This window comes from Camarhynchus parvulus, chromosome 4, assembly GCF_901933205.1.
Source record: "Camarhynchus parvulus chromosome 4, STF_HiC, whole genome shotgun sequence".
In the NCBI taxonomy this organism is placed as follows: domain Eukaryota; kingdom Metazoa; phylum Chordata; class Aves; order Passeriformes; family Thraupidae; genus Camarhynchus; species Camarhynchus parvulus.
This window is the reverse complement of record NC_044574.1, coordinates 2,740,025-2,883,895: the sequence shown is the minus strand read 5'-3', so window position 1 is coordinate 2,883,895 and position 143,871 is coordinate 2,740,025. Positions and strand designations below refer to the sequence as shown.

The 143,871-nt window shown below is 46.5% G+C and overlaps 2 protein-coding genes across 2 annotated transcripts; both read right to left on the bottom strand.

Moving 5' to 3' along the window:
- Window positions 1–7,888: 7,888 nt before the first annotated feature.
- Window positions 7,889–17,750, bottom strand: LOC115903456 (5-hydroxytryptamine receptor 7-like). Its single transcript, XM_030947953.1, has 3 exons — window positions 17,709–17,750; window positions 16,282–16,832; window positions 7,889–8,692 (listed from the first exon to the last, which is right to left on the bottom strand). The coding sequence occupies exons 2-3, from the start codon at window positions 16,791–16,793 to the stop codon at window positions 7,921–7,923; spliced, it is 1,284 nt and encodes a 427-aa protein (XP_030803813.1). The 5' UTR covers window positions 16,794–16,832; window positions 17,709–17,750; the 3' UTR covers window positions 7,889–7,920.
- Window positions 17,751–32,517: 14,767 nt separating this feature from the next.
- Window positions 32,518–123,193, bottom strand: SLC4A11 (solute carrier family 4 member 11). The gene is made up of 21 exons (XM_030947689.1): window positions 122,968–123,193; window positions 110,021–110,071; window positions 98,993–99,136; window positions 90,098–90,144; window positions 84,325–84,556; window positions 83,607–83,669; window positions 82,981–83,062; window positions 73,125–73,248; window positions 69,650–69,856; window positions 64,596–64,680; window positions 57,395–57,520; window positions 56,549–56,662; window positions 55,403–55,535; window positions 55,033–55,106; window positions 50,160–50,385; window positions 48,813–48,919; window positions 47,550–47,718; window positions 44,349–44,522; window positions 39,721–39,916; window positions 37,280–37,449; window positions 32,518–33,648 (listed from the first exon to the last, which is right to left on the bottom strand). Exons 1-21 carry the CDS (start codon window positions 123,191–123,193, stop codon window positions 33,585–33,587), a joined length of 2,814 nt encoding a protein of 937 aa, XP_030803549.1. The 3' UTR covers window positions 32,518–33,584.
- Between the last annotated feature and the right edge of the window lie 20,678 nt (window positions 123,194–143,871).

Here is a 143,871-nt window from a genome sequence, read left to right as displayed (position 1 = left end):
GCAGGATCTGTTCTTGCTCGGGGCTGTTGGCATTTTGATGTCTCTTGAAGATGCAGCAGAGAAGTGGCTCTTGAGGAGTGACAGCACCAAACTCTGATTAATGTCTCCAAGGAGAGTCAACCAGAATGATTTCCTCTGAGCTGCCTCCATTTCCATATGTAGCCCAGACTTTGCTTGACAATGCTGTAGAAATGTGATGCTTGGAAAAAAAGCACGGCTTGTTATCAGGAATATTTCCCCTTCAGCCTTTAAGGAGAGATGAAAAAAACTCTCCCAAAGCTCTCCATAAAAGATCCTGGAATGTTAATTCTTAAATTAACAGGTTGAACACTCTCCCACGCCACCCCTACCTGAGGGTTTCAATTCTCATTTAGGAGACCTGCACACGGCCTGGGGATGGGAAGGAGCATGGAAATGTGAAGTTAAAAGACTGGTGGAAACCACAGCTTTCACACTCGTGGCCTCTTATTGCTTCTAATTTACCACAGAACCACAGAATGTCCTGAGCTGGAAGGAACCCACCAGGATCATTGATCCAGCCCCTGGCCCTGCACAGACACCCCAAAAATCCCACCCTGTGCATCCCTGGGAGTGGTGTCCAAACTCTCCTGGAGCTCTGGCAGCCTCAGGGCTGTGCCCATTCCCTGGGGAGCCTGGGCAGTGCCAGCACCCTCTGGGGGAAGAACCTTTCCCTGATATCCAACCTAAACCTCTCCTGGGACAGCTCCAGATGTTTCCTGGGGTTCTGTCACTGTCACAGAGAGCAGAGATCAGAGCTGTCCCTGCTCAGGAGGAGCTCCAGACCCCTCAGTCTCCTCTTCTCCAGGCTAAACCAACCAAGGGGCCTCAACCACTCCTGGTATGGCTTCCCCTTTAAACCACGCACCATTTTCACCTTTGGACACTCTCTGACAGCTTTGTATCCTCCTTTTTTGTGGCACTGTCCTGGATTTGCCAAGCAAATTGTATTCTGTTTGCCATCTGGATGGCAGTTGTCTTCTGTTCATTGGGCAGTTTTCCTTATCTCTTCCACAATCACTCCTCCCTCCAGGGGGACATCTGCTGATAACAGCTATTGAATGTCATTGCATGGCTGATAAGAACTACAGCATCCCATGGGGAGATGTGAGCCCAGGGGGAGGAGCCAAGCATTGCTACCTGGATATAATCTGGAGATTCTGGAACACCAGCACAGCTTCTCCACTGGATTTCCCAGAGGAACAGCAGCTCCTTCTTCCACTGGATCTTCAGAGGAAGACTCCACCCTTCTACAGGATCCCTGCTCCAGCAGAACCACACCTGACACTGCAGGAGGGCTGCAGACACAATTCCGATCGGACTGCTACCAACACCCTGACCCACAGGATGTCAGGTTGTGCTCTGACTCTGTCAGTGTTGGTTTAGTTTACTGCATTGTTTATTTTATATTTTTATTTTCTTCCCTAGTAAAGAACTGTTATTTCCTACTCCCATATTTTTGCCTGAGAGCCCCTTAATTTAAAATTCATAGCAATTTAGAGGGAGGGGGTTTACATTTTCCATTTCAGGGGAGGCTCCTGCCTTCCTTAGCACACACCTGGCTTTCCAAACCAAAACAGGCACCAATTCCCGAGAGGTGGCTGCAGCTCATCTGGACACCCCAGCACACAGAAGCAGCTGCTGCCCAAAGCTTTGTCCTGGGAGTGGAATGACCGAGGCATTCACAGTCTGGAAGTGCACAGAGACATTGAGATTGTCTGCACTGAGCAGAAAAATCCCAGCTCTGAGCAGAGCCCTCCCGAGCCGCGCTCACGATTTACGAGCTCACGGCTGCGTTGTCACACACTGTCACCAAGTGTCTGGCACTTGGCCACTCTCTGCCTCCCTCTTCTCCTAATTGCTGACTTAACAGACCACTGATCATGCTCAAAGGGTCAGAAATGTGAGGCTGAGAGTGGGAAAGAAGCTGGAGAAGTGGCTCCCAATGAGGCAGCTTTTCTCATCACACAGAAGGAGTTAATTTTCATTGTCTTGAGCAAGTGCTGGGAGTTTCCAGCCACCCCCAAGCACAGCACACGCTGCAGCCTGTAAAGATTTTGCTTTTTTTAATTGCCAGAGCAGCTCTTTGCCAAGTAGTGCAGCAGCAGAGTCCTGCTGCTGCTGTCCAAGGTCCGTGTGCTTGGTGGGAGGAGCAGGAAAACACCCAGCGTGTGTTGGCTGCCCCGATCCAAGCCTGGAGATAGTCTGGGATTAGTGGTGAAAAACTGCTGGGAGAAGGGTGAAAAGACCCTTTAAGACTTCAAGACCTTGTCAGTGTAAAGCCAGAATCTGCATAGTGGCAATAGAAATAAAATATGTAATTTGAATTAAGAGCAAATCGCATGAAGCTTGGGAAACAACAAAAAAGTATAAAAATAATAAATAAATAAACTGCCCCCCCTTGGAGGGGTGGATTCAGCACTGGGATGCTGGAACACAGCAGAATTAGCACAGAAATCCTAAGAAGCTTCTAGAGAACATCTAGGTGAGAACATCTCCTGCCTCTGACAGGGACCATCTCCAGGATGGGTTTTTCGTACCCACGCTGGTGATCTTTTTGTCCAGCATCCACAGGATGTGGTGCTCACCTGTATTTGTGTCATCCTCCCTCAGGCTGGCCCTGGTGGGAGTTTAGGCTACAGACAGAGCTCCTGTCCCACCTCCTGGGACACCAAGCCATGATGCAGCTCCACCTTGGAGAATCCCAGAATGGTTTGGGTGGGAAAGGACCTTAAGGCTCACCCAGTTCCACGCTTGTTTGCCAGGGAGGTCCAGCTCTTCACACATTAAAGCATTTGTATAATATCATCTTTTAACTCCTGCTATCTTCTGAAATTGTGTGTTCTACATGGAAGATTTTGTCATTAAAGAAAAGAAGTGGAATTGCCAAAGCAGAGCTGTCTGCTTCCTTCCCTGGGTGCCAGTGCTGAGAAGGGCTGGAAAAATTTCTTGGAAGTGCTCAAGGCCAGGTTGGATGAGGCTTGGAACAACTTGCTGTAATGGAAGCTGTCCCTGCCTGTGGCAGGGGGTGATCTTTAGGGTCTTTCCAACCTTAATAATTCTGTGATTCTATGAAATACCCACTTTTTGCCTTAATATGATGATTTTAAAGCACTGATCTGCCCATTCATGTGGTGGTGCTGGGGTTTTGCTTAAGCTCCATCTCAGACTAATGCACAAGATAGAGAAAAGGAATAGACAGGCTACTAAAGATCTTGTATAGTGAATATGAAAAATTTCCAGATTAAAATGGCAATAAAGTAGAGAATAAAGCCCATTTCTTACCTAAGGACACAGGTGGAAAGTGGCTGCCTTTCAGTTTTATTGACATGAGATTCAAAACAGCAGGAGCTTTTTCACATGGCAGGTCAGAGATCTGTAAATCATCTTGCCAAAAAATTCTGGATGATAGATGGAGTGGGAAATTAGACAGATCATCCAAATCCTGAAATACTGAAGTTGGAAGGGCAGCCTGGAGGCTTCTGAATCTGTGCCATGCTCAAAGCGAAGTCAGGTTCAGAAGCAGGTCAGGTTCCTGAAGCTCAGGTTTGAATTTGGCCAAAATCCCCCTCAGTTGCCACCATCAGCCTTCTGCTTGCCAAGCTCAGCAGTGCTCTGATGTGGGGTTTTCCAATCCCAGATGAAAGTCTGGGCATTCCCTGTGGAAAAACACTGAGCCTTGCACAGAAATCATGGATGAACAGGCAATTTCCTGAACTAAATATGGTTTGACGCCTTGAACATAGCAAAGGGTGGGAAGGCACACCATCCAGGCTGTCCTTGTCCCAGTATTTTTCCTAAAGTGTCTCCTATTGTTGGAAGAGAGCTATGGGCTGAACAGATTTTTATTTCAACAGGAAGAATGTGGCAAAGGGCTGCAAGATCATAACTGGGCTGGAGAGGGTGAACAGGGCTGATCTCTCCTTCTCCTTCTTGAGACAGGGACCAGCCAGAGCCTAAAGAGCTCAGCTGGTGGTGTGAAGGAGGGAATGGAGACACTTCTTCACCTAAAAAGTAATTAAATTGTGGAACTTGTTACCTCGGGATAACAGAGTGGGGAAAAATTAAATAAACGGAAAGGAGAGCAGGTGTTGGAGGTTATTAAACATTGCAAGAGTCCTGCTGGGTCAGCTGAGCATTTAATTGGTGGGACAGGGAAGGATTTCACAATGTTTTTGTTGATTTGGCTCTGTAAGGATCCAGGTCTGTGCTCCAGGTTGGATCAGCTTCCAGTGTGATGTGGTTGAGGTTCCTTCGTCCCCAGGAGATGGAGGAGGTGGCAGCACTGCTGAGAAGATGAGGAACAGGGTGGGCTTGCTGAGCTGTCCCTGCACATCTCCAGCTCTGCCTGTTAATCCATGAGGTGCTGGGCTCAGAGTGGAGAGATTCAGGGTTTTTTGGGGAGAAACACAGTATTTTACTACTTGGGCTTTACCTCTCCTGCCTGGCTTTCCTCAGTCATTATCAAAACCCTACAAACCCCCACAGAGGGTTTCTCAAAACTGCCTTTTCTCCCCAGATCTCCCTGCCTGCATTCCTGCATTTCCCCTGCACAGGGAGTGGAATAAAAAGCTGACTTGAGACCTCATTTAATGCCTGGATTAGTTCAATTTTCTCTGCCCGAGGCTCCCCATTTTTTCCCACTGTTTTGCTGTTGGCCTGCTGGGAATCTCTCATTGTCCACAAAAGTTTCTCTCATCCTCCTAAACTGATGATTTTTTTCCCTGAGCTCAAATTTTTGCCTAAATATGGACTCTTTCAGGGCTAATTTCTCTTCATAGTTTGCTTAGGCACACGTGTGTGTGTGCTAAAATCAGTTTCAAAATGGCTCAGATTTATTTTTAAGCCAGGGTGGGTTTTTTTTTGCAGATGCCAAAAGCATTGATTCCTGTCTGATTAAAAAAAAAAATAAAACCCACGGAGTATTTTCAGCATGATTTAGTGGCTCATCTACAAGGATCTTGACTGGCTTAACTAAATTGTTGGTGCTCACTCGTGTGTGGAAAAGGCCCTGGTGTCTTTGGATGCACATTATTTTATTTAACCCAAACACAATTTAATCTTGGGCAGTTAAAAAAGCCAGAGTTGAGGCTGATGTCTCAAAGCTTGAGTCAATCACTAGTGGGAAAAGCAACCTATCTCATTATTTTTTGGAGCAAAATGTTTTAGTGGAGCTGTCGTCTTTGAATATTTTTTGGATGCAAACTTCTGACATTGTTTGTGGGAAGAAAGCTTTCCTTTTAAATTTTTTCCTTCATATTTTTCATTTTAAGCTGTAGAAGCATTTATCAGGTAAGCCTTGAGTGCAACAAAACATTCAATTCCAAGTCAAGGAAAACACTGATTTTTTTTTTTTTTAAACAAATAAATAATTTTGCTCGATTCTTTGCTTAGAAGAAGTTTGGGGTTTGGACCATACAGAATCCTATTCTTTGTCTTACTTTTTTTAATTCCGGAAGAACCCTCAAACCAGATAAACAGCTATTTGTATTATTTCATTTAAAAAGTGAAACACTGTTTCGTAGCTCTGTTGCAGAATAGGAGTGATAAAAATGCCATCAGAATGATTAGAGGAATTAAACAACATTATGATTTTTTAAGGCAGTTTAAAAACTCCCAACACAGAAAACGAGTGAAACAATGACCTTAGGCGCAGCAATAAATACACCGCAGCAGCACAACCAGATCCTGTTGTGTGCTGGATGTGAAATGAGCTGTCTTGGGGCTCTCCACCCTGCCAAGACAGCCTGAATTAGCAGCTGGTCACTTTTCATGCAGACAGCTCTGTCAGAAGGGCAGGGAAGGAGCTGAGGGAGGAAAGTGGAGCCTGCAGGAGCTTCATGTCCCTCTGGCAGGACAGAAGTTGTGACAGCTGCTGCTGAGATGTTGTGGCAGAGGAGATGCTGGCCTGGAGTGTTTTCTGGGAGGAAAAGGGGTTGGTTTTGTGAAGCAGGTCCTGAGATGGGCAGTCAGAGTGTGCCCTACGGACGTGGTGTGTGGGACTCCAGTTCAGTCCTTTAGGATCATTCCTGATTAGGTTCTCCTTCAAATCTCTGCTCTGTCTTCAAACATCTCCCTCTGGAGACAGCAGACAGCCTCCCCTGCTCCTCTGCGCAATTCTGAGCCCATCTGTGAGGACAGGGGCTGGGGGAACATCTGGGCACATTGCAGTGTCCGACCTCATGGTCACTCAGGACATTCCCAGTGGGCTCGAGCCACTTTCCCTGCTGTCACCCACCAGTCCAAACTGGAAATCTCATTGGGCATCCCGAGAAAAAGCAGGTCTAAAATGAGACAGGGGAGAAATGGCTGCTGAGAAGAGGCCAGATGAGAGCACAAAACTCATCACAGGAGAAATACTGACTGCTAAGCCAAGCCCTGCCAGCAGTCAGCCAGGACATCCAACACCCAGCTCGGATATGGAGGAAGGCCTCAGAGTTCCTGGTGGTGCCAGAGGTGGGACTGCACCACTCAGGCCAGATAAAGCAAATCTGGAGTAAAAAGAGGACTACGAACAACTTTCCCTGAGCCTCTGAGCAGTCTGGCTTTGACAAAAAAACCCAGAGATGTTCAACAAGAACTGGAGCACACATCAGCTACCCTGGAATTGTTCAAGGCCTGGTTGGATGGGGCTTGGAGCAACTTGGGATAGTGAAAGGTGTCCCTGCCCATGGTTTTTAAGATTATTTTTTAAGGTTCTTTCCAACACAAACCATGCTGGGATTTTATGATATTATGATCAAACGGGCAAAGGTCTGTGCGGCTGCAAGTTTGACACTGCAATGCTGATAATGAGGAAAGACGACTGCAGGAAAGCAAGTCCCACCACCACAAAAAAAAATTAGTGAAGAGACATTTTGAAGTCAGAGACACCAAAGATTCTACACCAAAATAAGGAAACCAAACCTTTTTATCTTGGTTTTTTTTGTTTGTTTTTTTTTTTTTTTAAGAAAAAGATAACATCATTCAGTGTATTTTTTCAAGCTTGCTGGACATCATATCGAAATACCGTAAAGCTGTCAGGGAAATTATATGGTTTTTTTTCTGTTGTCAACCAAAGCGTGCTTTTATGGAGTCAATTAGCCACAAATGATGAACACACGTCACTTGTCTGGGAATGAATTACAGTACAACCCAATAAACACATCTGGCTTTGCTCTCTGATCATTGCCCTGATGAGCAGGAGGCGTCAAACTTCCCTATCCAACCATGAAGGAAACTCCGTGTTCGTTTGTGTTTCACCCTCCAAATTCATCTCCTCCAAGTGCTGCAGTGCTACAGTGTGGGGGGAACGGGGGCATTGGTATTTCTGCTCTGACGTGCAAACCTGGACGTGAGCTCAGGGTGTGAAATGCAATTACCTCAGGGAAAAGGGCTCGGATAAGCTGGGATGGCACGGGGGCTTGGGTGTACAACGGAGCTGCTGTCAGATTCCACAGAGAAGTGCAGCCAATGTTGTCTTTACACAGGGTTTTGTGTGCCCTCCACAGACCTTAGAGCCCTTTTTGAAGGTGGAGAGCCACAGTCTTATCAAGTTTTTAGAGGTTTTTTTTTCCATTTGGTTGGTTGGCTGGGAGGGTTTATTTTCTTTTCTTTTTTTTTTTTTTTAACTTTAATAACAGACGGGTAAACTGAGGCACAGAAAGGTGGTGTGACTGGCCCACAGTCCTTGGTAGACCTTGAACCCCCCCAGATCTTGCTTCCACCTGGGACAGAGTGAGAAGGAAAGGTTGTTCCCAAAGTTCCCTCCACTTGTTCCCAGGGTGAGGAACACCGCAGCTCCTCACGGTGTGAGGGAAAGGACGATCACACTCAGTGGCAATGTCTGGTGGGGCTGGACAGTTCCTGCCAGCCCCTGGGAGGCCAGGGGAGCGAGGGCATGGAGAGGCAGGAGGTCAGGCACTACAGGATGCACTCGTGCCTCTCCGTGGCTTTCAGGGCCTCGTGCATGCTGGCGGCCGAGAGCCTCCTGTTGATGTTCCTGTACCTGCAGCGCAGCAGGTTCCAGAAAGTAGTCCTCAAATCCCTGTTGAAGAAGGCGTAGATGAGGGGGTTGATGAGGGAGTTGGTGTAACCCAGCCAGAGCAGAGTCCTCTCCAGCCTCAGGGGCATGCAGCTGCAGCGGATGCCGCAGATGAACGGCCGCGCCGTGGACATCAGGAAGAAGGGCAGCCAGCAGAACGTGAAGGCCCCCACGATGATGCCGAGGGTCCTGGCGGCTTTCTGCTCCCGCTTGAAGATGGAAATGTTCTTGCGGTCCTGGCGGAGCAGCTTGGAGAGCGTGGCGCACTCCTCGGCGGCCTTGGTGCGGCGGGAGCTGTGGTGGGCGCGGGCGGAGGCCTCGAGGCAGTAGACGCCCTCGTCCTCGTAATGCTTGGGGAAGTTCATGAAGCGGTGCTTCTCGGCACTGACCTTGGCTGCCTGGTAGATGCGGCTGTACATCACCAGCATGACGGCCATGGGGATGTAGAAGGCCACCCCCGTGGAGTAGACGGTGTAGCCAAAGTCCTGGCTGATGAGGCACACCCGCTCCACCGTCACGTTCTGGGCCCAGCCGAAGAGAGGAGGGAGGGTGATGGAGGCCGACAGGAGCCACACAATGAAGACCATCTTGGCCATCAGCTTCCCGTTCTGCCTCACGGGGTAGGTCAGAGGCCGCGTGATGCCCAGGTACCTGCGGGGAGGAGGAGGAGTTGTCAGGGGTTAGGGGTGGGTGCTCTGAGGTGGTTTTCACTCCCTCTGGGGTGGTTTTCACTCCTGATCAGCTGTGAGGGAATTTTGGCCCTCAGAAGGGGCAAGAAATTAATTCACCAAATGAAAATCTCCACAGACATGGAGATCTCTTGACTAAACACCACAGTTTATTCCTTACTTTTTTTGCAATCACCCCCTGTGTGGAATCACAGAATGGTTTGGGTTGGAAAGACCTTAAAGGCCATCCCATTCCAGCTTGACTAAACGCCACAATTTATTCCTCACTTTTTTGCAATCACCCCTTGCGTGGAATTACAGAATGGTTTGGGTTGAAAAGACCTAAAAGATCATCCCATTCCAACCCCCTGCCATGAGCAGAGACACCTTCCACTATCCCAGGTTGCTCCAAGCCCTGTCTAACCTGGTCTTGGATACTTCCAGGGATGGGATATCCATAACATGAGGTGTCATTGAACTGCTGAGTGCAGTCTGAACTCTGCATGATCTCCTGGGGAATAAAAATACTTTTAAAAGCTTCGTTTTCAGGAATAAAAAATGCCTTAAGAATTTTATTTTTCCACCAGAACTATTCTGCACAGAGAACATGCAACAGCTTCCAGCCATGGCATGTCACACTCCAGAGTGCTGGAGGCACCCAGGAGTGGGGTGGGTGATGCTCAGAGTGATGTGCCACAGGACTGATTCCAGATGAAAGGAATAACTCCTAGCAGTGTTTAATGGGAATTGGGAGGCACTGCAGCCTTTTCTTATTTGTTGGTGAAGAAATATAACCTGCAGCTAAGATGGCCCTGGGAGACCAAGAAATAATCCTGCCTTTGGGAAGATTTAAAGATGTGTCTGGGTGAGTCCTGCAAGTAAAGCTGGAGAGTGGACGATGCTGTTTGGGGACAGGTTTTGGGCTCCTCATGACAAGAAAGCGATTGAGGGGATGAGGAGTGTCCAGGGAAGGGAATGGAGCTGGGGAAGGGTCTGGGGCAGCAGGAATGGCTGAGGGAGCTGGGAAAGGGCCTCAGCCTGGAGCAAAGGAGGCTCGGGGGGACCTTGTGGCTCTGCACAACTCCCTGAAAGTTGTTGACCTCTGGAAACTCCAATAGGAATGACCCAAGCAGCTGGAGCCATCTGCTCACTTGCACAGCAGGTGGCTGCCAAAGTGATGGAGTCCAGCTCTCCCTCAAGAGGAAAATGAGTGGAGTTTGGAGTAAGAGATCCCAAAAACACCTGGTGACCCGCAGATTCCCCAGTCCTGTCTCCTAGGGTTAGGAGTTACCTTGTGATTTTGCCTGAAAGGAGCTGGAGGCTGCACCCACCATCAACTCCTGGTGGTGCCACAGGGTGTAAACATGAACTATCCTGACTTTTACTGGAGAGGTTTGTGTGATAAAGAAATTGTGTCAGCTGTGGGTAAATTAGAATTGTAAATCAATAAATCAAGGGGGCAGTTGGCTGCTGTCAGACAACATTCCCCCTGGAAAACATCTGCCTGCTACTCAGCTCCAATCAATCCAGCAAAAACCTCAAGCCACTCATATGGATTTCTGTTCTGTTACAGCCTTTTTGATTCCAATCTCCTGCTGCCAGGAATTTTTAGGCAGGAACACATCACCTCTTAACTTGTTCTTGGATGAAAGGTGTCGCTACAGAGGGGCAGTGAGAGCAGCAGCTCTATGAGTACTTTCTGCTAAAAGCTGAGCAAAAAAAATGGAAAATATCTGTGGAGAATTTTACCTCTGCTGTATAATTTTTTCTCTGACAGTCAGTCTTAGTGTGTTAGGAGATTTTCTCTTCCCTTATTATTTCGCTTTTCCAGATCATCCCCCAAGATTAGAAGATGGAAATAAAATATAAAAAAATCTAATTTCTCCTCCCCTCCTGACTGCTAAATCAATTGAGAGACTAAAGTCTTCTCCCCTGCCTCCCTGATAAAATTATTTTGAATTCATTCACTGAGTTGTTCTTTCCTTATTTTCATCTGAATTATTTTTTTTTCTTAGTTACAAGAACCAACCAAAACTCTCTATGTTCAGAGAATTCCAGGATGGTTTGGCTTGGATGGAATCTTCAAGATTATCCATTTCCAACCCCCTGCCACGTGCAGAGACACCTTCCACTATCCCAGGTGGCTCCATGCCCATCCCACCTGGCCTTGGACACTTCCAGGGATGGAGCATCCACAGCTTCTCGGGCACCCCATTCCCTCCTGATGGCCAAACCGGGAGAAAACCTCGCTCTGCTCCTGCAATTCCCAAATTAACACCCCAAAAATCACCCCTCTGGATATCCAAGCTACAAGCTTCACCAAAAAATCCATGCTGAGTTGTGTGCCACCCTCTCTTATGCTATTCCCATGTTTCTTTGGAAGCTGATCCGCCTGGGATTTGCTGAAACTTCAAGGAATTTACGAGGGAAACGTTCGGTGACTGTGGTTTAACGAGCAGGCAAAGCTGACACATTTCAGCCGCTGCTGCTGGGGGAAACGGGGCCGTTTTCAGGTCTTTGTAATAATTCTGAAACGAGCAGGGAGCCCTCAAAATAGGGCAGCGTTTACAGGAGGCACAGTGGCGCTGGCAGGCAGTGGAATTTGAGTGGAATTCTCTCCCTTTGAATTTTTTTTTAGTTTTTCTCTGTGTGTGTGTCGTGCTGTTAATCAAGTTTAGGGTAACCAGGTAGCAAAAGGCAATTCCCAGGATTTGCAGGCACTCGGTGTTGTTGAAGATTGCATGCAAGATGTTTTCCATTACCATCTGTATGGCTGATTACCTTGTCAAGTGAGCAGTTTGCCTTATCTCTCTCTTTGAATGACCACATTCACACCTTCCTCGGGAGGGGATCTCCGCTGATAACAGACTATTGAATATCGGTGCATGACTGATAAGAACTATAACATCCCATTGTGAGATGCTCCGCCCAGAGGGAGGAGCCAAGCACTGCTACCCCATATACTCCAAGATTCTGAAATTGCAGTTTCAGTTTATTTCTCCACGAGATTCCCCAGAGGAACAGCAGCTACCTTTTCCTCCTGGATCTTCAGAGGAAGACTACATCCTTCTCTACAGAACCCCCTTGCTCCAACAGAACCACACCTGATACTTCAGAGGACTGCAGCCACATTTTCAATCGGACTGCCACCAGCACCCTGACCAACAGGGTGTCAGGTTGGGTTCTGACTCTGTCAGTGTTGTTCCAGTGGACTGTATTGTATATTTTATTCTTTTTATTTTTTCCCTATTAAAGAACTGTTATTGCCTGCTCCCATATCTTTGCCTGAGAGCCCCTTAATTTAAAATTGTAGCAATTCGGAGGGGTGGGGAGGGTTTACATTCTCAATTTCAGGGGAGGCTCCTGCCTTCCTTAGCAGACTCCTGTCTTTCCAAACCAAGACAGGTGTGGATTTGCAGGGCTGGTGGTGCAGCCACTCATGCCAGGTGCAATAAATTCCTGCCACATCCCTGATCCTGCAGATCCCAGCCCCTCTGGCTGTGGGGTGGGAGATCTGCCCCAGGCTGAGCTGCACCAGCAAACCCCATGGGTGAGCCAACCCAGAGGGTTTGTTCTGCACTCAGTGGGAGTAATGGAGTGGGTTGGGTTGGGTTGGGTTGGGTTGGGAGGGACCTTAAATCCCATCCAGTTCCACCCCAGGGCCAGGGACACCTTCCACTATCCCAGGTTGCTCCAAGCTCTGTCCAACCTGGCCTTGGACACTTCCAGGAATTCAGGGGCAGCCACAGCTTCTCTGGGCACCCTGTGCCAGGGCCTCACCACCCTCACAGGGAAGAATTCCTTCCCAATCTCCCATCCATCCCTGCCCTTGTCCTGTATTTATATTTCCTGATGCAAAGTCCCTCTGTGGCTTCCCTGAAAGCCCCCCTCAATTTTTGGATCATTATGCCAGGGATTAAATAATCAAAACACCCCAAACCTCCCCGAGGTTCCCCCTTTCTCCATCCTGCAGCTGGTGAACTGGGAAAAGATGAATCTGCACTCACCCAGGGGGACAAATGAGCCCAGAATTAGGGCTCAGAATTAGGGTTTCCTCAACCCCACTGTTTTACCACAATTCCATGCCTCCTCTGCAGCCAAAATAAGCTCCTTCCCTGATTTCCAAGTTGATGCCATTCCTGCCCCATCCTGCTGAAGGAAAGGAGGAAACAAAAGGCAGCTGGAGGCTGCTGAAGTGCCCTAAGTAAGAGCTGGTGGAGCCTCCCACATACAGAGCAGGGATCTACCCAGCCTGGGCAACCTTTGGATGAATGACATGGGAAAGGCAATCCAGAAAAATGCTGTGCAGTTTTCATCCTGCTGACTTTGAGGAGGCATCCTTTTACTGAGGGTGACCCCAATTTGGAGCATATAATCTGATTTTGGGTGGAAAATACTTGCCAGGGAAAGGGGAGAGCCCCAGCAGAGCTGCCTGGGGAATGGATGGGGAGTTTTTTCCCCACCAGGGATGCCAGAAGTGATGTGTGGGCTTTGGGGAGCTCCTTTTGTCAGCTTCTTGGCATTTTTATGGAGAGTTTCATCAAAGCTGAGCAGCCAAAAGAGGGGATTTTTTTTTTTGTTGGTGGTTTGTTTTTGGTTTGTGACATTAAAAAATCTGCAACATTGGCAGGCTTTTACATAAGGAAAATATAAGAGCAAGATGGATGTTTCCAGCATTTTTCTTTTCTGATTTCAAAGGAAATCAATCAAATCTCGCTTCAGACAAGATTAGTTCTACCAGCTTCAATCGAGAGGCTTTTAGGAAGCCCTCAGCATTAATAATCAATAACAGCAGCCTACATTTTAATAGTCCTCATCATCCTGGGCAAACCAAGTAGCTTTTCCATCTAAGCTAAGCAAAATATTGAGGACACTTCAGCCATCAATAAAAGCAGGGTCTCCTCCTTGGCAGCGACAGGCCTGACAGTGCTGACCAAGTTGGATTCAGGACAGAACAGAGGAAATATTTCTATTTCTGAGAAATACCAGGGCTTTTCATCTTCTTCCTCACAGGGCAGGAGGAAGAGCTGGTCCCCATCACTGGGGGAGGTTTGGGTTGTGCCTCGCTGAGATAACAATTTAATCTCTTTTGGAGCAGGTTTTTCAGGCATTCTGCAAGCTCAACTCTCCTTGTGCTTTTGTTTTTGGTTGTATCAGCATAGAAATTGAGAACTGTGCTTTTAGAGATGTTTCCATCAAGAGTCAGATGAAAAATCCTGCCTGTCCCAGGCTCAGAGGGGAAGTGGAGATCCAGGCATGATCCTGGATCCTCAGTCCACCTCCAAGCACTGCCTGAGGATGCTGGGTGGATGTGGAGCAGTGATGCTGCACAGGATGCTTGAGACACTGCCCTGGGATGGTTCACACAACTCCCAGCCCATTCCAGGACATCCTTGAGTCCCTTCCTCCTCTGATATGCACCAGAGGACATCCCAATAATTCCCATTCTCTCCTCAAGCCCCAGCACAGACTGACCCTACAAGCCCCCTCCACTTGCACTTGTCCTTCCTCCCACTCAGATCTGGGTGGGCACAGCTGGGGGGATGGTCCAGTCCCTTCCCTCTGCTCAATCCTCACTGGTTTTCTCCTTTCCCAGCTGGAAATATCCCAGGCAGCTGCCCTGCAACCATTCAATTTCCCCACCAGGCCTGTGGCGTGGTAAGGATGAAATTCTGGGAGCAAACTGATCACGGTGCAGTTCCTGTGCCAACGCATGAGGGCCAGAAAATTCAGGCTCTTTGACAACCTCTTGGGACACAGCTTTTCCCTCCCTCCTTCCCAGGAAAGGCAAAGTGACATCAAACTCAGGATGGTGTCCTTGGGTATGGATCTGCTCCCTGGAGATGTGGTGGAGGAGTGGAATCCATGGCAAGGATTTTTTGGGGAAAGATCTCTCCTATTTGTGTGTGTGTTTGGAAAAGTCTTGTTCCAAGGGATGGGATTGGTTGGTTGGGAAAGGAGGGGAAGGAAATGGGAAGAGAAGGGGAAAAGGAAAAATAGGGAAGGGAAGAAGGAGGAAAGGAAAAGGAAAGGAGAAAGGATTGCGTGTAATGGGTTTTTGGGGAATTGGGATGGGGTGGGGAGAGTTGTTGACATGCTTGGCCAAGGAGAAATGGAAGGGGAAAGGGAAAAAGAGAAAAAGGAAAAAGGGTAAAGGGAAAAGTAGGAAAGGGGAAAGGGGAAAGGGGAAAGGAGAAAGGGGAGGCAAGGCAAAAGGAAAAGAAAGAAAAGGAGAAGGAGAAGGAGAAGGAGAAGGAGAAGGAAAAGGAAAAGGAAAAGGAAAAGGAAAAGGAAAAGGAAAAGGAAAAGGAAAAGGAAAAGGAAAAGGAAAAGGAAAAGGAAAAGGAAAAGGAACATTTCAAGCAAAGCCAGTCTGGTTAGTGTGTAGCCACTTCCCTGTTCCTCACCCACCGGGAGGAAGCACTGACACACTTCATTCCTATTTAATTCCTGCATTCCATCCCTTCCCTCTCACAGAGTCAGGCTCCTGCCAGCTCTGAGCACACCTGCTTTTTTTTTTCCCCAACAGGAAAATTATTAAAATAAAGCAAATTCAGCAGAAGAGCTGAACCCTGCCCGTGGCCTGGCAGGGCTTTTCTGTCTGCCAGCAGCTCTGAGCTGCCCAGGGCTGTGGATCTGCAGCTCCCAGGGGAGCAGTGCCTGGTGGGGATGAAGGCTTTGGAGCAGGACTCACTGCTGGCTTGCCTGGGGGGGATGTCAAGCAGCAGCAGGATCCTCTCTGTCCTTTCTGCTTTGTCACCCACTGTCACACCTGCAGAGGTGACCGGGGAGGTGGCACAGCTGAGAGAGCACATCTCAGCTGTGGGATGTGTCCCTTCCCTGAGCTGCTGCACCCTGAGCAGCCCATCCCAGCCCAGCAGAGCCAGCTCAGCCCAGAGCGACCCCCGAGCAGGCAGCGCACGTCAGCCCCGGCCCCCGGCTCGGCAGCGCCATGGCCCCGCTGACGCAGCTGCTAAAATTAGAGCCACCAAGGTGCTGACTTGGCCAAGCCCGGCCACTCTGCCAGGCAGGCTCAGCCTTTCCCTCCCAGCTCCAGGTGTGGGAGGTGAAGCTGAAAAATCCTCACAAATGCGCTCACTGAGCTAAACCGGGGGGTTTGGGATCTTGGGATGGGGTGTGGGGAGATGCTGACAGTCTTAGCCAAGGCATGAGTCCAGGGAGCAGCACAAAATCCCACAGGATTGGCTGCAGAAGCCCTGGAGCCTGGATTTCCAAAGTGCATCTGGGTTTGTTTTTTTTTTTAATTTCTTGAATGGTTTCATGGCCCAGGCACCTTCCATGAAGGAGGTCAGGTGCTGTTCCTCAGGAACAATGAGAAGCAGCTGCCAAAAGGGGGAAGACTAAGGAAGTAACTTAGGGAAGCAACTTGAGAAAACACCCTGAGCCCAGCTCTTCCAAAGGGAGCACTGAACTCCCACAGAAAACCCTCATCACCTGCAAAAAACACCTCCAGGAGCACTGATCCAAGCAGGAACACCATCCTAGCAGCTCCCAACACCCCAGATACCAGATCCCACCTGAGCACAGGGCACCAACCCACCCCTGCCTCACCTGTCCACGCTGATGATGCACAAGGTCATGATGGAGGCGGTGCAGCACATCACGTCCATGGCGATGAAGACATTGCAGAACACCTTCCCAAAGAGCCACTCTCCCCCCACCAGGTCCGTGATGGTGACAAAGGGCATGACAGCAAAGGCCACCGACAGGTCGGCGGCGGCCAGGGACACCACCAGGTAGTTGGAGGGCTGCCGGAGCTTCTTGACGATGCACACGGAGATGATGACCAGCCCGTTGCCGGCGATGGTGGTGAGGATGATGATGGAGAGCACGGCCCCGATGACGACCTTCTCGGTGTCCCCATAGAGCAGGATCTCCTCGCCGCAGTCGGTGCCGTTGTTGGTGAGGTTGGAGGGCGGCAGCTCGGGCTCGGCTGGGGCGGGAGGTTCCTCAGTCATGAATGGATTCGGGAGCGCTTCCCGAGCCGGCCGCTGCTGCTCTGCGCTCTCCACCAGCAGAAGGTGCTGCTCCAGAAACCTCCTGGGGCTGGCCCTCAGCAGCATGCTCCGAGCTCGCCACCAGCGCTACCCCAGCAGTGACACCTCCCGTGACAAACCAGAACATCTCGTCACAAACAGGGCGAAGAGAATCCAATATCCCCTCATCCTCTCGCCCACCGTCACCACCCCCCTCCACCCCTCTCAGCTCTTGCTGCGGCTGCATCTCACGTGCCCGGCAGGAAGCCGCTTCCCAAGTCTCCTTAAGGACACGCATTTTCCGGGGGATGCTTGGAGGAAGCCGCTCTCCACTTGGGAAGGAGCACGGGCTCCCTGCAACATCTCCCCGCTCATCAATGTGCTTTTCCAGGAGAGAGAACGGCTCGTGGATGGTGTTCCCCTGCCGAGCTGTGCCGGCTGCTGTTGCACTTCTCCTCTGCATCCATACATTTAATCCCTTGCAGAGCCTCCTCTGTGCATGCGACAACACGAGCCACAGCACCAGCGTGGGCACAGCCCCCGCCCGCTGCATCCCCTGCCCGTGGCACACGCAAACTTCAAAGCCGGGACCGCAAATCCCCGCTCCTGGCACGCAGTGGCCACACTCGGGCTGTCGGTAGCCACGGGAGTGGATCCACGGCATGCACATCCCGGGTACCACGCACAGCCCAGGCATCCCAGCTCGCTCCCGGAGCCTGAGCATCAGCACCACGCTCGGCTCCGAGAGCCGCGGCCGCGCTCCCACCCCCGGCATCCCACCCCTGCCATCCACAAGGAAACTTCAAGGCAAGGGTCACCCCTGGATGCTCCGAGCATCGTGCATAAACCTGCATCCTCTTTTTTTTTATTGTTGTTGTTGTTTTGTTTCAAACCCCATTTTCCCCCTGGAAGTTTTGTTTCAATCCCAGCCGGATTGCGGCCCCTTCCTCCCCTTTTGCAGCATCCCCCGGCTGCGGCCATGGGGGGGGATCCCGGAGTTACCTGTGCCGAGGGGGTGAGACATCCTCCAGGCGAGCCCCTGCGAGCTCCGGGCGGGCGAGGAAGCAAAGAGCCACCCCCGGAGCATCCTTCTCCCCTCCCCGCCTCGCCGGTCCCTCCTACCGCCCTCCCCTCGCCTCTGCCGGGCAGGGACCCAGATGGTCCCCGGCTCCCTCGGAGCCCCAGGGAGGAGCAAAGAGCGGGGCGGGGGTCCGGGCTGGGTCCTGCAGCGATGGGGGGGAGCGGGTGAATCTGGAGGGAAAGGCTGGAAGTTGAAGAGATGCCTTGGAGCGCTGAGAGGCAGGAGAAGCAGCCTGGCAGCCAGCAGGCACGGGGATAAGGCGCCCTTCCCCGTGATTTTTTTTAAAGGATTATTTTACAGGATATATTATTTACAGTATTTTTACATTATTTTTCCCTCGCTCCAGGCATTTTTTCAGCCCTCCTGGGTTGTCCTCCGCGTTCCTTCAGCTCCACTCTGAGAGGAGCTGCGAACAGCCAGGGAGAGGCAGATCCTAAAGAGGAGCCTTTCCTAATCCTAGAAAAACTGAAACAGAGACTATAAAAAAACCCCAAAATCGGGGAAGAACATGGAGAGATCCACACGCACTTCCCTCCCCACCAAATGTTCCACGGGGACTTTGGAGCTGGGATCACTCTGACATTTCCACCCAGGGCATCAGATGTCAGTCACACTTTGCTCCTCCTGGGGTGGAAGATGCGGGGCAGAGCCATCTCCTACATTGGTTGTTCCCAAGGGTGATTCCCTCGGGAATTCAGCCCCTCTGCTGCCTCCCCGGGGGGATGGACAGTGCGGGGCCCACCCTGCATCCCTCGGGATGGGTTGGGAGGGGAGAAGATGTGGCTGTGGAGCTGTTGGCAGCTCGGGAAGCGATTCCCGAGCTCTGCCCCAGCCGGAGCGAGGTGGGAATCTCATCCCAGGACAGCCTGGAGGGCTGAGTCTGGGAAAAAACACCTTGAAATCTCAGTGATGCCAAGCACTGCGTTACCTCCGGGCAGGGATTTTTGGGGCAGATGTTCCCGGTGGGGGAAAAAAAAATAAAAAAGAAGAAAAAAAAAGTGCATTTGCAAGGAAATCGCCGGTGAGCTAAAGCAGGGCTGTTAAAGCTGCGCTTAACGCTGGGGTTCCTCCTTTGCTGCTCGAGCATCGCAGCGTGTGTGGGAGGCTGGTGAAAATAGCTTCCTCACCAGGCCAGGACGTGCTGGAGGAGCTCCGGGATTTTTTTTTTCCCTTTTTTTTTTTCCATGCCAGGTGGGCTTTTTTCCCAGCCCTTCCAGAGCAGTGACGAGCCAGGGTGGGATGGGGCTGATGCACAAACCCTGCAGGGGCTGGGGAGGGGAATTCGCTCAGATTTACAAAATACACCCAAGGAATTTCTGAGGAGGAAAAGGGGGATCTGCAGAACTCCCTGCTGCAGGAATCCTGCCGGATTCTGCAGTCTCCAAACCCAGACAAATTCAGCCAAGGAGAAAAACACCCCCTAAGGACCAGCTCAGGCAGTCTGGGGCCAGATGCCTGGAGAATTTCAGGGAAACAATCTGTGCCTGAGCCACAGATCTGCTCCCAGCCCTGCAGAGGGGTTACAGGGAGGATATGGGCTGGGGGACAGCCTGGAGGGGGTTTTCCAGCCTGGAGAGGTTTTTCCAGCTTCCCTGGAGAGATTTTTCCAGGGAAACTGGAGGGTTTTTCAGCCTGGAGAGGTTTTTCCAGCTTTCCTGGAGGGTTTTTCAGCCTGGAGAGATTTTTCCAGCTTCCCTGAAGGGTTTTTTTCAGCCTGGAGAGATTTTTCCAGCTTCCCTGGAGGGATTTTTTCAGCTTGGAGGGGTTTTTCCAGCTTCCCTGGAGGATGCTTTTGGGAGAACACCACAGAAAGGAGTGGACTAAGGAGAGACAGGGAAGGGTTTTTTCCTTGAGGCATCGTTGGGAAGCAGCTGGTTCATGCTCAGAGGTTGAGTTCATGTCCTGGCAGGAAGGAAAGGAAAGGAAAGGAAAGGAAAGGAAAGGAAAGGAAAGGAAAGGAAAGGAAAGGAAAGGAAAGGAAAGGAAAGGAAAGGAAAGGAAAGGAAAGGAAAGGAAAAGGAAAGGAAAGAAAGGAAAAGGAAAGAAAGGAAAGGAAAAGGGAAAAGGAAAAGGAAAGGAAAAGGAAAGGAAAGGAAAGGAAAGGAAAGGAAAGGAAAGGAAAGGAAAGGAAAGGAAAGGAAAGGAAAGGGAAGGGAAGGGAAAAGGTGATTTTAGGCATGAGGAGTTTCCTGGGCTTTCTTTGCTCTGCCCTTCCAGGACTTTTGGCAGAGCCTCAAAATCCTGCAAGAGCTGCAGGGAGCAGAATTGACCCCACTCTGTCTCATCCCAGCCCCATTTCTGTAGGATGCAGCCTACAGCTTTTCCCTTTCAGATCTCCTGCAGCTCTGGGAACCCCAAAGGGAAGTTTCCCCCAATTTTTTTCCAGGAAAATGAGCTGCTCTCATAACCTGGGGAGCAAAAACAGGGACAGAAACTCACTCCCAGCTCTTGGGACACTGACCAAGCAGCCAGAGGGCACATTCCTTGCTTGGGTTGGTTTTGAGGAGGACAGAAAGGAAAATGCCAATTTTCATGTGAAGAAATAATTCAAATAATTATTATTCTTCTGGCTAAAACCCTCAGTGCAGCGTTTCTCCAGCCCCAGGCCACAGTGACCTTGCTGAGACACTGCCTCTGGGGCGAGCTGGGAAGCACTTATTGCATTTAATGGTAATTAAGGGGAGGAAATGGCCAGCGTGCCTCAGCTCAGCACTCACTGGAGATTTCTGCCTTTGCCTGAGAGGACAGCACAGGTTTGGAGGAGCAGGGATGATGCTGGAGCGAGGTGGGATCAACCCCAAGGAAGATTATCCATGCCAAAAAAAAAATCACAAAATAAAAAAGTTTCCTGCACCTGCAGCAGAGGAGAGGCGACCAAAATCCTCCCAGCACTTCAGCAAGGCAGTGCCCAGATCTATGATTCCATTTTCATGTACAAATGGCTGTTTTATTAACAATTAATTGTTAATATTGAGCCCTATTAAGTCTAATGGCGAGGTAATAGGCACAGGTATTAATATGCAAATTTGGAGAAATCTCATTAACTCCGAGGTGTTTCCGGGTCCAGCATCTTCCCTGCAGCACAGATGTTGACATTTCTCCCTCCCAGCGGGCAGAGCCTGCCCAGATGGATAAAATGAATCCCTTGGCACTCTCAGCTTTTAAGGAGCATCTCTAAGGATGGATTTTACCTGCAGGGAAATTCGGGATGAGCAGTCCTGGGGTATCCAAAGCTTCTCTGGAGATGCTGGGATCAGGAATAACAAAATCTGGGGTGTTTTAGTGACCCAAATTCCATCCCCTTCTCTCCATGGGCATCTCCTGCTTTCCTCCTGAGGCTCTCCCAAAACCAGCCCTGATGAGCATCAAGGAGCATCTCCCCAGAATCACCCAGCAAACAAAAATAAAGTGAATAAAGTGGTGGGAATGTGGTACCCAAGAGAGGGTTGGATCTCCCAGAAATGAATCCCTTGCCTTGGGGTCCAATCCCATTAAATTTACGTGTAATTTAAAAATTTACCTGTAATTTTAAAATTTACCCTTTAAACTTACCTGTAATTTAAAATTTTACCATTTAAATTTACCTGCAATTTAAAACTCGGAGAGGGGATTTTGGGGTGGTTTTTTTCTTATTGGTCCTGCCTAAAATAGGAAAAAAAATTAATAAAATGAAACTTTTTGGTTGTTTTTAAAGGCTCCCAATACATTTTGCTGTTTGAGCAGGTGGGGAACAATTGGAAATGTCACAGAAAACAATCCAAAGGATTGTTAATAATTCATTGCCAATAATTCATCTCCAAAAGGTGGATTTGCTGAAGGGAATTGTTTTAATCCTGTTCCGTGCAGCCACACTCCCTCTGCTGGAGCCTGCACAGACAACAGGCAGCTTTTCGTGCAGATTTACAAATTTTGGTTACCTGGGAAGGGTCTCATGGGTTTCTACTTTCTCCATATGCCCACAGGCTCCTCCCGATGTCCTGCCCAGCTGGGACTGCCCTGGGGACGTGGGGATGAGCTGCAGGGGATATTTGGGATGAGGAGGTGGGAGAGAAGCCCCCGATAACAAAATTTTGGCTGCAGCCCCTCCTCTCCACGCTGAAGCTGCCCTTGGTGGGTGCCAAAAGGATTTACAGGGGGGCTGGTGAAGTTAGGAAAAACAAAAACAACAAAAACTTGAAATAGGAAAGAGTGAAAAAAAAAAGTGATTTAGGTGAAGTCTCCAACACAAAGCCCTCAGCCCTAGGTTGTGGCTGAACTTACCCATTTGCCAGATTTTTATTGGTGATTTTCTTTGTTATCCTTAGCGCTGGTGATTTATTCGAAGTGATGGAAGTGCAGCTTTTCCTCCTGCTGCTCTTCCAAAGGTTTGGGAAGAGTCTGGTTTTAGGCTTGTGCAGTAAGAGAACAGATTTATTTTGGGGGTTCAGATGCAGAGAGCTCCCCTTTGGTGCCTGTGGTCACTGATTGTTGTGGTGTTGTTGTGGGGGTCCCCAGGACGAGGTGAGAGATGAGAATTGACTCCAAGTTCTCAGAGGGCTGATATTATATTATATTATATTATATTATATTATATTATATTATATTATATTATATTATATTATATTATATTATATTATATTATATTATATTATATTATATTATATTATATTATATTATATTATATTATATTATATTATATTACATTACATTACATTACATTACATTACATTACATTTTATATATATTTAGTATATTATATTATATTATATCATATATAGAATATAACATATTATATATATTATACATTATATAATATTAATAAATAAATAAATATCAAGTAATATAATATTAATAGTATAATGATTATTATAATATATTAATATTAATAAATTAATATATAGTATATTACATATAATAATTATTATATTATATTATATTATATTATATTATATTATATTATATTATATTATATTATATTATATTATATTATATATATTATACCTGGAGCAAAGGAAGCTCAGGGGGGACCTTGTGGCTCTGCACAGCTCCTGCCAGGAGGGCACAGCCGGGGGGGTCGGGCTCTGCTCCCAGGGAACAGGGACAGGAGCAGAGGGAACGGCCTCAGGCTGGGCCAGAGGAGGGGCAGATCGGATATTTGGGAAAATTTCTTCCTGGAAAGGGTTGGCACAGCTGCCTGAGGCAGTTTGGAGTCCCCATCCCTGGAGGGATTTAGAAGCCATGTGGATGTGGCACTTGGGGACATGGTCAGTGGTGGCCTTGGCAGTGCTGGGGGACCTGGATGATCTCAGAGGGCTTTTCCACCCAAAATAATTCTGTGATGCTGTAACACCTCTGGACCATCCCTATGCAGAGCAAACCTCTCCTGGCCAAACCCTTCCCAAAGCACAGCAGGACAGGTCCCTGTGGAGCAGCAGGAGGAGGGGACATTGCTGCAGGACATCAGCCTAGAGCTGGGAGAGGGAGCTGCCAGGGCTCTGTCCCCCTTGGAGCAAACCACTCCATGAAAACCTTTTCTGCCCAAACTTTTTTGGTGCCTGGCTTTGGGCAGAAGTTTTTGCTTGAAGGCAATGCCCTGGAAGTGTCCAAGGCCGGGTTGGACAAAAAAAAAAAAAAAAGAAGAAAAAGAAATTAATGAAATGCCTCCAGGTTGGACAGGGCTTGGAGCAAGCTGGGATAGGGGAAGGTGTCCCTGCCCATGGGATGGGAGGGGATTTAAGGTCCTTCCATCCAAAACCATTCCATGATTTCTGCTTTCCACACGGGATTTGGGGCTGGCTGAGCTTGAGTCAAGCCCTGCACCCACCAACTCCCGATTCTGAGCCCGGGGTTCTCCAGTGCCCGGGGGATGGAGGGGGTTGGGCTGGGGCTCTCCGAAGGTTGGAGGAGATTTTGGAGTTTTGGGAGTGGAACCCGTCCCGCTGTTCTCCTCCCTGTCCCTGTTCTCCTCTCTGTCCCCTAGATGGCACCGGCTCTCAGCACATCAAACTCCCGATGAAAACCAGCAGGATGTGGGGTCAGAAACAAACACAAAATCCACCCCGAATGTTTAAAAGGAAGAAAAAAAAACAAACCCAAAACCTACAATTAATTGGGTTTTTTTGGCTCACACACTGAAAAATTCAGATTTCTGACCCTTGCCTGGCTGCAGCATTTCTGCTGCTTTCTCTTCTGGTCCATCTCTGGGTTCTGCATCCCCCCAAAATTCAGGGCACAGGGAATAAGTGGTTCCTTCTCCCCAGCTTTGCTGCAGTGGCACTTGGATATCTGGGGGTTGTGACAGACCCTGCCACACCTGGGTCACTCGAGGGAGGTGTTTCAGTTCTTCATAGGGCTGGGAAGTGCAGGGAGGAATATGCCAACTCCCTTTTTAGTTTAAACCCAAACAGGAGATTGAGGAGGGAAAATTACTGACAAAATCATCAGTTTGAAGATGCAGCCACCCTAAATAATCCCTTTTTCCATGCCCTCCATGGCACAGGGCAAAGCCACACGTCACATCCCTGGGGCCTGGCTCTTCTTTGGGCAGTTTATCCATGAAATTTTTGGCCATCTCACATTTCAAACCTCCTGCAAATCTCCTGGCAGAGCACCACGAGTGTCCTGGTGGGGAATATGAGGGAAACACGTCCCCGCTTGACCTTCCCCAGCTCTGCACCAACATTTAAACCGATATCGTGATAAAATCTGCTCCGGACAGAGGCACTTGGCACCTTGCAGAGGCTCATCCAAAGGAAATCCATGCAGAGACATCCAGAAGGTGCCACACAGGTCCCTCCTGCTGCTCAGCATCCATCCCCAGGTACCTGCAGGGTCCTCACACCCCCCGAGGGCTCTGTTTTATCAGGACCCAGCACATTCCTCTGGCTGCCCTGGAGGACTCCAGACCCTGCCAGGGGGCTCAGAGACCTTGGTGTGGAGTCACAAACACCTGTGCCTTTTATTTTAGCCCATGGAAACAATTACCAACTTGGTGTGAAGAGTTACAAGCCACAAGGGTTTGAGTAGAATGTTAGTGAATTTATCACAGGGTGAAAAAGTAGAATTTTGGGGTTTTAGAATGGGGGTTCAAGAGGCAAGATGGAGGAATCTGGGTGTGTCCTGTCCTTCTTCTTCTTGTCCTCCATCTGCTGCTGGGATGGTGGCACTTCTGGATTGGTTTAGAGTAGAGACAGACTGTCTAACAAAGGTGATAGGTATTGGAAAATTATTGTAAATAAAGTACACATAGTTTTTAGTATAAAAAGATAACACCACCCCAAGGGTGGGGACTGTGCCTCAGTCTGACCTGCTGGACAGATCTCAGCAGGTCAGAAAAAGAATGGAATAGATTAGGAAAAATAAACAACCTTGAAAAGCAGAACTGATGAATCTTGATTCCTTCTTCAGTCTTGGGGCTGGGAAAAAAGACTTTTAATACCTCGGGGTCATCTCAGCCACAGAAACCTGAGACTGTTTAAGCACAGCCACTTCTCACCCATTTTCCTCTCCTGTTTTGGGGCTCTCCAGCCTGTGCAGGAGGGAGCAGCCCTGGGCTGGGGCAGGTGCAGTGCTCTGCTCTTGGTACATCCCAACTGTCCCCATGGCAGAGCAGGGAGCATCTCCCATCCCAAACATCAGAGGGAATCAGAAATCACCCAAATTAACACCAGCCAAACTGCTCCCCCTTTTCCTGGGGTTCTGTCCATTTAGGAATTGGGATTTAAAAAAAAAATATATTGATTTATATAAGCATTGCTTTAGGGCAGCTCATGCTGATGAAGGTAAGAGCTGGAGGAGAAATCCCACAGAACCTGGGGAGATGCAGTGGCTGGAGACCAGGGACAATAAAATTGTTGAAATATTGGCATTATGTATTTCCATTTTATATTTGTATTTTATATGTAATATTTATATTATATATAGAGGCATTATTTATTTCTTATCAACAAATAATAATATAATAATACCAATAGTGACATAATGATATATGTATATCAGTATATCAATATATAAATATAAATATATAAATATTATATGTATATCAATATATCAATAGAATAATATATGTATAATACTATATCAAGATATAAATAGCACTATAAAGATATCAATATTATATGTATAATAATATATCAATATATCAATATTACATGTATAATAATATATCAATATACAGGGATTGATATATATTATATCAATATATCAACATTGATATAATAATAGAAAAAAATAAATGTTACAATTTCTATATTGGCAGGCTCTGGATTGTCCCAGATCCTGCTCTCAGACCCACACAGCCATTCCCAGCCTCACCTCAATCTCGTGTCCTCGTGAGCTCCTCTTTGAGTTACAGGAGGTTGGAGTTGGCAGCTGGATGTTGGATCCTGTGGCAGGTAACAAATCCACTCCTCGGAGAATTCCCCAGTGACAACATTCACCTGAATTTGGGCTCATCTCTGCTTTGGGTGATGCCAAGGAAGTCAGAGCCAGCTCCAGATGCTGCCAGCGCACCAAATCAGGTAAAAGGTGCAGTTATTCTCTATTAAATGATGAAATAATCCAATTTTTGGCTCCCCAGACTCTCCTATGTCAGACACGTGCTCTTACAGTCACAGCTGAGATGCTCAAGTGCTCCAAGTGCTGGGGATTGCCCAAATATCCCCAGTTCCCAGAGAAACACCCTCAGCACTGGGAGAGAAACCCAGATCAAAGAAAAAACAGGGATTGGGCAAAAAGTAGAAATATCTAAACAGCATATTTCTTTTTTATTTCCATTTTAAATACAGAGCTTCCTTATACAGCCAAGGAATTCCCTCTCCCTCCCTCCCTCCCCCTCCAAGCAACTCTTATCAAAAGAAATCCTTCACTGGAAAATCAACACCAGAACAGGGATGTGCTCTGGGAGAGCCTCTTTAGCAAGTGCCATATCCATGGGCCAGAAATCCCTGAGCAGGGACCTCCCTCACTTCAAATCCTTTCTCAGAATCCTGGGAGGGAGAAACCTCCTGGGCTCCCAGTGGAGAAGGATTTAACCAGTTACACATCATGGGGGAAAATAAACCCAGCACTGCTGCACATCACTGGAAATCCACCCTGTGCTGCAGGGAGAGGGGGTGCAGGGCTGGGGATGAGCTGGGTCTGCCCCTGGAAGGTTTCTCCTCTTAAGCAGAGCTTATCCTGCATTTACACTCCCTCCAGGGAAAGCAGGAGGGGAAATGAGTGAGTATTTAGGATATTTATGTATTTAGGATATGCCTTTCTCAGGTGGGATCATGGGAAAGGGGCTGGTTTGCATTCATTTGAGGGTGTACCTTGTTTGGGTAAAGTTTGGGGTTTTTTAGCAGCTGCACTGTTGCAGTTTTTAGTTTTAGAATTTCTGTTTTCTGAGGTAACATCTCATAGGATCATGGAATGTCCTGACTTGGAAGGGACCCACAAGGATCATTGAGTCCAGTCTTTCCTTTGTGGGGACAAGGTACAAACTCACACCAACAAAGAGGACAGGGAAAGGAGGGGATAAACACCTCCAAAAATAGCAGAGCCCTCAGTCATTGATTAAAGCAGTGTGACACCACAGGCTGAACCCTCCCAGGGTCAATCTCCTCACTCCCCAGAGCTGTGCTCTGCAGCTGGATCATTCCTTCTCCCATGGGATCCCCTTGGACCTGCAGGGCTCCTCAGAGCGTGGCCCAGCTCCAAAGGGACACATCCAACACCTCCCAGGGGCTGCAGCTTCCAGACTTGGCCACTCAATCCCAGAATCAGAATTAGTTTTTAGTATCAGAAGTGGTGGAGATGGGAGGGAGCTCTGCAGTGAAGGGCCTGGAGGGACAGGACACAGGGAATGGTTTCCCACTGCCAGAGGGCAGGGATGGATGGGATATTAGGAATTGTTCCCTGGGAGGATGGGGAGGGGCTGGGATGGAATTCCCAGAGCAGCTGTGGCTGCCTCTGGATCCCTGGAAGTGTCCAAGGCCAGGTTGGATGGGGCTTGGAGCACCCTGGGATAGTGGGAGGTGTCCCTGCCCATGGCAAGGGGTGAAACTGGATGAGCTTTAAGGTCCTTTCCAACCCAAACCATTCTGTGATTCCATGAAGATGTGATTGCCATAAAATCCTGCTCCAGCAGGCCAGCACTCCCTGGAGGTGCTGTTGAACCCAAATTTGAGCATTGGGAGGTGCCAGCAGAGCTCCCAGGGGAAGCAGCTCCAGACAGGAGAGGACACAGCCTGGGCTCTGTCACCCCCATCCAAGAGCTCCCCCCCAGCACTGGGGATGCTCAGGGCACCCAGGGCTGCACCTTCTGCTCCTGCCACCCCTGCAGAACCACCCAGGCCATCCAGCCATGGAAAACTCACCTCAAACAACCACTCCAGGACACCAAGTGCTGCTGCTGGGCAGATGAGCAAACTGCTTGCACTGAGTTCTGGGGGAACAGACACAACAGAGGTGCCTGAGCCACCCCTGGATCTGCCCATCGTTGTTCTAGGCAGGTAAAAACTGCTCCCAGCCCTCCCAAAATCAGCACTGAAACCAGTCCCTCACACACTGAATTTGATAAGGAGGATTTCCTGCAGGGTCCTGATCACATCACAAACACCTCACTGCTGCAGAGCTCCTGCTTCTCCCCATGTGCTAAAAAGTCCCAACACCACTCAGATCAGGAGGGAGAGATTTTATTTTCAAGCTGTTTTTCCCATTTCTTTGCATTTTGCTCCCCTTCTGTGGCTGAGTGACCCTCCTGTGTGCTCATTTTGGGGCCCTGCTCCTGCAGCAGCAGGGATTTGTCTCCTGGATGAAGAGCAGAGTCTCCAAGTGAGCAGCTCTTTGCAGGAGAGGCAGATGGGGAGCAGAAGGCAGCAGCTCCCCCAGGACAGGCTCTTCAATATTTAATGTGACATCGGAGCAGAGCAAAGTGATCCCAGCTCATGCAGCGTTTTGTACAAGGCAAAGAAAGACACAGCCAGGGAAGTGTGAGAGGAAAACCCCCAAAAGCCAAAGAGGAAAGTGCTAATTTGTGATTCCAAAGCTTGTACTGCAACAACTCCCTCCCCTCTGCTCTGCCCACAACGTTGATGGTTTGCTCTTTGCAAGCAGAGCTGCAGCCACGAGTGGGATGGCCAGGGTTTGGTCCTTCAATGCCTTAATTAGACAGGAAAACAATTAGAGAAAATGACTCCCTTCTAAGATTGACAGCCCTCAGCACAAAAAACAACCCAGCCCCACCCCATTATGTCTATTTGGGTTGTTTGGGAAGCTTGGCAGATGAAAGGAGGACATCCCAACTGCAACAGGGGCCATAAAGGAGATTTCTGAAGAGATGGGGAGGTGCAATTGCTGCACTGTTATGAATCCTCATCACTGATTCTCTGGCAAAGGAGCAGCCACTGCCAGACACAGGCTCAGGTTCTCCAGGAAAAATTCCCCCTCAGCATTTCCCCAGTGGAAATTCCAGAGGCAGCTTCTAGAATGGGCTGGGGAAGCAGAGGGCTGGCTCGGGAGATGACAGCAAACACCTTGCACTGAGTTTTGGGGGAAAAGACACAACAGAGGTGCTTGAGTCACCCCTGGCTCTGCCCATCGATGTTCTAATCAGGTAAAAACCCTGCAAAGGGCAGATTCAGAATGCAACAAACAATAAAAAAAGGTTGGGAAGGAGTAACATGAATGTGGGACAATAATGGTGCAGATGCCTGTGGGACACACAGGAGCTGCTTTTGGTGATGTGACAGCTCAGGTCCCTTTCTTGTTGCTGAGAACTCCACAAAAACCCTCCCAAACCAACCCCTGCCCTCCCACCTCCAAATCTATCCAACCTTGGGGGAACTTCCTGCTCCTCCCAGGAGTGTCCGCAGAGCAGAGTGCAGCAGCGGCTCCTAAAGCAGCCAAACATCACGAGCAGAAGTTTGTGAAGTTTCAGTCTCTGGGTGCAGCTGGGGATGTGGAATTTTGGGCAAGAACCTACAACTGTACAGAAGTGTGGCCATCTCCCCTGTTTCTTTGCAGAGCACCCCAGTTCCCTGGATCATCAGGAAGCTCCTGTTGTGTCCCACAGTGCTGGGGCTCACCCTGGACCCCTTCGCAGCAGCAGCTCTGAGCCAAACCAGCTGAATCCCTTTACTCCATCCCCATCCTTCTGCAGCACATCCAAATGGAGCTTGACATTTATTAAATAACTTCAAATGCTGGTGCCAGGGAGTTTGGGGTTGCTGCAGTGCAGTTGTCAGCTCCGCTTCCTAAGCAATCCCAAAAGGGCTGCACTGCTTGTTCAGCAAGTTCCACCTTTTCACCAACTTCCCTTCATTTACATGGACAAACACATCAAATCCCACACACAGCACGTCTTCAAAAGCAACAAAATAAAGTCTCAGACCAAGAAAACCAGTCAGGTACAAATCCAATTTTAATTGTCAAGCTCACTTCTAGCTCCTACATTCAACGCAAGGATCAAAAACTACAAGTTTGAGAGTAGAATTTTATTCTATCTCCAGTTTCTGATCGTTTTGGCAGCTGTCAAATGGCAACTTCCAAAATCCACTCATTTCAGAAGCTTTTCCCTACCTTGCAATGCCAGGTGAAGCCCACAGACTCTCCCAACAGCTCTTGACACCTTTCAGATTCAGTTCTTTGGCAACAGTTACACAGAGCATTGTGCGTATATAAAGAGCTTATAATAAAACTTCTTTTACATTCTAATTGTCTTAAACCTTCACAGAAGTATTAAAGTGCTCAATCAACTCTGAACAAACCCTCCTTCCCTAGTCAGCTACTTCCTGGAAACGCCTGCACTTAAGTCAGCAAAACCAGAAGCAAACAAGAAGAGAAAAGGCATGGAAAAAATAAAATAAATCCTCTGCAGGATCATAAAAAACCCTCCTGAGACAAGAGGCCTTGAGTCTCACATCTCCCTTCCACCCAAATATTGAGACATAGGTTCAAATGTTCAATCAGTCCGAGCCAGCACAGCTTTTTCCCCCCTCCCCCACTCAAGCTGTGCTGATTTCCCATCAGTTGATTCTTTGGCCCCTGACTTCTGTAAGAACAAAAACCCTGCAGAACAGAATCCTACTGATGCTACAAAGAAAACACAAACACTGAAGTCACACGTCTGAAGGAAAAGAAAAGATACAAACAAGAGTTGTGGTTGATATTTAACCCTCCCAGCCGCCTGGATTTTCAATTCTCTCTGCAACATCTGACACTATTGAAATGGATCTTTCAAAAAGGTTTTAAAAATGAGGACATTTTTGGCTCTTCTAAGTGGGGGATGGAGGGTGCATCTCAAAATTATTTCATCTGATAAAACCTGCAGGCCAGTCCACCCCACTATGGGAAATCCCACCCAGAGCTTCAAAGAGGACCAAAGCCACATTCCCTTGGGCTCATCCTGTCCTTCCTCCAGCCACAGCACCCAAAATATCCCTTAAACCACTCCCCAAGGTGACTTTTTCCTGTGGAGACACCAGGAATTCACCCACAGGTCACGTGTGTGTTACAGCTTTACTCAGCCACAGGATGACACCTCTGATTGCAGCTTTGCTTCAATCTTTTGACATCTGTGGGAAAAACATGTTATTTCAGCCTCAGCAGCCCTCTGCACTCCCTGGCTCCCAGCAGGTCCTGAACTGCTGCCTGTCACCTGCCCTTCTGCTGTTCACTGAAGATCAGACAGAGTTGTGCCACCTCTGAAATCCTGCCTGCCCCTGTTGCTACACGCAGCCCTTGCTAACAGCTCCGAGTGATCCTGCCACAGAAGTGACTCAAAAGCCAGGGAATCTTGGGGAAAATGGTCAGAAACCACGTTTGGGTTTGTACCTGCTCTTGTCAGATGTGCAGGAGCTGCCCCTGAGGCTGCTGAAAGCCAAATTCCCTTGATGCACTGGGGTGGTCACCCTGACCCTGAGACTTCTCACATCAGCCTGGTGCCACATGAAGGTTGTGTTTTTGCTGTCTGTGACACTGTTTTGCTTGCTAAGCTGAGGGGTTTCCCCTATAATTCCCCCAGGGATATAAAATCATGGATACAGGAACTCTCACTGCTCTCCTGCAGTCTCAATACAAAGGGTTTCGTAAGAAAATGCAAAAATTAGTTCTGCACACGTGTTTGAGAGCCGTGGGCAGCTCCACAAAGATTAAATACCTTCTGATCTTTAGTGCAAATACACCAAATCTGCAGTGGCTTGAGCCTGGCTTAGCATCAGCACAGGAGCTTTGCACCCAAAGCCTTCCTCCCTCATGGCTGGGGTGGTCTCCCTCACCATGATGGGGTAGGAGGAAAAAACTCTGCATCATTTACTGGGCAAGCAACTGGTGAGAAACACTTCTCTGTGCTGATAAATTCATATTTTACATTACTCTTCTTCCCTCATTTCTAATCTTTTGAAAGTTCATCACCGAGGTCCACAATTTTCTGAACATTTTTAGCTGTGACCTGTGATGTGCCAAGCACTGAACTAAAAGGGCAGCTTGTTTCACAGTACTCCAAATAAGAAAACTGACCATAGTACAAGCAAAATTAAATAAACTGAAATATAAAAGATAGCAGAAGTTAAGATTCATCCAGAAATATAATAGAACATCTGGGAGGGGCAGGGGGAGGGAACTGGAAATCAGCTACACAACAGAAACAATGAAATGACCAACAAGTATTGATTAGGTGAAAAGAGGAAAACTTTCATTGCATTCTGTACATCAAAATTAAATGAAAAATTCACATGGTGGAGCCTCGAGACAGAATGATTGAAGGTCTCAAGCCACAGGAAGGAGAAAGCAAAGAAAACACCTTGAAGAAAGCAACACATGAACAGAACCAATAACTGAGCAGCTTCCAAAGGAATAAAAGTGACCATCTCTCAAAATGAGAAGAAGCAGCACTGAAGCAGAGAGAACAAGTATATGGTCAGGACATGGTGGGTAACACTGACTGCACAAAACACTTGTGAATTTGGAAAGAACCAGGCCTATTTGTATATCTATGCAAAATATATACACAACTCCATATGTATATATGTACACATAGGCACTACTGTACATATGTATATGCAACCTCCACACAACTGCCCTCTGGGTGCAAGCAAAAAATGCTGCAGTTGTGCAAAACCCTACAATTCTGTGTTTGATTACCCAGGAGAAATGGGAGAAAGATCCAAACTAATGCCCAAACAGCTCAAACCCAGCAGGGGTTTCATCCACAGGGCCATTTCAGCCCAGCCTCTGAATGGTTCCCAGCTCATTTGCTGGGATTAAAAATTCATCCAAAACTGTGGGTTGTAGCAGTACACATTGCAACTGTTTCCAAACCCATGAATGTGACAAAACAGTCACCATCTCTGCTGCCATCAGTGGTTTAGCACGAGGCCATCCCACCCAGAACACCAATTTGGGAACACTGGGTGCACAGGGAATCGGAATTTCAAAGGCCAGGCCAGGGCTGTCATTCTATAAAACAAGGGGCTGTTCTTAGTGTTGGGGAAGGAAAGGATGTGGTGCATTAAAAAATCCTCCCCCACCCTCAAACAAGGGAACACAGGCCAACTCTGGATGCTCCAGCCACGCAGCCAGGCTGATCTTTGGGGTTGGTGTGCTTGGGGGTGTGGAAATAAGCATTTTCCATAAAGCTCCTTGGCCTCACAGCTCCAGAGAGCAGTGTCCTCTCAGCCCAAGGCTCCCCTGGTCTGGCACAGGCCCCGTGGAGCTGTGACAGGAGTGCATTGCCAAGGTCAGAGCACGAAGAAAGTGGTGAAAGGAAGCTGCAGGGATGGTCCCAGGCCTTGGCTGGCCCCCAGGGCTGTCTCTGCTGCTCTGCAGGCTGGGCACCCTCAGTACTCTGCATCCATGGCATCCAGGTACTTGGCCTCGATGATCCTGGGGAGCAGGTTGTACCTAGGGCAGAGCAGACACAGGGATCAGTCCTTGTTTGTGCAGCATTTTTTTCTTTGTCCTAAAGCTCCTGGGTGAGATTGGCCGTGACATTCACCCACTGTGGGGGACACAAAGTGGGGACAGCAAAACCAACCAATCCTGCAAGAGCCTCCTCCCTGCTTCCAGCTGGAAAGGAAAGAGAACATCCTCATCCTCAGTGGAGGAAGTCACTTTCCTAGAGCTCTGTCACCACCAAGTCCTCAGGGTGACAAAAATACAGAGGTGAAGAGCCATGACTCCAAACAAGACCATCCTGACCTGGTGTCCGGCTTCTCCACGGACAGAGATGGACAAACTCCACATTACCATAGAGATGCATGGACAAACAACATGTAAAACAAATTACTTACATAAAAAATTTTATCAACTTACTTTAGAAAGTAAGTTTAATATAAAAAAATTTTAATCAAAAATTACTTACTATAAAAATGTTTTCTAAATTTGATTTTTTGCAAGAACATCCTCACAAATTAACATATTTGGGTTAGAAAGGCTTTGTGATGTTGCTCTTGTAAATCTTGTAAATAAATAAAACTATTCACGTATATACAAAAATTTTAAATCAAAAGCCAAATAATATATTTACATAAATAAATAATATTATATACATACTTTTAAAAATAAGAACTAACACTACTTTCATACTGCCTTCATGCATGAAAATAAAATTTAAATTTATTTTAAGAAGTGTTTTAAATATTATTTTTAACTAATTCAATATTTTGTAAATAAAATAGTTTGTATTTATTATTATTATTTTATTATTATTATTATTAAAGAGTATTATTTCATTTTACATTATTTTATTATTATAGGGTATTATATTACATTATCTATAATATAATATATTATATTAAATATATTTATATTTTCTATATAAATATATTAATAGATTAAATATATAAATTTATTAAATATATTTATATTATATTATTTTATTTTAATTTTATTATTATAGGGTATTATTTTTATTTTATTTTATTACAGGGTATTTTATAAAAAAAATACCCTATATACCCTATTATATTTTATTTTATAAATAAAATACCCTATGATAAAATACAAACTACAACTCAACAACAACAACAACAATAAAAAAGGAAAAAAACCAACCCCAATGCACATTTATGTGGCATTTTCCCTTATTTAACAAGGAAGTGACTCTTCAGCTGTTAAAGTAACTCATAAGGCACCAAAAAATCAGTTTCAGATTTCAACAGCTGTGCAAGAGATCCCAAACATCACTTATTAATGAGAAATACCAGGGTCTCCTTAAATAAATCCATCATAGAATAAAATGCTTGAGAGCTCAGATAAGAGACAACGTGGAGAGAAGATTCTTCTGTGGGCAACCAAAAACTCATCATCCCAAAGTTCTGAATCTAGGCCAGGAACTGGGAATAGCCAAAGAGATCAAATTTTCTTCCAACAGGCTGTTTTCCACTGCAGTCATGGATTTCAGTGGCTTCTCAGTATCTGTCTGAGACCACACCAGTGATCCCCCACTAATGACAACACAAATCATCTTTCTCCAGCTGTTGGATGGATGGAAATGTGGCTTTGGGACATGGCTGAGTTCTGGATGGGACACCAAGCCATGCCTTGTTTGATTCTTGAATTTGCCCGCTGGCTACTGTCCCATCTCCTCTTTCTCCCTTCACTTCTTTAAAAAAAAAAAGTTGGAGAAAATATATTAAATTTCTTCAAGTGCCTCATCTATTTAGAGTGCCAAATCTTTGGGAAAAAGTCATTAACTACAGAGCTCATGGATCATGGTGCTGCCTTCTTGGCTGGAGGCCACACAACCTACATGAAGGCAAAAGAAATCAGAGGAAGCAAAGCCAAGGGCAAATTTCCATGCTGTGCCAGGCAGCAGCATCTTCCCCTTGGCAGCAGGGCTGATTATCCAGCTGCTGGGAAAAAACTGCCCTGGAAAGAGAAATGAGTTAGCAACACAGAGGGTATGAAGTGACAGCATCTTATTTGCTGAAAAGAAGATAGATTTGCATGTTAGTATCTAGCTCTGAGTACAAAATCAGGTTTTTTGACTGCATTCTCTCCACACTAATTGAGTTTTTTATACCATGTCCAATACATGAATTTGGCTGAGTGTGCCCCACGTTTTCTGTTCTGCACTGAGCTGCAATTCCCATAGGAGCCACTCATCCAGCTCTGCTCACAGTTGGAATATTTACCAGCCACTCATCCAGGCACCCCAAGTGCCACCAGTGCGAAGGGCAGGTGAGGCATTACTGCCAGAGGAACAATAATTCCTGTGTTTTCCAAGCCTCTTTATCTTTTCAAATCCAGCCCAAATGGCTCTGACATGATCCTGTTGAAAGCCATGGTGGCTCTAACATTTGCTTTTGTTTCAGAAAGGACTGGACCCATCTTTATCAGCCAAGGAAAACACCACTGCAGGTGGTGCGGATCAACAAACTGGCAGCCCTGGACTTTGGGATCAGAGGCAAAATCTCTGGGACTGCAAGCTCAAAGCCAAGCAGATATCACTGGTACCATGCTGGCCTAAAAATAATCAAGTGGACTGGAAACTTGATCTGTTCCTTCCAAGATCTTTTTATGGCCTCTCATTATATCCAAAGGACTGAGAGCATGAATGATTTAACTGGAGAATGATGGGCAGTGGCTGCTAATGAACCCCAAGGAAGAAATTAGTTAAATTTCTTAATGATTCTCTCTCAATTCTCCCTCTTTGTAGGATATTGTGGGGTCCTCCCAGCTTTAAACATATATTTTAAGTCTAAATGTGGCCAGTTTCACCCAACTGATCATTGACAGGGGCATTCAGCAGTGCAGGAGGTCTGGGAGGTCACCACAGCACTGGGTAAGAGATAAGGATTCCTCTCAAGAAAAGTTTCCAGCTCTGCTGGAAAATCAAATTGCAAAGTGATAAGGAACATTATCAAATACCACCTAGAGGTTTGGACTATGGCTTCTCAGGAAGATCAGGCATCTCACAGGTACTTAAAAGGAGAGTTTTTGCCTCCTGGGAAGCTGGAAGAAGAGCTGCCAGCCCAGAACCCTTTGCACAACTCCCAGCAGCAGTGAAATCCTGATTTCTCCTCAGGTATGAGCAGCTGGTAAAAAAACCCTCATTATTACCCACTTCCAGGAGCTGCTTAATCTGGAAAATGCAGAAAACCCTTGTGAACCACTCCCACTTCATGCAATAGTTGGGATTGGAAGGGACCTCTGGAGATCACCCAGCTCAATCCCCCTGGAGCAGGTGACACAGGAATGTGTCCAGGTGGGTTTGGAATGTCTCCAGAGAGGGACACTCCATGGCTGCTCCAACCCTCAGCATAACCAAGTTCTTTCTCGTGTTGAGGTAGAACTTCTTGTGTTTTAGTTTGTGGCCTTTAGTCCTTGTCTTGTCACTGGGCACCACTGGAAAGAGTCTGGCACCATCCTAGAGGTATTTATATGGATTGGTGAGATCCTCTCTCACTCTTCTCCTCTCCAGATTAAACAAGCCCAGCTCCAGTTTCTCCTCTCCTCAGACTTCCAGCAATCCAGGCCTGAAGACACAAGGCATGGGAGATAGGGAAAAAATTACAACCAAGCTTCCTACCTGATGGGGACCATCCCTATCATGATGAGGGGGAAGATCATCTTCATGTAAGGCATGGGTGACATTCCAAAGCCACAGAGGATGAGGAGCTGCAGGACCTGCAGGCCTGTGAAGTAGTGGATCTTCCTCTGGGGAACTCTGCGGATGTAATGGGTCGGAGGATAAGCAGTCTGGGAAGAGAAGAACCATGTGTTAGACATGCAGGGATCTGGATTTGTGACAGCAGAATGGAGCTTTGGGACGCCAGGGTTTGAGAGAAGTCATCAATTTGTACAATGCATGAATCACCATCAGGGTCCTTAAAAGGTTCAGCAGCTGAACATGGGATTTGTAGGGTTAATTCCAAAATTCCACTGCCTGAAACCACAGCATGGGCAGCAAGACCCAGAGGATGAGTGGGCACTGAGAGCCTGGAGAGAAGACAGGACACCCCTCAGGGCCAGGATTGCCTCTGGGAACATCTGGAGTGCAATGAAATACCTTGGGAAGTGCAGTAATGAGATTCCCCGAGGAGGATTGGGATTGCCAGGGCTCCACAGCCAGAGGTGGGAAGGAGAGCAGATGCATCCAGGTGTTGTTCCTTCCATGGCTCCTCCACCTGACACCCAGCTCCTCATTATTTTAAAGCCTTGCAAGGCTCCAGGCTTGCTCCTGGTGCTTCCATTTCTTGGCTGAACCCCTCTAGGGGTTCAGGAGATGGGGGAAATGTGGGAAGAGGTTGTGCTCACACTGCAGGGATTTTCTCAGTTCCTATAAGCCTTCCATTTTTGAGAAATAAGGGGGAATAAAATGACATTAATAGGCTAAATATGGTGGTTTCTTTTGACAGTTCCTTGTTCATGTCTGAGCACAGGCTTTGACTCACTGTCTATACATCAGTGAAGAGGATGAGCGACTGTCTGCTGGCACCAGCACAGCCTCAGTGGCTTTCAGATTGTGCCATGACTCATTAAAAGGTTTCCACAAAAGGGAGTTTTCCATATTCGAGAATACTTTTTAATTTTGCATGCCAAAACCTGGAAAATTCCACACATAATTCCTACTGAAAGCAGAAGTAATAAGTCACATACATCAGTAGGTGTTCAAAAATTGACATGACATGACAAATGTAATCTTTACCCGAATTTCACAGTTTTGACCTCTGGGATGTAATATTAGAGATCAAGACAGATTAGCAGAGATGTAGAGCCAAATGCTGGGCTTATTAAGCCCTTGACCCTTGTTATATAAGAGAAGGTGAGCTGGAGATTGCTCCAGGTACCACCTACACTCCCAAACAACACATTTTTAGCACCTGTAACAGAGACAGGTTTAAAAAAACATCTTCCAGGTTTGTTTTCAGCCCACATCACAGAGGTTTCAATAACACAAGTAATTTCATTTTGAGTTTAAAACCCCATCTTGCTGTATTTTACACAAAATGAAAGTATAAAACAGCACCAAGAAAATACCTGCCTGAAGCTTTGTTGGGGAAATCAAAGATCATAATTTCTTGATGTTGTGCTTATTATATTTTATATTATTATTTTTTTAAATGCATGTACTCTGCAGATGACAACTGTGGTATTCACATTTTCTGGAAAAATCCCTTCGCCCAGGGTTTTTCTCCTGGGAAGCTGAGAAGCCTCAGAGAAAAAGAAAAACAATAATTCTCTGATTTGCTTCTCCTGTGTTTTGTTCTTTTGGAATGTGTTTGGAGATTGTTTACCCACAGGTGATTGTTTCATTGAATTCTGTTGTGAATTGTTTTTACTCATTGGCCAATCAGGGCCAAGCTGTGTTGGGACTCTAGAAAGAGAGTCATGAGTTTTCCTTGGTATTTTTTTAGCCTTTTGTAAGTATCCTTTCTGTATTCTTAAGAATAGTATAGTTTAGTATTTTTTAATGTAATATAGTATAATAAAATAATCAATTATTATCTTTTTAGCCTTTTGTAAGTATCCTTTCAGTATTCTTTAGTATAGTATAGTATTTTATAATATAATATAATATAATATAATATAATATAATATAATATAATATAATATAATATAATATCATATCATGAAATAATAAATTATTCTCTTTTTAGCCTTTTGTAAGTATCCTTTCTGTATTCTGAAGAATAGTATAATTTAGTAATTTTTAATATAATATAGTATAATCAATAATAAATTAGTATCTTTTTAGCCTTTTGTAAGTATCCTTTCTGTATTCTGAGGAATAGTATAGTTTAGTATTTTTTAATGTAATATAGTTAAATTAGCCTTCTAAGAACATGGAGTTAGATTCATCATTGCTTCCTCTGTCTGGGGAAAACCCAAATACAATACACAACAGCATGGGAGGGGTTAAAACTCCCCCAAAAACCCTCATAAAAAAAAACCAAAAACAAACCACCTCACAAAAAAATCCCACACTGAGAGTTTGAGCAGCTGGGTTGCAAACACAGCTCCAGGTACCTGTTCCTTGAGCAGCAGAGCCACCCTCTCAAAGAGCTGGTTGCCGTCGATGGAGGTGAGCGCGATGTAGAGGAAGAGGCCGAAGAGCACCGGCTTTGGGATCCACTGCAGCGGGAACGGGAGCAGCAGCAGCGACAGCCCCACCAGGAAATTGGCCACCAGACTTGTCAGACGAGTCTCCTTCACACTCACAATCCTGGCAGCAGGAAAAAAGGGGTTAGGAGATGGGAGAACACCCCAAGATCTGTATTTATCCCAGTGGTTGCTCCATGGAGCACACGTGCCACCAGGGAAAGGGAAACTCATCCCCACCACTGAAATCAGCACTTCTGGCCCCGTGCTGACATTGAGGAGGCAGAGCCTGGCTGGAGCCAGGCCAGGCACTTAATCCACAGCTCAAACAGAGCAGCTGGAAAAGTGCCAAATTCCCCTTCTGTAAAGCTCTACAGATCCTATCCTGAACTAAATTGCCCTCAAAACTGATTCTGTTTAGCACAATGCAGAAAAGAAAAAAAAAAAAAACAAACCAGCCAAGAATCCTCTTTCTGGTCTTTCCTTCCCTTGCTTTACCCTGGGCACATGCAACTGGCTTCTCTCCCAAACAAAACTCATTGACTTCTCCAGGATATAAGGAATGTCTTGGAGGGAAAAAAAAAAAAAAACAAAACAACAAACAGAAAGTCAGCAGTCTCCTCCTGAGAGCGAGTCAGCATTTTTGATGGATTTGAGGATCTCCCTGTTTACATGGAAGGGAGTGCTGAGAGCACCACACAGGGATTCTATCCTGCTGTGGGCAACTGCCTATTACCATGCTAAACATGTCATTAATTAATGCAAATTTTCCAGAGCTGACAGGCCACAAATTGAGCTTTTTTTGAGGGGAAGACTGACAGGAAAGCAGGCAGCAGCTTTAGCAACCTGCTTGAGGGGAGGCTGCTGTGTTTTCTGTGCACTTCAGCTAAACCTGTGAGCATCTCCTCTCAGTCTGAAAAAAATCACCAGAAACAACAGGAGGAAAGGAAATCCACATCTGTCAAGACTACTTACAAGGAGAGAAAAAGAGGATTCCTAACTTTTTTTTTTAGAAGATAAATCCTACAATTCAGTGGATCAGCCAGTGAATACCCCCTATTATGAGGGAAAAATTTTGTCCACAGGCTGTTTTGGTGTCATTTAGTGACCTCATTCCCTGGATGAGCCTCCTCAAATTCTGAATTAACCCTATTTCTCTGAGGATTAACCCCAAAGGTCTATCAGAACACACTTTCCTCCTTTGCACATGCACTGCTGGGACTTCATAATCCCTTCTGTTCTGAAGAAGACTGAATTATTGCAATATTAAGTTGGAGAGTTTTGCTTAGAAGTAAAGTCAAGTTGAACTTCAAATCTGTTTATACCTCCACGGAGCAAAAGGGGATGAAGGAGCCTTCCACACCTGTATTTGGAGAGGGAGGGAAAGGGTGACAGCCCAAAGCTTGCTCTGAGGATTTGGACAACAAGGCAGAATTAACACCAGCAGTCATGAGACCCAAGGAACAACAGGTACCACAAACAGCACGCAAAATCCTGAGAACAACACTGGAATTCTTCTGTGAGTAGTGGGGCAGGTCCTACAAACAATCCAGGATTACCAGGACAGGATGCACAGAGGTGTTAACCTTTAAGTAACCTTCCAACAGGTTTAAACCACAGCTTTTCTTGTTCCAAACAGATTTTTTTTGGATCCTCTTGCAAGTCTCCTGCATCCAAGGGGTCCCTGCCAGTGCCCAGAGAGGCTGAGGGAGAGCGAGTGCTCCATTCTTGCCAGCTCTGGTGGAACTGGGACATCACCTAAATGGACAGATTTTGGCATCTTTCCCACTGCCTCCAGGTCTGGATCACCACAGAATTGCTGGAGATGAACAAAGCCAAGCAGCTTAAAGTGCAACTGAAGTGCCGTGCCAGAGTAATTCCAGTCTGGCCACTCCAGTGCTGCCAGAACCATCCATGAGCCTCCACGGCGGCTCAGAGAAGCAGGAGTTTAAGGAAGCACTGATTTAACCTCATCCAGGTACAGCAAGAGTTCCTCCAGCACCAGGTCAGCCCCAGAGGAAGAATTTCTGCTGTTTCACACAGAGATCTCTCCTCCTGCTGGGGAGGCTCCTGCCCTGCAAGCACACACAAGTCTGCAAGGGAAGTCATGCAAGTGGAAGAGCTCAGGAACAATAGGAGCTACAAAATCACATTTCCATCAGATGGAAGGCTGCAAGAACAAGCTCAGAGTGGCAGCCCTTAGGTAAGAGATTTCTGAAGTACATGGAATTTTCTGCAGCCATCTCTGAGGGATGCAGCAATCACAGCACTGTGCTTGATCACAGGCAAGATGTACTGCAATTGCTGCCAGCTCCTGCTAATGCCACTTATTAGTTTGGAATATTTTATCAGAACATAGCTAAAATTGCTCATAATTGGCCAAACATGGTATTTTTAAAACTGATGTTCCCAGCCTTAGATTGGTCTTCTGCTAATCCCAGCACTTCATTTCCAGAATAAGAACATCACAGTCACATTAAGTCAACAGAGAAATCCTTGATTTCCATGCGTTCAGAATCTGGTTTGGCCCTTGAGGAAACAGCTCCAGAAAGTCTGTGCTGTGATTGAAATAAAGTAATTGATGGAGATTAAAGAGCATAATCCAGGCTCATTTCCCTAAAATCCTCTAAATATGGCTAGCATGGGATTAGCCATTCCTGAACTTCTCCAAGTAAGCAACAAGAGCCTGTTTGCAGATTGCCACAGGAAACTTAAATCGTTTCTCTACAGGGGAGAAGAAAATTTTGCTTTCAGTGTGACAGATCTTTATCCTTGTTTATATCATCATCCTGTGGGAGCTTTGATTTGAGTGCAGGGGAAGGAGCCTGCCAAGGGAGACAGAGTTGATTTTCTAATTGAGCTTCATTTCTTTTTCAGCAGAGCTGGCTAAGAGGGAAAAAAAAAGAAAAGAAAAAAAAAAAGGATGACTACATTGCTTGGAGCCTCCTGTTCCAGCCCCAGTGCTTTGCAGAGAACAAAAATCTTAGGTCTCAAAGGGAGTTCAAAGCACCAGGAAACCCTCATTCCCTTTTTCACTCCCAATATCCAGTTCCCAGCACCAATTTGCCTCCAGCAGAGCAGAGCTCTGCCATCAGGAAACACCCTCAGGGAGATCAGGGCAGCACTCAGCCCTTCCAGGATAATCCCTGGAGCTGTATCCTGGACAGAGTGGCCAAAAAGGCCTCTCTGGTGGTTTTTTTTGGGGTGAAGGAGGAGAGGAGAGGTGCAGGAATTAGTCCTTAGTTCAGGCAGGGGACTTGACTTTGTCACAGCAAAGCCAGAACACAGAATCATGACAGTGGAAAAACAGGAAAAAGAGGCATTTGGATATTAAAAGTGACAACAGGAGACACAGGAGGGAGGTTTGGCACGTGAGTTTCAATGTGTGAGATTTGCATCTCTCAAAGAAACAGAGAGTGGAGGTATCCCAGAGCAGATCATGGACATGAGAGCAAGGGCATGGATTAAAAGTCTACAGAACTCAAATTTCAAAGTTGATTTTGTCTTTAAATAGTGTTTAGCATTCATTCAAGAGAGATACAACTGTGGAAACAACCAATAGCAACATATCCTAATGGGACTACAAACCCAAGGGACTGATCTCCCAGGAAAAGATCTGTAGAAGAGTTACAGGGAGCAGCAGAACTCAGCAATTTCCAGATGTGGAAGGTGAAATTTGTCCATCCCTGACCCAAAAATCAGCTGTGCCTGGCTGGGCTGGGCCATTTGGCACCAAAACAAGCATGAAGGCAAGACTGAGATTAAGACAGACCTACTCCATCCCCCAAAGTCAATGATCACTTAGCCTCGCTTTTGATAAGTGGCAAGGTAGAAAATGGAAACCAAGGCAGGATAATTAAAACTAATGGTATGTGAGTGGAAATTACCACTCCTGTGGTAAAAGCACTCAACTGCAACAGACTGAGATCAAACAGGCCAGATCTGCTCCAGAGCAGAGACTGTTTCATGAGAAAAAGGTTTTTAATTTTTTTAATAGGTCTGTGATAAGAATGTGTTGCTCAACTCAGAGCAGCAGAAGAATTGGTCTTAAATAGAAACCCGTGACCCAGCCATGGCTTCACACTTGTTTTTGTTTAAAACCCAGAGAATTTAAGCATCTCCTTCCCAAAATGTGGTGGGAGATGTTATGGGATCTCTGAAATAATGGTGCATTTTTCCTCCTCTTCGTAATAACCACCAGACAGATTTCAGGCAGTGAATCAGCTTTGGATTTTTTCTGGGGAAAGCATCCGGAGGGATCCGGCCAAAGCATCTCCTCAGCTTTCCACAAGGCTGAAACTGCAGATGGCCTTGGCTGACTTTTCCAGAGGAGAATTTGCAGCGGAGTGGGTGAGATCCCTGTAGGATGCTGCCACTGCCCAGATCATAAATTTGAGTGCTTGAGTGAAGGGGATGAAGCCAAATTAAGGCTCATTGGGCGCATCTTTCCATCACTTTCCTATCTGGAATACAACACCCAACACCCCAACCACACAAACCCACTGTTCCCAAAGGATTGAGAAGGCACAAAAATGAATCCAAAGAGCTCTACTTACGTCTCATAGATGTGTCCACTCTCCACCCTCTCCTCCACGTAGGCCAGGGCCCGGACGTGCATGGGGGAATGCGGGAAGGCCGCGTGGATCCAGGGCAGGCCGAAAACCGAGAGCCCCGTGTTGATCAGTGCCACCAGCAGCAGGTCCCAGTGATAGGCTGTGCCCTTCACCAACCTGCAGTGAGCAGTTGGGGACAGCAGTTACACCCTACAGGCTGCCTTTGTTGAACACTCAAGTTCTCACACACACACACACAGAGATTTCACACCTCTGGATTTACCGTGTGAACACTAAAGGAGTGAAATGCGATGGTTTGCTCCCCAACGCTGTTGTCATCTGGACAGAACAATGCTGAGCAGAAAGGCAGCCCACTGAAGTAATAGCTCATGGAAATTTCATCAGTGTTTTTCCCCTACATTTACTGCAGAGTCTACACAAAATTCCATGTGTGTCTTTGCTTGCAAAGTCCACATAGGGAGTGGATAAAATCCTGAGCATTTGTTGTCAAAGTACTGACACTGAAGTTTCTTGTTTGTAAGAACAAGAAACTGATCTGTCTCCTTCCCCACGAGCAGAACACGTGCTTGGTATGCTGCAGTAATCCCCTAATTATGTAATTGCTACTGCATGATAAGAAAATGGGACAGGAATTCATTAAACTTCAGCTCCTCCTTGGTAGTCACAGAATCGTGGAATGGATCACAGAATGGTTTGGGTTGGAAGGAACCTTAAAGATCATCCAGTTCCAACCCCCTGCCATGGGCAGGGACACCTTCCACTATCCCAGATTACTCCAAACCCCATCCTACCTGTCCTTGGACACTTCTAGGGGGGATGGCCACAGCTTCCCTGGGCAACACATTCCAAAAGGTTGGTAGCCAACCAAGGGAATTTGCTCCTAAGCTCATCAAATGCTGCAGAGCCTCCCTGTTTTTATTTTTTAGGGGACGGAGAATCTGACAGCCTTCACTGAGGAGTATGGACACACCCACTTTGCTAGGACTGTGCAGAGAGCAGCACCAAGACTGTACTCACATCAATTTGAACCTTACAATTTTTTCCAAGGTCTGCCCCTTTCCTGAATACTCCTATCTTGTACCAACTGCTGAGATATTATGAGTAAAGTTTAGAAAAAAAGCTGGGGAGGGATTCAGCTCTCAGACTTTAAGCCCTCACTGAAAGGTCTCAAACTGAATCTCTGCCACTGGAGCACTTGACATCCTCACACCATGTGAGGGATCAACTGAATTCTCACTGGGCACCACCAGCTGGGAAGGGAGCATCATTTAGATGTCAATGCCATCCAAACAAGCTCCACTGAACGCCTCAGCACAGACCTGGAGCCGCCCATGATACTCCTGGACACGAGGCACATGGAGCTGGTAGAGCTGACCCAGCCCATGAAGATCAAAGCCATTGTACGGGCAGCAGAAATGTGGGGTGGGGCTTGTTTTGGGACAAAAGCCTAGTCCCACTGGGAGTGTCCCCCTCCACTGACTGAGGAGGCTGTGGGGTGAGTGGGTCAGGTAGGTGTCTGCCCTGCAATGCCTCTGGAAGGTGCTGGCAGGAAGGGTGGGATTGCAAACGCATTTCCTGCGTTGGCTGACGCGTTGGAAACGCAGCCCCTGCTCACGTGCTGCTTTCTCTGAGCAAAGGCACCTTCAGCACCCTCAGGGTCATTGTTTTTTGTCCTCCCCATTCTTTTCAGAAAGCTTTAAGGACATCAACCTGTTGGAATGAATCCAGAAGAGGCCACTAAGATTATCAGAGGGATGGAGCACCTCTTCTCTGTGAGGAAAGGCTGAGAAAATTGGGATTGTTCAGCTTGGAGGTGACCTAATTGCAGCCTTCCAGGACCTGAAAGGAGCTACAAGAATGGTGGGAAGAGACTTTACAAGGGCCTGGAGAGACAGGACAAGGGGGGAATGGACTCAAACAGACAAAAAGTAGATTTAGATGAGATATTAGAAAATAATCCTTCCCTGTATGGGTGGCACAGGTTGCCCAGAGAAGCTGTGGCTGCCCCTGGATTCCTGAAAGTGCCCAAGGCCATGTTGGGTGGGGGTTGGAGCAATTGGGATAGTGGGATAGTAGAAGGTGTCTTGACACAAACAGATGGTGTCAAGTCCTAGTTTTTACATCTCTAAAAATCCCTGCTCCAACACCTGACCAGCTCAGCTCTGTACCGAGATGCTCTGAAAAACACTCTAAAAAACTCAACGAGTATTTTACATTCCTTAAAGACACTCTAGTGGAAAATACCAAAAGTGTAGAAGAAATTCATCTTAGCCAAGAGATGACCCACTTACATACAGATTTATGCAACACTTAAAGGGATATAATAGAGATAAGAGGTGGTCAAAGGAAACTAAATTAGTGTAGCTGAATTTGAGCTTGTCTCCTCTCTCCTAATACTGTGTCACTCCAGCTACAACATGGAGAATGCTAATGGATATTATGCAAGGAGAGAACCCTCCCACGCATCACATTAGCAAAAAATCCTCAGAGACGTGGTAGTTTCCCTGGAAAAAAAGTCATCCACATTCATTCTTGACATCACATCTGATTGCAGTTGGCACAAAAACATCAGAGGGAATATTTTAATAGTGCAACATCTCAAATTTGCCCATAAGTGAGACTTATCAGACACTGGACATATTGTTTTATTGCACTTCCACCTTTTTTGCAGTTGGAATTTACCAACTCCAAACACTCCTGATGCTCAGCTGCAGCACGCTGTACTACAGCATTTATGTAGGTCACTGACTTCTCATTTTCAACAAATTCTCTGCACTGCAAGAGCAGCGCAAGTGTCCACATGTGTCAGACACTCCCCAAAATATCTTGAGGTGCATCCAATGACCTCGAACTGTACAAAACATCCACTTCACATTCACACCACCTCTTGTCCCCCAAAACTCTTCCTGAAAAATGTCTTGAGAGTTTTAGAGGACAAATGATGGGCAGAGAGTAAAGAAGAAGCAGCTTGAGGTGATGAGCTCATGGAGGATTTGTGGTTTTGGCTCACTGTCACAACACCAAGCTTTGGGGATGGTGAGGAGTTAAGCTGCAGAGTTACCTCCACCTGTGACAACAGGAATTCTTAAAAACACATCCTGAATACATTTCTGCTGTTCAGATAAGCTTTGGGCTAGCAGTGGTGGTGACAGACCCAAGGACATCCTTCCACAGAGGTGTTACCTGTTCTCTGGGGCGTTGGTGAGGGACGCGACGATGTTCTGCTCAATGAAGAAGAGCATGGAGAGGAGAAATCCCAGTCCCATGGCACTCATCACCGACCCAATGGACAGGGACTGCACAGGGGCCAGCACAAACAAGCTTTCAGAGGCATTGTAGTTAAATTTGGACACTGCAAAGACGAGGGGAAGGATGTTAGGAGGCACCTTCTTGTCCAACCACCAACGTTTTACCCACACCACAAAGTACTGGGAAGCAAGAAGGGAAACAGGAATGATGCTTTGGCATGTGGGAGCCTGGAGGCCATGAAAGATGGGTCCATCTGGCTGGTTTGGTTTATTTTTTTCATCCATCCATTTATGACTTGGCTGCCATCCTGATGGGACAGACCACTGCTAGTCCTAGTGAGGCATTACAGATATTGGAGCAAAACAAAAGAGGGAAACTTGTTTTTACAGATGCGACATGTTTTTAGATGAGGAAGCCTTATTTCTAACCAGCACCATAATGCTCAGCTCATCAACCCACAGAGGCATTTGAGAACTTCCTCATCTCCAACAAGCTGTGCAAGGCATTTTAGTACAAAATCTAAATCAAAACTGCTGCTATTGGAAGCAATCCATGGCTAGGGATAAATCACACATGGCCACGTATCATTTTGCAATCCAACTGGATGGAATGGCCATCACAATTAAAAAAAAGCCATTTCTTATTTGTTTCCATACATTTCCTCACATCACCCGCTCACGTCACTGCAGGACAATGCAATTCCTGTCCCCATTATCACTTCCTGATATGGAAAAGTTGATCTATCTGGCCAATGAATGGTGTCTCATTTTTAGATTTCCTTGTGTAACTTAGAGCTGCCCAGATGCTCTGCACCATTTCACCTAAATTAGGAAAACAAACTGGAGACAAAGACGACAAACTGGGATGACCAACTCCATGTTGATATGACTGGCAACAACCCTTCCTGCCTGCTGATTACTCTGCCCTTTGTTCTTTGCCAGAAATTGTTCATCTCCCTTATTATGACACATACCTCAAACTCATTGAAAAGACACATCTGGATAATTTTTCTTGCCCCAGACTCAATCAGGGTTTTGAATGACATAAATCTAACGATGAGGAAATCTGAGCTCTTGGTGGGAGGTACAAATAGTATTTGTGAAATTATATGGAAGAACGTTATTACAAAACCCTTCTACGATTTCACTTCTCTCTTTCATAAACCCCAGTATTCCAGAGAACAAAACCAGAACTTACTTTCAATTTCATTGAAGATAAAGGAACCCACAACAGAGAAGGTCAAGACTGAAATGGGTAAGGCACAGTCGGACAGAATTTCACGTACCCTCGCGTGCAAATATGGGCTGCAAAAGAGACAAAAAATTCCCATCAGAACCCCACTGTCAGGACAATCACTCGATACAGACAACATTTAATGTTTAGAAGTGAAAATTCAGTCCCATCTGGCAATGCTGAAGAGATACTTGGAGTGACAAATTAGTCTTTCACTCAGCTCTAAGTCTTCTGGAACCTAAAACCTTTGAAGGTTGATGAGTGCAGAAGCAAAATACAAAGAAACAAGAACATAAGATGCAAGCTAGAAAAAAAAAAGACCTTCAAGCACCAATTTGTGTCTCATTTGCACTTTACTTTAATTGATTCCTGCATCTCAAATGAAGAGTTTTAAGAGCAATAGAAGCAAACCCCAAATTAGAGCCAATGTCTGACTCCCAGGAGCACACTGCAAGTACATTCCCAGTAAACCTTCCTGCGCCATCAGGAATTTTTGCCCAGCAAAATGGTTCAATGCCTGTTTGGAGGGAAATACAGGGATCCCAACATGAACTGGGAACCCAAAGCTTTTTTAGAAAGTCACTTGTGAGGCCAAACCAAAGATGGAAGGACATCATCCACTGAGCGAACATTTTGTTCTGCTGGGAATATTTTCCAGGTGGCCTTGGCATGTTCATGCCTGCCTTTGGCTTCCACCTGATTTTCCTGGGTTGCAGAATTGGTGAGGCCACACCTTGAGTGCTGTGTCCAGTTCTGGCCCCTCAGTTTAGGAAGGATATGGAGACGCTTGAGCGCGTCCCAAGGAGGGCAACGATGCTGGTGAGGGGCTGGGAACACAAACTTTGTGAGGAACCACTGAGGGAGCTGAGGGTGTCCAGCCTGGAGAAAAGGAGACTCAGAGGTGACCTTATCACTCTTTAAAACTTCCTAAAAGGTGGTTGTAGTCAGGTGGGGTTGGTCGCTTTCACCAGGCAGCACTGACAGAACCAGAGGACACAGCCTCGAGCTGTGCCAAGGGAAATATAGGATGGATATTATTAAGTTGGAAAAAGTTTTTCACAGAAAGAGTGATAAAGCTCTGGAATGGCTGCCTGGAGAGGTGGTGGAGTCACCTTCCCTGGATGTGTTTAAAAAAAGCCTGAATTTGGCACTCAGTGCCAGGGTTTAGTTGAGGTGTTGGGGCTGGGTTGGACTCGATGATCTTGAAGGTCTCTTCCATCCCGGTCATTCTGTGAATTAAGATCTAAGCTGTTAATGACTCCCTCAGCGAGAACATGAAACAATCAGCAGCCTGAGCTCTGAACAACTCACCTTTTCTTGAACTGATAGAGGGTGTGGCCGAGCCAGAGGGTTCCCAACATCAGCATGAGGCTGAGGACGGCGGTCTCGCGCCCGTAGTGCCCATCGTGAGTGCAAGTCTGGTTCTCGTTCACTGAGGAGTTCATCAATAAGCTGGTGTTGATGCCAAGGCCTGGGATAGCATCAGCCCCTGGTTTTCCATGTCCTGTGTGGTCATTGTGGTAATATTGCTTAAAAACTGCACAAACAACCAACAGGCAAGCGTTAGGAGAGGACAATCAAAGCAAGTAAAAAAAAAGTGGGTTTCTTGCTTGATCACGAAGTATTAACGTTATGCTTCACAGCTCTGCCTCTCAAGCCTGCAGAAAGAAATCAGAGCTGTTGCTCTTAGGAAGCCAGTGCTTCACAAATTGATTTTTTCACTTATTTTAACAGGTAAGTTAGATTAATCTATAAAGCAACACTGTAAGGACTTCCAGTGCTAATTATGTGGTTTTGTTCCCAACACTGGAAGCACTGCTGTTAGATACACATATAAATATTTCTATCTAGACACCTGCTTTCAGCAGCCTGGCAAACAAATTCCATCAGGATTCTCTGGAAACACTAAGAGCAGCCAGGCTGCACAGATCCTTAAGTGGATTACACAGTGTACACTAATTACTTTTCTTCCAAGGCTAGTCCAGATTTTTGAGGTAAGTGTTGATATGCAAAACCTGGCAGAACATTTAAATTTACAATGCAAATTAAGAGTTACAGGCCTGAAGTAAACCTGCACAAGCAAAACACCCAGTAAAGCCTCTGGAACTGTCCATAAATGTTTTAGATCAGCTCAAAGGCATTTATATAAGGAATGGACAGCTGTAAAGACCCTCTTGCCCTTGAGTATTTACCATGTTCCCATTTCTACAACACTGTCTGGCTCCAAGTGTATAAATATTTTTGGGATCATTTAATCTCTTTGGGGAAGAATAGCCTGAAGGAGCAAGTAAAACCAGAAGACGGGAATTGGGCTTTGCAGCCTCAGTGTTCCCACAATATCTGCTCCAATGGCAACATGCAGCATTCACACTTCCCTGTACCCATGGGAAATACAGGAGCATGGAAACCACCATGCCAGAGCTTTGCAGTCCCACTATCTTTCTTCATTTTAGTCAAAATACCCCTTCAAACTTTGCATAGAGAACTTCAGGGCAAGACCATCCTCTCTAGGAAAAAAACACAACCACCTGAAGCTCAGGTTAAAATGCACTTCCTAACATTTCCCTCACTCTCAAATAATAATCCAGGTTCTAAAAGCCCCAAACATTTCAGCTTTTCCATCTGCAGTGGCCACAGGGAAAGCAGGGAAGACAAACTAATTCTGAATATTTGAAAAGAAACTTCAAATATTCTTGTGCATCACAACCAGTATTTGCAACCACCTTGAGTCTGCCTGAAGCCCAGGTTGTGTTACTGCTGCTTTGGAGCTTACCCCAGTGTAAAATGCCCCAGGTTCAACCAAGAAGCCATTTGAAATGCAGTAATGATCTTTCTTGTACCATCTTTGGAAGGATTTAAAGGTGCTTTAAAAGGAGTCTGGGCATTCCACAAATGGATGAGGCCAGCCTGGCATGTAGGCCACAAAAGGCAAGACTGCCTCTCATTCAATACATCTGTACATAAATTTAAACATCACAGAAGGTTTACAGCTCAAAATGTAACCTCTCAAAGTGCACTAAGAGCAGCCAGGAGTGAGGAGATCACCTTAAAGCTCCAGAAAGGTTCCCCCAGTGAGGAGCAATCCCATCCTGACCCTGGTCCAGACAGGTTCCCCATCGCGTGCTATGGAAGAGGCTCTGCTCTCCTTTATTTCCTCCCTCTGTGCTCCAGCTGCCTCAGCCCTGGCAGGACACACACACACCTGCTCTGAAAATAGGTAAAAAAACCCAAATCCTGGGCCCTAGGGCACTGCCATGACCCACAGCCTGGCACAGAATGGCTTGTTAGAAGATTTGCACTTTCCGGCTCTCAACGCCAAAGGATGCCTTTGTCCTGACAAAAATGATTCTGGCAGCATTTCCTGGGAATTCACAGCTGGCCAGGGAGAAAAGCCTGATCACCCTGAGTGCTGCTGAGTCCTAGAGACACATCTGAGCATCAGAGAAACCAGCAGCACAAACAAGCCAGGAACTACAGAGAATGTATTTGCATTCCTCTGGATTAAGATTTGGACTGGAATGAGTAGCAAACAAGTGATTTTGTTTTGGGTCTTGTAGATTTTCTCAAGCTCCCACAGATGGCTATATGGCAATAACATATTTAGGGCTGGGATATATTGCAATAATATATTTGGGGCTGATCTTTGGTGCTCAGCTTGACTACATCACTCCATGTTCCATCTCTGAGGCTGCAATTCCATTTATATGCACCAACCCAGGCAGGACTGCTCCAGTCCCTCTTGGATAAGAGGATAAAACCTTGCTTTACTCTTGTATTTAATCCAAGCAACAAGAACACACCAAGACAGAGAGTGGAAGCCTTCATCCCACACCACCTTGCTGGGAAGGATTTGATTCCTGAATATTTCTGGTTTGTTTTCACACCAGAGCTCAGTGAACCTCGCTGCCATCATCCAGAGAGAGCAGCAGAGCCAGAGGTGCCCTGGCTGAAGCCAAGCCCTTCTCCAGCCTCCAACAACATGAGCTGGCTTTGTTTTCCCCTGCCTGCTCACCACCATTTCCTGCTCAGTGCAGATGTCAAGATCAAACAAACACAGCCTCGGTGGCCGGGCCAGGCAGTGAAAACAAAGTGTCACCGGGACCGTGTGGCTTTGGCTCCCCTCCCCTCCTTTCCTGCATGTGTACCTTGCACAGAACCAAGGCTACGAACAGGCTGGGAAAACATCTGGGAAGAGGTGCCATTGTCCCCTGGCACTTAGGAAGCCAAGGCACTAACAGGACACATTTAAACAGCACAGAGAAAATATCAGCTTTCACTTCCTACTGAACTGCTCAACCAAAATTTTGAGTGGGAGGAGGAGGCGGCAGCAGTGAACCATCACCTCCTCAAAAACAGCCAGGGAAGAACAAAGATGAGCCTGTGACCATGAGTTGCACTGGTGACATGTTTTTAAATATGGGCTCTAAGAGGGTTAAGGATAAAGTCTGTGCCTACCAGCACCAGTGCACTCCCGTGTCTGGAAACAGCTTTGGTTCCACCTGTGGATGCTCTGAACACTCCCAGGTGCAGCTGAAGCCAACATGAGCTGGCAAAGGAGTGTTGGTGTGACTTTATTACCATCATTCCTACAAATTCATCCCTTCACAAGCACAAAGACAATTCAACTGGTTCACTAATCACACATAAAATCACAGAATGTCTTGGGTTGGAAGAAATCTTTAAGATCATCTTGTTCCATCCCCTGCCATGGGCAGGGACACCTCCCACTATCCCAGGGTGCTCCAAGCCCCATCCAGCCTGGCCTTGGACACTTCCAGGGATCCAGGGGAAGCCCCAGCTGCTCTGGGCACTCTGCCAGGGCCTCACCACCCTCACAAGGAAGATTTTCTCCCTAATATCCAATCTAAACCTGGTTTCTGTCAGTAAGGCCACTGCCCCTTGTCTTACAGCATCTTCTCCTGTTCCCACTGCAATACTCCAAGGATTTTCTTGCATATTCCCGAAAGTCTGACAGACAAGAGCAGCGGATGCTTCCCGCACTTTTAACTTCTGCTACGGGAGATCGGCTCTGGGCTACAGAAACTTTGTGAATATTTGCTAATTTTTACAGAGCAGATGAACATTCTATTGAGGACCATCCTGGAGACTGTCCCATGCCTCCAGGACAGGGCACTGACAGCACACACTCAGCAAAGCTCCCAGAGTCAACAACTATCACATAAAACCTCTGCCTTACCAAGCTCTAAGCAGGATATTTAAAAGATGCAGGTGTTCTACAGAGAAAAAAAAACACCCTCTGATTGCACAATCAAAGCACACAAGGCAATTAAGGATTCCCAGTCAAGCGAGAAAGTTTCTCACTTCAAATTGCTCTGCAGTGTCAAATCTCTTGGAATGCATCCCTTGCAAGCCTGAGTGTCTTAAAAACAAGGAGTGTGCTGGGTGTATCCTGAAGGATTTCAAAGATAGCCCAAATTTTGGGAAGCTGGACAACAGATCATAAAAATCAAGGAATTGTCCAGCTCCTCACTGGGATGAACAGAAATGCTGCCACTCGCAAGGTTATTTATGCTAGCATGATTTCACCTTCTCAAACACCTCCTGCCCATCCCCGTGGGGAGGGAGAGAAGTGTCAGAGGAATCTGTTAAACCCCAAGGCTCTCCAAGGAGATCTAGAATTTAAGCCAGAAATTGAAAACCAAGTGGCTAGAAAGGGCAGAGGAGATTTAGGAAGGTGCTGGAAGCACTGCAGTCCTTGTACTGCCATTAAAGAAGGGTTTCAGATCCCAGGGAAAACCAGGAAATCTCAACCCATCTTTGAAGTCTCCTCCACAGAGTCTGAATAATGTGTCAAGGAATAAGGACTCCATACACTGCATTTAAATTGGACCTTTTTTATTTTTTTTGCCAGGACCATTCAAAACCAAACTGGAATCAGGATGAAGCACTCACATCAATAACATAATGGTTTCTCCTTTTGGTGGAAGCTTAGAAACCAATTCTGTCTCAACCAACAGAAATTAGAGCTGCTAAAAATTCTGCACACCCAGGTAAACTGCTGACAAAGGGCTGCTTCTATCTCACACACACCGATTTTCTTTTTTTCCCTGAAGACTTTGAACACAGAACAAGCAAACATCACACATTTTTGCAGCCTTGTGCTTGCCTTTGACAAGGCAGCAAAGCAGAGATCTGCTCTGAAAAACATTGTTGCAAGACTTACCTTTAACAATGCCTTTGATGGCATCAAGCACAAATGTGATGGATATAAAAAGTGCAATTATTTCTTCTGTTGACCTGTGGAAAAAGCCCAGGAATTAATAGAGCTGCATTCAAACTCTGCTCAAAGAAAAATCAGCATATTCATCAATTTACATGAAAATATACCAATTTGAGTTAGGCTCCAACTTAGAAACAAAACCCCAGTAAATCAGAGAACTTCTTTCAAGCTGGAACAATAAGCCAAAATGATACTTTCCTCCTCTCACAAAATACATTTTGCAGTAAGTTCGTAATTAAGGAGCTTGTGGAATGTGTAATTTTTCCATTTGAAGAACAATCTGATCAAAATATGACTTCTTGAAAATAGCTACCTTTTAAAGAGCTTCATCAGGAGGCTGACATTAAAGAGGGAGTAGATCACAAGGAAAAAGCTGTTCCAGAGTCCAATCCAGGCATAGAAAGCACTGAAATCCAAGTTGTAGTCATCACAGATTCCTTGGATGACTGCAAAAGTGAAGCATTCATGTGTCACAATCATCTCCTGTCACTGCCACCCAGTGATCCCCATCTGCTCCAGGCCACAAAGAACCAATTTCAAGACTTTACCCCAACTCATTTATTACAGATACCATTAAATCCATATTCCTGCACTTCCACTGGATCAACACAAACTGTTCTCCCCTTCCACCAGGAGAAATGGGGAGAGACACTTGGAAAAATATTCCCCCCCATACTGCTCAAAGCAATTTTCCTTGGGATTGAAGCTACAAAAGCAATTGGAATTTGCTCTCAGTGACATATTGGGATGCTGTTGAGCAAGGGGTGTCACAGCTGCTCTTTCCAGCCCCATCCTCTGATTATCCCCACAGATACCGAGCTTGTTCCTTTGGCTGATCTCTGGTTCATTGGGATCAGCTTGCAGTACCTGGAAAGCTGCTGATGATACTTTAAAACATTGATTAGAAAAATTCAAAACTCAACAGACCCAAAAAACTTTATTTCAAGCTGGTTAAATGCAGCCACATGAGAAAACCATTACTTAAACAGATTTCCTCACTGAAGCTGAAGAAATGCTTATTTTCATGAAGTTTTTTCTCTGCAAAATGATTTCTTCAGAAGAACAATTTGAACTAAACCAGGTCTCGATGATCCCCGTGGGTCCCTTCCAACTTAGGATATTCTGATAGTGATGGAAAGGGGAGGAATTTGATTCCGGTTTTGAATCCCAGAACATCCTGAGCTGGAATGGACCCCTCAGGATCATCCGTCCAACTTCTGGCCCCACACAGGACACCCCAACAATCCCATGATGTGTCTGAGAGCCTTGTCCAAACATTCCTTGACTCTGTGCCCTGTAACTTCCCAGGGGAGCTTGTTCCCATGCCCCATCACCCTCTGGGGGGAGAACTTTCCCTGACAGCAGCCACTAAACATCAATTTATCAAACAGACCCAACTCAAACTCTCCAAATCTCTCACCCAAAGTCCCAATCCCTCAATCCCCTGCTGCAGACTCACCATTGATGTAGAGGGCCAAGGGAGCTGTGGTCAGCAGCACCACCAGGGGCTGCCCTGAGAAGAGGGCGTAGAGCAGCCCCCCAATGCACTGCCCGACAATCGTCTTCCGCACATCTGGAATTGGGGAGGATGGAAACAAAAACAGGGAGTTGGGTCAATCCCTGCCTCATCTGGGAGCATTCACAGGGCAGCAAAACCAACCACTCATGAGGAGAAGAAATGTTTAAAGAGTGCAGAGGTAACACACTCATAAATCAAAAAGTGAGCCTTTATTCGTATCCATAATTTAGGTTTCCAGATGTTCAGTTAGTTGGTGGATTCCGAGATTTTTTTGTGTGCATTGTTATATTTTATATATACATTTTAAATGTATTTATTTTCGTTTATATACAGTTTAAATGTATTTATTTTATTTTAACACCTATAAGAAATAACCAGTGCTTGTTGGAACTGTGACTGCAGCACAAACTGCTTCTAAAACTGGGATAAAGGATGATGTTTAGCTTCAATACTGGCAATCAAATCCAGGTCAAAAGCACAGGAGCTTGTACCAAGAGAAATGTGCAAATAATTACACTGAGTAAGCATAATTCAAAAATACAGTAGCATACATCTGTATCAGTCCAAGTCAGATGATAACACCCAAAGCAGTGTTCAATTTTTCTGGTTTTCAACAAAAGTAATGAACTTAATTAGAAAAAAATCCTTCAGTCATGATTTTGGGTTTGTTTTCCCCCTGTAAATAAAAACTATCAGAACTTTCTGTGACCAGAATTACATTTTGAATACATGGAATCAAATGCACAAAACTGGTAAGTTTAAGAAGCACAAAACTGATGAACTCACCAATAGCTCCTCGGGTATTTTCATCATTGAGGGACCCAAAAGCAATGGCTGGGAGGAGGCAGGCAAAGTACAGAAAGATCATGGTTGTGATGAATTTCCCTATAGCTTTGTTGTTCCCAATAATACCTGGGGCAAACCACAACAAAAATCATGTTGGTAAAGCACTGAAAACCTTCTCACATCAGCCATAGGCACTGTTAATTCATCTTGAGAAGCAGAAATTCAATCCACACTTTAAACACGTAACCAAACTGTTAATGTTTGATTCTGCACAACCTACACTTTTCTGTTCATCTGGGACCAGAAGTAGCACCAAAATTGCCACCAGACGTTTTTGACATCATCAAAACAGGAAATACAAGAAGCCTTTTGCTCAGTTTTGTCAATCCCCAGAGCTTGGAAGAGGATTAAGGCACAAACTGTAAGTTTAGGGTTTACAAACCCCCACCCCTGCCTTTTTAACACCAACTTTTCAGGCATTCTGGACTGTGTCCCTAATGAGCTTCATGACAATCTCTTGTCTTCCCTACTCTTGTCTTGGGCAGGAAAACATGAAGCACTTCATTTTTCCCTGGACAGAAGTCTAAGGCTGTAGGTTTGAATCAATAATATGCTACCCTGAGCCAAAAAATGGCAGAAGGACAAAAAACCAAACAGCCCCAGAGGTCAGGAATGGCTACACTGAGGTTTGATTTACCAAGCCCTGCTGAAAGAACAGCTTCTCTCTTTTCCATCCACTCACCCCTCTCATCTCCATTGGAAAAAAACACACCAGGCCAAAACACAAAGCAGCCAGAAAGAGAATTGAAGTGTCAGAATATGAATTTAAGAGCCTCTGAAGTAGCTTCCCTTCCCTTTCCTGTTTTCAGGCTGATGTTGATATGAGCTCACTGGGGATGCACAGGAGAAAGGATGAGATGACAGCAGCTGATGTTGCTCCAGGAGAACACAAGTTTTTCCACAGAACAGAGAGGATGCACTGGAAAAAGGCTCCTCAGCCTGCAGGCTGCCTGTGCCACCATTCTTGATGGTGCTGTTCCTCTAAAACAGCTGAAGGTGCTCGGATCTGCCCAATTCCCCTTTCTGGAAGGCTCCAGAGCCAAGAATTCCCACACAGGAATCCCAAATGTCCATCTAAGCTTTTGCAGCATCAGTCTCTTGCTGAGAGAGGTAAAACCAAAAACACTAGTTGGATCAGATAAAGGAGGGCTTGGCTATTGAGGTTATTGGTGCCACACTGAAAATCTTTATCACCAGAATGAAAAGAACAAAAATCTCTCAATGACTTTGGGATCTTATCTAACATCTGCTTTCTGCACCATTTGCAGGGCAGAGATAAGGATGGGAGGAGGATGCAAAAACCCAAAAATCAAAGGTGATGTGTAATGACCAGGCAGCCACACGAATAAAGGACACCTTGTGAGGTGCCTGCTTGCAGGCAGGAGAGGAACAGATGCAAACAGCACTTCTGATGCTCAGCATCCTCAAACTCCAGGCTAAAACCCGACAAGAGACACCTCAAGCATGCAAATATGAGTTTGACCTTTTGGGAGTCATCAGACCAGCTGTTCCCAGGCAAATTCCTCTGCATTTATTGGGAAGATCCAGAAACCACAGGTCACATTCCTGACCACTCCTGGCAACCCAAAGGGCTGGAATTTAATTCTCACAGATGAAGACATCCTGTGATCCTGAGTCCAAGAGCCGCAGGCTCCTACCTCACACCCCAAACTGCTCGAAACCTTTGGAGAAAAGGAAGGGTCTGGCAAGACAAACAGGGCTGAGGGGTGGTTCCATGAGTAGACATGGTCACACCCTGGTTCAGAGGATTCTCTGTCACTCCAAAATATTGCTTTTTGGACATGGGAATCTTTCCAATACAAAAGGTCAGCGGCAACGATGCCTGGAAGGTTTGAAATAATTTCTGAAAGGACAACCAGGTCCAGAGAAGCAAATAATATCTTTTTTTAAAGAGGTTCAGGTAGTTAAACCATAGCATGAGAGGGCAGAAGGAAGAAACCTTGAAGAGCATCACAACATTTTATTTTCAGATTCAATCCCGGCAAAGGAGCCACCGCAGGTCATGGAGGTCCTTATGCATAAGGACATGGCCTCAAGCTGCACCAAGGGAGGTTCAGCTGAATTTCCTCATGGAAAAGGTTGTTAAACACTGGAATGGGCTGTCCAGGGAGGCAGTGAATGCCCAGCCCTGGAGCTGTCCAAGGAAGGACTGGAGGTGGCACTCAGTGCTCTGGTCTGGCGACAAGGTGGGGATTGGGCACAGCTTGGACTCAGTCTTGGAGGATTCTTCCAACTTCAGTGATTCTGTGATTCATCCTGGCTGGGTCCAAGACTTCCAGCACTTTCTTTAATCCATAATCAGCCAGATAAGAGTCTAGGATCAAGAATCCTTCTGGTGGGCAGTGAAATTCACTTTGTAATGGAGACAATAATTAAACACACTCCTTCCCAAAGCTGATTGCTCACCCTTTAATTGCAGTCACAGCCAAACATTGCCTCTCCTTGTACAGATCCACCTGTACAGCAAGAGGCACTGGAATCCAGCATTAACCACAATTTACCCTTCTGCCTTTTTAAAGCCGACATCTGGTGAAATATTTTCAGGATTTTCTGCAGCCCATGGACTGCTGTGGCTTCATTCAGAAGGTGAGGTGCATTATGATGCTATTTCATCTGTGACAAGGCTCATAAAGCCACAGGAAAATGTGTCACTCCACCTGCACCATGGAAATTTATAGCATAAAAATCAACTCTTGGTCCAGCTGTGGAATTTGAGTAGCTGATTATTACAGGAGCATTCCCCTGAAATTAAGGTATAGCTACACACTGGAATGGGGAGCGATTATGTTCATCAACGTGACAGTTCCATTTTACCTGCCTGGATTTCTGAAATCTCACAGTTTGCAGAGACAAGGTTACAGTTTCAGGGGAAACTGCAGCAATTACTGCTTCACTTTGCCTGGGATTCCACAGCAGTAAGTTAATGACCAGCAGCCCTAAAAACTGAGTTTACAGCTCCTGAAGTCTATTAATTGTGTATTTACCAAATCAAAATCACAACTGATGGACATTCTCTGAACTGCCTGGTAATGTTTCTTCCCAATTGTCTGAAATATCCCGAGCAAAGAAAATTTAATTACAATGACCTGCAGCACAGCAGCAAGGATGTGTTTATTAAAGCCCTATTAAAAAAAAAAACCCAAACATTTTCATATGAAAAACACTGTAAAACTCAGAATTACAAACTTCTCCTAAAGCCCTCAAAAGCTGGGCTTTCATTTATGTGGTGGCTGCTGGACTCTGCCCAATGTTGTGAAGATGAATCTTCCCTGAAGTCCTGTGAAGAATAAATCACAGAACAAGTGGGACTAAGAGCTCAACTGGAAAAGGAAATCCACTCAGGGAGTTTGGAGCAGAAGCCAAGCATATGCTGAGAGCAGAGAGGCATGAAAAATCAGATCAAGGCTCAGTCTTTTCCCTTTCCATCTCACTGCCTTCAGCCCATTTCCCAAGAAATCCTGGGTCTCCTGGAAGGAAACATCCATCCACAAAATATGATGCATCTTTAGAACATTCCCATCCACCACTGACACAAAGAGACCCCCAAAGCAACCCAGGTTGGATGTTTTGGGCAATCATGACAAGTTTGGGATGTTAAACTTTGGTACCCAGGTGGTATTTAGGGATGAAGGGCTGCAGGGTGATGCAAGAGCTCCCTCATATCTGATCTAGGGCAGGAGAGGCATGGAGGAGAAGGAATCTGCAATCCCTTTATTTCCCCTCCTTCCCCAGGAATGGAATCCTGACTCACAAGGTGGCCAAGGCAACCAGGCAGGAAAGCTGATGAAGATTTAGCACAAACCAAAACCAGTCCATGGTCAACATTTCAACTCTGGGCTCTGATCAAGGTTTAAACTCTTAGACAGCCAACATCAAATCCAATTTCTCCAGCACTTTCAAGCCTTCCATCTAAGCATGCCCACAATACAGGGAGCTTTGGGAGATCTCCCTCCTGCAAAACACCACAGCAAATCCCAAGGATGCTGCCAGCAGACCTCAGGAGCTGGTTAGGGACCCTCTGCAGGACCAAGGACAGAGAGAAATCCACACTTCCAGCAGAACTTTCCACCCATCACAGCCAGGTATCAAAGACACAGGCCCAGAAATAACAGGGAGAAAGAATAAACCTCTTTTACCTTCATTTTCCAAAGTCTTCCTCTTTTTCCTTAATTTTCCCTCCCCAGGAGGTGAAGGAATACAGATATGGAAGAACACAGCATCAAAGCTCACCATAAAAATCTCAGGCACCTCACATTTCCCACTGGGCACTCCAGGCACTGCAATTGTGTTTGTTCCTCTGTGTTGTCCCAGAAAATATCACTGAAGAATGAGGACAGCAGCTTTTAGGAGTTTCCGAAATCTTGTATCTGAGTCCAGGCAAAATCCCCTTTCACTCAAACCAGCCTCAATATAAAGAAATTTCTGGAAGCTCCAGTTTGAGGCTTAAAGAGCAATAAAATTGACTCACAAGTGCTCTGAGCCAATTTGACAGGATCAGGATGAAGTTCAGTCAGACTGGTTTTTTAAGATAGAATCCTACACACAAAGGTCACAGCCAAATGGAGTAAATTCCAATTTAAAGGAAAACTACAGGAGTTCTCAGACTCAGCATAACCCAACTGCTCATCTTCAGATGCTCCTGCTGGAAGACATCTATTAAAAGGCATCTTTATCACCAAAATCCTGGGAAAAAAGTTTAGAAAACTCTTCCTTGATCCTTTGACCCATTCAGTAAAATGCACAAGACTTTGCCACGAAATTAAGTTGATAAATTCCTTATCTGGAGTAAAAAGGAAAAAAAAAAAAAGAGAAAGACTTTTCCTTTAAGGGAAATTTGCGCAGTGTGTGAAGAGGACCAATCCCACGAAACTCCAACTGGCCAAAGATTTGCTGGTCCTACAAAAAGCCTCATTATTTATCACCCTGTCCCTGATGGGTTTATCTGTCTAACCCCAAACCCCAGGATGCTTCTCACACTGAGGATTTAGAGACTCCAACCATCCAAAACCCAGCATCTTTGTAATTCAGAGCTCTTTGATGGTGCACATGTGGCTGTCTGGAGTGCAGATACTGGGATAGTTCAAATCCCTCATGTTCTGATGCACCACTGCTTTGAGATGCTCCAGGAATTCCACATTCCTGATCACCTTCAGTCTCAGTGGTTTATGGCAGATGCTTCATGCTCCATCTGCTTTTCATTTCAAGCAGTTCCTTAAAGAATTCATCCTAATTTCTGGTTTCTGAGAAGAAATGGCCATACTAATATACAGTACTTTTTAGAAAATCCCCTTTTTCTATTGAAAGGGCACAACTGCTCCCAAAATGAGAACCTCCCATTGGAGCTGAAGTAGTTCTGGAGTTTCACTGGGCTCTTTTCCACTCTCCAGAAGCTGTATAACAAAACACTGACACTTTTTAACCTGTGATTGCATTTTATTCCAATTTTATGCCCATTCTGTACATCAGTGTGTGCAAAGCCTGCAGAGCTCACAGCCAAGAGCCAAGGGCTGAGGCAGCACCCACAGGGTCCATATGGACGCAGTCAGAGCCACAATATGGACCCTGAAGGGGGCTTCCAAGTCTGCTGACAGCTAGGATTGGCTGCAGGACCAAAATCTGATGGTTTTGTGCCTGCTGGGCTCAGACAAGCACAGCAGACACTGCTCTGTCTTGAGGTGAATATGGGTCCTCACAAGGCATTTCTGCAGCAGCTCCCATCTCAAGTGCTTCAATATCCCTTTAGAATGAAAAATGAGCTTTTGACAGCTCTAGAAAGCAACAGCCAAAGGGATGAAGTGTCCAAATTAGGAGCTGAAGTCCCCTGCCAGACCTGACGCCAGTGATGCACACACCAAAAATTAATGTTTCTGTTTTATCCAAATCCTTGCTGCTCCCCTGAAAATCATTGTACATCCCCCATCCTCCTCAAAACACCCTCAAATCCCCAGAGAAATCAGTATTAACCCTTCCATCACACCAAGTCTCCTGAAAATAAGTTTCATCCCAGCAGTGCCAAAGCACCTGGAGAAAGCACCCAGCACTCAACCCCTGTCCTAAACCAACATCTCCATTCATGTTCTTCTCCTGGTTGGAAGGGAGTGAGGACACACATCCACAGCCTTGGCCAGGCTTCTCTGAAGCTTAAGCTGCCTGTGGAAGGTGGCTTTGCAAGAGAAGACTCTGAAAATTGGGGTCTGGGTGGGCATCTTGGTTTTTGATGCCTAATCCAAGGAAGATCACCTTCATCTCATGAGCCTTCACAGTGCTGGTGCACTGAAGAAGGCAGGGACACACACTTGAGCTAAGGTGGATTTAACAGCAGGAAGGGATAAATTCCTCATATATCTGATAAATCTCCAAGGTTCTCCCTGCCTACACTTTTAATTCTCTGTTTTATTTGAACTTTCTGGGTATGAGATTGAATATATTAACCAACTCTCCAACAAGCTACAGGAAACACATTTTGATGTCAGGCTGGGGCTCTGTAACCTCACTTTGCCCTGAAGATTCCGCCCAGCCTTCAAGAAAGTGAAAGTCTGTGAGTGAAAAGGGAGAAAACAACTCTTAAAAACCCCCAAGGCCGCTGTGGGAGCTGCATCAAGCTGAGGCTCACTTTAAACACCGTGTGCTGCTCGTGTGATCTGGCGGCAGCGGACGAGCCGTATCCTGTTTTTCACAACACCGGGCTGAAGTTACTGCAGCTCACATTTTGTTTAAGCATTCTCAACTCCCACAGCATCACTATAATTAGTGTGGAGCCAGCTTGCAGAGGCAGCAGAAAGGGCCTATCAGGCCAGTGCTGAGTAATTAGATTGCAAGGAGTTGATGTGAGTCTACACACGGTAATAATCGATCCATTTAATCACCGCTTAATAAAAATTAAAATCCTCATCTGCGCACAGCCAGCACCTTCATTAAGGAAACACTGCAGGAGCCTCGTCTCCAGTGCTCCACGCTGCCCATTCACAGGCTTTTGCCAAAACACCCCTTTAAACAAGGGCCAGGAGAGCTGTTACACATATCAAAGCACACATTGAATGCACACTGTAAACAGGACATCACATCACAAAAAAAAAATCCCCACTCGGGGCAGCGCTTCCATAAACATTGGCCAACGTACCATCGGTGAAGTCCAGCGCGTACACTGGGAATCTTCGTGCAATGTCATCAGAAATCCCCTTGCCAATACTGAGAAAGTCGTGCAGCTGAAGAAAGGAAGGAAGTGCTGTGTCAGTGTAAAGGCTCATGCATTGTTAAAGAGATTAAGCTCCTTATTCAAGCCTGATAGGAGCGAGAGGGCTCGTTTTCAATAGGGCATTCAAATCCCATCTTGTCGTGATAATAAAAATAAACTCGCCGGGATTCAATTTATATCCTCATAGCATTGTAAAGGAGAAAATCCCCCAGACCACCCTGTTTTCCTCCCTTCCTTCCCTTTTCCCCTCCCATTCCTATCTGCATCCCTGTTTTGCAGGTGAGGGAGCTGAGGATCCACTGGATGGATCAGACATTGGGTGCCCTGGGGTTAAACATGTCTGAGGTGCCTTCCCATCCCTCCACACAACTTTTCCTTTAGATGCCAGCACAAAAATTCTCCTAAATCCATGTGAAACCTCTGAAAGAGGATCCCCAGCAAGTGCTTCCTCCTTGGCATTGCCATGGCAAAGGGAGACCTCAAAGAGATATGAGGAAATTCAGGTTGTCTGCACCTCAAACTCCATCAACAGGGAAAAGCTTGAATAAATCCACGCAACCATAATTTCTGCCCTTAAAACACAATAAAAACACCGGGGAAGGGTTCCAAAAATCCAACATGTTCCCTTTTATTCCTGGTTTGGGGGCCTGCAAGGTGCAGTGGGATTCCTGATAGGATCTGCTGCTCACCACAGGCAATGAGGAGCTTGTCAGGAATATGTGACAGCTGCTATTGACTCTCAGTCTCCCAGTCCTCACAACTCCTTCCTTATGGAAAGCACATGGAAAGCATCAGGGTAGGCAACACTTACAAATGAGGCACCTGTCAGATTTTTTTCCTGTTACTCTCAGAGCACACAAACCACTCTGAAAATCAAATGCACCTTTATGCAGTGAGAACAACCCCAGCTGCCTCAGCTAAAACATTTCATGTATTTGTTGCAGAAACAGGCACAGAAGACTTATAACCTCTGCTAGGGAGTGTAAGGGGAGAAATAAAAATTACAGACACAAAATTTACACTGACAGATCATCTCAAAGCAGCAGGGAGCTCTTCCTTTGGCTGCTTCATGTGGAAACTGATAAAAATGACTGCTTTAGAAAGGTACAGTGCTCATTTAATGGACTACACACTGCTTTGCCTTCTCTCCTGGAACTCACCTGTTTGCGGCACCTGGAAAATCAGAACCACAAACAAAATAAAGAAGGGAATCTTTTCCTTTAGAAGGAACATACCAGGCACAGCAATCACTGGGTTTGGGGTGCAAAAGAGGAGCAGCTCCTTTATCAGTGACTGTATCATCTCAGATTTCAGCTATTGAAGTCAATTCTGTTGCAATGCACCTGTAGGGCTTTTTGAACTTTAGGACAGTTTCAACTCTAACCTGAACAACCAGGACGAGCAGACAGATGTGTTACCAGCAAAACATCTGCATTTGAAGCATTTCCGAAAAATCTCTGTGCTTCAACCATATTTGGTGGCAGAGTCGGACATCAAAGCCAGATGCACTCGAAAAGCAATTTAATTTTTCCCCCCAGAAAGAGATTCCTGAAGGCATGAGTCAGCCAGAGAATCACAATGGCCTCAGACTGGGATGTTTACTTATCATGCTGCAGTGAGCACAGGGAAAAGGATGCTCCGGGTGTCTCATCTTCCAGGGAAGGAGGAGCAGTGGCTGCTGCTGGCCTGGGGCAGCAGGGAGGGAGCTCTGGGGAACAAAACCTGTTCCAGGCAGCTGGGAGTGTACAGAAGAGGAAAGCACTGCCTAACTCATCTCACAAGGCACCAGGGTTATGTTTAAGACCCGCCCTGATTTCTTCCACGCACTTGTTTCTTGTGTGTGTGAGTGTGGAATGAGGGTAGGGGGTGTCAGTGGAACCTCACCAGCAGGAAAAGCTGTTCCTTCTGTTGGGCTGATTCTCCTGTGAGCTTTCCTCTCTGCTCTCTACCCTCAACCTGGGCTGCCCCAGAGATATCGCAGAATGGTTTGGGCTGGAAGGGATCTCAAAGCCCACCCAGGTCCACAGGCAGGGACACCTTTCTCTAGCCCAGGGTGCACCAAGCCCTGTCCAACCTGGCTCTGGACACTTCCAGGGATCCTGGGACAGCCACAGCTGCTCTGGGCACCCTGTGACAGAAGGATTTCTTCCTAATACCCCATCTAAATCTATCTCCCTCAGCTTAATGCCATTCCACCCTCTCCTGTCACTCCATGCCCTCTCCAGCCCTCCTTACAGTAGGAGGCTGCTAAAAGACTGACTTACAAAAGATTAAAAAAATACAGAATATAAAAGACTGGCCTCCAAAGTTACAGCCCTTTTTGGTTTCACTTTTATCCCCCAACCTAGCCAAACAGAGGAGGTTCATGAATTTTTCCACTTTGCATTCCACAAATCTCTCCCAGCTTCTTGCCATTATTTGGGTTAGAGGAAGAGGCTAAGCCAGCACTTAGCAGCTACAAAGCCAAACAGAAAAAATGTGCTCCAACAACTCTGACCCTTCCTCAGCCCTCCCCAGAAGTGCTGAGGGGCTGCAGGAGTATTTTACAGAGATCAGGGACATGAGTCTGTGCAAAACCACAACATCCTCTGTATCCCCCCTCCTGCTGATGCTGAGCACACACAGCCCCCTCAGCAAATCCACACAGGACACAAAATCACAGCCAGAAAAACATCACAGCTGTTAGGGGCTCCTCCATGAACAAAATCACAATTAGATGCCTCAGTAAACAAGAGGATTTCAGGCTGACTTAATTATGATTGAGTACATAGCCTTGCCTAAATAATCCTCTGAGATGAGCCAAAGCAAAGTGACAGTGCTGTAGGCACAGCAGGGAATGTGACTGTCACATCCCCCTCAGTATTTCAGCAGAGGTAAAAACAAGCACTTGCAAAAAATCCCACTCACACCCAGAATTTAAGGCTTGTTTCCTCTCCCATCACTGCAGGACCCAAGAGGCCAGATTTTCATGTCACCCAGAGACTTTACACCTTCCTGAGAGCTCACTTGTCATAGTCCAGGGGCTCCTGGGAGGGTGTTCATTTCTCTGGGGGTGGCTGACAGGTTGAAATTACACTCCTGTTCTCACATGGGTTTGTGCTCATATTAAATGCTTCCTCCCCACAAGGGAAGAGATGCTGGAGACAGCTCTCAGGTGCTGAGGAATCCAGCCTAGGAGCTCAAATCAACCTCACTTCTCCATGCAAACCTTGGCTTGCCAGGAAATCTCCTTTCCCAGCTCTTTGTGCTGGCAGGGTGAGGTGGGGATACAGAGGCTGCATCTCCCAAGAGCTCAAGGATAAAATGGTTTTAAAAAAACAAAACACTTCAGCAAATCCAGGCCCATGACTGCCAATGCCAAAAGCAGGAGCTGAAGGAAGAAGTGTCACCCTCTACAGCACTGGCTTGGAGAAATCAGGGTTCTGCCTTTTCCAAGCAGGCCAGCAGGAATCACCAGTCTCAGGGCCAAAATCTACAAGCTCAGTTTCTCATCCAGCCCTCCTCACCAAACCACAGAGCAGAAAACCCTCTGGAGACATTTTTTTGCTATTTTTAGCAAAAGACTAAGTCAGACACTTCAACTGCTCTAACAAAAACCCATTTGAAAGGCCAGGTGTAGAGGGTTAAACCTACTTTAGGTAAATTACTACTCCAAATATCCCTGCCTTGCATGACCTGGGTTTAAAGAGGGTTTCAGGACTTGTTCTGCAAAGTTAAGAGCAGGTCTGGGGTCTAGCAAAGTTCAAAGCACTACCTATAAGCAAGGGGATTCCACAGGAAAAACATGAGCTTTGCTCATTTCCAGATGTGCAGATCAAACCCCTTAAATCTATTCCAGGGGGGAAGAAATAAGTGATAAGTGAAGCAGCTCCTGCACTATAAGCAACCCAAAGCTTTGGGGTTATTTGTAATGTAGAGACAGGAGCAGCATGCTGGGGATGGCACAGTTTGTTTTTCAGGTATGCTGTCTGCTTAAAGAATGGATTTCTGAACGGAAAAACAAAGCAATGACCAACACACAGGAAATTCCAGAAAAGAAAGCTGAGTTACAGCATTTCCCTCCAACTTTAAAGTACAAAGCAAGTAATGTTTTACAGAGCTACAGATCAAACAGGGAGAATTCAGGCCAAATACTGACAGGCAACTTTTAAGTGAAATTACCGTGCAGAGATGGCCAAGAAGCTTTTTGGCTGCAGGAAAGACAAGGAGCAGCTTCCTTCAGAGCCTTCTGATTGTAAGGATTAAGTACCTTGGACTGACAAGGAGCAGAGATCCATTAATCCCACCCTCCACTAAGCATCTGGAATCAAAGTCCTGCATCCATTTCAACCCCCAAGTGCTCTGCATCCCTTCAGCACCCGCCTCTTTAAAGTGGCTTTTTGGAGATTTATAGCAAATCTGAGGAAGGTGGATGTGCACAAAGCAGAAATTTGGGGAAGCCCTGGTGGTGGGAGCTTGCTGGGAATGCTGCTGCATCCACTGGCCTCAAATGTTCACCTCCTCATCCCAAATCTCCTTGGAGGGACGGATGGATGGATGGATGGATGGATGGATGGATGGATGGATGGATGGATGGATGATGGATGGATGGATGCATGGATGGATGATGAATGGATGGATGGATGCATGATGGATGGATGGATGGATGGATGGATGGATGGATGGATGGATGGATGGATGGATGAGGGAGGGATGGATGGATGATGGATGGATGGATGCATGGATGGATGATGAATGGATGGAGGGATGCATGATGGATGGATGGATGGATGGATGGATGGATGGATGGATGGATGGATGGATGGATGGATGGATGGATGGATGGATGGATGGATGGATGGATGGATGGATGGATGGATGATGGATGGATGGATGATGGATGCATGATGGATGGATGGATGGATGATGGAGGGATGGATGATGGAGGGATGGATGGATTTGGACACCAGGGCATGGCAGAGGTGCTGGCCAAGCCTCACCTTGAGTTGTTTGCTACCATGTGACGTGTGCCCATCTTTCCTTCCTGAGGGTCTCTGATTGGCCACTGTCAGCAAGTGGCGTTGATGCACCAAGGCCTCCTTGAACTCCTCCTCAGTTTTGGTTTCCAGAAGCTTCTGCCGGAAGGTTATGTCTGAAAACATCGTGGCAAAGGTCCTGCCCACTTCTGTGGCCGTTTTGGTGCTTTTCTAAGCAGGGAAAAAAAAAGACAGAAAAAGTGCTTGTAAAACCATTTAATTTCACTTCTGAAAGGTAAACCCCATAATTTATCCCTCTGAAGAGGAACATGCCCAGCTCCCAGGATCCCAAAGAGACGTGAGGGAGGAGGGCACATGTGGAAGCTGTTGCAGATGAACACATATCCACAGCAGAATCCTCTGGAGGCACCACCACAGGTCCTGAAGCCCTGATTGATCTTTACTTGATCAACTTCCCAGAAACCAATCCAAAGCTGAATCATGCTGAGTGTGCATTTTATCCCTCGTTTCCCTTCAAGACAAGAAAAAAACCTTTGCTACTTAACAGCACCTCAGCATTGCTGCTCCTGGGGTGGAAAGGTTTCTGCAGGTACTGATGTCTTATCTGAAACACTGAGATTATTGTGCTCATCTGATTCCTATTTTCTGGGCATTAAAACTCAATTCATTTGGCCACTCTGGGGAAATTCTGGCAGCACAAGTGGAGGTTGAGAGCTCTCAGCTCAAGTAACCACTGGCACAGATGAAAGGATGGGAAAAAACAGCTGGGAACACACAAAAGGAGCTCTTGTCTGTCTTCACTAAATGTTTGGAAGGGACAGGAGTCTTGCAGACATGAAAAAAGTGTTTCTTTTCAGGATTTAATATTTCTGTGAGACACATGCCTGATCTGTGGGGGTCCAGCTTCCAACAGAATCCAAGCTGCTTTCCTACTGCAGGAAATTAAATGCAAAGGGAAGAGTAAAGGAGGCTGAGGTCCCCATCCCTGCACAAACCCACCAAATCCAAGCTCTCCAGGCCCTGACCCGCTCACCTGCTCCTACTGTGGCCAGGACAGGTAAAATACTTGCCAAGACTAAATTACACAGAACCACAGCTCATTAAAAGCTCCTTCTGATGCCAAGTTTTAACCCACCCACCTCTTCTACACTCCACACTCATCATGCAGCAGCTACCAGAGACACCCAAACATTCCCCCAGCCCTGGAGAACCTCCAAGCTCCTCATTCTGCTGTGAAAAGAAGAGTGAGCATCTGTGATTGATCCCAATTGCTTCTCATGATTCACAACCGAACAGATGAACAATTTCTCCATGGACACAACCAAATAATTCAGTGTGGGTGACGCAGAAGCTCAGGCGTGGGTGGCACTGAGCTGGTCCCAGAGTCATTGCTAATGCTATCCTTCCTCCATCACTCACATCATCCTCCTCTCTGCCATTTGTTCCAGAAAAATTGTGGCTGCCCCATCTTCCATTTGCTCCAAAAAATTGTGGCTGCCCCATCCCTGAAGTATTCAAGACCAGGTTGGATGGGGCTCGGAGCAACCTGGGACAGTGGAAGGTGTCCCTGAACACGGCAGAGGTTGGAATGAGACTGTTTTAAATGTCCCTCCCAACCCAAACCATTCTGGGATTCCATCACCAGGAATGTCCCTTCAAACACTCACTAGGGCACATTCAGTTTAAGTTTCCAGGGAGAGGTTTGGATTTAAGTGAAGGATTTTCTCTGGGACTTGCTTTTAGAGTCTGTAAACCAGTCTGGATTTGCCAGCACAGAGGAGGCTCCACCTTGCACCTCTAAGCAGCAACAATCCTTGGGCTGGATGCTGCAAGGATTGCTTCAACATTCCCAATGCTCTTCCCATTTTTCCTTCACTAAGGAGATGGAACAGTTTAGAGGGGATAGATATTTGCAGGAAAACTAATTTTTTTACCTTCCTCCATATTAGCAAGGCAAAGAATCTGGATTCCCAGCATAACAAATGCCCATTTTATGGACTTTCCCCCCTTCCATTGAACCTGATGCTGTCAGCAGGTTAATTATTTTAACTGCTGCACCAGAAATGCGCACTTGGGGCTGGCTCCACCAACCCATTTAAAATAAAAAAGCACATTGGCAAGTTCAAGCTTTGTTGGCCTCCACTCCCTTCCCTTAATTTGATGCTGACCATTGGAATTGCAAACTCTGGGGATCCCAGCGGATGCGGAGCTGCTGGCGGGTGCTTTGCACGTAGCTGGCCCCAGATAACAATGAGGGAGAGATCCATGGAGCTGCACACAGCTCCAGGTGTTCTCCCTCCTGCTTTGCACAAGGAACATCAATATGTTTTCAGCCTGTTGGCTTGGAGGTCGATGCCAAAAGCAAGTTGGGAAAGACCTGCCAGAAATCCTGGGAAAGAAGGAAACACCAGGATTCCCATTTAAATGTGGGTGGTGGTGAAGGGGGGAGGAGACAGGCCAGAGCAGCAGGTCCCAAGGTCACACAGATAGCATTGAAGAGCAGGAAATTGAATCAGGACATATCCTGTCCCAGGAAAGGTCCTCAACCTCTCCAGCACCTCCCAGGAGCACAGACCCAGCAGCCCCAAGGTGTAAACAGCCAGCTGGAATGTGAAAAGGTCTTGAGCTTTGAACCACTCAGCCATCAGCTGCAAGAACCACCTTGGTCAGGCCAGGGTTTTCTAGGAAGACAGGATGGTGATCCCCAATTAACCTTGATGCACCCCAAGATATCAGAGTCAGACTTGGATGATCCTTGTGGGTCCCTTCCAACTCAGGATATTCTGACTGCAGTAAAAGTGTTCTACTGTGCCATTCTTGTCAACACCAAAGAACCAGAACTTGAGCAAGCTTTAACATTGCTGTTTCAGGTGCTAAAAGCTCTGAATCCAAAGAGCCTCAAGGACAGGCTGACCTTAAAAGCACCACAGCTCCCAAAAAGTCTCACCCTCACTGCAACATAGCTCAAAAAAGAATCGTCTTCCTCTTGGCTACATCGCCTCCAGCTGCTGCAGCCACACGTGCAGGGTAAATGTCAGCCCCGTCAGGGAAGTTTGTTGGGAAACAACCCAGACCTTTGCCCTGGGGCACCAGCTGTAGGCTCACAAGAGCCTTTCAAAAGCTTGGCTTTAGCAAGGAACTGCATTTCTTACTTCTAAAAATAGCAGCTCCAGCTGGAGAGGGGAATCCATGGAGTGTTAAGGGCATCCCAGGTGTGTAAGGGGACTACAGAGCATCCTCCTCCCCATCAGGATACAGGCCATGAGACAAGGACACAGCCCACCAATCCACCCCTCACCAACAGGATAAATCATCTTGACAGCTGCTGAGAACACCTCAGGCCTTTTCACATCCCCTTGTGTTTTAAGAACAAACCAACAAATGTTTAAAAACATTTATTAACCCTTGGAGGAGCCCAAGGAAAAGCAAACGTAGGAGAAACTGCTCAAAATTATGGAGCAAGAAGAACAAAACTCACCATTTTGGGAGGAGCCAGGACCAGTATGACAAATCTGACTTCACAGGAGTTCTCCCCCCAGTTCTGAGGCCTCTCCAGGCGGCTGATGCAAACGTGACGTCGCTGAAGGGACTTTATAGTGCAACTGTGGGGAAAATGGGATTGTCAGACTGGGGCCCACAACACCAGGCATGATCTCCCCTGGTGCACAAGGTATAAAAACACATTTCACCTTTGAGAAACACATGATGGTGTTGGTTGAAGACCTCTGTAGTCTTAAACTTTTAGTTACTATCAGCCCAATTCTGCTCCCTTGTGTACAATTTGACACGCATGTTTTTATGGGAAATACCTTTCAAGATTTCAAGGTGTATTCTGCCTCTTCCTCCAGCTGCTTTTTAACAGCCAAGAAAACAAATGACAGAGAGCACAACACACTGAGTACTTGCAGAGCTACTGAAGCTTCTACACACACACACACACACACACACACAAAAAGCCTCTTATTAAAAACCACCTGCATTATTGGAAAGCAGATTACATTTCATTTCACCTGATCTCCCAAGGTGCTTCTGGAAACACTCAGGCAAAATGCCAAGCCAATATACTCCCACTTCTGCCTCAGGCAGATCTCTCTGTTGTAATGGCTTTCCCCATTTGCTCCCAGCTGTTGTTTTCCACTTTCTGGCTCCCAAGTGTTAAAGAAACCAGGCTGACCTCCCTGCTCAAGAACCACGGAGATGGGATTAGTGCTTGGAGGGAAATCCTTGGCTGTGATCCAGGGGATCGGATGGATGTTTGACTCCCAGAACCAAGACTAACAAAGAAAGTTGTGTGGAATAAACACAGGGATCATCTCCAGAGGCTGTGAAAGACCAGGTCTGTCTCTGCCCCAGGCTATTTAACCAGAGCTGGGACCTGTTTAGCTGCCACTTTTCCTGCTGGGAAATTCTGGGGCTTGCTGCAGAGACAGCAAGTGAGTAATGCCAGCCTGGCAAGCAGCTCTCCTGTTCTCTTTAAAGCCACCAATCACCTCCCAACCCTTCTGTAAAGCACTGGTAAAAATGCACACAGGATTTGCCTACAAACACCTGGAAGAGGTATGGAAGTGTTTTCCTACCTCACAGTTATTATTATATACTCCCCTCCTTTTACATGGTTCAAAGTTATTTCAGCTACTTGCTCCCTTTTGTTCATCTAACAAGCACCTATCACAGTCCTTTGACAGGAGGATTTATTTCTCTAATTTCTCTTCCATACTCCATCTTCTTTCTTTCCTTTTAAGATGTATTCTCACCCCCCTGCAGCCCGAGGGCTGTTCCATTAAGAAGACCTTTGGCTGGAGATGTCCTGGTCTGGATCACGTTGTATTTTCTATCAAGTTCTTCAACATTTGCATTTAAAAAAATTAAAAATTATACCATCAAGTATTTTCTTACTGAGTTTGACTTTCTGATCTCAGACTGAAAGCAGACTGCTTCCATAAATTAATCTCATACAGACACTTGTCTGAGAGCAAGCAAACAGCTTAATTAGAACAATACAGGGCATGAGAAAGATGACACTGGTTCATTTATTTCCTAACTTCCCTTCACCACAGCCTCTTGTTCTTTTTGTACTTGAATCAGCTTTGCAAGAGAGAAAGACCAAGGCAGGTCCTAAGGTGAAGAATAAATATCTTTTGAAGTAATTGAAAATAGAGTGCAAGCAACACTTGTTTTCACAACCAAAGCCAAGCCCCTGGTTGCAATCCAGCTGTGGCTGGACAGCAGACAAGTCTCCTTGTGTTACAGCTCAGCAAGCCAGAAGGGACATGAACTCTGGGCTTTGGACCAACTGGAGAACCTTCAAGTGGCCCAACACCTTCAGTTCTCTCACCCTCACCCACCTGGTCACCAGCAGTGAATGATTACTCAAAGCATTAACATTAATTCTGAGCTCAGCTCTCAGCATCTGCACACCTCAGCTGCTGAGCTTGATGCCTTGTGAAGGCTGACCCAGAGCAGAGGTTAGAGCTAAAGAATAAAGTAGGGAGATTTATTAGGAGGCCTCAATGGATCCACCTTGGGCAGCACAAGAGCCCAGCCAGGGCTGCACCCAAGATGAACCAAAATGGTCCCAAAAATGGATGACCAGTCACAGGGTCTCTCACTTTTATCAGTTCTGCTCCATTTGCATATTGGAGTTCATTGTCCAATTCCAGCTTTAGCCCATGCAGTCCCACCCTGCTTGTTTTTCTCTCTTCAGCCCACATTGTTTGTGCTCTTGGGCTGAGATTCGGATCATTTGTCCTTGGTCCCCAGCTGGAGCAGGAATTATTTTGTCTCCCTGCTCTGTGCAGAGAGCTCACCATCCCCTCATATGAAGCCCAGACCCACACACTAAAGCAGAATAGAATCTGAAAAATATAGAAGTTAAAACCTGAGACATCAAGCTCATCAATTAATCTGTTTTGAAAAGAAAGGTTTGCTGGGCATTTTGGACATAATTTCTATATCAGCCACGGCCAGCAGCAGCAGGTATCAGCACCTGTGGCTCACAGAGCTGTACCAACACTTCCCACTCACCTTTCCTTCCCACCATGTGCACCATGCAGGACCTGACCAAGCAAGAAACCACTCAAGTACAAAGCAATCTGGAAAAGCCTATTATAAAGTGCAGTAACAAAGCAAGCCATGTGTTCTGGAGTTTTCTTTATCCCTGGAGTGACAGGGTTATGTTTCAGCTCCATGAATTGTCTCCAGAGCTGTGTTTTCCAGAGACAGGAGCCCTGCCAGCAGTGCCACAATCCCACTTCAGCTCAAGAGCTTCTTGGGTACAGAGGGAAAACTGGACTGGAAAAAACTGAGCTTTGCTATTGGGTCTCTCTTACATACAAGATAATTTTCATGGCAGCCACATAAAATTTGTGTTTCTCTTAGTCAGGAGTTCACTGGAGGGAAGAGGATCCCACAGTATTGAAAGATTTCACACAGTGGAGTTGACATTGACAAGACACCAAGAAATTCATTGTCATTATCAACCCTTTTAATCTCAAATAGTTTTATCCACAGTGCTGGAGTTTAAAGTTTCTCAAACTTCTGAGAGTCTCCTCCAGTTCCTCTGTAAAGAAATCTATGGACACTGACACAGGGATCTAAATCCCAATATCACACCAGCAAAACTGAGAATTTCCAACACTTAGGTCAATGTACAAATAATTGAGATCAATAACACCTTTACAAATCAGGCTGGAGTTGATTTAGTGAGGACAAACCTGATTAAAACCAGATTTAAACAGGTGCCACAGAGAAGATGGGATGTACCTGAGCCTGGCTGCATGGAGGGGAGGAACAGTGCAGAATGTAGCCTCATCTCAGTCTGCTCTCCCTCTGTTACATCCATTTATTTGGGGAAAAAATGATGTTTCAATACTTCCAGTGCAAGGCCAAGTCACTCCTGCCCATGCATCATTCAGCAGCTCAAGCTTTTCTTCAAATTTAAGCAATTATTTAGCTGACTCAAATCCTATTCCCTGGTGTAGCACTTACAGCTCCCACTTTTGTTTTAATTCCAGAATCCAGATACAAATACAATACAAACCAAAACTGCAGTCCCAACTAGAATTGTGCAAATATTTGTAAAAGACACAATAAAGTTCTCTGGTTTATATGGAGAAATCCCAAGCCAAGCAAGACTGCAGGTAAAAGGCAGCACAGCTCAGGCCAAGAAGAAAGTCACTTTCAAAATGAAACAACTTTTTTTTTCAAGTAGCACTTAAACAAATTCCCACTAAGAAAAAAAAAAAAACAGAACTGGAGGGTAAATAGCCCCAAAAAACTGAGAACTAGTAAGACATTTTCAGCTGACTCTAAATCAAGTCTGGTTTGGTCAAAGCCTCCAAGTTCTTTTTTGGTTTGACTTGAGGTACATTTGATTCTCCCTTGGTTTGGCGAGAAAGCTGAAAAATCTATTTTCACCCAGTATTAGTCAGCCCAGGAAATGCTGGACTATGATTTAATGAGATGCCAGGTTGTGTTCTCAGCAGTTTTATCTTGATCCCCCAATAACTGAGCTCTTAAAAAGGGCATTTAAAATGATAGCACAAATTCTGCTTCCCTGTGCTCCTCTCTGCCTCTGGTGGTGCTGAGGGTGGCACTGGGATGGTGAGAACTGGCAGAGCTCCACCAAAATCCCAGACCCACCAAGTCCCACGTGCCCCAGGTCTGCCCCACACCCAAGACGTTATCAGAGTAATAACACATTGCTCAACCAAATCATAAAAAGGGTCAAATTATGGAGACCTAAGAGAAACAGAAACCCTCTTTTAAAAGGGCAAGAAAGGAAGTTAATTCAGAAACAAATTATCCCTTGCAGTATGAAAAAGCGCCCAGCAGAGGTAATCAGCCAGCCAGCCTTTTCCTGTCCCCACACAGAACAACAATGACACTTCTTGTTCTCAACCACTGCCAATAAATCTTCCTTTGCTGAGCAGCTCCAGGCACCAGCTTGGAGAAACCAGGATCTGCAAGTGAGGAATGAAGCTGTGGCCAGGCCAGGCAGCTCACCCACAGCTTGGCACAGGCTGGTCTCAGCCACAACACCCCCACTCCAGGCTGGAAGTCCTTCTGGCCTGGGAAATGCACCTTGCTGGGCTCCAGGAGACTCATCCTCTCCAGGGGGAAGGATTTCCTCCAGGTCAGTGTGTACTGAGAATTCTATTCCATCACACAGCACCTGTAGGAGCTCTCCAGTAGCACCTAGGATGGTCCAGCATGGAAGGAGAGGCCCTTAAAAGAAAATTAATTGGTTCTCTGCATTCAAAGAACTCTTGCCAGATGTTGGCTGTGGCACTGGGGCTGTCACTGTCATATTTTCTGAAAAATCGCTTTGCCAGGATTTCTTCTCCTGGGAAGATGAGTAGCCTCAGAGAAAAAAACAATATTATCTCATTTGCTTCTCCCAGTTTTGCTGCTTTGGAATGTGGCTGGAGATTGTTTACCAACAGGTGCATGTTTGATTGGTTTCATGTGAATTGTTTTTAATTAATGACCAATCACCATCAGCTGTGTCAGACTCTGAGGAGACAGTCATGAGTTTTTAATTAGTATCTTGTTAAGCCTTCTGTCTGTATCCTTTCTCTTTCTTTAGTATAGTTTTAGTATAGTATAATATAGTATAATAGAGAATATAATATAATGTAATATAATGTAATAATAATATAATATAATATAATATAATATAATATAATATAATATAATATAATATAATATAATATAATATAATATAATATAATATAATATAATATAATATAATATAATATAATATAATGTAATAATAATATAATATAATATAATATAATATAATATAATATAATATAATATAATATAATATAATATAATATAATATAATATAATATAATATAATATAATATAATATAATATAATATAATATAATATAATATAATATAATATAATATAATATAATATAATATAATATAATATAATATATCAGCCTTCTGAGAACATGGAGTCAGATTCTCGATTCCTCCTTTGTCCTGGGGACCTCACAAACTCAACACTGGGTTTAGAGGTGAACACAGTGGTGCTGTGTTAAGGGTTGGACTTTTCCAACCTTCCTGATTCTATAAGGAGACTTCTCATCCCTGTACAGACCCTGCAGGGATCAAAACAAGCCATCTTTCTTCTTCAGGACCCAAATCCCTAATGCAGAGGTTGAATTTGAGGTTTTCTTTACATAAAACAGCACCTGCAAAAGCTTCAGCTCTCCAGCATAATCTGGGAAAACCCAGAAAGGGTGGAGAGGCCCTTAAAAAAAATTATATGGTTCTCTGAGCCCAAAGAACACTTGAGAGATGATGGCTGTAAATTCTGCAGAAGAGGCTCTTGCTTACAAGGCTCCAAATCTTGTAATCATCCCTCTAAATGAAAATATTTGTTTTAAGCAGTCCAACTGTTTTAATTTCCCATTTTGCCCTTTAAAAGAATAATCTGAGGAAGAGACAGCAAGTGAAGCATCTCCATTTGAAAGCTATTCAACAGCTAAATCAGAGACAATGTGACTCTTCTAGAAACCCACAGACCTCTGGGTCTGGAAAAATCCTTAAACACATGAAATGGACTGGCATTACTTCTGTTGAGAGTCACATCTTTCACAGTAATACATTAAATTTGGGATCTAACTCCTCAAATTTTGATTATCTCAACAGCAGCCTTGCTGGTTATCCAATATCATCTCACAATACCTATTTTTGAGAGGCTACCTGGGTTTTTCTGTGTTAAAACTCCTCCACAGGAGTCACTGCCATGACAGGCTACATCAAAGGCAGAAATTCTATAGCAACACAGAGCACACAAACCACTGAACCACTCTTTGCTTGCAGAGAGGCTTTTTCCCCCCTCTGCTCTGCCTGTTAAAAGAGCTTTAGGAAATCACTTTAATGCCCAGTCCATGTGCCTTAGCAATCCAGCCAGAAATGGCCCTACAACTGCTCCCTCCTGACTATGGAGCAGCTTGCTTTCACATTTTTCTAAGGATTCAGCTCTGGAAATCAGCAGTTATATCAATCTGCTGGGCAGGGAGAATACAGCCTGGAAGCTGGGATGCCTGGGGAGTTCCATCAGCTCAGGGATATTTGTTCCACAACCCACGGAGCTGATGTTTTTCCTAGCAGGACATGAGGGAGAAAAATCCACCAGCACCCAGTTAAACCATTTTAAAATCATATATCCTTTACCCCAAGAGGAAAAAATTAAAAATCAGGCATTTTCATCTTCACTTGTCAGGCAGTTAAAGAAAGAGTGGGGTGTGATTGGACTTGGTTTGTGATAGAGTCACCTCTTCATGCGATAAAGGGGGGTTTCTTGGCCTTTTTGAGGTAAAAAACTGCAACACCAAAACCAGCAACTCCCACTGGAGCTTCTTGCCCATTTTTCCCATGGAAAACATCCAGTTTACCCCTCTGTGCTGGGATCATGGCAGGTCTGGGTGCTTCAGGGGAGCTTTAATCATTTCATGCTGCAGGTCCTGCCAGCAGCTGAACTTTCTCACTTAAATAACTGAGGAAAACAGTCCAACACTCCCCACTCTGGGACAGGACTATCCCTCATCCCAGGTTCTCCAAGGAAACAACCAGTAGCAGCTTCTCAGGGAAGCAGAGGACATCTCTGGGCCAGTTTGTGTCTTCCTGCTCTGGCAAATGCTGGAATAGGAGGAAAAAAGAGTTGTGTCCGTGGTTTCAAAGGTATGAGATATCGTCCTGGGCTGATGGAGCTCATCTGTAACTCTCAAGATTTGTTTTCTAGTTAGGAAATGACCATGTACACAAATACAAACTTTAATTCTTCCAGAGCTGGACCCTGCTGGTCACTGGGGCATGAAAGGCTTTGATACTCTCAGCTCTCATTTTAACAGAAGAATCCCAAGTTTTCCATAAGCTGATGTAGCCTGGTACGGCCTCAGCAAGATCAGGTTTTGGTCATTCCTGACAAAACCACCCCTAAAGCCTGCAGAGAATCAGAATTCAGTTGTTCTCCTGCACTTCACAGAAACATTGAAACCTGGACATCTTCAGTTCCTCAAGGGTTTGTTCTGCCCTGTGGCTGAAGCCCAGCTCCATATGGAATGTCTGACCTTGCTGGCGCTTCCCTATACCTGAAACCATCACGAAAGCACCAAATCCAACAGAAGCAGAACAACTATTTGAATCCCAGGTTTTCCCCACTGCTCTTTTCACAGAGGATAAATCAGATAAGAAATAAGAGCCTTCTTTCTAGCACAAAGGAGAGGGAAACGCATTTTTGTCTTCATTAGGAATGTTCTTCTGCAGCCAGGCTCTGCACAACTCAGTGAATATCCTACACAATTCCGTCCTTTCTCACCCCAAACTAATTTCAGCTTTTAATATTTGCCCTCATCATCTATGCAGAAGCAACACCACCAAAACCTTATCTCTGAGCTGTTCCTCCTCATTAATATAATCTTATTATATCAGTTTTATCTCATCCACCAGGAATTAAAAGTTGGTTAAGGTGCACCAACCCAGCAGTGCTAATTTAAAATTTAGCAAAGGGTATAGACCAAATGCAAGGATAAAGAATAGCAGATATCTTAAAGGTTCTTCCCACTCATATGGAAAATTTTTTCATCAACAAATTCCTTTTACTTCAGAGGTTTGGAAGCTGTTTTGCAATCTGACTTCAAGAAAAATGTAAGATCTAAAAATATGGTTCACAATCTGTTGCACAATAACTCCAGCAGAAATACAGTGCAATAATTAGATAATTATGGTTAATAACTCATCATTGCTTTCCCACCACTTTCTTCTCCCTCTTCAGAGCAACAAAAGGAAGAAACAAGGAAAGTTTTGCACAAGACACCTTCAGGCTGTGAGCTTATTTTTTAAATCATCTCTTGTCATGGAAGCCAGGATTACTCACATGGATGCATTTAAAGCTCTGGCTCACTTTCCTAAGAGGCTGAACCCACCCTTTTCAGTCTCATGTATGTAATCACAGCATTTGTATCCTGACCTTTAAAATGCTTTGGTGTTAAGGCAACACTCCCCAAAACCCTCCACAGATCTGCCTCACCCCACAGCAGCAACTTCCATCCTCTGCATCAGCAGCACCTCATCCTTACTGCTGTTACCCTTCCTATGGCATCCAAAGTGCAGAAAACTGCCCAAAAGTCCTCTTGGTTGACACCATTTTACTTTATAAACTAGTTTTGTTCATTGTGGTCCTGCTCTGTACGAGCCAGGTGTAAAAAAGTAGAATAAAAAGCCCAAAATATCATCCAGCTCTCTCTTCTCTCTCAGGACACAGCCCTGATATGCCATCACTTCTTTTTCACATGGAGATCACATCCTTCTCTTTCAGAGGAGATTCAAAACAAGGGGGAGATTTCTCCTTGTTTGTTGATGGTGTTGTCTCTTTTTGATTGCTTTTTTTTTTAATCCTCTATTTCTCTCCATTTTCCCCAGCCATAAGCAGAGGGCAGGAGAAGAAGAGCAAGCAGAAGGAAAACTATTGTGACAGTTGTCCCAGCAAACTGGCCGTGAAGGCTAAAATATGTGCATGCCTTTAGGCACCTATCCCACATATCCCAGCCATTTCTCTGGGAATTAACATATTTCTTGACAACTCTGACTTTAAGACTGCACAGGAATAAAGCAAGAGTCAAAAAGGCACAGCTTTGGCTGGCTCAGGGACTCAGGTTCTGGCCTGTCCCCTGTGAAGGGACAGCCTGGCTCACCCCACAGGCCTGACTTGGAGACAATAACTTCAAACCCCAGTTCTGGTCAAGTGCAAGCTGGGGTGAAGCCACCACATCTCATAAATCCCAGGTGACAGAGTTCTTAAGGGCCTGCTCCTCCAATGTTTAGCAGCGTTGACAATTAATCAGCGTCCAAATTAATTGTCAGACAAAGTAATCAGTGTCTAAATAGTGTGGAATGTCTGACTTCAATTTTCAGCTACAAAGTTTGGATGGTTCCATCAAAGGACCTAAGAAATCTTTTGGTCCAGGCTCCCAGACTTTGGCAGGCAAAGCAGTCCATGAACCAGTTTGCTTGTCCCTTTGAGAAGTTCCTTTATTAGCATTTCTCAGTAATTAGCATTTTCTGGCTCATTTTTTCAGCATTCTTAGCTTGTTAACAGCAGATTTCTATAACATCCAAGAGCCCTGGAGGGGCTGTGGTCACCTACTGCATGTGTTTGCAAAGAGAAGCAGCCCAGAGAGAGACAGATCCCACAGGATGGATGGCACAAGCACCACCATCTTAACCCAAAAGGGCACACTCTGAACCTCTGCTCCTCCCAGCAGCAGGAAAAGGTTTGGATGTCAGTGATTTTGCTCATCTAAGCCAGGTACTTACATGATACAGAGCCAGGACTGCTGATACTGCACCCCCGTGACTGTGGCTGTGACCCCTTGAATTGTGTCTGATAAAAGGTGAACTGGGAAGAGAAGAGAGGGAAACATCACAGGCTGTCCTCATTTATTCTGCAGCTGTAAATAACATTTCTGTCTAAATGGAAGCTGACTACTAATCCCAAGCATTCCTATCTGCCCAGTGGACTAATGCAGGGGTGGGGGCTGACAGAGAGAGATGGAAACATTTGCCCTGCTGCTTTTGAACTGTGTCCTTAAACTATTCACAGCTTAGAAAGGCAGCTGCTTTCTCCTCCCAACATCATCCTACTGCAGTACTGGGTTATTAGATTAGCATTATCCACCACACACACACAGACAGGACTGGGAGGGATGTCACCTTCCCAATCCCCTGCCCTCTCTCCCCCTCTTCCCAGCTACTGCTCTCACACTATTTTACAGCACTACTTACTTTTTGTTCTTTATTGGCAGAAAGCCTAAATTTAAAGGGATTACAAATGCGAAGCTCTAAGACAGGTAGCAAGAAGTAACCAAAGCATGAACATGCTTACTACATGCTCAGGACTTGACATATCTGTTAAACAAATTCACTCAGGCTGTGACAGTTACATTTGAGGTGCGCTGGATATGATTGTGCATTCATTCCTGGTGAGTCTGAACCATCAAGGGTGCCTACAGAGAAACAATGCTCAGTTAAGCTTCTTCACATCTTGGGCTAAAAGGCAGTGTTTTTTTAGACTACACTACAACATTTGTTGATAGCTTAAGGTGATACCAGTTGTTGACAGCTTAAGGTGATACTATTTGTTGATAGCTTAAGGTGATACCATTTTTTGATAGCTTAAGGTGATACCAAGCCAACAACCTTGGCTAGGGCTGCCCCGGTTGAGCTTCTGGAGGAAAAATCAAGTGTCTCCAATTTCCTCCAGTGGGCTGGGAGTGACACAAAGGATCAACCCTTCCCAATTACTCATCCAAAGCAGGCAAAATTCCTCAGCCTGTGTGAATTCAGGTGGAGAATCACAAGGCAAAGGAGCCATTGCTGACGAGGACAAGCAAATCAAAAGGGTCCACGCAGATAAGACACCCCAGAGAGCACCACAATGGATGATCTTAATGAAACAGGGGCAAGACTCCACCAAAACACAAAAACCCTGGAGAAATGAGGCCCTTCGGTCTGAATGACATGGAAAAAAAATCAACCCAGGGGGTCACACGCAACATGCAAGCCTGGGGACCACACAGTGATTGTCCAGCACACCCCACCATGGCAAGGATGGCAAATGCAGAGCAGCCCAGCAGGCAAAGCAAACCAAGAGCTGATTACCGTTCCCTTCCCGTGGGGTCCCTGAATCAGTGAATAAAGTGTTCATGATTTTTTCGAAGTTGCAGCTGGGCTCCATGTTCTCAGGATCCTCGGCGAAGTGTTTCAGCATCTCCCGGAGAACATCGTCCAAGGACGTGGCTGTTTCATCCAGGATGATGCTGGCTCTGGCCAAGAAACCATCCAGGTCTCTCTGGGCTCTCACTTCCTCCTCAAAATTCTTTAATTTCAGGTACTGTGTTGAGAAAAGAGCATGAGACAGCTGAACACAAAACCAGCAAAGTAGAATTTGGGTCCTTCACAAGCAATTTTGCTGAGGTTAGCACCCAACCAAAGATTCTATTGGTCATTCAGATCACAGGAGAAAAGGCATTTTATGCATTAATGCATTGAAGGTTTGCATTGTCAAGGTTTATCCTAACAGTGTGCCCACAGGCGAATGCCCAGGTACCATTTATACCCTGACATAGAAAGCAGAATCATTTTAAAAAGAGTTCTTTTGTGGTTGGTTGTTTTTTGGTGTTTTTTAGCCTAGAATAAGTTGGTCTAAAAGCAAAAGTATTTAAGATAGCATTTAAAATCTTTTTTAGATTCAAATAATTCAGGAAGTTTGAAAAAACATGGCAAAGTTATTTGGGAGAAAGGAACATTGAGCTCAGCAGCATGAAAAATTACCAGTATGAATCTCAGTGCCAAGTCAACCCAGTTGTCCCCAAACTGGGAACCATCTGTCCCCAGTGCTCCCAGTTAGGGAGCCTGAAGTGGCAGGTGGGGAATGCCATCCAGCCCATCAACTTTTCTGACATTTGCTAAATTTCTGTTCTTTCCACTTCCATGGAAGTTTTCTTCCTTTGTGGATTTAGCTTTAAAGCAATAATGAATCAAAGACTGCAGAGGCTGAAACTATCCCAGCTCTCTGCTGGTTCCTTCTGCTCTCCCAGACTCACTGGCTTTGAGATGGAAAAGACAGCCCCAGTGTGTTGAGACTCAGTTTCTTCATGCAGGAAAAGTTAATTCTTTATTCACACAACTCATTTTATACAGTTTTTACAGCCCTCATGGGCAACTTTAACTGGTTAATTGCTTTTTTGCTAATTACTTATTGGTTAGTAAAAGGTATTTTACTTGTCTATCAAATCTTTCTTTTCTTGAATTGTTTACATATTATCTTCACTGATGGGACTGAGCTTATTGTTTATCTAAGTGCACTTTTTTTTTACCCTAGAAATAGATTGTTGTGTTAACAAACTCTCATTTTCAAGACGTTTTTGCGTAAGAACTTGCAAAGTACTTAGCTGCACTTAGAAGCGATAGGCCAGCTATTAATTTAGCAGAGCAGGTCTCATTTTATGAGGCTTTTATTTTATAATTTTTCTACCTGTCTGCAACATATGTTCCAGAACCTCAACTCCTTTCTGTACCTGTCAGCTGGGAAGGTGATTAATTGAGTGATCAAACTACAAATTCCCATTGCAGAGTCCTTGGAAATCCACACACAAGGCACTGGACAAGGAGGGCTGGCAGTCCTGGCCCTCTCCTTCAACAGCCAGAGTGAGGAAATGGGAACTGAGCTGTTCTATGGATCTTCCTTCCCATGGGAAAGCTGCCAGGATGAATTCGTGATGCTGAGAACCAGATTGTCAAGAGACATTGAAACCCTCAGTTCCCCTCAAGCTCAGGAAGAACCAAGCTCTGAATTGCTTTTACAAATCTGATCCCCAGCTGCCTCCACAGCCAGGACCATGCCATGTTCCCCCAGGGTGCAGGGCCATCCCTCATGGGTCCTCTCCTTCCATGCACACTCTCTCTTACCTTTTCCATTTATAGACACAGGCAAAAAAATGCTAACATCTCCCTAATTACTGTAATTATCACAGCAACTATCAAGTTGTCAGTACACATCCATTGCAATTAGCACTGTTTTACTTTGCATCAATCACTCTTTCCACAGCATCCTTGAGAGGGAGGATTCTCTGAAGCGTTTCAGCTCCCACCCCCAAGGCTTTGGAGCCATCTGCTCGTAGGAGAGGAGACGGTGACACAGCTACAACTCCACCTCCGAAGTGCAAGCACTGAGTCTGTCTCAAAGGGAGAGCAGATTAACACACACCTGTAATAATGAGTTTTCAAAATAGCAAAGGTGGCTTTGGGTCACCAACTTCTGGAGAGAAGCAACCAGAAGGAGAATAGCAGAAAGAGAAAGGTGAGGGACAGCAAAAAATTAATCAAAGGTATTCATATAGGTTATCTGCCCAGATCACAGAATCACAGAATGGTTTGGGTTGAAAGGACCTCAAAGATTATCCAGTTCCATCCCCTGCCATGGGCAGGGACACCTTCCACTACCCCAGGCTGCTCAGAGCACTATCCAGCCTGGCCTTGGACACTTCCAGGGTGGGGCAGACACAGCTTCTCTGGGCAAGCTGTGCCAGGGCCTCACCATCTTCATGATATTTTTCCTAATATTGGGTCTAAACCGACTTTCTTTCAGTCTGAAGCCATTTCCCCTCGTCCTGTCACTCCAGACTATTTTAAGTTATCTCTTCCCTATCTTTCTTGTAGCTCCCTTCAGGCACTGGAAGGCCCCAGTTCATCTCAATCAACCCTGATCCTGCACTGAGCTGTGCTTGACAGCACCAGCAGCAGCTCATTGCAAATCAGGAGGATTTAGCTCCAGCTGAGCCACAGGCTTCAAGCAATGCCTTGGAAAAATAACTTTCCATGCCCCAGAGCTGTTTCATTTCCCTTCTCTTGGTCCTTTATAGGAAATAGGGGGAAGAAACATATTTATCACCCATTTATCATTATTATCACTCCCTGAGATTAGGGAAGGCATTATAGATTCATGGAATGGTTTGGGTTGGAAGGGAACTCAAAGCTCATCCAGTCCCACCCCTGACATGGGCAGGAACACCTTCCACCAGCTCAGGGTGCTCCAAAGCCCTGTCCAACCTGGCCTTGGACACTTCCAACGATCCAGGGGCAGCCACAGCTTCTCTGGACACCCTGTGCCAGGGCCCCACCACCCTCACAAGGAAGCATCTCTAACATCCAATCTAAATCTACTCTCTGAGCTTAAAGAGGCTTTATGCACATTAAACATCACAAGGCAAGCAGCCACCATGAAAGGAGAGAAATCCATCACTCCCTGAGACACACCAAAATCAAATTACTGGAAGCACTGGCACAGCAAAGCCTCAGCGACAGCTCAGGCACAACTGTTCCAGCCAGGACCCCCACTGGGTTCAGGGCAGATTAATGAATGCTCCCTCACTAATATTTTTAGCTGGATAGTCAAGTCACACCAGGAAACTTGATGCTGGAAACTTGATGCTGGAAACTGCTTAGGAAGAAACCCAAGTCAGCTACCCAAGAGCCATTTGAACAGCTCTGGGCATCCTTGATTGCAAAGCTCCACCTTGCACCGTGACAGGAACAGAAGCTGTTGTGCCAAAAAAAGGGGGAAAACACTGAAACAGCCTGCCCTGACTTCAGGCAGGCCAAAATCACACATTCTAACTTATCAACAAGGCTCAAAATGCAAGCTCTCTCTTGGCTGGCTGCTCAGGAGGGAGACACCTTCACTTAGAGCCACCAGCAGATTTTTTTGTGGCATCCAAAAAATCCCATTTTCCTCAGCAGAGCTCTGCCTGGGCTGCTGCCATGGTCCTTTGGGCCAATTCCCTCAGCACCACTCTGTGATGGCGATTAAATAGCTCAATCTGTGTGAAGAACCTTTATTCCTGCCCACCAAATGCCCTGCAAATTGCCTGAGACACAAACTGCCCTTCCAGAACCACAGGCTTCCACCAGAGACAGGGACAACCTACAGGGAAACCTCTCCAGACAAAGCTTCTCACTTCTCTGCTGGTGATTCCCCCTTCCCAGACACTTGGAGCCATCTCCTCCATGAGTCAGGTCTCAATTTCCTTTGCATTTGAAGCACAAAATTTCCACTCATCCTCCCTGGAGGGAAAAACTGGCAAAAGTGTCTTTTTCTCAAGTCCTGCTAAAGCTCTCTGGTATTTGTGGCTCCACAGCACACTAAAATGCTCAAGCATGAACTACAGGCCAGAAAAAGCAAGAATCCTACAGCTCTGAAAAGGAAAAACAAAATAGAAGAGACACTTATGAGTTAGCAGTTTCCAACTATTTCTTATCAGAGGCAGATCCTGCATTTGGGCTTAGAATTTGCTCTTTTAAGTGATTAAGTTCTCAGGTTACTTTCAGTCAAGTGTGTATGACTGAGAACCTTGGCACTGGGATTAGACAAGACAAATTAGGGATAAAGACATTTTCATTCCTGAGCATAGAATTGCTTATTTTAATTTTCCATGATTCTATACCAAACAATGTTTAATTTTTTTTGGTGGTGGCTTTGTTTTGGGTGGTGTTTTCTTTGGTATTTATTTGCTTTGGGGTTTTTTGTTAACTTGGGGAAAAGGTTTCTAAAGCTATTGCACATTTCCTCCCACTACTAATTCACACTTCTGAAATATCTTTTCAGGATTTGAGCTGTCTTAGAGTCCTAAAGCAAAGCAGAATTAAAGAGCTCTCTGGGATTCCCTAAAAAGCCCCCAAAGCTTACGAGGCTGCACAAACTAAAACCTCAAGTTACAACTTGCAACAAAGCCTGAAATCCAAGATCTCAGGCACTGGCACAGCTGCCCAGGGCTGTGGTGGAGTCCCCATCCCTGGAGGGATTTAAAAGCCATGCGGATGTGGCACTTGGGGACATGTCAGTGGTGGCCTTGGCAGTGCTGGGGGAATGGTTGGATTTGTGACCTTAGAGGGTTTTTCCAACCTAAATGATTCTGTGATTTACCAGGATCAGTGATGCTACAAGTTCCCATGACAACAGCCACTCCTTCAGGCACAAAGTTAAGACAACTTAATGCACCACCAGCCTCACAACCCTAAAGGCAAAACTTCACATGGTACTAAATACAGGATCAGAGAATTAAAGAATGGGTTGGGTGGGAAGGGACCTCGAAGATCACCCAGTGCCACCCCTGCCGTGGGCAGGGACACCTTCACTGTCCCAGGTGGCTCCAAGCCCCAATGTCCAACCTGGCCTTGGACACTTCCAACGATCCAGGGGCAGCCACAGCTTCTCTGGGCACCCTGTGCCAGGGCCTCACCACCCTCACAGAGAAGTTATTAAAAAACCAACCCAATTCCTCCCTGAGTACTTTCTGTGCTCTTCTATAGCTGAAGGTTTGGAATAACAAATCCTATTGAGGGTTTTTTTGCACTTTCACCTTATCATTAGTGAGTTACAGTCTCAGCAGCAAGTGTAAACTAAGTGTGGGGTCCTAATCCTTCTCCTAGCCTGCTTGTTTCCAGGGATTTCACTCCTGCTGAACCTCGTGAAGGATGACTGAATAGCTGGAATAAAGAGGGAACCAAACCCCAGCCTTGTCTGCTGGGTGTCTCTGTTTCCAGCTCCAGAGGAGCTCAGCAGCCAGGACCTCTACAGCACACACTTGGATCCCTGTGGAGGCAGCTGCAGAAGAGAAAGTGATGAATTAACATGTCAAGGAATTGTCTGGGACAAAAAGCAGTGGAACAATCAGAATTACAGAGAAATTATTCTGAGAATGAGCAGCACGTGGCTTTTTAGGTTTAAAGAAAGGGAGAGGAATTGAAGAGAAGAAGCATTTAAATGCCTTTTGCTTAGGCCAGCGACAAGCAGCCCCTCAGTGTGTCTCATGATCCTTTTCTGTACTTCTGGATGATGAAAAAGCCAAACTGGTCGCACAGCACCTCTACTTACCTTCCTTGATGTGTGCAGTAACACGCAGCCAGCACCTTCACTTTCAGCTGGAAAGAAGGAGAAAAAAACCCACATCAGAGGAGTGTTACTATCAGAGGTACCTGACAGGCAGCAGGAGCCGAGCAGGAGGCTCAGGAGGAGGTGAAGCATCACTCTCTTGGCAGGGGATGATCTCTAGAGAAAAGCAGAGATTCAGTTTTTACAACATCTCCCATTTTGGAAGCGTGAACCAAGCACGCTTGGATTGGCATTATCTGATCACTAGGGGATTGTGTCTTGCAGCTTTTTTTGGCCTGGTTTTTGTAACTCTGATGTATTTTTACTCTTCCCTTCTCTCCCTCCCTCTCAACCTCCCCAAAAATCCAACTCCTAATCCTTGAAGTAATCATTTAATCCAATGCATCGTTGTTTGATAGATTGAGGCTACGATTTCATGAGTCACCCCGTTTGGAAACCCTCCTTGTCCTCGTTAAGGAGTCAACAATAACAGCCAGGCACTTCCAAGGGATTGCAGGCAGTGACTCCAAGATGAGCACATTAATGTCCTGTCAACTCACCACGCTGCCTCCATAAATCTGAGGAGAAAGCAACACAGCTCTTGGGAAAGAAAACTGCTGTTTAGGGACTAATAAATGTCACTGAACACCCAGGATGGGGGAACCCGGGAAATTCCCACTTCAAACTTCCAAGTGCCAACAATAACATTTTCTTAGAGTAACTACAGAGCATTTTGGGTATCAGCTACAAAACAAAACAAAATCAAGCTCAAAAGCCCACTCCTTGCAGCCAAGGCAGCCTCTCTGTGGCATTATTTGTCCCACAGGTACTTTTTGTGCAGAGAATAACAGAACAGTTTGGGATGGAAGGGATCTTAAAGACCATTGAGGTCACCTTCCACTTTACCAGGCTGCTCCAAACCCCACCCAATCTTGACTTAAACACTTCCAGCCTGGCATCCTTCTCCTTAAGTTGTCAAAAAAATCCCCCAAAAGCCTGAGCTGCTACCAAAATGAAGCACATGAATAGCTTTAATTCGAATGAGCACAGCAGTAGCAGCATGGAAAAACCCACTGAAGACCAAAACTTTTCCAGAGTCCAAGCTGTGGAAAACTACAGAGATGTAACACGGAGTTACAGTTATTCAGATGAGGGTTTTGCTTCCTTCCCAGATCTCTACTTCCAAATCCTAACCTGTAAGAGCTGCTGCAATCCCATGACTTGGCCACTCACCTTCAAGCCAAGCCCTGCTACTCTTCAAAAAATAAGCTCAGGGTGCAACTCACGTTAAAACTCCAGAACTCCAAAAAACCCCAATTATCTTTTGCATGCAGAAAGCTGCTTTAAACAAAATCATTGCTGATCAAACAGCAATATGAGTTTTGCCCTCGAGGGGGTTCAAAGGCTCCAACTCAAAGTGGGAGCAGAGCTGTAGAAAGGAGGGAAAGGATTGACTTCATCTCCCCCTAAACAAAATGAGGTGGTTCAGAGGCTTCGGTTACATCACCCAACTTCTCCCAAATTTCACTTGGATGCTGCACATGTGATTAAAAGCATCACTTAACCAGACAAGTCTGCTGCTGCAACAGCCCCAATTATTCCTGCTTTTGCTGCGCCTTTTGGAAAACACAAGCTGTTTCATCTAAAAAGTGCAATTTATTATTAAAAAGCAAGCACCCAAATAAACCAGAAACATCAAGCATTTTCCCCAGGCTCTCACATCTGTAGTTCTCCAATGCTCACTTACCCAACTTCCAGCCTAATTACACATGCAGAAGTATGCGGGGAGATTTGGAAGCCCATAAATATTCATTGAGGAGAAAACATGTTTTGGTTTATCTGCTTTTGCAAGAAATAGTTCTGGAGAGACAAAAAAATACCCACAATCCCGAACAATAGCAGGCACATGCTAAAGAGAGAGCCACAGCCTGTCCTCATGGATACATGGAAATGGAACAGAAATTCTTGCTGTGCTTTTATCAGGCAGCAACTCTTGGTTCCTCTTATCATTTTTGAGGTGTATCAATCTTTGCTGACAGCTCTCTCACATACCCAGCTGGAGGAGCACCAAGTGCTCCTTTATCAACACAAGCAAAAACATCTCATTACATCTGTTGGAGCAGGATCTTTCAAACTTCTCAAAAAAGCTGTTCTGGGTACAGAGGTGGCACTTTGGAAAGCCCAGAGCTTCATTCATCATTCATCCCAACAACACGCAGCTCAGATTTAATCCAGGCAAGGAGATGTCCATCCCAGTTCTGGGCTGGTATCTTAAATGCTCACTGGAGTGCTACAACATCACTCAGGGATAGCAGCAAATCCACTGGAACATGACAAAGGGAAGGGAAAAATACACAGAGACTTCTCAAGTGTTCTTCTGCCTTGCTCACAATAAATATCCATTAATTTCCTGCCGGGCAATGAGGGATCAAACCCTGCAGGAGGTTGCCCATGACACATCCAAAGCTCAAGTCCAACCACCACCAAACTGCCACTCATTTTCTCCTCCTCCACAGCACCATCCCTGCCTCCCTGCAGCCAAGGAGGGAGTAAAAGAATCAACACCATTGGCCCTTGCACCTCCACAGAGGAGCTCTTCATGAGGATGACACAGATACAGAAAACCCCTGGATTCACCCTACAAGAAACTCCCCATCAATCTCCTCAGCCAAGAGTAGTAACTTGAAAATCTCAGTAATTTGAGATTTCACACCTGAATGTCACAATGAAACTCTACGAGGAGGTCGAGACCAGATAAAATTTTCACGTCTATTTTTGTGGCCCTTCTTGCCGGACAGAGCAGGCAGCAAAAGCCTATTTTAGGCAAGCGAGCGAGCAAGGGGCATTATTGTGTGTCTGAGGGAGAGCTGCCAGGGGTGGCTGAGCTTATCTGTTGGGCTCTGCTCCAGGTCCTGCCCAGGGGAAAAGCCAAAAAGTCAGCAACGCATCCCCGACATCCCCTGGCAGGCAGATCAAGGCGCCACGCGCATCCCGAGGTTCTGGGATGCGTGCGCACAGGCACGGAGCGTTACTGGGAACCCCACGAGCGACTCCCAGGGAGCTCAGCTGTGACAACTCTGAGGAATTGTCACCATCAGGCCTTGTGGCACACTCTGTCTCTCCTTTTATTCTCCAAACAAACCCCGTCCAACTTCAACACGAACGAGATTTAATGCTTGGAAGTTTATTTGCTCGGTTTCATTGCAGCTGCCCTAATAATATCCCTGAGAGCAACCCAGAGAAACAAAATCCCCTCCTTGCTCCCCCTCCACCCCCTGCTTAGGTAACAACATCTGCCATGCAAGCCTGAAAACAAACCCCTGAAAGTCAAACAACAAAGTTTAAGGTTTTTCACCTTTTGTCTTAAGAGATCTCCTTTCACTCAGGATCCCTTTCCATCCTTTTCCTCACCCAGGTCCCCAGTGCTGCCCCTAACACCTGAGAAGATCCAAAAGCCTTTGGAGAAGAGCCACCACTGGATGCCTGCAGCCTCTTAAGACAGTATTTTATTTTGAGATAAAAGGAGTGGAAATTAGAGAAAAAGGGCTTTTTGGCTGTGCACATTTCTTTAGATCTACAAACACTCCCTGGTGCATCTTCACAGTAAATATATATAAGCACAGTAAAATAAATCAGAGCTGAATACTGTATTAGCACTTCCATGTTTTTCCCTGAAAAATACCAAGGACCTGTTGTGACTGGAAGCATTTAAGGTTTTGAGGGCTTATTACTTAAAAAAAAAAAAAGAAAAAAAAGGCCTCTTTTATCTTTGTTTCTTATCAGGGGTCTGCCCAAATCTAAGACTCAGTCACTTGTGTCGAACCACACTGTGAGCAGAAAAAAAACTGTTCTGCTTTTCAAATCTGCCTTAAAAATATTTAAATAAAATCCCATCACCACATGGCATGACAGGAGTTTGTCAGGAGCAGTGGTGACACCTCTAAGACACCACAGGCAGTGAAGGATTGCACAAACAGGATCTCAGAGGGATTCTTTGCTTTGCTGTCCTGAGCCTGGACTAATCACCATCAGATTTGAGTAATTTTGGTTAAATATTGTTTGACAAATAACTGTGCCTTCATTATCCCACATTCCCACAACAGGTGATGAGGAAAAGAGCCTGAAGTCTGCTGCGTTCATCCCAAAAATCCCCAGGCCAAAGGCAGGTGGAAATAAGGATTCTGGAGCAACAAAAACAGCAGGGCAGGTGAAGAACCATCCCTCACACTCCTGGAAAGAGAGGACAGCACAGACTGATTAGGAGCAAAGTGTCACTTGTCACACCCATGTGCTATAAAAGCCAAATATTTCATGAAAAAACCCACCTGTGGTAGGTTCTATCAATCAGTTTGGAGCAAGGGAAAAATGTGCATTTTTTTTTTCACGCACTTTAAATCCCACAGGGGGGATTTAGGTGCTCCAAAGCACCAAGGTGAAGCATGGAAAAGGGAGGCTGCTGCCTCCGTGCAGAAGCACCCGTGCTCCCCCCACACCTCCCTCAGCTTCCTAAGCAGCGCTTTGAAAACACCCTGGTCAGGAAATTCGGAGGGAGGCCGTCCCCTCCCCGGCACACAATCGCTATATCCACTTTCCATTAGAGGGTAGGAAGCCTCAGGAGCCCAACATCCCACTCTGACATCAAACTGCTAAAACAGGAGTTATCAGATGGAACGCGTGGGTCAGCATTGTGCCTCGAGACATAAAAAGGACCTTGGTATTAATGTGAGGAAATGTGACTATTGTGTGCAGAGTGATACCCATTCAAGCCCAGACCACTTGTCTCTGGACCTTACTCTCCCTGGAATATCCTTGGCGCCAGCATCCAGCTTTTCTCCTCGTCCCCTTGAAGGAAAAAAAGTCATCTGGGCAGGGGCTGGGCCAGGATTTGGATGCTGTGTTTTGTGGCGGCGGGCGTGCACGTGTGTGCCTCTGGAGCACAGGAAACTGTTGATTCTCTGTATCTAGGAATGATCAGTTTGAGCAGGGTGGAACGGCCTTTAATTTCTCCTGAAGCGTAATTGGTGTTCCGCTGCTTCCCCCCCACACCCCAGCAGAGCCACATCCTGCTTTCCAATTGGCTTCTCACTGCTGGCAGGAGTTTGGCTTGTTCTCCCCAAAACTGCTGGAGGCACCTCTAAAATCTCCAGTCTGAGCATCAGCTGCAAGTGGGACAAGTTAGGCAACTACAGCCCCACAAATCCTTGAGAAATTGTGCCTAAATGTAAGGAAATACCATGCAAAACCTCTTGCAATGTGGGTAAGGAGAAGGTGAATTGTTTCAGAGCCTCAAACTACAAAAACATCCAAAGAGCTGTTTTAAAAGCCCAAAGTAAAAGAACAAGATTCAAAGGATTGTTTTAAAACCTAAAACTGAAAAAAACCCAAAACTGAAAAAAACCCCAAGATCCAAATGATGAAAATGTGTGCCTGGCTGATTTAAGGGAGCTGCCAAGGAGATAAGAACGCTGGGACTGATGGCAAGGATGTAACCCCACATATTCCCAAGACTCACTTGCATGATCTGTCCATTAAATTTAAGGCCCAGCCTAAACCACACTGCTGTATTTATTTGCAGGGATTTAATTCCAGGTGTGCTGCAGATAAAGCTTTCCTGGACAAAAGCCTGGAGTGCCAGGACAACAGGGAAATGGTTTCCCACTGATAGAGAGGACATTTAGATTAGACTTGAAAAAGAAATTATTTTACAATGAGGGTGGTGAGGCCCAGTTGCCCAGAGAAGCTGTGGCTGCCCCTGGATCCCTGGAAGTGTTCAAGGCCAGGTTGGACGGGGCTTGGAGCAAACTGGTGTAGTGGAAAACATTCCTGCTTACTGCAGGGGGGTTGGACTAGATGACCTTTAAAGGTCACTTCCCACCCAAACAATTCTGTGATGTTACTTGCAAACATTTATTGTGACTTCAGAGAAAGCCTCAGCCTAAAATCCACCCTGATCTTCCCCCAAAAATGTAGATCCCAGGTCCAAAAGCCTCCAGCTTCAGAAAAACACCCACCTTCCTGTTAGAGCTACGAACATTTGCTGAAAACAAATGTTACCACATAAATCCAAGTTACAAGGATGAAAAGAAGAAGAGAATTAAAAAAACCTTCCATCAGTTAACACAAGGAAGCACTAAAACACCCAGAAGAAATGACCCAAATGTCACAACTGAGCAGCATTTTAGTGCTCAGGCATCTGCACTGCTTTGGGCTCAGTCCTCCCTGCAAAGGCAGCCAGTATTAATTAAAAATAACACAGGCCATACCTTGAACCCCAGATTTCTTCAAGCCATCCTGTTTTACACAAACCTGTGCACAAAGCCCAATATTTTATGTCAACGGTCATTTGTTGGAGTTTTATGGGTCGTGCTGTGTTCTGTTGGCTCAAAGCTTAATCCCACACAGTGATCTTTTAAAAACAGAATTGCAGTGGAGAGCATCCAATTATGCTCATGGAGAGCTGCACACACATCACACAGAGAGGAACAGCTCAACAGGATGATGCAGAGCTGTCACTGCATGTGTAATTCCACCTTCACTGCCTGCCAGCACCTGCATCCCAGGGTTCCAACTCATCCCCTCCCTAAATGGGAATTTTGGATCTTTTAGCCCTTTATTAAGGTGGGCAGCAACCTCACAGCAGCTGACCCAAAAAAGTCTCCAGCAGGAGAGAGTTTGGGCGCCACATTCAGCCAAGAGAGCACATTTTGACTCAAACATTTCACACAGCTTGGAGAACACAGGAAAATTAGATGAGGATGCAAAGATCCCATTCCCATGCTTGGTTTTCCTCTGTGTTTTCAGAGCAGCAGAGGATTTTGTAGGATTCTGGTGCACCAGCTTCCCATGGATAGGAAATGAGGTGTTGGGGTTTCTGGCATTGCCTGGAGAAACCCTACTTTTATTTCCCCCTCCTTTCCAGCTTGGACAAACCATGCAAAGGTTCAGCTCCAGCTTTGCTCTAGGAAATCAAAATCTGAGTATAAAAACAAACCTTCCAAAGAGTGGCAGTGATGGAAGGGAATTTCTGTGCAGGGAACAATTCACTCCCAGACACACCTTGGCTCTGGCATAATTAAACCTCAGTTTGGGAATTGAGTATTTTTTTCAGAAGTTCGGGGTATTTTTCTTGGAGGATTTTAAGGGGCTCATCTCAGCCACTCTCAGCCACCTCTCCAGGAGGATCAGCTGTGCCTGGGCAGCCATAGATTGGATTTGATGTGTATAAAATCCAGCCTGGAAGAAACTCCAGTAAAACCATCTCTGTAAAGGAACTGATAGCCCAGATGACTCCTACACCTGGACTCTGATGAATGCTTTGCATGACAGTGAAAAAGTTGGATTTTGGCTACCTGGATCACTTTGATGTTGTAATAAGGAAAAAAAAAAACCTCTTTTTTCACATATGCCCTCACTGAAAGTTTGGGCTTTTGCTCTGTCTGAAGCTCATTTTAAAAATCTCCAGCCTTCCATTTGAAACAAGACCCCAGCACACCAGAAATCCATTTTTCCTTAAAAATTCTGATCATCTCAGCTGGAAAAAAAAAAGATACAACTAATAGCACCAGCACAAACAGCAGTGCTTCAGGGAAATAAGGAAGCCTTTTTTGTCCTGTTTTGAATGGAAGAGAAAAACAAAAAAAGCCCAGAAGGACACACAAGGAAAGTGAACTTCTTCAGATGCAGAAGAATCCACAGCACTTGCATTCCTCATCCCCAAACAATGCACCCCACGGCATTAAGTCCTGACTGTCATAGCAGAGCACAGCTCCCTTAAATCTTTCAATTAAGATGGCATTTGTAAAATTGCAGGCTTGGAAATTGCTGGATATTATTCCTAAGTTCAAGTCATTGCTCAGAGTCAAAAATCAGACTCCAAGACAGTCAGACAGGGGTCCAGGCTGTGCCTAGTGTGCATCACCATTCCCAGCAACTGCTCACTGCAGATCAATTGGGATTTGCATGTAACTCAAAAATAACTTTTAACAAATTTAAAGGACTCTCTGACATTGTGACACCAAGAATAATAGAGAGCCTGTGCATTAAACTTCTAAAATGGCCCACATAGGCAGGCTCCAACTGCTGGGACAGATCCAGGCTGCTCTGTGTCCCAGGGCTGTGTTTTCCCAGGCACATCCCACAAAATCCAATTTCACAAACTGGGTGGGAAAGGACCTTAAAGATAATCCAGCCCCACCCCCATCTGTGGGCAGGAACACCTTCCACCAGACCAGGTTGCTCCAAGCCCCATCCAGCCTGGCCTTGAACACTTCCAGGGAATAAAGAAGGGTTAAGTTTTGTCTAATTCAGAACTACTTATCTTACTAAAATTTAAAACATTTTCTAGAAAAATAAAATGGTTACTACAGCTACGCAAGATTGTCACAGCCACCAACCACAAAAAAATCCCTCTTTAGTTACATGACTTGATTTCTGTCTTCTCCTAAAACCTCTGTTTCTCAGGCCTGGCTTGGCACTATGTGGGATCTCAGTTTAGATCTGTATTCCTTTCCTCTTCCAGTTTTACTTTTCAAAGAATTCACTAAGCATCAGCACTGGATTTTATGGGAAATTAAGCCAACGGGATTTTGTGCAAAAGAAAAAAGTTACAAATTGCATATGGAATGAAACAAACCGACAGAAGTTTTTGGTGAAGGGCTTGGCTATTTTCCTCCCTCATCATTTATCAGTACTGAGGACATTAAAACACTGTGCCTGAAGCAAAGGTTCAAGGATGGGTTGGACAGGGCCTGGAGCAACCTGGCCTAACAGAAGCTGTCCCTATCCTTAAAGAAATCACATTTAAGATCCCTTGCAACCCAACCCGCTGTGACCCCATGAAATCCCACCACCAGGACCCAACCCCCCCTTTGCCACCCCTGTTTTTTTGGGGCCACTCACCGGTGGCGCTGGGAGCGCCCTCGAGGTTGACGTTGACGAAGAAGCGGATGCTGTCCGCGGACACGATGGTGGAGTTGACGCCGTCGAAGAGCTCCTCGTTCACCGCCTCCTCCTTCGCATCGTCCGTGTCGCACTTGAGGTACCCTGACAACGAGATGGGGGTGTCGTAAGACGGCAGGCTCTCATGGCCTGTTGTTGTTGTTGTTGTTGTTGTTGTTCGCAGCGAGGAGGTGTCTGTGGTATCTGTGTCCGAGTCCAGGGCTGAGGAGCTCTCGGCCATCGCCGGGGCCTTGTGAGGCGCCGCTCTGAGGCCCTGCGAGGCCTTCAAGGAATGGCACCCAGCATGTTATGGGGGGGCCTCAGCAGCTTTTTCCTCATGCCAACGGTGTGAGCAGCAAGGCTCAGCCACAACACCTTGCTCTCCTTCAGGTAAAAGCCGCCACAGGATGAAAATGCTGCATAAAAACGCCACCAAAAGTATGAGCTGCGCCCCAGCCCACCCCAAACTCAACACCTCCACCGAGCCAAGGCCGCGCCGCTGCTTTGCGACGCGGCGATTTGAAACTACTGGTGGAAGAATTTAAAAAAATATAAAAGAAGTTTCCAAGGAGACACCTGATATGGACAGAGAGACCCAGAGCTCCCCACGGGGCAGAGGAGCAGGTCACTGGGGGTATCAGCACTGAGAATGCGAGACAAGTTTCTTAATTACACAAGACAACTCCTTAGCCTTTTGCAAGGCTTTAATTAGAGTTTAACCCAGCCTCATCCAACAGCAAAGTGGTCTCTGCAACATCTCATTAGGGAGCAGCTGGAGGACTCTTGTAGCACACTCATGTATCATGTTTAATTAGGAGAATTAGGGACATTATAGAATGTCGATTTTTACATTACCAGGATTATTCAGCAGCTTCTCCTCATCTTCTAACAAGTCTTTTATGCCTAATTTGAAGCAGGAGGGAGATATTTCATTAGCTGGCTCTAGGCACTACAGTGAAATGAAAAGGGGGAGCTTCAAGGCAGAGGCTTGAATGGAAACTAAAATATTGATGGCTTTTTTTAAAGCCTCGTATAAGCAAATGTGGAGGCAGCAGCTGAAAGCAGCACATGCTGCCTCTGAGGGATCGAGCCAACAGTTCTCCACCACAAAACACAAACCCAGAGGAGTGAGGCCACAAACAGGAACTCAGTGACACAGGACAGGGGCTGCAGCATTTCCTGCCACGAGCTGATGGAGCTCAGCATCCCCCCAGAGGGCTCAGAGGGTGCAAAGGGGCTGCAGGAGCTTCAAGCCTCCAGATGACTCCTAAACTGCTTATCAAAGGTGTGGGAAACCTGATAAAGCCCCTCAGATTAACCCCCCTCCTCATCTCTGCCTCCTTCACCTTAGAACCTGACAGGAATTAATGTGAATAAGCCCTGTCAGAAGTGTTCTGAAGGCTTCAAAAAGCATCAAGGGTGCTGCTGTCCCCATCCAGCAGAGCACATTGAGAATATCATCCTCTGCTGCTGGCAGAGCTTGGGGTGTTTGCAGCCCTGCACGATGGAAACACAGACAGAAAAAAGTGAAGTGAGGAAAGTACAGGAAACACCTGAACGCTGAGGGCAGCACCAGCTATGGAATCTCTGCTGGCAGATGTGGCAGGGATGGACAACAGCAAGACAAGGTGCCTGCTGCCATCAGAAGTACTACAAAGTCCCACACAAGCATCTCAATCCCAAACCAAGTCCCAAAGTTGGAATTTGGTTCCTCCAAAATGCATGATGGATGCCATAATATCTCCTCAAAGCTGAGCACCCACAGTGCTGACATTCCCCTCAGCGCCAGGAGAGTTTGGGCAGCCCTGCAAAGGAAAAAAACCAGCCTGGAGAAGGCTTTTTCCACCTCAACCACATCCAGAGGAAAAAAAAATCAGCCTGGGGAAGGCTTTTTCCACCTCAACCACATCCAGAATTGCAGCCTCAGGGAAGTTCTGAGCTTCATCTCCAACCTTCCCACTCACTGGGTCACATAAGGATGGTCTGAGCACCCAGCTCTGAGAACATGGCTGAGCTTTTCCTCCCTGTCCTAAAGGAATGAGATGGGTAAATAGGGAAAAGCCAAGCAGGGAAAATGATTTATTCCCCTCCCCAGCCACTGAAAGTGGTTTGATAAGAGTGTGGCAGTGGTGGAAACCAGAGAGGGCTGGAGACAGGAGAGAAGCAGCCCAGGAGCTGGAAGAAGGGCAAGGGTGGAGTAGGATCAGAGGGTTGGGCAGAGGTCAGCCAGGACTCTGGCAAGGGAAGCATCCTCTGTTCCTCCCTCTTTAGGGGAGGAAAGAGCAGAACAAAAGGCAGCTGAGCCTCGTGTCCCTTGGGCAAGGCAGGGACAAAACACTCGGCCTGCAAATAATCCCCAACCTGGGCTGGACAGGAACTGCCCTCCCAGACAGGTGTCTGCTCTGTCACTGAAGCACCTCCAGGCTCAGACCACTCCTGTTTGGAATCCTTCAGCCTATTTCATCTGCCAGGAGCTTGAAACCATGAGCAATTCACGCCTGTCAAATGCAGGGTGACCTCGAGGTGACACAGGCTCTGTGGTGGCAGATGCACCTTCCCTCTGAGCTGCAGCCCTGCCTCCAGCCCTGGCAGCTGCTGCCCCCTCATTCCCTGATGCTCACTGAGTGCCACCCCCGCTGCTTGAAGGGCAGCAGATGCCACAAGCGACAGCAGAAGCTGTTCAGCTCCTCTGGAAGTCTGATGGGTGTTTTGCAGAAGTTCAGAGCAGGATCTGATGTTGCTGTTGCAGGATTTGTGCAGTTACCAAGCAAGTTTCCATATGGAAGTCCCAGAAACACTTCACATGCTCTGTCAGGAGCAGCTGCTTCAGAGACAGAGGGCAGAGTTAAACTTAAACACCTTTTCATTGGCATCAGATTTCCTGGGGGAGAGTTCAAGATCTCCAAATTGGTGTTGCCCCCATCTTTATCACTGCAAGCTGGCACCTTCAGATGAAGAGAGTGTTTGCTGAAGTGCCATGAGCTATGTGACAGGGCTAGTCAGAGCTCTGAGCACAGAAAGTGCCACTCCAGCCCAAAATATGGTCTAAAAGACAAGAGAGAGAGAAGGAAAGGGAGAGAAAGGGAGAGAAAGGGAGAGAAAGGGAGAGAAAGGGAGAGAAAGGGAGAGAAAGGGAGAGGAGAGAGAGGAGAGAGAGAGAGAGAAAGAAGAGAGAGGAGAGAGAGGAGAGAGAGAGGAAAGAGAGAGGAAAGAGAGAAGAAAGAGAGAAGAAAGAGAGAAGAAAGAGAGAAGAAAGAGAGAAGACAGGAAGGAGTGAGGAAGGAGCGAGGAAGGAGAGAGGAAGGAGCGAGGAAGGAGAGAGGAAAGAGAGAAGAGAGAAGAGACAGAAGAGAGAAATTTGGCTGAGGAGCTGCAATACAGTTAATGCTGGCTCAGACCAGTGCAGCCCTCCTGCACCATGAAGAACACACTGTGGTCAGGATAATCCCCCTCAGTCCACCCTGCAGAACTCATCTCATGGCAAAGAAATGGAAAAACATGGGAAGTGCACAAGACCAAGGAGAACAAGCAGCATCCTTCAGTGCTGCAGGAACAAAACCCCCTCCTCACCCTCTGCAGCCAGAAGCTCTAGATGCTTTCACCTTAAATCCTCCTTTGCCTTAAGGGCTTCCCTCAGCCCATACTATGCAACAGGAAAATAAACCAGAATAACTCGAAAATAAACTCAATTTTACGCAGGTGCTGGGAAGAAAAAAGAAGGATAATTAGGATTTCTCTGGTGATTCCCCTGCTAAGCATCAGCCCTTCCTCTGTAGTTCATCCCAGACCTGCCATGCTCCAATATCCACCCAAGATCAGGCTGGATGGGGCTTGGAGCAACCTGTCCTGATGGAAGCTGTTCCTGCCCATGGCAAGAGGGTGATGGATGGTCTTTAAAGTCCCTTCCAACCCAAACCATTCCAGGATTCCATTATTCCATCCCCAGCCTTCTCTCTTTCCTCACATTCTCAGCTTCATCTCCCAGCTCCTGCTGCTCTCAGCCCTCTCACAGCTCTGACAAGGTGCCTGCCCTGCAGCTATTTTGCTTTGGAGCTGAGTTTTAGTGCTCAGGGCTCTAAAGGAGGGAGCAGCAGTGATTGCAGCTGCTGCCATCAGTGGTGGCACTGAGTGTCCCACTGCTGCTCTGGTGGCACCTGGCAGCTGCACCTGGGGCAATAAAATCAGCTGAGCAGGAAGCTCAGCCTCAGCCACGGCAGATCAATTCCCTGGAAAAGCTGAAATGGGAGCAGCACTCCCAGCCCAAGGGCTGCAGGCTTCTCCAGGAAAGCCAAAAACCTTAATCAAGCTCAATTTCCTGGGAGAAAAGCAGCTTTATTACTAAAAACATCCTCTCACACCCCAGGTGATGGGAATTATTCCAGCCACAGCCCCTCCACAAAGCCACTTGTGGAGCTTCAACCAACATCTGCAGGCACAAGCCACTAACTCAGAGCAGTTTTCTGGAAGCAACTGATTTTTACCCTCAATTTCCAAGACAACCTCTTCTCCAAGCCTGGAAAACTGTTCTCATCTACAGCAGTGCCTATTTCCTCTGTCAAATCCAAGCCCAGGCTTCCAAAAATCATGGAATTGCATCTCCTCCTCTTCAACCCTCCAAAAAACTCTCCTCAGAAAGCCAGGAACCTCAAACTACATTAAAAGAGGCTTTTTGAGCTATGATTGGCAATCCAACGCTATCAGCTTGTCACCTTAAAAGCCATTTCAGATTCCTCAAGCGAGTTTTTAGGCACAGAAGGCAGCAAATTGTTTCAGAAGAGCCCGAGAACCATTTTTGCATCCATTTTCTCCGAGGAATTACAGGTCAAGTACAGAAGGTCAAAGGAATCAATGACAATAATGTATATTCAATAGCTTTTAAAGGTAAAGGAGCATCAGCTGGGACATGGGCATTACCCTAAAACCCAGCCTGGTTCTTTTGAGCACCCCAGTGCCTGGCTGTAACAGAGTATTAAGGAACTCAAGAGAGATTTAAGCCTAAAAATTCACTTGATAATGCTGGCATTAAGCTAAAAAAAAAAAAAAAAAAAGTCATCTTCACCTGATTTTTCTCCTTGTGGATTTTTAACTTCTAGCCAGGAACAGACACTGATTTTCAAGAAAGGCATGAAGTTTTAATTAACCTGTGCTCTCAGAGGGTTTGCTTTGCTCCCTGCAGGCTCCAATTCACTGCACCACTTGGAAAACACCCAAATCCCCAACTCTGGGTGCAAAAGGAAACTCAATTAATAATGGAGCATCCACCTCCAAACTGACCTTTCCACTCTGCACAGAAAACACTGATTCCTGGTGCCTCCATAGGTTAGGTAACCTTCCAGTCAGGTAATTCAGGCAGGGAGAGAGCAACTGGGAGGATTCAGGAGAGACCTGGAAGAACTTTGTGCAAGAGTTATCAGTTCTCCAATCTCCAGAGCATTCCAGAAAAAAAAAAAAAAAAAGGTTTAAACAGCACCCTACTCCGTCATGAACCAAAGCACTTTGTGGGCACATCTCACAGGCTGATTCCAGCAAAATTACCCACTTACCAAAATAATTCTCTTTTTTTTTTTTAGATAAAATGGGAGCAATTACATTGCTATAACCACATTTTTTAGGTAAATACACACCTAAATTTTACACATCCCTGCTGAGGCTAAACTGCAAAGTTTGGGCTTTGTTTTGCATGACAAAAATCATAAAAAAACCTCCTCCTTCCTAACAAATTATTGCATTTCACAGACAAGAACAACTGCAAAGCTGCAGCCAGCCAGCAGCACCCAAAGCTGTCTCCCACCCTGCTAAAACTGTGAGGCACAATGATTAAATAAATCTGGATGCTTGCTAGGATTTTAAACTTTTTCTCTGGTTCACAGCTGAGAGAGTCCCTGGCAAGGCTCACAGGAGATTTATTTACCCCTGGCAGCCACAGGGACACTGTGCCAGCCCAACTGGGGGGCTGGGGGTGTCCCCAGACCTCATGGTTGGGCTGTTGAGGGTTTGCTGTAGAAAATTCATCAGAGACAGGAGGACCCAGGGCTTATCTTGGATACCTTGGTTAGAAAAACTCTTTTATTAAGATTCACAGAGAAGCTGTGGTTGCCTCATCCCTGGAAGTGTCCGGACAGAGCTTGGAGCACCCTGGTCAAGTGGAAGGTGTCCCTGCCCATGGCAGGGGTGGAAGAGATGATCTTTAGGGTCTCAACTCAAATAAATCATTCCAGGTTTAAGCCAAATAATTTGAGTTGATCTTAGGTTGATCTTCAGATCATGTAAATGGGATTTAGAGAAGTGTTCCCCAATGCCAGACCTTCCACAGGTACCTTAAGAGCCAGGGAAGTGTGGGGTGAAGCTTTTTGGCTCTCCAGCACTCCCTATAAAATAGATTTTTTTTCTGGAGCAATGACCACCTGCTAGGATGATGTCAATCCATTACCTAAACTCAAGAGCACAGATTAAATGACAACCTCCTCTTGGAAAAGCAAAAAAAAAAAAAAAATCCAAAGCAGAGGTAGAAAGTGCAGAGCAGGTGAGTCACCCAGAGCAGAGCTCTCCCACATCCCTGCACCACTGGCTGACCATAACCTCAGCTGCATCTTCCCAACACCACTCCAGCCTTTTGTCATGAAGAGCCAGATGAAAACATCAAGCTTCCCCTGCCACTTCAGTGATAATTCATAACAGAACTCCAAGAGCTGATCTGTTGCTGCTGCTGCTGCAAAAAAAAACAACCCTCCAAAACAAAACAAAAAAAAAAAAAACCAAAACAAACAACACCCAGGCACTTTTGAATTAATTCCAGTATTGTATTTTGCAGCCAGATTTCTAGGAAATGTTGTGAATAATCCAAGTAATTCAGTGGAGTGTTGTGGGGGTTTTTTGTTTTGTTTTTACAGAACACAGGAGCATGTGGAGTTTCAGTGCTGCAGCAGAACCCTCAGAAATCAGGGGTGTTCCTGCTCCTTTTAGTATTTTATTAAAGGCCTCCTGATAATTCCAGAAATAAAAATGTGCAAGAGACCTGTGAGCCATCTCCTGGTGCTCTCCCACAGGTAGCAGCAGTGCATCTCCTGCTGGCAAACTGGGCATCTCATGGGAAAAAACCCATTGTGAAAGGACTTGTTTCACAAAAACATTTAAATTAATCTCCTACTTATGCAAACAATTCCAAGACAGATAAAGTCAAATATATTAAAAAAAAAAAAAAGAAGAAAAAAGAAAGAAAACTCCCCCAGAACACATACCAAGCTGAACTGCAAACTGAAAAACAAAAACAAGCAGATAAAATATATCCAAACATCCCAAGCCAGACTGGGGCCTTGGGGCCCTTCAACACAACTGTGATTTATTGTGCCAGCAAAACCAATTAATAAGTCAGAGGAGACCAAGCAGTGAGGGATTTGCTCTGGAAGACCAGAAAAAAAAAAATAAATTTATGCTGCAGGATCTGTTGAGCCAGCTTTAAAACAATGCAACAATTCAGCTATCCCCATCACTGCACTGGGATTCCTTCCCTCAGATTTTGCAAGAGAAACCAGAAAACTTCTGGGTTTGCGTCTTATCAGGGAAAGTTCTTGGCTCAGTTAAAAACCTCATCACAATTTGGGCAGAATTTAATCACTTGCAGGTAATTCCAGTGCTTTTAGAGCTCCACCTCCACGAGGAGGGTGCAGGATGCTCACAAGAGACAAAGAGGGGCTTGATGAGTTAATTCTGAGCCCTGATTGCTGAGCTGCATTTTATCAGGACTCCAATTATCCCCAGGTTTGGATTGGGGCTCCACAATCATCTCATTACTCACTTATATTCACCAGAAAGAAAACTCATTCGTCAAAACAACCTTACAGAAGATTTAAGTGACTTTAACATGCAAGGAGGGGGACACCAATTACCACCAGGCCCTGCCAGGTTTGTTTGTACAAGAGGCTTCTTCCAGAGACTCAAAAAAATGAGTAAAAATATGGATTTTCATCAGCAAGATGGCACAGGACAACTGTTAAAACTGACAGTACACATGGGCTGAAAAGAGACCATGGCCATCAGATGTTATCAAATCTGTTGCCACCACCCTCAATCAGAAATTGTCCAAGTGGGCAGGCACAAATTTATTTCCTTTTTTTCCTCTTAGTATTGCCTGTACAGAACAAATTCCTCACCAGATTTTTTTCCCAGCTACATTTTAAGTATTTACCTCATGCAAGGCACTAAAAGCCACAAAAGTGGCTTTCAAGTTCTTCCAGAAATAAGGGAGAACTTGAACTAAAAGTTGATTTCCTTGATGAACTTTCCAGATTTTTAGCTAGTTAGGTTGGGAGACGGTTGGGACCATAACAACCTCTGAATTTCCCAAATAGTCACACATGAATTCACTAGAAAATCCTTCCAGGGCTTTCCCCAGCTCTGGTAATTACCAGAGCTACAAATTACTAAACACTTGAAGTTTTTATGGATGTAAACATCCAGGAGGTTCTTCCAAAGCTCTGCTTTGGTGCTGCAGGCAAAATCATGCTCGCTACAGTCCTTTCAACTGAAAATGAGTTTTCAACTTTTAAATTTTAACATTGCTGAGAACACAAGAAGGGTAAAGAAAAGTTAGCTGGCAAAAGTCAGACCCAGGCTCCAAAGAGAGCCTCAGATATGCTCAGAAACAAAAACATCCTAATTACTAAGAATACAGAAAACCATATGTATATGCAAGATCCCAGGAGGAGATAAGGAAAAAAGCTCCACTCTGCACAGAGCAAGAATATCAAAAGATGTTGCCCTGCTGAGAAAAGGGAGGAAAATGTCCAAAAAACAGAATTTAAGAGGTTTCTTTTTTTTTTTTTCCCTCTTTAGGGGGACTGGGGATTATTATTGCTTCAGGGGTGAGGAAAGAACATCTCTTGCCCGGCAGAACCCCACAAGCTCGGTGATTTCATAGCTCCATTTCAAAACAAGCTGTTTTGAAACCCTGTGAAAAGGTAACATCTTTATCTGTGGTTTCCTCCAGCCCTGATGACGTTTTGGGGTGAAGGCTTTGAGAATCTGAGGGCACAGAACTCCTGCAGAGAGATCACCAAAGCAGCACAGCGGGGTGGGAGCGCTCACACCAGCGCACTCAGGGATGTGCTGGCCATACACCCCAAGGCCTCGGTTCAGTCAAGCAGCAGAAGGTGACTCATCACTCCACAGCAGCTGAACTCTTCCAAAAGGTCACTTTGTAATGAGGAGTAAGAGTGACAGCAGCTCTGAGAGTGGAATAACCAAGAAATCCAGTGTATTTCCAATCACAACACAACGAGGGACGAGGAGGAACTCGTGAGCAACGTCCCCTCCTTCCCCAAACCACAGAAGCACAACAGGAAAGCACCACAGAGCTTCTCAAAGCCCTCAGAGGCAGCTCCAAGGTGCTGTCTCTTTAAGACAAAGGAGGAAGATGAGTAATAACTCAAATACAGGGCAGAAATGCCCATTGCCATGGCACCAAGTCGACAAAAGAAGAAGCCTCTCTCAGAAGATGCCACAACAACAAAAAAACATTCAGAGATCTGCTCTGGGGTTTTTTTGTTGTTTGTGGGGATAGTTTGAGGAAGGCAAGACTGAGTCCTGGAAGGGGAGAGGTAGAGGCACCTAAGATGCCAGGACAGACAGCTGGGCTGTGGCAGAAGGGGCTTGTCCTGCCTCCAAAACCAGCAGCGTTTCCCTCCAAGCCCTCACACTGCTCTCAGGCAGATGCTGGGGGCTCAGTCACCTCCCCAGCTCCCAACCTGGGTCACCTTCTCACATTCCCAGTCCTCAGGAAAGCACCAACCACATCCCAAGAGCCCACAAGCCAGGTGAGAAGGAGAGAAGGAGCAGGGCTACCCCAACCTCACAACCCCACATGCCCTCAAGAAAGACTCCCTGAGGTCAGGCATTATTTTCTGCCCTTCTACAACCCAACCCAGCCTCCAGAGAACACCTCTGGCTAGAGATGAGAGGACTGGCTTCCAGTTTTGTCCTCTGACTCCCCAAAATTTGTTCCTTGTACGAGAAAGGGAGAGCCAGTGCCAAAGGAAGTGCTGTCACCAGTGGTGCTGGATCAGCTGACATCTGGCAGACATTCAACTTCCCCTTCCAGATGTCAACCTAAGGCTTGGCCCCCCTTGAACAAGAAAGATGAGCCTTGTGACATCCACAAGCATCTAAGTGCTTAAATAACCAGAGAATTTTAGTCTTTTTTTTTTCTTACCATTTGGAAGTCCTGAATATTTCCAGCACTTCCAAGGGCAGGAAGCCCCAAGCCCTCAGGGACTACTTTCTGAAGAGGCTGGAACTCTCCAGAAGATCTCTCCTTAATACCCTAAATACATGCTGTTTCAGGGGAAAACACAGGGCAGAGGGTTGGAACAAGATTATCTTGAAGGTCTTTTCCAACCAAAATTATTCCATGATTCTATTTCTCCAAAATCAGCAGAGAAGATGCAACTTCAATACCTCCAAGATCTCAGTCATCTTAGAGGCAGATGATCCAAGTTGAGGCAGATGATCCAAGTTTTCAAATGCCACCATTTCATCTTGCTTCAAAGAAAAGAAAAAAATAAATCTTTGCAGTAAAAGAGGTGTCTGCCAGAGCCATCCAAGCTTTGCTTGATGCTCTTTGGCAGGATGTCTCCAAAGGGATCCAACACCCACGCATGATCCCCACTCCAGAAAAAGACAAGCAGATACACCTGCCAGGCTGTGTGACAGGAAAACATCACAAAAGAACTTGAAAAACAAGGAGCCACCCAGAACAGTCACTGATGACAATGTGGAGTTGATTATTTACTGCCTATCTCAAACATCTACAGGATTTAAAAACACGGAGCCTGCTCCCAGTACTGGGATTACACAACCACCACACCAGACTGTTTTCACATCACACTTCAACTAAATGGATTCTCTATCACCCATGTCAGGTTTGCAGCTACCCCTGCAGTGCTGCTCTCCCTCCAATAAGGTGTGTGTGCAAAAAAGTCAAATAATACTTGCCACTCTCTTCAAAGAAGTATCCATTCCTTGACATCGCTGCTGGTGGAGACTCTGGAGAAGACAGAAAAAAAAGAAACATGAGAATCATCAAGATGCTGAATGTCTTCACTTTACAGCACAAAGCCAATGCCAAAATACTGCAGGCATCAGATTTTCTTGAGTGTGGTAAATGTAACTTTTTGCTTATTGATATTATAGTATTTACCAGAAATTTCCTTTACAGCCACAGGCAATACTTGGGAAAAAGTGTCAGACATCCTGGGCTGGGACCACAAAAGAGCAAGGCTAAAGATGAGGATGACTCTGATCATCTCAGGGATTTACCAAACCTGAACAAGTATGTCGGCAAAAATACAAACTAAACATCTGAAATGTTTTTATAAAAATACCAGCCACAATGAAGCCCAGGTTGTACCTTGTGCTCAGATAAAATAACCAGTTTAATTTAGAAAAAACAGCTCCATTTTGATGAAAATGAGAATTCACTTCCCATCCTGCTGCTCCTAATCATTAGGATATCCCCCAAACAGTGCTTGGCACTTGGAGATAAGCCCCAGAACCCTCCAGCCTTCCTTGGCCCACTTCCTGAGCTGAGGTCCTGCAGGCAACACCATCTGCACCAACAGGGTCTGGTGAGGAAGCCACAAATGGGAAATGATGCTGAGCAAGAGTAAATCCACCAACACAGCAGCAGCAGGTTTGGATCCTCAGCATTCATTAGGAACAGGGGTTTTGCTACTGAGTCAGTTCTGCAGCTCACTGCTGGCAAAGCAGCTACTGAACATCTCTTGGTGTGATAACAGAGCACAGGAGCACCTGCTCTCAGGTGTGACCAAAGCCTGGTGCCCAAATCCAGCCTGGCTGCTCTGAAGGCTGACAAAAAGTGACAGCTCAGCCTGCGTGGGCACAGGCAGCAGCTCCCCTGGACAGGTGCATGGCCCATTTTCCATCAATAACAGAGCTCTTGATTTCAGGCCCTGAGCGAGAATCACCCAAGCAGCCCCTTGGAAACGTGGGACTCGATGCTGCCTCTTCACACACTTCTTCCCAGCCAAAATGCAATCAGAAAGAGGAATAGGTTTGCTGTGTCTCTCCCCAGCTCATTAGGCTAATCAAACATTACCTACGCAAGCCTGGGATGAATTTGGGCCAACAAGGAAAGAGGTTTTGCCTGCCTTATTGTTCTACAGATTAGGCTTCCTGCTTTTCCTTTGAGGTATGACACTGTTTCCCAAGACCCTTTCTCTGCCCCATCACTTCTGGCTCCCAGGTTGCAAGTTCTTTATTCCCTTGTACAGTGTGCCACGTTTTCAGGGCTCACAATTCCTGCTGGTCCCCCGGGAGCCCTTGTGCACGTGACGGATGTAAAGTCACTTGTCACTGACGGCAGCACCTCCCAGCCCTGTCACTTGTCACCGCTCAGACCTTCCAGTGCCCACAGGTTCCTGAAGGGATACCCTGATGGCCATGGAAAAAAAAAAATAAAGAGCCAGCACATAAACCAGAGGGCAATTCCAGTGTCTGGTCCAAGGGAGAAACACAATGTTCCAAAGTTCATCCCAGAACAATGGGCTGGAGGAACAAACGGCACCGAACTGTGGCCAAGGGGCACCCATTACACGAGTCAATTGTTTCCCTCCACCTGGAAGGGAAGGAGAAGATCCATCCAGACTGATTAGCATGTTAATGATCAAAGGAAAGTTTTTAAAGAGGCTCTTATTGTGCAATGATTGCATTTACGTATTTCAGGGAAACAAACAAAATACGCCTCGGCAGCGGGGGTGGATTACCCAAGGAACCCACATTCCCAGCAGGATGGTTTATCCATTTCTCACTCCTCTCATGGCTTCTGAGGGAGCCTGAAGCAACATGTTCATCCTTCACTGGGCAAAATGAGACCCTCTGCTCTTCCTTCAACTGAACACAGCTATTTCTGCGGCTTGATGCTGTCTGATGATCAGGAATTGGTTGGTTTCTTCCTCAGAAACTCCTTCCAGCTGCAGCATCCCCCAGGTTGGCATCACACCTTTATGGACCCTGCTTGGACCAGGCATGAAAAGGGCAAGGCTGGGGTGTTACAGCAGGCAGTGCCATTTCATTAGGTGCCACTGGTTCCTCTGAGTCACTAATGAACCACAGTCCCCCCGGCAACATGCTCGGGTAATTATGGTGGAGGTGCTGTTTTTTTCAGATGAGTCATAAAACAGAGGTCTTAACCTTGTAATTAAAGATGCAATGGCACGTTTGGGGAAAGAAAAAAAAAAAAAAAAGATAAAAAGTGAGGCGTTCACCCTACTATGTCCCGGCAAAAACCCAGCCCTGGTAATTTGTCTTCTCCCAACATAATGCTGTCCCACAGCACCAACCCAATTCAGACTTCCAAACAGCCTTGTTGGCGCCTTTGGAAAAGCTCTTCCATCCCCCACGGAAGGGGCACATTAACATCAGGAACCTGTGCCTGGCGTGCCCAGGAGGTAAAAGGTGATGGGTGTTTATACAAGCCCAGACACATGCAGGGAGCCATGGGAGCAGCTGAGAGGTCAGGGATTAGCACAAGTGGAGGTGGGAAAGGTAAATTGGGGGCTACAGCATCTGCACCTGTGATGCGCTACAGAATTCAACATTCACCTGACTTTTTCATACAAAAATTTGGGTTGGAAGGGATTTCTAAAGGTTTATTCCACCTTCCCTGCCATGGGAAGGGATATCTGTAACTAGATCAGGCTGCTCAGCACACCTGATCTTGAACATTTCCTGGGATGGGGCATTCACCAAATCTCTGGGCATCATGGTCAGTATTTCACCACCATCATTGCAAAGAAATTATTCCTTATGTCTAATCTAAACATCTTGACACTTAAAATCATCACCCCTCATCTTATCCCAAGAAGCTTTTCTAAAAAGTCTGTCCCCACCTTTTCTAAAGGCCCTCTTTAAGCACTAACACGTCACAGTAAGTTCACCCTTGGATAAACTGGGAAGAAATGTCTTGAAACATGTCCTCTAATAAGGACACCTCTTTTCCAGTTTGAACAACCCCAAGTTTTGAACTGAGCAGAACAAACCACTCAGATCTCAGGGACAGCCCAATCAATCTCCTTCCTCCTTACGCCCCAGTCCCCTTCTCCCCACATTCCCCCATCAGCATTCTTTATGCTGAGGGATGCTACCTAAGGACAAGGCCAGCTGGCTCCTGCTGAAGTGCAGGCTGAGGAGCAGCCAGAAAGACAAACACACCAGCAGCTCCACCTGCTCCCCTCTCCTGGCGCTTACAGGATTTCACATCCAAGGTCTCGGCTCCTGGGCCAGGTTTTGCTGCGCTGGGTTTGGGCTGTGCAGAGCTGACAGCAAGGCTGAGCCTGCTCTGCTCCAGCAGCCACTGCCTGACACACACACACACCAACCTTGTATTTCCTCTCCCCACCTCACCTCCACTCCTGAAATTAAAAAGAGTTCAAGCAAGGGCCAGTTATGAAACACCGCAGTGATCGATGCAATTGCTGGGCTTAGGGAAGCCTGGGCAGGAGTACAAGTCTCCAAATTCATTAGGTATCAACATGACAAGGCTCCAGCGCTTGCCTGAAGTTGCAGAAGTGTTTCCATGAAGGATAAATTTTCCTCCAGCCTGCGAAGTGCAGGGGCTCGGGGGTTCCCCCTCTGCACACCCTCAGATCCACCAATCCCACGCCCCCTGTTCTTTCACTCAAGTTTTCTTTCAAAGGCACCAACAAGTAAAGAAAAAAAAATCCAAGCAAAGAAATTTCAGCAAGACAAATGCTTCTAGAGACAAAGCTGGAAAGCACTACCCCAAGGAGCAAAGATGGAGCACAACAACTCATTCCTGTGCCTCTGAGAGGTCTCAGAGAGGTCCTGCCTCTCTTCAGACTCTTTCTCACCCATCCCCTCCAAGGACAACCAGACTCTCCAATTGTTCTCTCTATCCAAAGGCAGAACAAGGTGCCACCTTCCACTGTCTGCCCAAAAGCACATGGTGCAGCTCTCTTTTGACAATTTAAGCCGTGCTCTTCTTTCCTAAACATTAATTTACTCAAGAAAATAACTTCCCACTGCCACCCCAACCTTATTCCCTGCAGGGATGCTTGTTAGATGAGACTAAATTGGAGAGGCACACGGTGTTACCACTTCTTTCCTTCCTCAAAATGAAAATTTCTGAGCTTCCCGAGCACTGAATTCAGAGGTGAAGAGCTGAAGTGCTGCAAAAGAGAAAACAAAGCTGCTTTTTCTAGACTCAAGGATGCAGCTGAAGATTTCATGGCTAAGCCATTACCCTTTGAGCTGAGGCAACAGCAGCGACCCCAAGAGCCACCAAGGCAGAGGAATATCAGAGAATCACAGAATGATTTGACCTGGGAGTTAAAAGACCATTCAAGACTCTGCCATGGGCAGGGACACCTTCCACCAGACCTGGATACGACATTTCTTTTTTAACTGGCAGCAGAGTCAGGGTTGCTGTTGTTGTTTAAGGTGCTGGGATGGAACAGCTGATCTGCCATGGGAAGCACCAGAAAAGAAGTGGGTGTATTTCCTGATTTCTTACATTCTTATCATTTTTACATTTAACAACAAACCCCTGCCATGCCATCCTCCATTATTAAATTCCTGTGCACACTGCATCTCCAACTAATAAACCCATTTTGACTCTCTTGTTTTAAAGTTAGAAATAAGTTCCCTTGAGCCTTGCAATACTGGAGGATTATGAATAAAAACACATTCTCAGGATACTTGGGTAACTCAATTACAATGTTCTGGTGCTGGCATCTTCCAAATAAACAGCCCTCTGCAGCACAAGCCTTATACTGAAGTGAAACACAGCTCTGCAAAAGCTTTCTACAAGTACTGCCACAGCCTTTGGCATTTATGGCTTTTTTTGGCTTAAATCTGTAAAAATTCTAGGGCCTTGATAATTAATTGGAGTTTATTTTGAGACAACACCCGTTTGAAAGAGGTACTGGGGAAGAACTTTTTTATTTACAGGTCCTTTAATATTGGCAGCTCTTGAGTTGTCTGTAAACATGGGCAACTTGTACATCTGGAAAATTTAGTTAGCCCAAAAGTTCTGATCAGAAAATATCATGCGGCTTCATTATCCTTTACTCAGGGTGTGCTCCAATACCCCAATTTCACAGAATGGTTTGGGCCAGAAGGGTCCTTAAAGACCATCCAGCTCCAACCCCATATTCCAACACCTTCCACCAGATCAGGTTCCTCCAACCCCATCCAACCTGGCCTTGGACACTTCCAGGGATGGGGCAGCCACAGCTTCTTCAAGAACCTCAATTTCCATCATTTTTGCTGGAGCTCTGAGGACATTTCTCAGACTCATCAGCACGTGCAATGTCCTGCCTCAAAGCTGATAAAGCAAAACACGACAGACTGCGAGCGAGAAGTCACCACAAAAATCACTTGTTTGTGCTGAAAAAGCCTTCAGACCTTGCCCCTTTCCTCCCAGGAAGAATTAGCAATTATTGCATCATGCTGAACTGCCCAGTCAGACAACTGGGCAGAAATGGGATGGGTAACTGGAAAGAAATCCACTTCCCAGAAGACATGCAGGACTTTAGCTTTGCAGCAAGGTTTTGGCCACTTCCAGCTGACTCCAGGAGTTCACTGAATGCAAAATGAGGAATTTTAAAGTTAAGTTACACCCCTCAAACTGATCCAGGGATAATTCCAGCTTGGACAAATTCATGGTCCCATCCAAGGCTTCAAGCTGGTGGAAGATGATGCAAATTCCCCCATCCAAAGCTGCCCAGTACTGGTGTTCAGTATTAAACTCTTTAAAAATTCTTATTATTTGCTCTCTCCACCCCAACATCCAGGACAAGGGACTCCTGCACAAGAGATCTGGAAGCTGCATTCAGGTACCTGCAATTTGGAGCAAGGAGAGAGTCACAATTTATGTGCTTTAAATACCCAATAACCAAATGGTTATTGGGTATTTAAAGCACATAAATTGTGACTCTGCTCCCTTTCTCCACCCAAAGTCAGCAGAAACCCAGATTTCAGAGAAAAATCACACACAGAGGAAATAATACCTCAGGGAAAACCTGTAGGAGAGAAGGAATTTTTTAATTATGTCGAGCATTGACTGAAATGGAGTTTAAAAATCTCAGTGTGCAGCAAGAGCTCAACAGGAGGAGGATGAGGAAGCCTCCAACTCCTTTGACAACACAACTATATCACAGCAGAACAGGACAGGAGCTTGTCAGGCAGCAAATCTGATCACAGCCGAGATGATCAGCTCCAAATACGTCAGTATTACAGTTTTTCTCCAACAGAGCCTCTCTTGTGCTCTTAAAACAAAAGATTCTGGGAATTTTCAAGAAGAACCAAGCAGCACAGGAGACATTCCCTGCAAATCATTTAAAACCACCCAAGTCAGCAAGAATTAATGGACAGCAGCGAGCAAAAAGCTGTTCTGGCTGGAGTTGCCACTTCTCTCATTTCTATCTACACCTTCAGCAGCTGATTCCTTCCCACAGCTCCACCTAATTCAGCTGGAAAAGGCTGGTGAGAGCAAAGCTCCTGCTGGCACAGAAATTGGAATATGCCCCTGTGCTGCTGGTCTGGGCAATCACAGCTGACACACAGGAGGACAAGAGTTGGAGATTTGACTTGTTTTTCTCCATGCCTAGAGAGGTGTGACCAAAAAAAAATAAAAGAAAAAAAAAAAAGAATCACACAAGTCAGGGTTTCCAAACTGATCACTGTAATTCAAGTAAGATCAGTGAGGGATGCTTAGAAAGGAAAGCAGAAAGGTAAATGGGGTCTGATGCTGCCTGTGGCAAGCCTAAACACAGACTCTTCCCTAAAAAGCATGGATAAAGGCAAAGGAAAACATCAAAGACAAAATTCCAGAGGGGCAAAAAGACCTTTTGTAAGTCATCAAATGGGGAATATCCACACTGGGAGTCCCAGGGAGTTTTTTCTTGAAGGGCTGAGTCAAGATCAACTAACGGAGTCTTTTTAGGCACAGCTTTGCAGCCAGGCTGTCCTTTGGCAGTGCAGCCACACGTCCATCCCCAGCAGAGGCTGAGGGGGATAATCCTCCCTCCCCAAGGCACAGCAGAGCCCTATCCCTGCCCAGCTCAGTGCCAGGGCTGCAGGGAAGGGCTGTGCAAGGACAGAGCCAGCTCCCCAGGCACCAGCTGGGATCCTGCTCCCCCCGGCCCCACCCATCACAGACAGCAAAATATCCTCCCAACACAGCTCCCAAAAACACCAGGAGAAAAGCAAAGAGTGGGCAATGCCCCACAGGGAGAGGGCAGCTCCCCTCTGCCCGCATCTGCTGCCCCTCACCTTCCTCAGCTCATCCTCCTCCTCCTCATGAGGCTGGGAGGAAAACCACAGCCCCTGAAGGGAAAAAAAGCCCCAGCACACCTGGAGATCTGACACAGGCAGCAGAAGGGTGCCTGGCATCACTGGGTAACAAAACAGGGATATTCACTGCAGATTTTTACCTAAATGGGTTGATTAAAACATCATCTGCATGCAAATACCTACAAGAAATCAACTCAGGAGGTCCTGAAAACAGTTTAGGAAACAGCCATGCCCCAGAAAGATTTAAATCCACTCTGAGGGTCTTCACCCCAGTAAACTTTTGGGAGATGAAGTGCTGCTCAGAGCAGACACTGAGGAGGAGGAAGGTGCTTTTAAATAGCCCCAATCTGATGGCAAATTATTGCTCCAGCCCAGAGACCCAGACCTGCAGGGACACAGGCTTTGCCCTCCTGATGTATAAACACATCCTCTAAAAAACCTTACAGGAGAGAATGTTTCTGTTAAATCATTCTTTAGAACTCCCTTTATGTTTAAAATAAAGGAACCTGAATGCTCCTCCTGCCACAGGGGTGCATTGATGTGTTATTTATTCCCCTATCCCCTTAACCAGAAGTATCCCCAAAGGATTTTCACCATTTCTTTGCTTCTCAGAAGGGTTTCATTCCCCTAGATCCTTGTTTTTAGGACTCAGAAGTCTGGATTATCTAAACTAAACATCACACCCCTTGGAAATGTCCCGTTTCTGTGAGTTTTGGAGAACACAAAGCAGTCCTCTGACATTTCCAGGGCTATCCTGAGTCACTTGGATATAAAGTTTTGCTTCGTGGATTTATCTAAACAGTGTCCTCCACCAGAGTGGGATGACATCCCAGTCCTGGTCCAGGCAGAAAACACAACTCCATGGCTTTGAGGGCTCAGCAGGCACTCAAGGCTCAAACCATGGATTATTTGCAAGGAGCTGGATATTCCTCTGAGGATGGAAATGGTGTGGGGAGGTTTTAAGTTATGCCACGGGGCACTGTGGTAAATGAAAGCCCAGAACTCATTTTCACAGGGGCTGGCTGGGAAAAAATAAAGCATCATATGGAAGGGATAAAGCAGGAAGCATCCTCCTGCCTGCTCCCTGCCAGGCAAACACCCACCCACACACAGGCTCAGGGATCAGACGTGGCTGTTTTCAAATCAAAGCCTTTTCCTCACTGCACTGAACAATTCCCCTCCTCAGCTTCCTGCAGCTCACCCACTGCAATAAAACCAGCTAATAAAGAGTCACTGGGTGCAGCAGTGACAGCTCCCAGAGACCTCCCCGCCCTCCAATTCCCAAAAAAAAAAGCTGTTTGGATTTAGCAGGAGCACCACGTTCTCCAGGTTGACTCATCACAATTTAGCCCACCCAAACAATTAACATCCGAGGCTGCCTCCCAGAGGTGAGCTGCAAGAGGAAGGCACCCCTGCACATCCAGAGTCATACAGGATATCCACTCCTCATCCACTGGATTTCTTGGCCTGCTTTTCACAGGTGAGCAGGACAATTTCAGCAGCAAGGCACCAACAACATTTGGGATTTGGCTGTTGGACTATTCTAGCTATTCTCCCCCTTTTTAGTTTGTTTTTTGGGTTTTTTTTTTTGGCTATTTTTACAGGTTTTGGGAGGTTTTGGGTGTTTTTTTTTTTTTTTTTTTTGGGGGGAGGTTTTGTTTTGCTGGACCCTCTGAAAAGTGATTTAACTCTTGCAAAGATTTCTTGCTTAAGCACTACATGGAGAGGAGAGACAGCAAACACCTCCAGAGATGCCACAAGCTGGCAAAGGCCCAAGATCAGGCCAGTTGAGGCTCTTCAGTAGACTTTTCCTGAAACATTTAAATAATTTAGAAAGCATTAACTCTTACTGACAGCTTCTCAGGCAGCTCTTTCCCTTGCAGGGCCCTATCAGAAGCCTCATCACTCTTAATCCAAAAGAAAAAGAGATACTGCAACAGCCCCAAACCTTGGTTAGGGTTGAAAATGGATTTTTAAAAGATGCCTGAGATCTTTTTCTCTGCTGAAATGCCTTCTTTGTACAGGCAGATCTTCCAGAGGCCACCACCTGCCACTTATCTGCAGTGGCACTGTGTAAACCATGCAAAAATGGTTAAGAGACAGTCTGACAACATTTTACTGACTTGGGGCTATTCAGAGGGTGGGAGCTGCTCCCTGTAGGGGTTTAAATGTGTAAATATTGTAAAAATTAAGCAGCAGGGAGGAGTAAAGTGGTGGGAATAAGCTTTTTTGGGGGGTTAAGTGGAAGAGATGCTGCAGCACCACCAGTCTCACTCTGGAACATCCCTCCCTCCTCCAGGGTACCAGGGTCATGTTTTGGAACAAAGTGAATTTCTAGAAAGTTTTTTTCCCCCTGCTATCTTATCGCCACCAGGAATTAAAACAGCTGCTGAAAAGGCAGCAGTGGCTGAGCCAAGCTTTTACAGCAAAGTTGTTCCTGCATCCCTTCCCACCACCACCCCCCAAAAAGGCACTGGGTGGAACAGATCTCACCCACAGAAAACCAGAAGTCAGGCCAAACCCAAGGGCTGTACTGGAAACAGAAGCAGAGCACTGAACCCAGCCACCTGTTCACCAAACACATTTTCAGTTGTGCTTCTCATCAAGACTCAGAAAGAAAAATTTCCCTCTGCCACGAAAAGCAAGAAGAGCCCAAAAGGATCCCCAAATGGCCACAGAGCTGCACTCTGCAGCCTCAGAAACAGGGTCTGCAATTCCCACCTTCAGCAGGACAACACCATTCACCCCATGCAGTTTAGGAGCCATAAAACAACATCAGTGACAACAACAACAACACAGGTGGGGGGAGAGGCAGCAGCACCAGATCCCATTTTCCAGTCCATCATCAATCCAAAATTAAAATGCCCCGGTCCAGTAATGAAATAACTGCAGACTGACAAGCTGTGAGACAATGTTATTCATTAGGATGTTGTTTATGGTTCCTCTACGAGGCTTCCACGGCTACAGCACCAGGGATGATGTTTGGGAGCATTTCAGACACACCACATACATGATTTTGTCTCCACTCAGCACTGCACTTCTCCCAGGTGAAACAGCTCTATGTAAAGCTCACTGACAGGCTGGGAGGATGTTTTGCCATTAATTAAGAGAAAAACCAGAAAAGAGAAGCTCTTCAGTGCTCATCTCCCCATGCATACCTTGAAACTAAATTCAAACCCCGACAGCCAGCGCTTTGGTTAATTTAAATGGAATTCAAAAGGCATTCTCCATCCTTAAACACAGAGACACCCAGCACAGGCAACAGATATCATCACTAAGCACAGCAAAGCCCATAGAAAATACATCAAGCACTGCCTTACTTTAGTGAATTAAATAATTCAAGAGCTGGCAGAGCTGCTTTTTCAGATTTCCTGACCAAATGCATCGCCCAGCAACAGCAGCGCTTCAGTCTGGGAGGGGTTTTAAGACCACAACTTACCTGCACTACTTCTCCAAGAGACAGAGATGCCTCTGCTCCCCTCAGGGCTGCTCCCCCAGCCAGCAGCACTTGTCCCCAAAGGCCACTCGCTCAGGTGGCCGAGGCAGAGCCAGCTCCTGCTTTTTCACTGGCTCCAACATGAATCCATCCAGAGCATCTTTGTCCCTCACTTCCAATTGGCGAGCGGCGGATGGGTGGAGTGAGAGCGCGACCCATTAGCTCCCAGATGGACACCTCCAGCCCAGCTCTGCCAAACCCACACCTGGGCAGCACCTCTGCACATGGCACCACTGCCCCAAACAAGGATTTGGGATGTCTCCTCCTGCAGCCACCCGGATCCCACCAGCCCTCTGAGCTGTTTGCCTCCAAGAGCAGAAATAGAGTAGCTAAAGCAACCCAGCGCTCCAGAGAGTTTTGCTGGATGCAGGATGGAGAAAGCTCCTGTGCCTCCTTAAAAAAGAAAAAAAGCTCTGTGCCAGCCAGAGCTGAAGCGAGAAGATGCTGTACCTTACAGAGAGAAGTACAGGGAAAGCCAGAGGATGAAAAAAAAAGGAGGAGGGGGGGGAAAAAAACCCTGCTGCTGAGAGGGAGATAGAGCAAATTCCTTAAAGATACAGCTGCCGTGCTTGCCGGGCTCTGGTGCTTCATCCAGCTCAGCTGCACGGCAGCAGCAGTGCAAGGGTTAATGCATGCATGCAGTGGAATGAGAAACAGGGCAGCAAGTCTGTGCTCCAGCAGCAAGTTGCAGAAATTAGAGCTGAAAGACCCCACCTCATCCGAGGGGACTTAAATCCCAGCCTGCGTGCCCAGTGCTGGACTGTGAGGTGCCTAAAAAGCTTTGGAGGGAAGATGCCACATCCTCTCCTCCTGCTCCAGCCTATTCTACACTGCTTCACTTTCCTTACAATTCCAGATTTTCAGCACAATAAGCCAAGTCTCCCCCGGAGATTTAAACCCCAGAGGAATGGTCTAAGCTGGCCAAACAAACAAACAACAACAACAACAACAACAAACCTCCCCAAAGCAACGTCAACTCAGAAAAGGCAGAACCCTAAAAGAGTAAGGCAGAAATAAACAGCAAATTATCCAAATGCTGGCAAGGCTGGGTCACTCCCCTACTACAGCAATTCTGACAATCCCTGTGAGTTCAGTAAAATAATTCCCAGTGATGATATTTACCAGGAGGCAGCGAACACTTCCCAGAGCACGGCAAGGGGAGGCAGCACCCGGCTGGGGAAGGGGCATCCCTTTAGCAGCCACAAGCCCCCATCCCCAGGCTGGTTTCCTCTGCACAGAACCACAGGCAAAGCGTGTTTTTAAACACCTCCCACGCCTTTTCTCTGCTGAGACTGCTCAGCCAGTCTCCTCCATTTTTTATTTTTTTTCCCTTGCCATGCCACCTGACGAGCTTTTCCAGGTAAGGCACATCACAGACTGGCAATAAGATGCTAAGGAGGTAGAGCGTGGTTCAGAAAGTGTTTGAGGGTGGAAGAGACCCCTGGAGGTCTCCAGTCCCACTCCCTGCTCCACCTTTAAAGAGAAATCAGGGCAATACAACACCAGACACCTTCCCCAAAAAAAGTTTTATAAGAAGTTGAGACTCCCATCCTTAGGATCAGCACTCACAGAGCTCAGCTCCTAAATCAGCAGGAGCTCCCCATACTACATTAAAGCAAGATTTGAACCAAGCTGGAATTTTTAAGGTAACTCCTCACAGTGAGACAAACCTGTATAGAACATCTTCAAACCTTCCTGTATCCCCACACCTGATACCTTCACTAACAGTTCAGAGGATACCTGACAGCATCACAACCCCAAAGGTGAACCGAGCCCGCTGAGCCTCCAGCAGGTATTTCAGGTTTCACGCACTGCCGGATCCATTTCAGCAAGTGAACAAGCTCAGGAAACAAAAGACTGGCTCAGATCAGTTTCTATTTTTAATTTTTTCCACGCTGAGGTTGTTTATCAGCTCTCCCCGGGTGTAGCAGAGACCAGAGCTGCTCCTTGGTGGAGATGCCAAACTGTGGGACCAGGACAGCATCACCACAACCACACCAACCCATCCTCCAAGTCCCACCTGTGCTGCTCCCATCTCCAAACCCTCCTCAAACCCCACCTGGGCAGCTCTGCTGCTCCATCCCAACCCTTCCAAACCCTGGGCACGCACCATCCACCGGCCTGCTCCACCTCTGCTGCACCAAACGCTGCGGCCACGGGGCCAAATCCTGGGAAGAGCCAGCACTGGCCCCAAACTGGCCATAGGGAGAGCGCAGGAAGGTGAGCCGGGGGTAGCAGAAGGACGCCGGCTCCATCAGCACAGAGAAGAGAGGAGAGCCAGGTACGAAGCAAACCGCGTCTCCCTTCGCCTCCTGCAGCGCGTACTGTTGGGACATGCAGTCTCAGAGCCTTCTCCCAGAGAAGTTCCTTTTTTTCCCAAAGGATTTAGTGCAAAAATAATAATAATTAAAAAAAAAAAAAGAGTAATAAAAGAAAGCCCAAAGACGGCGGAGCAGCCCCGCTGCTGCTGTCAGAGCCCAGCAGAGCACACTGGCAAGGCAGCGTCTCCAGGCTGTATTTAAACGCCCCTCTCAGAAAGCAGAGATGCAGCACAGGAAGAGACAAATTCCAGCTCTGCGTCGGGCTGATAAGCCAGGTTTATAATATTCAAGAAGTATTGGCATTACTACAGTTCCTCCCCCCCCCCCCCCAACAACCTCCTCCCGCAACGAGTATTTTGTGCAGGAGTTTGTTGTGCACAATCAAAAAAAAAAAAAAAAAAAAAAAAAAAAGAAAAAAAAAAGCCCAATCTCTAAAAAAAAAAAACTAGAAAAATCAGCCTGTTCCGGTGGGAACAGCCAACACGTTGAATAAAACAAACACACGCGTGTTAAGCCCTGGGGACGCAATTAGGCTCGGAGCAGGGGGAAGAGGCGTTTAACTCCTGGAAAAGGAGATGGCAGAGGAAAAGGAGAATAAACCTGGTGCCTCACACCTCATCCCGTGGGGTGGCTCGTCCCAGGGGGCCACTGAAGGGTGCCAGCACCTGCCCCAGCACCAGGAGGGGAGGAAGGTCACCTCATCTTCCTCCCAAGTTGCCCCGTTCTAATTTCCACTCCTGAGCCCCTCTCAGTGGGCAACACCCAGCAACAACTCCACTCCACTGTTTGCCCAGCTGAACACCTTGAGACAAAGGTTGCCCGGTTCTCAGCATTGACCAGCTGAGATCTTCTCTCCACCAGCCTCAAATCTTGGTTTTCCCCAGCACAGCCCCCATTCAGCACTGCTGGCATCCATCCCCACAGCTGCCACAGCCCCACCAGCCTTTCTCTGCCATTTCCATCAGCTGGGGAACCCCAAAGAACATGTGGGGAAGGAAAGTCCTCACCCAACACCAGCATAAAGTGTAACCCACTCCGATGCCTTGGTTTTCATGTTTTTCTCCCCGCGTTCTTGCGCTTTCTCAGCAAATCTCCGAGGACTGGCACAACTCTTGCTTTGTTCCCTACCCAAATCTCATCAGATTCCCTACCCAATCTCAGAGCTCAGAACCTCCTTCAGCAGCAGAGGTAGAGTGAAGCCCTCAGTCCTGCTGGTTTTAATTGGGAGTCAGAGCCAGGGATGAATTTAGAAAGAGGGAGCAGAAGAACCCATGGAGCAATGAGTGACAGCAAAGCCCTTTGATGGCACAGCCAGCACTGACAGATGCAGGAGCCCTCAGAGCCGTGCTCTGCAGAGAGCCTTCGTGGGGAGCTCAGCCCAGAGCAGAGTTAGGAAGTTGTATTTCCACTAAAAAAGAGGAATCAAAAATCAAACTTGATTTTCAGCATCACCAGGTCTCAGCACAAACTGCTGAAGGAGCTGCTCTGCAAACTGCACAGTCACACAGCACTGCTCAGACTCAAGTAAGGATGAACTTTGAGGAATTGCCTTGGCATTTTTGGATGGCAATAGCAAAGGCAGCTTGGATTTAACCTGTGTTGGATGTCTTGACAAGGATTTGCATATTTAGAGGGTAGATAACAGCTTCATGATGATGATGATGATGAGATATTGAAGTGTCCCAGGCTTTGTTTCCTCCCAGGGCAATCCTACACAAGGATCCAGGACTTCTCCAGAAGTGGGTTCACATTAGGAGAAGGTAACTCAAGTGCCACCCAGCCTACTGAACCAGAAAGGTTCTGGGAACCCTGTGGCTTCCCAGAGACACCTCAATCACAGCACACTATTAGAATAACTAAAAAAAAAAACCAAAAAGCAGCTTTCCCCAGTTAATGTGATTTAACACCTGTCCTTAAGCATAAAGTACCTATGCAGAGCATCAGTGCAGTTCTGCCAGGACAGAATTGGAGGTTTTAGTCTTATACAGGCAAATGAAACAGCACCAGGTTAAGCTGGGTAATTCTGGACTAAAATCCAACTTTTCAACTAAAGCTTGACCTTGAGCCTAACTCTTACCTCAGCTGCCTCCTGCGAGAAAGATCAAACCAAACAACAAGCAGGCAAATTGAACAGCACCAGGCTAAGTCTGATAATTCTGGATTAAATTCCAACTCTGAAGCTAAAATCTGACCCTAACTCTTACCTCAGCTCCCTTCTGCTGAAATATCCAACTTCTCACTGACACTTTCCTTTAAGCCAGCGCAGAAAACTTCCCTCGCGGATCCTTTCCCTTTGAAACCCAAGACATCTTTGTTTTCACACTGACTCAACACAAAAATAAAGCTTGTTTTAATAAATGTTTACAGCCTCAAATGATTTACTACAGCTTTACTAGAAGTCAAGCCACTCTGAGCTTACACACAGATATCTTATGCCACCGGGTGGGTCAAGCAAGGGCTCCAGTTAAAAAAACCCCAACCCTTCTTTTTTATCTGCATTTATTTAAACAAGCTAAAGCATTCAAATTGCCAAGGAACAACAGGAGAGCCGGAGGGGAACTTCCTCTGCGGTCCATCATTCTTAGGGAGCACCAACTGTACAAAAGCCACAGATATTTCAAAACTGGAGGGCTCTGGCTGAGATGGATTAGCCAACAAATCCCGATTATAGCCGGGAAGCGGCGACGCGCGGCTCGCAGGGGGGGTGGCAATCACTGAGGTTGCTGTGCAGACAGGACTCCAAGTGTTGCCTCGCTGTTCCAGCCTTCCAAAAAAACCCCAAAAAAGCAGCCACAAACCCAAGAGCAGTAAGCCAGGTGAGGCACAGCTGGATTTACTCAATCTTGGGTCAAGCGGTTTATCCCGTGCTGCAGCACTTGAGGAGCAGAAATTTGGCAGAGGAGGGACAAGGCTGTGCTCACACCTAGAGACAATCCAGGAGAAATCCTGCAAACACTGGAATAGCTTGGGGGAAAGGAGAAAATTCTCTGAGGGTTCTCCCCGTGCAAATCCACACAGAGGAGCTGTGGCTGCCCCTGGATCCCTGGCAGTGCCCAAGGCCAGGCTGGAGAGGGCTTCAAGTACCCTGGGATAGTGGAAGGTGTCCCTGCCCATGGCAGGGGTGGAAGGAGATGGACTTTAAGGTCCAAAACCCAAAGCTTTCCATGTTTTTTTATTCCTGCAGGACAGCCCAAACCTTCCCCTCATTTTCTATTCCTGCAGGACAGCCTAAACCTTCCCATGATTTTCTATTCCTGCAGGACAGCCCAAACCTTCCCCTCATTTTCTATTCCTGCAGGACAGCCCAAACCTTTCCACGATTTTCTATTCCTGCAGGACAGCCCAAACCTTTCTATGATTTTCTATTCCTGCAGGACAGCCCAAACCTTCCCATGATTTTCTATTCCTGCAGGACAGCCCAAACCTTCCTCTCATTTTCTATTCCCGCAGGACAGCCCAAACCTTTCCACGATTTTCTATTCCTGCAGGACAGCCCAAACCTCTCCATGATCTTCTATTCCTGCAGGACAGCCCAAACCTTTCCACGATTTTCTACTCCTGCAGGACAACCCAAACCTTTCCACGATTTTCTGTTCCTGCAGGCACCACCAGGTCTCCAAATGCCAACACGGCCGTGAAAAAGCAGCAGAGCTGAGTCCTAAGGCAGAACATCAGCTCGAAATGAAAACTTTTCCATTCAACCAGAGCGGGAAAAGTTCCGGAGGCGCAAACCCTCCCCGAGCACCGATCCTCACCAGAGGTGCGGGGACAGCGCGGGTGACAAAGCTGCTGTGCCACCTACAGTCACTTCTGGTCCAACACAAAGTCCCTGCAGCGGTCCCTGTCACTTCAGCCGGTGTCACCCAGCGCTGCCGCGGCCATGCCGGTGAAGGAAGCGCTTCCTCTGCAGGGCAGCGGGGAGACACCGCACAAAATAACTCTGAAAGTTCACCCGAAATCACACAGCCAACTCCCAAGTGCATTTAAACCCTTCCTTCTCCCCCCGCATTTCAGATTAACTCCTTGCTGGGGGTCTTCCCCAGCACGCACAACTGCCCCAACTCTTCGCATCAAAGTTTCGCTTTTTCTACTTTTTTTTTCCCCCCTCGTTTTTATTGCGGTTTTTACACCAAAACGAAGTGAGCCAAGCTCATCCGCTCGGCAGAGCTGAGCACCAACACCGTGCCCTCCGCCCCAGGCTGGGTGCAAACAAGTCTAAATAAAAATGGGGCATAAAACACCCCCAGAACAGCCAGACCCCAACTTTCCATCGCTCCTTTTCCCTTCTGTCCTCCTGTCCCACCGCATCCCCAGGGCTGGAACATCCCGCTCTGCCCAAGCAGTTCAACTTTAGGAGTGTCACCAACAGAAAAAAAATTAAAAAAAAAATAAAAAACAAAGCAAAGGGAAGATTTTTCACCCCCTATCCCAAGAGAGAAAACCAGAACACATCCCCCTCCAAACCCACCGCATCCAGCCGCGACCCCTGCGCTGTGCAACAAGCAGAAGCCGGGGTGGCAAGCGGGGGTGGCAGGGGGACAGCCCGGGTCCCTCCGGTCTCCCCAGACCCCCGGAGCCCCTCGGAGCCCCGTCCCTCACCGCAGGGCTGGAGGTGGAAGAGCCGCCGGGCTGCCATGGCCGCGCCGCTCATCCCGTCCGCACCATCGCCGCGCCTTCGCCTTCCCCGCCGCCGCCGACGGGGAAGGGGGGGGGCAGAACTTCTTTATTTATTTTCCCCCGCCGAAAATAAATAAATAATGAAGAGGGGGGAAAAAAAAAAGACAGACAACTGGGTTTTCACCCCCCGCACGCGCGCCAATTAAAAAATAATAATAATAATAATAAAAAAATAAAGCTGGAGAAAGTCCCGAGCGAGGAGCGCGGCTGGGAGGGGAAGGGACAGGCGGTGTCACAGCCGGCCGGGTCCTAAAGCCCGCCCGCGGCCCCGGCGGGGACAGCGACCCCGCAAAGGCAGATCCTGCCCGCAGAACCCTCCTCGGGGAGCCTACAGAATTTTTTATATAATATATTGCGTTGGAAGGGACCTCAAAGATCATCCAGGTCCAGCCCTGGCCATGCAGGGACAATTTCCACCAGCCCAAGTTGTTCCCAGCCCTGTCCAACCCGGCCTTGGGCACTTCCAGGGATCCGGAGGTTCTGTGGGGACCCTGTGCCAGGGCCTCCCCACGCTCTTATTGAAAAAATCCTTCCTAATATGAATTCATATCAATATGGACACGTATCCTGCAGGTTAAAACCATCCCCCCTTGTTCCAGCACAACAGGCCCTGGATTGAGGCCCTTCCCTTCAATGAAAAAATAAATCTTAATTTTTCAGGTTAAAACCATCTCCCCTCTTATTCCAGCACAAAAGGCCCTGGATTGAGGCTCTTCCCTTCAATGAAAAATTAAATCTTAATTTTTCAGGTTAAGACCATCCCCCCTTGTTCCAGCACAACAGGCCGTGCACTGAGGCTCTTCCCTTCAATGAAAAATTAAATCTTAATTTTTCAGGTTAAGACCATCCCCCCTTGTTCCAGAACAACAGGCCCTGGATTGAGGCTCTTCCCTTCAATGAAAAATTAAATCTTAATTTTTCAGGTTAAAACCATCTCCCCTCTTGTTCCAGCACAAAAGGCCTTGGATGGAGACTCTTCCCTTCAATGCAAAATGAATTCTGTATTCACTTTTCCAGGGATGCAGGCTGCTGGAAGCATTAGCAGGGGAGATGATGTTCATCACTTCAGAGCAGGGAAAAGCACAGCTCTGACAAATGTTGCTTCTCCCACCAGGTGTGCTCATGGACACCATGAGGTCCCACCATCCACACTGGTTTTCTCTGGCACTTCAAAATTCCTCTGAAATAACCTGGCACAGAAACTTTTGAGTCAAAACCAACCAGCTGGGGGTCAAAATGAATCCCTGCGGCACAGCACAGCGAGGGAGCTTGAGGTTCTTGTCCAAACCAGGCAGCAACCACAAAGTTTGAAAATCAGGGGCAGAAAAAAGCAACTTGCAGCCTTTGCTGTAGGGAAAAACCAGGCACATTTAAGTTCTTATACCATAAAGATTGGACTGGGACTGTTTTGTTTCTCCATTTCCTGATTTTTCTTTCCTCCAGAAGGGTCTCAGCTGATCCAGCTACAGCAATTTGGGAATCCTGGAATGGTTTGGATGGGAAGGGTCCTAAAGAACATCCAGTCCCACCCCACCTGCCATGGGCAGGGACATTTTCCACCATCCCAGGTTGCTCCAAGCCCTGTCCAGTCTGGTCTTGGGCACTTCCAGAGATTCAGGGGCAGCCACAAAATTTGGATATTTGGAAATGAGGGGTGAGGAAGGTTTAAAGAAATCCCATTGACATCTTGGCTTTTGATTGCTACAGATCTTGGTGTAGAGGCAGCATATCCTGAGTGAACCTTCCCCATCCTCTAAATCAACAAACCACATCCAGGGAAAAAATCCCAAACCACCAAAACTGAGGTGAGTTTCCCACCTCAGTTCAAATGATGTCAAATGAAAGCAATTGACATCATTTGAACTGAGGTGGGAAACTCCCTGTCAAAAGTTGAAGGTTAAAGCTATTACTCCAACATTATTCTCATACTAAATCCAAAACACAGCACTCTACCAGCTCCTGAGGAAGAAAAAAAAAAAATCAACTCTGTCCCATCCAAAACCAGGACATCACCAAAAAGAGGAAAAAAAGTGGGGGGATTTGGTTTTAATCCAAATAATTTAATGCAATTTAATTTATGTTGGCTTGGAAGATGCATTTATTGAGGAAGAGAATGTTTGAGTGGTTTAAACTGTACGTGTTTATATACAACATTTAACTCTGTGCCCACACTGAGCACGTGGCAGCTGCACCAGGTGAGAGGGAGCCCAGTGTCCCCAGGGGTCACCTTGCCAGCTCCTCCTGAAGAAGATAACCAGGAGGGACTGTGGAATACATGACAGCATGCAGGGACAGCTTCCCAGGGCCAGGAAGTCTCTTCCAGGAGTTTCGAGATCCCTTCCACTCCTGCATCCTATGGGCTTTGAGCTCCTTGTAGGAAATTTAGCCCTGCATTAACTCCCTTTTAATTTCCCAATTATGATAAATTATCATTAAAGCAGTGCCTGTCCCATGCTAGAAATCTTATTCCCCCACCAGCAACATTTTCTGGAGGGTATCAGCTTATCTGCCACCATGCCAGGCACCAGAGGGGACATCAGATACTGCAGTGTCTGGCTCGCTCTGGTCTGTCCCAGCTCTGCAGACCTGATCTCTGCAGACATTCTCCACTGTCACAGCCAAGCACAGTCACCCAGGGACAGCTGGATCCAAGGAGCAGCAGTTCCACCCTTCCCCAAGCCCATCAGCTGCTGAGGAGCCTCATCCCAACATTCCCCTCCAGCAGGTTCTTAACTTTATGCACAAAGCCAACCTCCCTCCCAGGCAGAAGTTCATTTTCCTCTCTTATTGACTGACTGGTTGGCATTAAGCAGCTCTTTGTAGCCAGGCTGGTTTGTGTCTGGAAACCAGCGGGAAGTGGATTTTTGCTTCACAACCAGATCATACAGGACCTGCTTGCCTGGTCCAGCAGGATCAGCCAAGTATCCCAGCAGAAGATACTTGGGTTTCCTCCAAGGCAGGGACACATGCCAGGTGTATTTGCTTTTTAGCAGGATGCTTTTCCAAGACTCTGATTGATTTTTTTTAATTTTTTTTTTTCTTTCTGGTGGCCTCACATTGGAGGCTGCAAGAGCCTGGACACAGAAAGTAACACTAGGTGGACCCAAGCATTGCAGAGAAACCCTTATCCCATCCTCATGAAGCAGCTCTGGGATTCCCAAGCTGTGACACAGCCAAGACTTGAAACAAAAGCAAAGAAATTGCTCAGGACATCCAAATTAAAAATATAGGTACCACCATACCTGCAGCCTGGGTTGTTTCATTCTGTTTGCATCATGAACTCCTTAAATCCCACCCTATCTCCTGCTCTTTGAGTGCAGCTCATGGGAAACCTGAGTTCTCTTCCCAGCTCCTGCTGCACATCGTGCCATCACCTGCAGGACACTGCAATAAAGAAGCACAGCAGAGGGAGCAGCGACCTGCTGGGAGCTCCAGGTAACTCCTGCCTTGGAGTCCTGGTCATTTGGGATGGGGTTTAAGTGTTTATCCCAGCACTGTTCCCTTCAGCCCTCTCTGACCCCACTCCTGGAGCTGAATTCCACAAGAGCAGCTCTGGGGATCCCATTCCAGGCTGCCCTGAGGAGAGCCAGGCTGGTTTGGAGCACCAGGTTTGCTTTCAGGAATCAAAGAAATTGAATTTAGAAGCCAAAGGAGCCAGTGACCTGCAGTTTGAGCAGGTTTTGAGACTCTGAGGTGAGTTTAACAACTGCCATCTTCTTTTTGGCACAAATAAATATTACACTGAACAGCATCAGCTCACCCAGGTGAAAGGGAGCACATCAAGCCCTCCTTTAAGAGTCAAATATTTTAAGGTTGCCCCCACCTGAGAAACTCATCCAATAAAAGAGAGAAGACCATGAAATTCCCCAAACAACTCCAGGAAAAGGCACAACAGTCCCTTCAGCACAAGGGGGATTAGAGGAGTTTAGGAGGCAGCTGCACAAGGAGCAGACCCAGAAATCTGAAGCTTTAAGGTAAAGGCAATATTCTGCTGCTCCTTGCTCATGTTCCCAACTAGAAGGTGAAAAAAGAGAAAAGAGAAGAAAAAATCAGCTATAGTTCATTAAAATGTACAGAAACACTCACTCCTTTGTCTCCCTCCTGTACAATCTTTTTCCCTAGCAAGGGAAGGAGCCCAGCGAGGGCAGAGCTGGTGCTCAACCAAGAGCTGCTGGGAAGGTCAGGCTCATTCAGCTGCAGATTGCACCCAGATGGTGATTTCCTCCTGGCAGTGGCAGGAGCTGGGGAAGGCAGCCAGGCTCCAGCAGGCTGTGCCAGAGCTGGAGGCAGAAACTCCCTGGCCAAAGCCATGCCAACATGCAGATCTTATTAGGCCAGAGCCTGCAGCCAGCTCGTGCTGCCCCCGGCTAGAACGGGGAGATGAGAGCAGGGCTGAGGGCTGAGACATCAGCACTGTGCTCACTGCGCAGGCTCTGCCCTGAACACAGCCCCTCCTCGTGCCCTGAAATGTGGATTTGTAAAGATCTCCCACCTCCAGGAGGTGTTTAAGGAGACAAAAAGGGAGCAGCTCCCACCTGGCTGTCGCCTCCCTGGGAAGGAGCCACAGCACAGAACTGCAGCTTGGAGAGGATCATGGAATGGTTTGGGTTGGAAAGGACCTGAATGATCATCCCATTCCATCCCCTGCCATGGCAGGGACACTTTCTACCCTCCCAGGGTGCTCCAAGCTCTGTCCAACCTGGCCTTGGGCACTTCCAGGGATCCAGGGGCAGCCACAGCTGCTCTGGGCACCCTGTGCCAGGGCCTGCCCACCCTCACAGGGAACAATTCCTAATTCCCAATATCCCATCCATCCCTGCCCAGAGAGGGAATTGGGGTGAAAGTGAGAAAAGTCATGGCTTGAGGACATAGAATGATGGAATGGTTTGGGAAGGGACCTTAAATCCCATCCAGTGCCACCCCTGCCATGGGCAGGGACACCTCCTACTGTCCCAGAGTGCTCCATACCCCATCCAACCTGGCCTTGGGCATTCCAGGGATCCAGGGGCAGCCACAGCTTCTCTGGGCACCCTGTGCCAGGGCTCCCCACCCTCACAGGGAGCAATTTCTCCCCAAGATCCCATCCATCCCTGCCCTCTGGCAGTGGGAAGCCATTCCCTGTGTCCTGTCCCTCCATCCCTTGTCCCCAGTCCCTCTCCAGCTCTCCTGGAGCCCCTTCAGGCCCTGGAAGGAGCTCTGAGCTCTCCCTGGATTTTTCCCTTCTCCAGGTGAGCACTCCCAGCTCTCCCAGCCTGGCTCCAGCCCTTGGAGCAGCTCCATGGCCTCCTCTGGGCTCTCTCCAGCAGCTCCAGCTCCTTCTGATGCTGAGGGAGAGAGGAGCAGCAGCAGATGGACGTGGTTGCTCTCACAGCCAGTCTGTCCTCAGGCTCCTGAGCACTGCCAGTCCATCCAGGGCAAAATTTGAACCAGAAATGCTTGTGGTCAATTTTGGTATAAAGGAAAAAGTTATTTCCCAAGGAGTGTGGGATTGAAATCCACCTCCCAAGCAGCAGCTCAAGCTCTACTCTGGCCCTTCAGCACCTGGGTGTCAGTTTTGCCTCCTGCAGCAATCAGAGATCTTGTCAGAGCACATCCCCATTCATGGCTGGCCCACAGCAGGATCGGGGTCTCTGTGTCACACAGGGGCTGTCACACACATGGCTGGACCCTGCAGAGAGCCCAGGCTGTGCCTCCCTGCTGCCAGAGACCCAACAGCTCCTTACAGGACACAGCAAACCCTGGAAGGGCATAGCTATGGAATGGAATATCCTGAGCTGGAAGGGACCCACAGGATCATCCAGGCCAGCTCCTGGCCCTGCACAGACACCCCAACAATGCCACCTTGTCCCTGGGAGTGTTGTCCAAACTCTCCTGGAAGCTCTGGCAGCCTCAGGGCTGTGCCCATTCCCTGGGGAGCTGGGCAGTGCCCAGCACCCTCTGGATAAGGAACCTTCTCCTGATTTCCAACCTCAACCAGCTCCAGCCATTCCCTGGGTGCTGTCCCAGAGGCCAGAGCTGTCCCTCCTGTCCAGCTCAGTGACATTGCTGAGGCTCAGCTGTGCCACTGAAGAAGAGGGGGACATTCAGCAGAAGATAGTTTTCCACTGCTCTGGTTTCTTTGTGGGGAAAATCTTGGGAAAATCCTACCCTTAAAATGATGTTAGAGCTACACAAAGAGTCCTGCTGCCTAATGAGCACATCTTGGGCAGAGATAAACACAATAGATTTGCATGGAGCCACAGCTGAATAGCTGACTTCAGCCTTAGTTTAGCCTCAGAGCATTAAGAGATTGTTGATTCCAGTAGAGAACACACTTGCCAACCTTTTTTTTTTTTTTTTTTCTGTGTGTAAGAGCACAATTTAAAGTTAAAAACCCTTAGTGACTCCAGGCACTGGCAACCTCAGCCCCTCTCAGGCAGTCAGTGACCACTCAATGTGAATATTTTCACTTCTGCTGGAGGCAACGTGCTGGTGATAAGGAATTCAGCATGGTGGTTATTTATTTTCAGAACTCCAATGGATTTAGTAATAAACTCTGCTCCTTGCCCAAGACTCAGCTGAACATGTTCTGAAGCCCAAAGCCCAGAGCAGCAGCTCCAGATGATGTCATGTAAGAGTGCAATAAAGAATTACACAACGAAAGCAGCAGATAAAAAACAGGGACAATCAGCAGCTTCTCAAGATGTAATGAGGAATAACCTTAAATCCCAGCCATGCAGAGCCCCTTGACTAATTATTCCAGTTAAGTCACACATATCCACAGGCAAAAATATTTACCTGAAACCTTCATGATGAGGAAGAGGAGGGCACCAGGCAGCAGTGCAGCTTCACACCAGGCAAAAACACACAGGAAGCAGCAGAAACAAAGCCAAGCCTAATGAAGATCATTTTCCAGGCAAAAAAAGAGCAGATTTTAACTGACTCAGCAGCAGGTTCATGAGGACTTACAGCACAGAGAAGTCATGAGCAACTGGAAGAGCTTCCAGACAAGCTAAAACTCCCACTTTTAACACAAAAATGGATCAGATTCTGGGATGTGGTTGTGAAGATTCTTCACACTTGGGCATGGTGACTTTCATCTCACTGAGCACATACAATTGCTGGCAGCAAACTCATAAGAACAGAAAAGAAAAAAAAAAATAATAAAAAGCCCCTCAAGTTCCACAAGCAGCTTCAAAGCCCAATGGGGTTTTCCTCACTGCTGAAGGGGATTCAGAGTTCATTGTGCTTGTGGAACTCAAGTTGGGCTGCAGGAAAAACCTCCTGCTTCTCTCTCTTTGAAGTGCCACCCTCCCCCAGCAGTGGGACAGAGGGGCTGAGTGGCAGGGATGCACAGAGCACCCCAATAAAACCATTGCAGGTTCACAACTCTAAGTTCCAACAACATCCTGGTTCAGGACAGGATATTTGGCGAGAGGATGTGGCAGAAGAGGCATTTCAAGGGATGTGCCAAGCACAGGTACCAGCAAAGGGCTGGGTGGCAGAAATGGGGGCAGGTCCTTGAGGAGAAGGAGAATTCACCGTGTCCTCCATGGGTTCACCAAGAGCACAAAGTCCCCACAGAGCCAGAGCCTCAAAGATTTGAGAGCCCATCCCTTCAAACCAACAGGAATTTAAAGGAGTTTTTTACTCTGAAATGAGTAAAGCAACAACTAATGAAAACCAATGCAGCAGCACAACCCAACAGTGGGGCTGAGCTGCTCTCCCTACTGCCACATTCACCAAAACCCAGCTCTCCTAATGCTGATAGCCCAGCACATGTTCTTCAAATTAATTTGGATCAGCAGCATGCCCACCACCTGGAGAAGGGCATAAATAAAGCCCTCAATACCTTTAGGAAGCAGCTCAATATCTTTATAATGATATTTTTGCATTGAATTCCACAGACTATTGATGGCAGCAGGGATTTAGTGACTCCCACTGAACAGTGACAAAGGAAAGAGTCTGACAGCAGAGAGGTTTTTTCCTCCAGCCAAACACCTCCCTTTTCCATGAGAGGGAAGAAGGAATAACCAGCTGGACAAGCCATTCCTGAGGTAAAGTTTTTCCAGCCAAAAGGGACCTACAATGATCATCTAGTCCAGCTGAGAGATTAGATCTGCCTTCTGCATCCCTTTCTGGACAGGAAAAAACTGTCCCAGAGGGATCTGGAGGTTTGCAGATTCATTTTCAGTCTTTACAAGGCAGAAAGGGAAACTTTTAAGCATTTGATACCCAAAGTAAGAAGGCTGAAATCACCTGCAGGTTTACAAAGGAAACCATTCCATGAAAAGATTCCAAGTAGGCCACGAGTTTTTACTATGTTTTACTGCCATGAGGAACAGGAAAGGACCAGTGCAAGGGAATTTTGACTCACTAGCAGGGAAGTTTTCCAACATCAAGCCAGTTCAACACCAGTCTGGTCATCATCTCCTAGGAGATCATTCTTCCTGCACAAACCAAAGGTTGCCATGTAAAAAACAAGGGGGATTTTGATGAGTTTTACTCCTTTTTTATAGAGGAGAGCTGGAAGAAAAACAAGTGATTCTTATCTCTGAATTCAGTGTTTCACTATTAGTTCTGTGCCAAAATATAAAATTATTTCCTTGCTACAGGAAAGATTTTTACATCCAAAGAGATGCAAGACTCCCTAATATTTATATTGTATTTATTTCATAGACAGCCCATCCATACTCCCCTTTCCTCATTCTCCACCTGAGACTGCAGAACCATAGGAAATATCTTTTCATCCTGTTGCTGCCTCTTACCCCAGTGAGCAGAAACAACTTTTACACCCCATAATGACCAAACCCAACCATTATTTGCCACTTTGAGAGCTGCAGTTCAGAGCTGCCCACCGCCTGCCAGGCTGCAGCTCCTGTTTCTGCAGAATTCAGCTGCAATTACAACTCCTGCTCCCTGTCCTTCTGTTCCAGGCTGTATTTTGGGCTGTCCTGGCTGAAGAGATTGAGCAGACTTCAAAGAGCCACCTACAACAGTGCTGGCACCTTCTCATCCATTGAGATGCTTCCCTCACAGACTGGCTGGCTCCTGGCTGGAAATCCTGAGAAAATAGATAGAAATAACTGGAATTAAAGCAGAGAGTAACTTGAGAGTCATTTCCTTCTCTGGAGAGCTCCCACATGCCCTGCCCTTTCACCAGCCTCAAGTCCCAGGATGTGGCAAGAGATTACACCCAAGGACAGAATAAAACACGTCAGGAGCACAATTGCTTTATCACAACATTCTGGCCTTCCTTTTTTTTTGGGGTGGTGCACACCCCCAAGAGCTCAACCAGTTTGAAATATCCCCAAGGATGGCTTTGTGGAAGGAGCCTTGGTGTGATTTCTGAGCTTTCAGCACCAGAAGCACCAAAACAAGGGGTTTTCTGAAAAAGGGAATAAAAGCAGTGGTGTAACACCCACCACAGAGCAGCTCTGAATGAAACCAAACATTCTTGGTAGTCCAAGGTCTTTGCTGCCTCCCCCATGAAGAAAACAGATGAGGAAAATAATGCATTTCGAACCCTCTGCAGACCTCCAGTGTCTGAGAAACTGCAGCAGACTGATATGAAGAGAGGCAGCAAGATTCAGCTCAGACTGGCCTGCAGTTCCTGTTCCCACAGGAGAATGTATTTACACCCTGATAAGCTGGGCAGCAGCTTGATTTGGGAAATGTTTTAGTTCCAGGGTGAGAAACAACTCCTCTCTTTGCAGCATTTGCTTCCCCCAAGTCAGCACCAGCCTCAGATGATTTTGTCTCTGAGCACTGGAGCCTGCTGGGAACCAGACAAGCAGCCAAAAGTAGGGTCAGAGTTGGTGTTATTCCACCAACTAATGCCCAGTGCTGTTCCAAGGAGGATCTTTAAGTGATTGGGTTTATTGTCACCCCACACAGCTCTAAGCTTTGGAAAGGAGAGCTCCAAGGATGTCTCTTCCAGAGCAGCCAAAACTGCCCTTCATCCCCTCCCTGGACCAACCACACTGATCCACCTTGCCAAAAACTCCTACAGCTATCAGGGAATCGTGGTTTGGGTTGGAAGGGATGGTGAAGTTCATCCAGATCCAAATCCAGACCCTGCTGTGGGCAGGGACACCTCCCACTATCCCAGATTTCTCCAAGTCCCATCCAACCTAAGCCTGGAATTTGCGATATTTTTGTCTTTTTCCACAAACATGCCAAGCCCTCATTCAGCACTTACAACGTTCTTCCCTAATAAAACATAAAAACGTTGAGGTGAGGAGCTGCATTCACATCTAGCTCATCTCCCTGTCCATGCAGATCACTTCAGGCTGGTTGAAGACCCCTCCTCTCCCAGCTCATGGGGGACATGAACTCCATCCCTTCATCACCTTCTCTGCCCATCACACTGAGGCACCCCCGTGAGCTGCTGCCACAAACAGGGGAGCAAACAAAGGCAGCATTTGGAAGGAGCAAATCAGGGAGGCTGCTGCCCTGGCACGGTTGTTTTCAGCCTGGAGACACAAAACAGACACTCTCAAAGCTTTTTAATAGAGAGTTTGCCTGCCATTACAAGTATTTATTGATTAGAGACTGAAACACCACAGCAGTTCATTGCCAGACACCTTCTGGCTCCAGGGCTCCCCTCCAGCTTCGCCACGCTGTTTTCATGCTTGCTACACCTGAACTCTCACAGTCAGAATGTCCCCTGCACTCTAAAATGATGCCACAAACACCACTAAGTACCAAAAGTTCATTGTGGTTGTGAGAAATGATATTCACTGTCAAAAATCTAAAAGGTTTATTAAAACCTTATCAAAAATACAGCAGGAGACTGAATAGAGAAAATATTGTGGTGTTGAGAGCAAAGGATTTTTCCCCACCATGTGCTCATCTACACAATGGAGGTTTCATCTTTTAACCCTTTAGCCCCTTCTGACCATCAACTCCTTCTCTGCTGTCCAGTGGTGGTGATCACTTCCTTAAACCTTGACTGAAGGTCAGATGTTACTGTAGTAACAATCCCACCCTCCCAAATGTCCCAAACCCAGATCACCCCCTGATAACAACACAAGGGGGGTAAAATATAAATCTATAAAACTTCTCCTAACATACATACATGATATTTGCCTTTTAATTGTGAGATTGCTCATCACATTACTCATCTCTCACACCAGGCTGTTTTCATGCTTGCTACACCTGAACTCTCACAGTCACAATGTCCCCTGCACTCTAAAATGATGCTGTAAACACCACTAAGTACAAAAAGTTCATTGTGCTTGTGAGAAATGATCCTCACTTTCAAAAAAATCTAAAAGGTTTATTAAAACCTTATTGAAAATACAGCAGAAGACTGAATAGAGAAAATACTGTGGTGTTGAGAGCAAAGGATTTTCCCCACCATGTGCTCATCTACGCAATGCAAGTTTCACCTTTTAACCCTTTGGCCCTTCCCAAAGCTCTGTCCATCAACTCCTTCTCTGCTGTCCAGTGGTGGAGATCCCTTCATTAAATCTTGATTGGAGGTCAGATGTTGCTGTAGGGGGTAAACAATCTCCAAACACATTCCACATGAGCACAACACAGGAGAAGCAAATCAGATAATTTTTTTTTTCATTTTTCTCAAGGCTTCTCAGGAGAAAAATCCCAAGCGAAGGGATTTTTCCAGAAAATGTGAATGCCACACCTGTGGGCCCCTTCCAACTCAGAATATTCTACAATTCAATTATTTAAATTCTACTTCGAGCAAGGTGAGATCTGACAGCTCTAGAGAACCCCAAAGTCTTATCCCTTCTTGCCCAAGGAACATCCTGCAGCGCAGGAAAGTCTGGCCCAATCTGTGGTTGATTCCAGCCCATATCCAGCCCATCCCTGCCCGGATCTGGTGTGGGCTGGGACACCAGGCTGCATCCAGCCTCACTCATTAAAAAGGTTGAAATCACTGAGTGGCAGTGTCCCCATCACACAAAACACCCTGAGGTGCTGACAGCACCATCCTGGCTGGATTCAAGGTCATTATCTGACTTTCTGAAAGACTAAAAGGTTCACCTGGCACATTTCCCCTGTCGTGATCAGCAACAAGAAATAGAAACTGGGAGGGAAGAGTTGAGCAAGCCCTGTGAAAACCATGAGGAGCTAAAAGCTCAGCCCCTCTCCTTGCAACATCCACCCAGGGTGAGTGTTCCTGGCCACAATTCCCAAACAAACATCCCATTAAGGTTTTGGTTCTGCAGAGAAAGCAAAAGCCTGGAGCACTGTGGGCTGCCAGCCTTTGAACACAGCGGGAGTTACTGGTGATGGGGATGGAGGGGGAAAAAGGGCATCTCAAGAGGGTGAAGCCAGCTCCTTCCACTGATCCATGAATCTGCTCCATCCCAGAGCCCTGGATTCGATAAAAACTACCAAAAATATGCATTAAAGAGCTTTTGGAGCTTCCCAGCCTATGGAGAGGCTTCCTAAGGTGCTGCCAACCTTTGAACACAATGGGAGTTACTGGTGATGGGTATGGAGAGGAAAAAGGGCATCTCAAGAGCCTAAAAACTGCTCCTTCCACTGATCCATGAATCTGCTCCAGCCCAGAGCCCTGGATTGGCTAAAAACTACCAAAATATCAACTAAAGAGCTTTTGGAGCTTCCCAGCTTATGGAGAGGCTCCCTAAGGTGCTGCCAACCTTTGAACACAGTGGGAGTTACTGGTGATGGGGATGGAGGGAGAAAAGGGCATCTCAAGAGCCCAAAAACTGCTCTTTGCACTGGTCCATGAATCTGCTCCAGCCCAGAGCCCTGGATTGGATAAAAGCTACCAAAAATATGCATTAAAGAGCTTTTGGAGCTTCCCAGCTTATGGAGAGGCTTCCTAAGGTGTCCTCCAAGGATTTAAAATGTGCCCCTCACAGGAGGGCTCATTCATCCTCTGAGGTCATTTCAGCACCTCCAAAAATCCTGCAGCAGGGAGACCTGCAGCTCTGCATTGTGTCACAAGAGCAGTTACCTTCTGTTAGATTTTTAAGCAAAAAAAATCTCCATAATATTTCTTTTTTTTTCCACTTTTGACCACTCTCTTCAGTCTCCTCCCTTGTGCCCTTGGAAATTTTTATTATTTCATGATTTGTAAAGAAGAAACTCCTCCCTGCACTCTCAGTAACCAAGAGAGCCCTCAATCAAAGGGAGATCAGATCAGACAAAGCCCTTCAGATCTCCAGCAGCACAAAGAGGATCAGCTGTGGCCTGGAGCAACACAACCTTCACAGGCTATTTCAGGGAGGTTAAGCAAATTTGGCTCAATAACACAAGTTTATGCCCCTCTCCTCCCTGTAAATCATGCCCCATTCACAACACTGGAGCCCAGATTAAAGAAGACAGGGTTTATTAGCACCACAAAATTCAAAAGAGGTTAAATAATTATCCAGTCATTATCCCAACAGAATACTTGTGGCTAACACGCACAAAAAAAAATTAAATATTCCCAAAGTTTGGTGCTTGATGAAGCAACAGCACCTCTGCTCCAAAGAGAGGTGATTTGCAGTGATTTCAACCATCTGGAAGAGTTTTTTCAGCAGGCACAAAGCAGAGCAGAACAGGGAGCTCTGGGGGAAGCAGCTGAGGTGCTTTGAAGCAGGTGAAGGTTTCCCTGTCAGAGGGAGAGATACAGAGGCATAATTCCAATAAATCATCCCTGAGAACAGGCTGATGTGGGCTGGGATCGGGGCAGGAAAAGCAAAAATCCCCTCCAGGCTCTGGAATTCCTGCACTTTGCAGCCAGGACTCCCACATGCCCTGAGCACACAGTGCCCTCATGGTGGCATTTCCCTTCCCAGGATGGGATAGGAGTGCTGGCAATGGGGTGGGGACAACACAGCTGGGGTCCCCAGGCAGCCCCCAAGATCCAAGAGACCCCAAAGCTGCCAGAACCCCCCTCTTAACAACGTTACAGTCCTGGAACAGGATTTGTTGGCACAGGAAAAGGGGAAAGCAAACCTCCTCTAGTGGCATCCCTGAGGGCTGGAAGCTCTCCAGAAGTTCAAGACCAGCAATTTTTGGGTGGGTTCCAAGCACTTTTCATGAACAGCTCCCAGCCAGTCCAAACTTCTAAGGGCTGAGGGGATCCCAGGCATGGTCAGCTTGGGCTGCTGCCCACGTACCTGACGCAGGAGCATGGAGGATGCCGCAGAACCAGTGAGCTCTGGAGCTATCCAGAGTATCCCAAAATCCCTCCAGCTCCTCCTTCAGCCACCCTGGAGCTCTGCAGGGCACAAACCTCAGCCACAGCTGCCCTCCCTGCCCCACAGGGCACTCAGCACTGTGACAAAACAGAACATGAGATGTATCCCCATCACACCAGTCAGGACTTTTCAAGGCACTTTTCATCCAGCCCATGCTGGGACAAGCCCTCCTTCTGCTCCTTAGGCTCTCCCATCCCAGGGGAAAGCTGAGAAGGACAAGCTGAGCAGATTTCCCAGTCTCCAGCCTCACCACCCCAAATCAGTGCTTGTCACCAGTCCTGCCCTCACCACCTCCCCTGGCAGAGCCTGGCCATGGCCATAGGACACTCCACCACCTTATCCCAATCCAGAAGTGGTTTTTTTTCCTTCTCCACCACAGCAGCCCAAAACTGGGCTGATCTACAGGAGTTTTACAGGGCTGTGGGGCACAGATCTTCCAAAACTATCCAGGAAAGGGCCACCATCCCTGAGCAGGAAGGTTTCCAAGGTCTGCAAGGAGCTCCAAGGGGAACTCAACAGCTTCTTGGTCAGGGCAGCTGTTTGTGCTGGCAGCCCCACCTGGGACAGCCCTGCACTTCACCCCAGCCTGGGACAATTCCCCACATGCCAGGACAGCCCCAGGGCTGTGTGTGAGCAGCAGGAACGAAGCTAAAAGGGCATCTGGGAGCATCCCAAAAGCAGCTCATGCTTTCAGCATCTCCTGAGGAGACCCCCCAGGGCACCCCCAGCTCCTGAGCATCAAGAAAAAAGGGTTGGAAGAGATTAAGATAAAGCCAAGTTAAACAACAGGAGCAAACTTTACTTCTCTGCACACCCAGCAATGCATCTGGATGATTCTTCGTCCTCTTCCCCATGGCCTGTGGCTCCTTCCTTGCTTGGATAACCCCAAAACCCCCTATCCCATTCCTTTTTTGCCCAAAGATAGGGGCTACCCCTACCAGGAGCATCAGGGAAGAAACCTACAGCTGAGAACAGCGAATTCCCCATTCCTGGCTCATGGGGATGGAGGGGAAAGAGGAAGAATAAAAATAAAAAGAAGTGTGCACAAGAAATGCTGTCATTTATCACAAAGCAAGCTTGTCTGTGAGGCAGATCCCAATTAAGGGTGTCAGTTTGGAGTGCCACAATATTCCCAGCACAAACACATTTAATTCTTGGGTATAATCAGGTAGCTGGCAGAGGGAGCAGGCAGCAGGTCCTCAGAGCCTGCTCTCGAGGCTGTGAGCTGAGGTGAGCCCCAGGCACAAAATAAATACATCTGCTGCTTTTAAACATGGATATTACAGAGTCAGGGAATTAACTGGATTGGAAGGGACCTTAGGGACCATCCACTGCCACCCAGAGACACCTTCCACTGTCCCAGGGTGGTCCAAGCCCTGTCCAACCTGGCCTTGGATACTTCTCCAGGGATCCAGACCCTGTGCCAGGGCCTCACCAGCCTCACAGTCAATAATTTTTTTTCACATTTCTGCTCTCAAGCTGTTCTCTTGCAGAAAGACTCTCTATCCATAAGAGACTTTAAGGTGCCTAAAAAAGCAATCTGGGCAAATTTTCCCCCAAGTGTTTCCCAGATCCAAAGAAATCTAAGCAGGCGTAGACAGAGCAAAGCACTCTGCAGAAAAATCTCTGCGGCTATTTCATCTTCAGTTAAAAATCCCTCTCCACATTTGCCCCAGTTTCTGCAGCCTTTAGCCCCAGATCCCAGCACTGAGCTGGCCTTGGGGGAGGTATTTGGGCTTGTGGTGGGGCTGACCCTGAGTGGGTGCCAAAGCAGATCTGTCACCACCCTCTCCAGCTGGACAAGGCAGAGAAAACACAACAAAAAGCTCAAGGTCGAGACCAGGGCAGGCAGAG

Bases quoted from the DNA above. Each gene is read 5' to 3' on its own strand.
- LOC115903456 (XM_030947953.1), bottom strand. From the start codon at position 16,793: ATGCTGCTGAGGGCCAGCCCCAGGAGGTTTCTGGAGCAGCACCTTCTG. The intron at 8,693-16,281 runs GTGAGGCAGGGG...TCCTCCCCGCAG, and splicing joins TGCATCATCAGCGTGGACAG to GTACCTGGGCATCACGCGGC.
- SLC4A11 (XM_030947689.1), bottom strand. From the start codon at position 123,193: ATGTCCCAACAGTACGCGCTGCAGGAGGCGAAGGGAGACGCGGTTTGC. The intron at 73,249-82,980 runs GTAAGTACCTGG...TTTTCCCCACAG, and splicing joins CAGTCCTGGCTCTGTATCAT to TTGCACTATAAAGTCCCTTC. The intron at 69,857-73,124 runs GTGAGTTTTGTT...TTCCCTGCTTAG, and splicing joins TCCTGGCTCCTCCCAAAATG to AAAAGCACCAAAACGGCCAC.